This window comes from Mixophyes fleayi, chromosome 6 (genome assembly GCF_038048845.1).
Source record: "Mixophyes fleayi isolate aMixFle1 chromosome 6, aMixFle1.hap1, whole genome shotgun sequence".
Classification (NCBI taxonomy): Eukaryota; Metazoa; Chordata; class Amphibia; order Anura; family Limnodynastidae; genus Mixophyes; species Mixophyes fleayi.
The window spans coordinates 54,170,544-54,314,722 of record NC_134407.1 but is presented as its reverse complement, the minus strand read 5'-3'; the positions used below and the strand labels follow the sequence as shown (position 1 = coordinate 54,314,722).

Genomic DNA, 144,179 nt, shown 5'->3' with positions numbered 1-144,179 from the left:
GGTGGGACAGTCCCAATTTGAGGGCTCTGTCCCATCATTTTGACTGGCACAGCTTTGTCCCTATTGGGCCGAAATAATGGATTTTATGTTTAAATTCATTTACTGCTGCTCTGCATAGAGCTATGGTGAACAGTTTCATGCCCTTTAATGGGGGTGGGTGAGGGGGCAGCTTAGTGCCTGAGAAGCACTAGGCACACACCCAAAGGCAGGTGCAATTTGCACTTACTATTTGTACCTGATTATTTCAAATACCCATGTACAAATAGTTTGATACAATTACTTATGAATAACTTTAATTTCATTGATAATAATTAATAAGTATAATGTTTCAGACAACTTTACATGATCTAGTATTTGTACTCAGCTAGAAAAGAAATATATATACAATTTGAAACATATCAATACTTATCATGGTATTGGAACATTTACATTTATACAGTGTCTGCAAATGGTACATTTAGATTCATTCATGGATTAAGTTTCGTAGCTCTTCAATTATTATAATCTTATACTTACAATCCCATACTATATAATTACATAGAGTATAATTATCTCATATTGTGAAATACATTCAGTTAGCGAACAAAGTTAAGTATAAACATAGTGATGCGTGAAACACTAGTTGGTACTTATGAGAATAATTTATAGTTCCATGTACAGCAATTTGGGTGTTTCTCTAATAATAATATCAGGTTAGGTCTGGCAGTGCTCAGATTTGCCCAGATAAATATCTATAAAAAGTGTAAACTAACCTGTGAATTGGCAGCCTGACTTGACACTTCATGTAGGAATTTCTAATGGATATAGAATTGTCACATAAATCAAATCAGCTATATTTTCCCCATAAAATAGCATGTAGGAAAAAAAAACAATTGGAGTCAAATGAATACACAACATACAATGCCTCCAACTCGTTTTCTCTATGAGTAAACACACACATAAGTCTCCATAATGCTGTATCATGTGTTCTTCAAGTAAGTTATTTTATATTGATCTTGTGACTTGTTGGCTAACTCCAATGACATCAGTTCGATCAGATGGATTATTTAAAATGTAAAAAAACTCCTTTAAGTGTGACTAAGGGGTCTATTTACTAAACTGCAGGTTTGAAAAAGTGGAGATGTATAGCAACCAATCAGATTCTAGCTGTTATTTTGTAGAATGTACTAAACAAATGATAACTAGAATCTGATTGCTATAGGCATCAAACCTGCAGTTTAGTAAATATACCCCTAAGTGGGGAATTGAATTTCCTACGATGAATTGCTGGAAATATCTGACTGTACTGTATGGCTCTGTCTAGCTGCGTTCCTTACCAGGTACTACAGTATCCGAACTTCACAGATTTTCCTGCACATCTCTATGGAGTATGTGGAAAAATCTGTGATTGTACAATGTAGTGGAATGCCTTCACGATAGTTCCAGAATGGGGCACATGGCAGAGACCTGAATTCCCCCTAAATGTTTAAATCTGGTCCTGTATATGAGAGTTGAATTATTGTTTCCTCTGTTGTCTGATAATTTAGTTTTTATGCTGCCAGCTTGTTTTTCTTTCTTGTAACCAATCTCTAATGGGAAAAAATTGCTCTTGTTACATGAATTACATCTAAATGATTAGAATAATTATTGCCATGAATGGTTTAATTCTGCATTTTAGCATCCAGTACTTATTGAACACATATCTGCATTTGTTATAATAAACAGATATCAGAAAATACCGTATAGTAACGTCATAAATAGTTCAATCTAAGTTTATCGATACTTTTTATTATGAAAGCTGCGGGGGTGACTATGTTTGTTTATGGTAACAAACTGAAACTGTTTAATTCAATTACTAAATTATATCTTTGCAACAAAGCTAATTTCGGAATCGGAAATATAAGTGTTTAAATTAGTAAAATTCTACATTCCACAATTGTAGCAAATCATGAAGTTTTAATGTCTCCCTCAGAAGAGAGCAGCAGACTACATAGGAGAATTTGATTAACCCCGGCATCAAACTAACGCTGGCATTGCAATATTCATTAGTACTCTGGAAATTTGGGATCAGAATAATTAGCATTTAACTTAGCAGCATTTTATGCTCCATTATTGTATCAAATCATGATGTTTTCAGAGAATAAAATACAATACAGTATAATTTTATTAAGACAGGCACATAAATTGTGGCATTGTAATCCTCATAATATCCTTTAGACACAGTTATTTTACATAGACCAGGGGAGCAGATACAAGCAGGTACAGGCCTGGGGGTCTGTCTGGGTGCCCTGGCCTCCCCTGTGTAGTGGGATGACCCACCAACCTAATGTGGCCAAACCCCTTCAGCAGTTATGGAGCTGGACCGAACCCCAAAATTTCTGTTGGTGGCCCTGTATTTTGAGGGTCATTTATGTAGCCAAATATCTGTTCCACTATACTGGACCTGATGTGATCCTTGATATGCGCAAATAGTTTTCTACCGAAAGAGATGCAGAGAAGCTTAAGCTCAGTTGCTGCTTGTCTGGACCCTGAGATGTTGGGGCATTGTTTGGATAAACGGATAGGTGCATGAAATAAAGTCTGGCAATGAGTGAATGCTTTAGGCCTCTCCCCCAATCAGTCAAATCAATAGCACCTATTTTTAATAATTAGGACTCCCTGCAACCAGCCCCGACATAAAACCAATAGCACTCACATTTAATAAATAAACCTATCCAATTCCTCCCAAAACAGCCCAAACATTAAATAATTAGTTTTCACATTTAATATTATAACCCTTCATCAACCCAAACTCATCCCCATATTCAGTTAATAGCCCCAAAATACCCCAGCATTAAATTAATAGTCCCATCAGTACAACTTAAATTAATAGGCATCACTTTGATGCCAATATTATATTAAATAATCCCCACCATAAAATAAATAACAACTGTCATCATTACAACAAACAATAATAGTTCCAACCCAACATTAAATGATTCATAATGATTAATAAATAGGAGCCATTTGCATCATGTGTCTGATATTGTCTGTCAAAGTGGATATCCCAAAAATGTATAGTAGGGACTATGATCATGGTTAACCTGATCCACGTTGCTTTGGAAGGCAGACAATATTATCAGCTTGCTTATTTTCTGGCATATATACAAATACAAAATGTTCACTTGGTGTATGTGCCATTTTTCTTTCTCTAGCGCTCTCCCGATACTTCATTTCTTTATCAATCCATTTTGCAGCTTCGATCTTTGCTGATTTCCTTTTACATATTTTGCTAAATTCCTTGTATTAATTTCAGTCCCTTCTAGTTTTATTAATTTAAATATTCTTTTTGCCCCAGGAAGTGGACGCTGAATCAGTTCCCCAATTTCTGTAGTACAACACCGGCTTTTCTTGTACAGCTTATGGGAGTGTGACAGTGTGGACCAGTAGAAAGCTGCCATAATGGAATGCTCTCTGCCTCACACCCAACTCAGCAGCCATTTCTGAATGCCAAACAAGAAACTTTTTCCAGTATGTGTTTGGGGCAGGGTGGGCGGCTAGTTTGCAACCTGTTCCTGCCATTGAATTTAGGATCCACCCCAACAAGGCTGAAAAGAAGTATGAACACACCTGGCAACAGCTCAGTAGAGGAACTGGTGTGAAGACTCTGCGGAGAGCTCAGTAGAGGGGTCCGTGTGAGGCTGTGACTGTAGACCAGTTGAAGATAGGAGGCCATCCTGTACCTGAAAAGAGAGAGTGACCCCATGACTGGCTGAGCAGGGAACCACAGCTATACAAGGTCTGTGTGTGTATGTTTGTGTGTTCAGCCACTAAGAAGTAAGTAGTAAGCGGCCGAGCTGCCCACTGGTCAGAGAGGGTCCAAGAAATGGGGGTATCTCCCTAAATGAGTGTATTTTTGTTTTTTTAAATAGTTAATTTTACCTGTGGTGCTGAAGACAATTAAAACTCTTTTACACTCAAGTTTAATGGGTGGATACACTTATGTGCACCTTAACACTATCCATTGACCTGCTACCTTCTATTCCCATAACTATACTACATAAATGGGCGGAGCCCCAGCAAAGTGGGCAGTACCTGGGGCTCCAATAAGGCAAAGGTTACCTCAAACACTGCTTTAAATGTCCCCTCACCTGATCTTAAGACATGCTATATACTTAAGCTGTAAATAAATACAGCATATGTAGTCTTTAAATCTCAGAATTCACTGCTACATTTACATTTGCAGATTATGCAGTTTATACTTTGCTGAAATCTTAATTTCTTGAAGCAGACTTCTTGTAAATCATTTGTCTGCTTTCCATGTAAATGCTGGATACATCGTCGTAAATTGGCAATCCGGCTTCAGAGGAAAGTTTAGTGAAAGCAGAAGTTGATGTCAGGGAGAAAATATTTATAGCGGCCCTTAGTAATATCCTTCTTGCAAAGTGGATATAACTCAGAGTGGATCCCAAATAATTTTATTACATGCTTAATAAACTTGATGTAGACTTGTAGAAATTGACTTTTATATGCTTGTAATACAAACCATAAAGACCTAAAACATTGTATTTGTAAAGTGAGACACGAAGACAGTATGACTGCAGCAGTTTGTTAAATTATTTGACATGTTTAAGAAAATATATACAAACAGCACAGATTACAACATTTACAGTTGGGAAGAGGTCCTGCCCCCCCCACGACCCCTTACGTCTGGTCTGACATAACTGCAGTCATGCTACAGAATAACGTAATAGCAGGTATATTTTTGAAGAATAATCATGTTTTTAAATCATCAATGATATTGACCAGTGCAGCATGGACATCTATGTCTTGGCTTCTTTCCTTATTATTTCTCTATGGGTTTCCTGAAACTGGCCTGAAACTTGTCTGGATGTCTGACACTGGTCTGGATGGCGGACACTGGTCTGGATGGCGGACACTGGTCTGGATGGCGGACACTGCCAAGACCAAGACTGCCAGCCCTAGTATTTGTATTTCAGCAATGACAAATAGCAATGGAGCTCTCCTCTTTGTGTGTTACCTATATAAACACAGTACAATGTGACTGCAGATTTACACCAAGCTTTCCAGCCCTAGTATTTCTATTTCAGCAATGACAATTAGCAATGGAGCAATGGAGCTCTCCTGAATGTCACTGGAGACTTTGAAGAACACTGCTACCCCTCCTCTTTCTATTCTACCTATGACACTGCCCAACTGCTCTACAGACTGCCAAGAACTGTACTACCTGTTCTGTGACCCTATGTGAAATGGCGCTGGTCGCCGTGGAGGGTGGTACTTATAAAATCCAAAACTCACAAGATCCAACAACGTAACAATGACGTTTTGCCTCGTTTTCAATTCCGAGGGCGTGCAAAAGTATCGAGCTGGCTCGGCTTGGTACTCGGATCTTCTAAGTTCGGTTATGTTTGGTTCACGGGGAACCGAGCCTGAGCATCTCTACTTCATATCTGTGCTCTTCATCTGCCATTTGCTGAAAAAATCATGACGCTGTAAATTCTGTGGAGATCTGCCTGGACTGCTGATCATATGTGCATACACACTGCAGAATTTGCCGGACATTGTTCCATCGTTTATAGAGATTTTTAATCTGGTTATAAAATCAAATGAAACAATACGATGTGCTACCTATATAACACTGTACACTTTGACTGCAAATTCAGAAGACCAAGCCTGCCAGCCCTAGTATTTGTATTTCAGCAATGACAATTAGCAATGGAGCTCTCCTCTTTGTGTGTTACCTATATAACACAGTACAATGTGACTGCTGATTTACACCAAGCCTGCCAGCCGTAGTATTTCTATTTCAGCAATGACAATTAGCAATGGAGCTCTCCTCTTTGTGTGTTACCTATATAACACTGTACATTATGGGACAGCAGATTTAGAAGACCAAGCCTGCCAGACCTATTAATTCTATTTCAGCAATGATACAGGTACAGGATACCCTCCTATCTTCAACTGGTCTACTGTCACAGCCTCATGATAAAACATGATCGTGGGTGAGTACACACGACCTAACAGATGTTTATCGTGTGATTGGCATGATAATTGGATGAAAAACCTGTAGTATGTACCCATCTTGAGACTCTACAAAAGGCTATCCAGCATTCATCCCTAATGTATAGGTTCTAATTAAAGAGGCAGTAGAAGTCAAATATGTTTGGGTGTTGCTACATCTCATCTGATCCACTTTTTTCTCTTCATGTCTGTTTCTCTCTGTTGACGGCTCCCTGTATCAAAACAGGAATTTGACATTTTGTTCAAAGTCAACTGGCATCCACAGATTCCTGATATGAAAAGTCATCTTGGAGTCAACCTGAGCCATTTATATGGACACAGAACTCCTTGGTGACTTACGATTTATAATAGTGGGGTTTATTATCCCATATGTCTCCACCTTTGTTACTTTCCTGACTTTGACTGAGTGATGAATTTACTCTCATGTTATTTATCTGGTTTTCAGGAGCCTAAACTTGACTTGTCAACCAGTTTGCTTAGCTTGTGCAATAATTATATTTTACAGGGAGAGAAGGTGGATTTAATCTAACTTTTATATTACATCTACCATGTTTTTTTTATATATGAAAGATTTATTTTTTACAAAAGCTTTTTTTTCAGTTCCAGTGACATGCATGCGTCAAGCCATTATGCGTGCTCAGTAGAGATGAATGTTGTGCTTATTACTTTGGATATTACTTGCTGTGGCAGAAGAGTAACGTTCAACTGCCGCAGCTAAATTATAATTGTGGTGATGAGTAATTTTTAACCAAAATTATACTTTTGACGAGATAACAATGATTATGATAAACAAGTTCCATAGTTAGTGGGCCTTATACATAGCTACACATACGTCCATTTACATAGCATGAATTGTGTGACTTCACTGTGCGCATGGCCACATAAAACCCTGCAAGTATCTTGTTGCCTTATAGCCATTTTATTCTCTTATAGCTCAAAGACAGCTTAGATACAGCTAGTTTGTAGGAGTTATTCATTGTTTGCAAGAAACTATGCCCATGACCTTTGATAAAACAGAACAGGAGATAAACCAACCCCCCTGGGGAGTATTCCCATGTGAAAATGTGAGAATGTAACAAGCTCTGTGTAAAGGCAGCATGAGTGGTTAAAACCTTTTGGGGCATAGTTTTCTGTAATACGTGATTTTGAGCTATATAGATATGAACTTGTAACTAATAAATCAGAGATAATTGCACACACAGAACTCGCAGTGTCTTTTATTCTCTCCGGCCAATGAGCTCATAAACTGATAAACTGACACAGGTGAACAATCTGATTTAGATTCAACATACATCTGCCTAATGCAGCTCTGCATGCATCCATACTTGCACTTGCTTGCACGTGAAGAGGCAAGATTGGGGAGGAAAGGTACAATCTAACGCAGGCAGGGTACAGTAAGTACGTGTTCACGGAATTGTGAGCTGATGCAGAGACTGATATCATCATCATCATCACCATTTATTCATATAGCGCCACTAATTCTGCAGCGCTGTACAGAGAACTCATTCACATCAGTCCCTGCCCCATTGGAGCTTACAGTCTAAGTTCCCTAACATACACACACAGAAGGACAGACAGACAGAGAGACTAGGGTCAATTTTGATAGCAGTCAATTAACCTACTAGTATGTTTTTGGAGTGTGGGAGGAAACCGGAGCACCCGGAGGAAACCCACTCAGACACAGGGAGAACATACAAACTCCTTACAGATAGCCTTGGTTGGGAATTGAACTCATGACCCCAGTGCTGTGAGGCAGAAGTGCTAACCACTCAGCCACCGTGCTGCCCTAGACTGATATGTCTTTTACATCCATATTATTGGCAACAGTCTGATGATGATGGCGATCTCCAACACTAGCAAACCGCTAGTGCATATATTATTGGATTTTGTGTATGTATTTACAAAACAAATGTTTTGTTACATCTATGCATACGAAGGAAGGTTATATCTGCTGTACTATATGAAGCCTAATAGCAAATGTGTTTTCCTTACAAAAACACATTTTTACAATGTTTTAATGCAAAGGTGGTCCCGTGTGTGTGGGTGTATGGGGCAGTCAGTTTAATTTCAGATATCTTATCCTCAGCAAATACAGCCTGGGTCTATTACTTGTAGGGATGAGCGCGCTCGGATTTCTGAAATCCGAGCCCACCCGAACGTTGCGGATCCGAGTCGGATCCGAGACAGATCCGGGTATTGGCGCCAAATTCAAAAGTGAAACTGAGGCTCTGACTCATAATCCCGTTGTCGGATCTCGCGATACTCGGATCCTATAAATTCCCCGCTAGTCGCCGCCATCTTCACTCGGGCATTGATCAGGGTAGAGGGAGGGTGTGTTAGGTGGTCCTCTGTGCTGTTTAGTTCTGTGCTGTTTAGTTCTGTGCTGTTTAGTGCTGTGCTGTGCTGTTTAGTGCTGTGCTGTGCTGTGCTGTGCTGTTTAGTGCTGTGCTGTGCTGTGCTGTGCTGTGTTCTGCAGTATCAGTCCAGTGGTGCTGTGTGCTGTGCTCTGTCCTTCTGAGGTCAGTGGTGCTGCTGGGTCCTGTGCTGTGTCCTGTTCAGTCCAGTGGTGCTGTGTCCTGTGCTCTGTGCTTCTAAGGGCATAGTTATTTCCCCCAATATTCCCCTGTGTTTAAAAAAATAAAAAAAAGTTTTTTTTATAAAATACCAAAAACTACTTTAATATTTTTTAATTACCACAAAATTTTCACAACCAATCCTGCAGTATAAGCCCATTGGTACTGCAATATTACCAAGTTCACACATTCAGCAGTAAAAGTCCAGTGGTACTGCAATATTACAAAGTTTACACATTCTGCAGTATCAGTCCAGTGGTGCTGTGTCCTGTGCTCTGTCCTGCTGAGTTCCGTAGTGCTGCTGGGTCCTGTGCCGTGTCCTGTTCAGTCCAGTGGTGCTGTGTCCTGTGCTCTGTGCTTCTAAGGGCATAGTTATTTCCCCATTATTCCCAAGTTTGTAAAAAATAAAAAAAAAGTAAAAAAAAATAAAAAATTAAAAAAAAATAAAAATATATAATAATTATAACCAAATTTGCAAAACCAATCCAGCATTATAAGTCCATTGGTACTGCAATATTACCAAGTTCACACATTCAGCAGTAAAAGTCCAGTGGTACTGCAATATTACAAAGTTTACACATTCTGCAGTATCAGTCCAGTGGTGCTGTGTCCTGTGCTCTGTCCTGCTGAGTTCCGTAGTGCTGCTGGGTCCTGTGCCGTGTCCTGTTCAGTCCAGTGGTGCTGTGTCCTGTGCTCTGTGCTTCTAAGGGCATAGTTATTTCCCCATTATTCCCAAGTTTGTAAAAAATAAAAAAAAAGTAAAAAAAAATAAAAAATTAAAAAAAAAACAAAATATATAATAATTATAACCAAATTTGCAAAACCAATCCAGCATTATAAGTCCATTGGTACTGCAATATTACCAAGTTCACACATTCAGCAGTAAAAGTCCAGTGGTACTGCAATATTACAAAGTTTACACATTCTGCAGTATCAGTCCAGTGGTGCTGTGTCCTGTGCTCTGTCCTGCTGAGTTCCGTAGTGCTGCTGGGTCCTGTGCCGTGTCCTGTTCAGTCCAGTGGTGCTGTGTCCTGTGCTCTGTGCTTCTAAGGGCATAGTTATTTCCCCATTATTCCCAAGTTTGTAAAAAATAAAAAAAAAGTAAAAAAAAATAAAAAATTAAAAAAAAAAAAAATATATATAATAATTATAACCAAATTTGCAAAACCAATCCAGCATTATAAGTCCATTGGTACTGCAATATTACCAAGTTCACACATTCTGCAGTATCTTGTGCTACATATAATGGAGACCAAAAATTTGGAGGATAAAGTAGGGAAAGATCAAGACCCACTTCCTCCTAATGCTGAAGCTGCTGCCACTAGTCATGACATAGACGATGAAATGCCATCAACGTCGTCTTCCAAGCCCGATGCCCAATCTTGTAGTACCGGGCATGTAAAATCCAAAAAGCCCAAGTTAAGAAAAAGTAGCAAAAAGAGAAACTTAAAATCATCTGAGGAGAAACGTAAAGTTGCCAATATGCCATTTACGACACGGAGTGGCAAGGAACGGCTTAGGCCCTGGCCCGTGTTCATGACTAGTGGTTCAGCTTCACCCACGGATCTTAGCCCTCCTCCTCCTCCCCCCCCCTACAAAAAATTGAAGAGAGTTATGCTGTCAGCAACAAAACAGCAAACAACTCTGCCTTCTAAAGAGAAATTATCACAAATCCCCAAGGCGAGTCCAAGGGTGTTGGTGGTTGTCAAGCCTGACCTTCCCATCACTGTACGGGAAGAGGTGGCTCGGGAGGAGGCTATTGATGATGTAGCTGGCGCTGTGGAGGAACTTGATGATGAGGATGGTGATGTGGTTATTGTAAATGAGGCACCAGGGGGGGAAACAGCTGATGTCCATGGGATGAAAAAGCCCATCGTCATGCCTGGTCAGAAGACCAAAAAATGCACCTCTTCGGTCTGGAGTTATTTTTATCCAAATCCAGACAACCAATGTATGGCAATATGTAGCTTATGTAAAGCTCAAATAAGCAGGGGTAAGGATCTTGCCCACCTAGGAACATCCTCCCTTATACGTCACCTGAATAACCTTCATAGTTCAGTGGTTAGTTCAGGAACTGGGGCTAGGACCCTCATCGGTACAGGGACACCTAAATCCCGTGGTCCAGTTGGATACACACCAGCAACACCCTCCTCGTCAACTTCCTCCACAATCTCCATCAGATTCAGTCCTGCAGCCCAAGTCACCAGCCAGACTGAGTCCTCCTCAATACGGGATTCATCCGAGGAATCCTGCAGCGGTACGCCTACTACTGCCACTGCTGCTGTTGCTGCTGTTAGTCGGTCATCTTCCCAGAGGGGAAGTCGTAAGACCGCTAAGTCTTTCACCAAACAATTGACCGTCCAACAGTCGTTTGCCATGACCACCAAATACGATAGTAGTCACCCTATTGCAAAGCGTATAACTGCGGCTGTAACTGCAATGTTGGTGTTAGACGTGCGCCCGGTGTCCGCCATCAGTGGAGTGGGATTTAGAGGGTTGATGGAGGTATTGTGTCCCCGGTACCAAATCCCCTCGAGATTCCACTTCACTAGGCAGGCGATACCAAAAATGTACAGAGAAGTACGATCAAGTGTCCTCAGTGCTCTTAAAAATGCGGTTGTACCCACTGTCCACTTAACCACGGACATGTGGACAAGTGGTTCTGGGCAAACGAAGGACTATATGACTGTGACAGCCCACTGGGTAGATGCATCCCCTTCCGCAGCAACAGCAACAGCTGCATCAGTAGCAGCATCTACAAAATGGCTGCTCATGCAAAGGCAGGCAACATTGTGCATTACAGGCTTTAATAAGAGGCCCAACGCTGCCAACATATTAGAGAAAATGAGGAAAATTATCTCCCAGTGGCTTACCCCACTTAGACTCTCATGGGGATTTGTGGTGTCAGACAATGCCAGTAACATTGTGCGGGCATTAAATATGGGCAATTTCCAGCACGTCCCATGTTTTGCCCACACCATTAATTTGGTGGTGCAGCATTACCTCAAGAGTGACAGGGGTGTGCAGGAGATGCTTGCGGTGGCCCGCAAAATTGCTGGACACTTTCGGCATTCAGCCAGTGCCTACCGCAGACTAGAGGCACATCAAAAAAGCTTGAACCTGCCCTGCCATCACCTCAAACAAGAGGTTGTGACGCGCTGGAACTCCACCCTCTATATGCTGCAGAGGATGGAGGAGCAGCAAAAGGCCATTCAGGCCTACACAGCCACCTACGACATAGGCAAAGGAGTGGGGATGCGCCTGAGTCAAGCACAGTGGAGACTGATTTCCGTGTTGTGCAAGGTTCTGCAGCCATTTGAACTTGCCACACGAGAAGTCAGTTCCGACACTGCCAGCTTGAGTCAGGTCATTCCCCTGATCAGGCTGTTGCAGAAGCAGCTGGAGAAAGTGAGGGAGGAGCTGGTAAGCCATTGCGATTACAGCAAGCATGTAGCTCTTGTGGATGTAGCCCTTCGTACGCTTTGCCAGGATCCGAGGGTGGTCACTCTTTTAAAGTCAGAGGAATACATTCTGGCCACCGTGCTCGATCCTCGGTTTAAAGCGTATGTTGTGTCTCTGTTTCCGGCGGACACAAATCTACAGCGGTGCAAAGACCTGCTGGTCAGGAGATTGTCCTCTGAAGAGGACCGTGACATGCCAACAGCTCCACCCTCATTTTCTTCCACATCTATGGCTGCGAGGAAAAAGCTCAGTTTTCCCAAAAGAGGCACTGGCGGGGATGCTGATAACATCTGGTCTGGACTGAAGGACCTGCCAACCATTGCAGACATGTCTACTCTCGCTGCATTGGATGCTGTCACAATAGAAAAAATTGTGGATGATTACTTTGCTGACACCATCCAAGTAGACATGTCAGACAGTCCATATTGTTACTGGCAGGAAAAAAAGGCAGTTTGGAAGCCCCTGTACAAACTGGCTCTATTTTACCTGAGTTGTCCCCCCTCCAGTGTGTACTCGGAAAGAGTTTTTAGTGCAGCGGGGAACCTGGTCAGTGAGCGGCGAAGGAGGTTGCTTCCTCACAACGTTGAAAAAATGATGTTTATAAAAATGAATAATCAATTCCTCAATGAAGTACAGCACTGCCCTCCAGATACTACAGAGGGACCTGTGGTTGTGGAGTCCAGCGGGGACGAATTGATAATGTGTGATGAGGAGGAAGTACACACTGTAGGGGGAGAGGAATCAGAGGTTGAGGATGAGGACGACATCTTGCCTCAGTAGAGCCTGTTTAGTCTGTACAGGGAGAGATGAATAGCTTTTTTGGTGTGGGGGCCCAAACAAACCAATCATTTCAGTCAAAGTTGTTTGGTAGGCCCTGTCGCTGAAATGATTGGTTTGTTAAAGTGTGCATGTCCTATTTCAACAACAGACCTCTCAACTGCAGCTCATCCCTCCTCTGCGGGGATAATGTCTCCTGTGCTCTGACACGTCACTCTGTGTACTCTCAGCCTCAGGATCTGACACTACAGCTACCATGCCTCTTGTAGCAGCCCTCACTCCAGGGCCTCTTCCATGTGCAGTGTCCCCCTCTCTCTTGGGTTCACTATAGTGGCATGGAGTTCTCCCCCTCATCCAGGGCACACATTCCTTGCCCTGGCTCAGTCACCACGCTCAGACTTCCAGGCAATGCTGGGGGAGCCTGGGAGCTTCCACCCCAGGTCCCCAGCTACAACTCTCCTCTCCTGTGTCTTCTCTCTCTTTCTGACACTTTAAAGATCGTGCCTTTAAATGAAAAAGTCAGTCTTCATTGCACGACTATGTGCAAGTGCAACAGGGACATTTTTTTGGGTTTACAAAGTCAAACAATAACACTACGACCCTGTCTGTCTGGGGTCTGTCAATGACGAATTGTCTGGAGCATGTTTTGAGGAGGTATTGTGGCCCCGGTATCAAATTGGGTACCGGGGCCACCCCACTATGCAGTCCAGATACTTGTTTGGTGGAATTCCGACACGTGGAGGGTTTTTTAATTATATTGTGGCCTCGGTACCAAATTGTGTACCGGGGCCACCACACTACGCAGTCAAGATACTTGTTTGGTGGAATTCAGACCAGTTGAGGGTTTTATTATTATATTGTGTGGACCACTCTATCTATACCACACTACAACTCTATACCACTCTATTTCCTACTTTAATTCTATTTAATTCTATTTCCTACTTTAATTCTATTACTAATTAATTACCATAAAGAGGAACAAAAAAAACCAATTTTACCAAAAGTATAATATGACTTAGACTTACAAACACTACACTTGAAAGATCGTGCCTTTAAATGAAAAAGTCAGTCTTCATTGCACGACTATGTGCAAGTGCAACAGGGACATTTTTTTGGGTTTACAAAGTCAAACAATAACACTACGACCCTGTCTGTCTGGGGTCTGTCAATGACGAATTGTCTGGAGCATGTTTTGAGGAGGTATTGTGGCCCCGGTATCAAATTGGGTACCGGGGCCACCCCACTATGCAGTCCAGATACTTGTTTGGTGGAATTCCGACACGTGGAGGGTTTTTTAATTATATTGTGGCCTCGGTACCAAATTGTGTACCGGGGCCACCACACTACGCAGTCAAGATACTTGTTTGGTGGAATTCAGACCAGTTGAGGGTTTTATTATTATATTGTGTGGACCACTCTATCTATACCACACTACAACTCTATACCACTCTATTTCCTACTTTAATTCTATTTAATTCTATTTCCTACTTTAATTCTATTACTAATTAATTAACATAAAGAGGAACAAAAAAAACCAATTTTACCAAAAGTATAATATGACTTAGACTTACAAACACTACACTTGAAAGATCGTGCCTTTAAATGAAAAAGTAAGTCTTCATTGCACGACTATGTGCAACAGGGACAGTTTTTTTCTTTACAAAGTCAACTAATAACACTTGGACCCTGTCTGTCTTTAACATACTTAATGGGATCTCAATGACGAATTGTCTGTAGCATGTTTGGAGGAGGTATTGTGGCCCCGGTATCAAGTTGGGTACCGGGGCCACCCCACTACGCAGTCCAGATACTTGTTTGGTGGAATTCTGACACGTGGAGGGTGTATTTATTTTATTGTGGCCCCGGTATCAAGTTGGGTACCGGGGCCACCCCACTACGCAGTCCAGATACTTGTTTGGTGGAATTCTGACACGTGGAGGGTTTTTTAATTATATTGTGGCCTCGGTACCAAATTGTGTACCGGGGCCACCACACTACGCAGTCAAGATAGATAGATGCGTATCATAGATAAAGTACATTCAGTGGTGTGGGGCAAATTGAAAAATATTCAAAATGCACTGACATTATCAAAAACAAGAGGTTGTCACACGCTAAAACTCCAACATGTATATGATGGAGAGGATGGAGGAGCAGCCGTATGTGTAGTGTAATGCAGATCTGTTGAAGGTTTTTTATATATTTTATTGTGGTGCCCAGTGCCCACTCCTCTACGCAGTCCAGGTACAATTATTGGTGCGAATCATAAAAGTTCAGGGTTTTTAAGATATAGTGGTGACCCACTCCTCTACGCAGTCCAGGTACAATTATTGGTGCGAATCATAAAAGTTCAGGGTTTTTAAGATATTGTGGTGACCCACTCCTCTACGCAGTCCAGGTACAATTATTGGTGCGAATCATACAAGTTCAGGGTTTTTAATATATTGTGGTGACCCACTCCTCTACGCAGTCCAGGTACATTTATTGGTGCGATTCATAAAAGTTCAGGGTTTTTAAGATATTGTGGTGACCCACTCCTCTACGCAGTCCAGGTACATTTATTGGTGCGATTCATAAAAGTTCAGGGTTTTTAATATATTGTGGTGACCCACTCCTCTACGCAGTCCAGGTACATTTATTGGTGCGAATCAAACAAGTTGATGGTTTTCTTATTATATATATTGTGGTGACCCACTCCTCTACGCAGTCCAGGTACATTTATTGGTGCGATTCATAAAAGTTCAGGGTTTTTAAGATATTGTGGTGACCCACTCCTCTACGCAGTCCAGGTACATTTATTGGTGCGATTCATAAAAGTTCAGGGTTTTTAATATATTGTGGTGACCCACTCCTCTACGCAGTCCAGGTACATTTATTGGTGCGATTCATAAAAGTTCAGGGTTTTTAATATATTGTGGTGACCCACTCCTCTACGCAGTCCAGGTACATTTATTGGTGCGAATCAAACAAGTTGATGGTTTTCTTATTATATATATTGTGGTGACCCACTCCTCTACGCAGTCCAGGTACATTTATTGGTGCGATTCATAAAAGTTCAGGGTTTTTAAGATATTGTGGTGACCCACTCCTCTACGCAGTCCAGGTACAATTATTGGTGCGATTCATAAAAGTTCAGGGTTTTTAATATATTGTGGTGACCCACTCCTCTACGCAGTCCAGGTACATTTATTGGTGCGAATCAAACAAGTTGATGGTTTTCTTATTATATATATTGTGGTGACCCACTCCTCTACGCAGTCCAGGTACATTTATTGGTGCGATTCATAAAAGTTCTGGGTTTTTAATATATTGTGGTGACCCACTCCTCTACGCAGTCCAGGTACATTTATTGGTGCGATTCATAAAAGTTCAGGGTTTTTAATATATTGTGGTGACCCACTCCTCTACGCAGTCCAGGTACATTTATTGGTGCGATTCATAAAAGTTCAGGGTTTTTAATATATTGTGGTGACCCACTCCTCTACGCAGTCCAGGTACATTTATTGGTGCGAATCAAACAAGTTGATGGTTTTCTTATTATATATATTGTGGTGACCCACTCCTCTACGCAGTCCAGGTACATTTATTGGTGCGATTCATAAAAGTTCAGGGTTTTTAAGATATTGTGGTGACCCACTCCTCTACGCAGTCCAGGTACAATTATTGGTGCGATTCATAAAAGTTCAGGGTTTTTAATATATTGTGGTGACCCACTCCTCTACGCAGTCCAGGTACATTTATTGGTGCGAATCAAACAAGTTGATGGTTTTCTTATTATATATATTGTGGTGACCCACTCCTCTACGCAGTCCAGGTACATTTATTGGTGCGATTCATAAAAGTTCTGGGTTTTTAATATATTGTGGTGACCCACTCCTCTACGCAGTCCAGGTACATTTATTGGTGCGATTCATAAAAGTTCAGGGTTTTTAATATATTGTGGTGACCCACTCCTCTACGCAGTCCAGGTACAATTATTGGTGCGAATCATAAAAGTTCAGGGTTTTTAATATATTGTGGTGACCCACTCCTCTACGCAGTCCAGGTACATTTATTGGTGCGATTCATAAAAGTTCAGGGTTTTTAATATATTGTGGTGACCCACTCCTCTACGCAGTCCAGGTACATTTATTGGTGCGAATCAAACAAGTTGATGGTTTTCTTATTATATATATTGTGGTGACCCACTCCTCTACGCAGTCCAGGTACATTTATTGGTGCGATTCATAAAAGTTCAGGGTTTTTAAGATATTGTGGTGACCCACTCCTCTACGCAGTCCAGGTACAATTATTGGTGCGATTCATAAAAGTTCAGGGTTTTTAATATATTGTGGTGACCCACTCCTCTACGCAGTCCAGGTACATTTATTGGTGCGAATCAAACAAGTTGATGGTTTTCTTATTATATATATTGTGGTGACCCACTCCTCTACGCAGTCCAGGTACATTTATTGGTGCGATTCATAAAAGTTCAGGGTTTTTAATATATTGTGGTGACCCACTCCTCTACGCAGTCCAGGTACATTTATTGGTGCGATTCATAAAAGTTCAGGGTTTTTAATATATTGTGGTGACCCACTCCTCTACGCAGTCCAGGTACAATTATTGGTGCGAATCATAAAAGTTCAGGGTTTTTAAGATATTGTGGTGACCCACTCCTCTACGCAGTCCAGAAAGATACCTTTTTGCAACGTTTTGGACTAATAACTATATTATGAGGTGTTCAGAATACACTGTAAATTAGTGGAAATGCTTGTTATTGAATGTTATTGAGGTTAATAATAGCCTAGGAGTGAAAATAAGCCCAAAAACTTGATTTTTAAACTTTTTATGTTTTTTTCAAAAAAAATCCGAATCCAATACCTTAAATCCGAACCGAGACCTTTCGTCAAATGTTTTGCGAGACAAATCCGAACCTCAAAAATAACGAAAATCCGGATCCAAAACACAAAACACGAGACCTCAAAAGTCGCCGGTGCACATCCCTAATTACTTGTTAGTAGAAGATTTATGGCAGGGATGCTGAGGATAACACTGTGACCTTTGGTGAGTGCTGCATTGTGAATTACAGAAGTTTAGCATACATGTGGCGTAACCATGAGGTTGATTTATTATACAGAGGGAGAAAGAAACTTTGCACATGCTCAGAAGATATCAGTAGTCAGACAGTAATAAGCATCATAGGAACCAGACCTCACACAGCAATAACAAAGCACATTGTGTTTCTAACACAACATTAAAAGGGGTCACAGATTATGCTCAAGCTGTGTTCAACTTTGCATCAAGCCCAGTGTGTGGGATTCTAGAGTTGACCAGACACAGGCTATAATAGTCATCTGCCTAATGGTCTTATGGGCGTAATAAAAAATTAGCCAATCAAGTTCAGTTGGATAATTCTCAGGCATTACGGTTGTTCTGGGGCCACGCAAGTTTACTAATATTGCCAGCAATACCTGGTCAGCTTTCCATTGCAATTCACAACAATAAAATAGCACAATACAGTATTTGTCCTGAAAATCAACATACTCTACTCAGGTTAATTAACCTGACGTACAGAAGTTTTCATTAACAGAAATTCCGCTGTAGTTCCAAAACAGATTATGAATAGATATACACATGACAGGACATTTACCGCAGTGCTGGAATACATTGGCAAGTGAGAATGATTAAACCTTATTTTTGGCTGACATGATTTTATAGTTACTTGCATATTTATACGTTGAATGTTGCTGATAAGTTAGGTGTGGCCGTCTGTGTGTTGTTAGGAATTAAACTGCAACATTTCAAACACATCTGACAATCCCCCTTTGGACTCTGTAATCAAGCTACACCTTAGCTATCTGCAACGGACGTATGTGCCTTCCTTATCAAAAATAAATTGTATGTCCTTTAACCCATTTCATCGAATCATAAATGAAGCTAGGACTAAATGTTCTATTACAGTGTGATATTCTTACTGTATTGATATTTGGCATAGTAGTTCACTAAAAATATAAGCGACTTGTTTTACCCCCTACATTTTAACATACATTCCAAAATGATCCATTTGCAGATCATTGACTTATGATTGACACAAGTCATCTTTGAAAGGTGTGTGATTTCATCCTAGAAAGCGGGATAAAGGGGCATTGCATCTTCATTTTCTTTTCTTAATTATGTTCATATCCCCAAGTGATAATTAGATGATTTGCAAAATAGTATGATGAAAATCAGTATTAAAATTTATCACTTACTGTAGCGCTAGGGCTTCACCCACATATCAGTGCTGGAAGTGTACTTGATTTCAGTGTGGTAACAATGGTCAAACCACACATTTAAATCAGAACCAAACAGAGCAGCGACAGGGAACAGTGTTCTATATGTTAAACTTTTATGCGCCTTTGTACATCAATGAGCAAAAAAAAAATTGGACTCCCTATGGCTTTAAACAAGATACTTGTTTCCTCTTTATATTCAACATTATGAGGCATATGTACCCAGAGCCGTCACTTAAAATTTTAGCGCCTGGGGCGAGAAAGAAAAATGCCACCCTACTAGCCCTCAATTTCAATCAAATGAACTTAAAACATATATAACTTGCGGCCCTTTCAGTGTTGCGCCCTGGGCGGTCACCCATACCGCACAGCCCTAGTTACGGCCCTGTATATACCTAACTGATATAGTCCTTCAGACAGCTAGCACTGAGCACTTAAATGTTCCACACATAAACATGGAGCTCCATCCCTAAGTGCTCTCATCCAGGGGAGGGCTGTCAAATTTTAGCCCGAGGGTCAAGACATGACTCAGCAGCCTATTAGGAACATTTTAAAGGAAAAAAATGCAGGTGGCCCAGTGACCCACCCCAAGGGAGCCCACTATGGGACCGGCCTGGGGGTCAGATGCCCCCCTCCCCCCAGCCCAGCCTGTCCCTGCCCTCATCCAATCCATAGATATAGCGTCACTCACAGTTAGAACAGAAATGTATTTCCTCCTGCTCCCACAGGCTCACTTGATCAGACATTATCATATTTCCTACCCACCCCAGCATGGTACAGCAATTATAGAACTAGAAGTCCCAGCAGACCAAGTATACTGGGGCTTGTAGTTCCACAACACCTGGAGGGAAACAGATTGCTTAATACTAGTCTGTATAATGTGAATACAAATTGCTCCCCCATCACTTGTTATTAAAAATGTTTTACCTACCTCTACTCACAGGCAACTCTGCCTGCTGATCCTGCAGTGCTGGGGGCTTACTGCACTCAGATATCAGTCCCAATACCTGCTCATGAGCTCACTGTCAGTCACATGAAACTGAGCACCAAAAGGTGAACATGCTGGTACTGATTGGTGGAGCTGGGCCATCCAGGTGCTGGGTGGTGCAGTGATTGACCATATAAGCATCAATTTCATTATGTCATTTATTTCCACCACAAGACAGCAGGAAGAAATATTATGTTTTGTAAATCAATGATCAGTTGAGATAATGTGAATTAAACACAATGGGCAGAGTTTGATTTTAAGCTGACATTACATTTTTCTTTTAACTGCATTTTAGACTTCTAAGGTTTTCATCACAATCCACTAACATTCAATGTTTGTCAAGATAAAGGGACGTACTGTATATATCAAGACTCATGAGGGTTCTCCAACATGCACAAATAATGTAATTAACATGTATGTATTCATAAAGGTTTGAAATTCCCATCTGACTGAAAACTACACTGAAAACTTGTGTTTCCTCAGAACAGACAAAATAACAATTGCTTTCAATGCAGCTTTTACACTATTTCACTTGTTTCATTATTTTTTATGACATTTCTATTTGGCTTTGATTTTGATTTTTGACAGGTTTTAATATGGATTTAAGATTTGGCCACTTTGTGTGCAGTTTGTACTCCAGACTTTGTTTTCAAAAATAGCTGTTCACTGTTTTATAAGTAGCTCATCACTATGTAAGGTAGATACTTTATATGGTGAAGTCAATGGTATAATTTCAGTGCTTGATAAATATGTCCCTAACTGCGATTTACCACTATTGAGTGGACCAAAGAACAGCAGTAGGTTGTGGGATTTGAGGGACACTGAGCTCATTTTTCACCATAAGATTCAACATAGTCAAATTGGACAAAATTTAGGATTTAGCAGATTTAGGACATTTATAAACAGGGGCCCAGTCAGTGATGTCACTGAAATAACTCAGCTTTTATGATCTGCAGAGGACATTCCCAAAACCACAAAATATGGCAAATAAGTGCACCTACTTGTCCACTGAGAGAATTACAAGGTTTGAGGATAGATCATACTTACCTACTCTCGGAAACTTGTTTTCCGGGAGAGGGGCGTGACTGGAGGGCGGGAGGGGGTGGTGCGTGGCCAATCGCATCATTTTGGCCCCACCCGGGGGCCAAAATGGCGCGATTCTCGGTGAATCGCCCCATTTAACAGGGGAATTCCGGGATGCGGGAGCAATGCCAGCTCTCGCGGGAGCCCGGGAGACTGACCCGAATTTCGGGAGTCTCCCGGACTTTCCGGGAGAGTTGGCAAGTATGGGATACATCTGAAAATGTACACAAGTAAAGAACAAAATATCCCTTCAAAGTCCCAACTCCACTCAGCTCTACTTCTGGATTTCTGTAACATTTGACCGTACAAGTACATATACATGAACTTAGGTCAGTATTGGCTAACCTGGGACACACCAGGTGTTGTGAAACTAGAAGTCTCAGCATACCCTTGCAGCAATAAGCTGCTATATATTGGCAAAGCATGCTGGGACTTGTAGTTTCACAACACCTGGAGTGTCACAGGTTAGCCAACACTGACTTAGGATCTGGCAGAGAACCATTCCAAAAACATACTAGTAGGTTAATTGACCCTAGTCTGTCTCTGTCTGTGTGTGTGTGTATGTTAGGGAATTTAGACTGTAAGCTCCAATGGGGCAGGGACTGATATGAGTGAGTTCTCTGTACAGCGCTGCGGAATCAGTGGCGCTATATAAATAAATGGTGATGATGATTAGTGCACATGAACAGTAGTCACATATATAGTCACATGAGGACTTTGTCCAATGGTATTTATTTGTCCGTCCATTAATATTTGATAACTACTATACTTGAGGTTCCCATAAATCCTGTGATTTTGATAGCCAATTTTAGACCTAGTTTCCAGCAAAGTGCAGCGTGTTTGGCTGACCCCTCAGGCAGAAAAACTGGACAGCTGATTAAAGACAGACCTCCGGGACCGGGACCTCCACCCACTTGGGGTTGTTAGTGGTGAGAAACAAAATAGTTTAATAAGATAAAGTTGTAAAGGGACTATCTAAGTTAGACTCAAGTTTATTTATATACAGTTATATTTATGGTTATGAACATGTGATGTTAACTACGTTCTCCTTTTATGTAATTACTTAATGCTGTGGGCAGTTTGCATCCATGCATGACAGTTCTTGAGGAGTTACAGGTATGTAATTGTGTGAGTGGAAGAGAGCGGAATTTACTCTGCACATTCATGTCTGTTATCAGCCATTGTCTACAGAAGCTGGTTAAAAGTGTCTGCCTGTTCTGTTCTTCAAATAGATTACTATCAGGGAGTCTAGGAAAATATGTCTAACTTTCTCAAATATTTCCCATTCAGCTTTAAGAGTTTTACATATATTATATAGTTGTCAATGTTATTTTATAAATCAACTTGCATCTTAGGTTTAATGTAATCCCTTTCTGCTATCCCATGCTGGTGACTAGGCCATTTTAATAACAAATACAACCCTGCAGCAATTACAACGCCCAAGCTATTGGGGACACAAGGAGTTGCTATTATTCCCTTAAATATGATTTTGCTAATAACTGAAGTAAAAATCTGCATTGGTGCATATTGGAGAGTTGAGGTTTTGTATGATTGCTGTGAATTTGGGAGAAAGCTCCATGTTGTGTTATAACAAATTGCCTAGCAACCGTCTGTGGCACTAGAGCAGGGTGTGTCACTAGTAATATTACTCTCTCATTTATGTTTGAGCAGACAAACTTGATGCACAAAAGTGCAGGACATGCATAAATAGAAAGGTTATGTTCTGTACTTTGGTGCCAAACAAATGACTCATATTAACGCCTTCACAATTGTCAGAACGCTGAGATGAAACCAACCTATGATCACTAACAGCCTGTCATAAACTCTCTGTATCAGTAATAACCAACTTGATACACTTCAGGGGCTGCGTGGGGCCACATTATCCTTAATATCAATTAAAAAAAATACCAGGGCTTAATTAAGGGTTCAGGCCGCCCTATGCTACTATGTGTGTAGGTAGGTAAAAACAAACTTGTCCTTAATTTAAAATCCATCTTCCTTCACAAAATGTTTGTGTTCACTTGTTTTCAAAACTCATCTCCACTTGACTTTTGAAAAGGGTCATGACCGAGCACTACTGAGGGTGAAGATGTGAAGGTGGAGGGAGCTATCAGGCCAGCGCATGTCGCCATCTTTGTCTCTCCTATTTGCTTATACTCAAGTGCCCACTCAATGATGACTCACTGTCTTCAGCCTTTACCAGGGGAATACGTCAAAATTAAAACCTTACTACTTTTTTCTTTCAATTTTACTTTTTACTTTGGAGAACAACTATTCTCTTATATTTTAAAATGAATTTCAGCTTATACCTCTCCCTGCTACAGTTTTGCACCCCCTAGAGCCTAGCGCCCTTGGCTGCAGCCTAGTTAGCCTATTGGATAATCAGGTCCTGAGCGTTACAAGCGATAGCAAAGAAATCTGACTGTGAAGCAGGAAAGATCTGGAGGTTGCAAGTAAAGGCTCAGAGGACCTCATGTAGCCCCGGCATCGTCTGTTGCCCATCACTGCTTTATGCTAATACATACTTACCTACTTTCGGCAACTGCTGTCTGGGAGAGGGGCGTGACTGGAGGGCGGGAAGGGGCGGCCAAATGCATCATCTTAGCCCTGCCCCTGTGACATAAATTTTGTTTTGTCGCGGGGGATGGGGCCAAAATGGCGTAATTCACCAGGAATCGCGGCATTTTGGGAAGGCAGTTGCGGAATGCAGGAGACTTGACTGCTCTCCTGGGAGTCCGTGAGACCGACCCGAATTCCGGGAGTCTCCCAGACATTCCGGGAGAGTTAGCAAGTATGTATATAATATACATTATAAAATATATTTTTTTCAATACTCCTTTTCAATAAATGTTAAATTCTAAAACCTATAGGATAAGAATGAATGGTAAGAACTGCACTGACCTGCAGACAAATAGGAATTCTATAGTGCAATTCATCAATATCGAAAACAGGAACATTATCCAGGGACAAAGATGTCCAGGGACAAATCTTAAAACCTAGCACTGTCCCTGGAAATTACTGATAGTTGGCGGCTATGTTCTAAGAACCTTTCTGAACTTTACACCACAGGGATTGTCTACTGAGAAATTACCTGATTATATTATCACTTTAATGGCTGCCACAGTAACGAGCCACCATTCAGTTGATAACTTACTCCCCAGAGATACAATGATTAGACATACTTGCCAACTCTCCCGGAATGTCCGGGAGACTCCCGCATTTTGCGAGAGTCTCCCGGACTCCCGGGCGAGTGTGGCAATCTCCCGAATTCTGCCCACTTCACTAGGAAGTGCCCCACTTCCTAGTGAAGTGGGCAGAATTAGATCCCAAACACCGCGATTCCCGACGAATCGCGGCATTTAGCCCCGCTCCCTGCTGTCAAATGACGCAATTTGCGTCATAACGTCACAGGGGGCGGGTCCGAAATGACGCGATTTGCGCGGCCGCGCCCCCCTCCACTGGCTGGCTCCCGGAAGGGAGCTGAAGAAAGTAGGTAAGTATGTGATTAGATAACACTTTTTCTGACAAGTAAACATGTCGTTGTTGTATTTTTCTAGTTGAATCAATTCCGTGTGACAGGAGAGAAGCATTTACTTCAATGTGTCATTACTACAGCCTTTCGGCTATTATGTTTTTCTATCTGGGAGAGTGCAGAGTTCAAGCACAGACGTCTGACCCCACCCATGTTGTTTCAGAGATAACTTATACAGCCATAGGTACTGCTTGCAATACTTTACACAGTGCATAACTAAAGACAAATCTGTGCAACATGACTGTAACATTATGTAAAATGTATAAGTAAAATACATACATTATTGTTAACAATATTTGATGCAGTTAAAAGCATCTTAGCAATCCTAACCACATTCAGAAGCATCAACAATATACTGCCTCTGTGCGAGTTTTGTTTCTCCTGTATAATCTGTACACTATAAGTAAATAATTCTGACTAATATCTGAACAAATGCAGCAACCATATGTTTACTTTACCGATACGCCCAGAAAAAGGAGCAGGTGTAAAACAAAGAGAATATATATTTACAATGCACACTGTGTACAGAGACAAATGCGTAGCTAAACATGTTCTCATGTAGATCTACATTTGTATTCAATGTTGTTATAATTAATGTAATATATTTTTTATCACATTTAATAAATATATTGGAGTATAGACTGATAGAAATGTTTCTATTCTGCTTTACCCCCCCCATTGGCCTGAAAGTTGGTCCGGTACGTAGCATGCCCAATATACAAATGACTGAATTGAGCAGAGCTGTATAGCCCTCTCCTCCACAACTGTGCTGCCAGTGTGGGTGCCGTCATGCCGTAGGAGTGGGTATGGCTATCCCTTTAGACAATATTAGCCCCTCCAACCCCTTCAAACACACTGTCATTACTGTATGCACCACTTATAGGTGCACTCTGCTCTGCCCTTCTTCAGCAGAGCAGAGAGGCTTACCTCCCCAAAAATCGGGATTGTAACAGCGGAATCAGGATAGTTGGCAGAGAGTGCTTTTCTTACCTGTTCTTGCAACTTTCACTACCTACTGCTTTTGATGTTTTAAGCTCATTGCTGTGTGTCTGGATACTGGAATGATGGGGCCCTGTTTGGAAAATGGATAGGTATATGATATTTGGAAAGCTGAGCAATGACTATACGTTTTAGACCTCCGTCTCCTCAACCAGCACTGACTATGAATCAGTATCAATTAAGTAACAAATAAGCCCATGCTCGATTAATCCCATATTATAAATGGTACCAGCTGCATGGCAATATAAATGCCCATATATGTGTACAAAACAAAAATACAGTTGTGGTCAGTGCTTATCCTTAACGCTGCATATCTGTGTGTATCTAGTAATATGAAAACATAAGGTAGTAGTTCATATATTGATCAAAACACTTAAGCCTGCATCCCAGCGTCAGGGGGACTTCATTCTATGCAGGTCTAACACTGACCTATATGCTTCAAACACCATTAAAATGCAGCTTATAATTAGCTAGGTCTGGCTTGTGGGCAACACCCAAATGAGCCTTAAATAGGCTTCATGGACAGCAACTAAATCTAGTAATTAAGTTCCAACATTTGATTAAGAGCATTCACATTTTATAAATAGGCCTATTTTCCCCCAACTAGACCTAACGTTATCAACATTAAATTCATTGCATTCACATTTAATAAATAGGTCTGTTTTCCCCCAACTAGCACTGACATTAAATTAATAGCGTTCACTTTTAATAAATTGCCCCCCTTCTCACCCAACTTGGCCTTACATTGAATGAATAGCTCCCAATTAAAGGGCTTATCATGCAACCTTAAATGTCCTCCATTAATAGCCCCCAATTAATAGCCTCAATTAAATTAAAAGGCTCATCACACCACTTTAAATGTATAGGCCCCCACTATGTCACCAATGTTAAATAGCTACCACTATTTACCTCACCGCCACCCTATAATTAATTTGATAGCCCATGTCCCTACCCACCTGCACCAGCCACATTACATTAAGAGCCACCAACCAACCTCACACACCTTCGTCTTCTTACATCCACAGCTTCATGCTGTAGAAGGCAGAGAAAAAGATTATGCTGCACACACTATCTGACCACTATTTGACTTACAGACAGCAGTTTGCAAAAATAATGATATTAAATAATATGTGGTGTGACAGATCCTAATCTATATTATATATGTGCATAAGGTTGGTTTTGCCAGACACTATTTACTATTGACACTAATTATCATAATTGCTCAGTACTTGGAGTGGAGAGTTGAAAGCTACAGATGGTAAAACTCTAGTGATGGAGATGACAACGTTTTGTAGATTATTTTTTGAGTATGTCTTCAGCACAGCTTCAATCCACACAATCCAATGTATCATAATACGCAGCGTCTTTAACTTACCTGATGAGCTTTGTCAAAGTCAAATAATTGGATGAAAGAAAGTATATTGACTAACATTGTTTTACCGTGCGATTGCGATCAGTACGCCACGTGTCATGGCGCAATCGTACGATAAATAACACACACATACACTCGCATTTATACATTCACTTGTATATAGTTCATATTTATAATAGTTCCAATCCACAGTTGTTTATGAACAAATGTTATTTAGTTTATAGTTAAATACTGTAATGTTATATGCACTTTAGTGATATTTAAAGTTCAGGTCACAGTAAGCATGTCATGTTTGGTATCATTCTAATCCCCTATTTATCCACAGACGTCCAGTTCATTCGCCAAAAGGATCGCACATTCCGTGCTAGTTATGGATGACAGGGAATAAATGGTTAGAATGATATTGTCTGTGTAATGCTAATAGACCAGTTTAAACTAGTCCTTGGCATGAAAATTAGTATTCATCCTCTGGAAATCTGACCCCCACCCTTGGCAAATTGATCCCCACCCTTGGAGGGTGTCGTTTGAACTGACCTATGGACTGCATTACACTGGACCTTCCTGAAGCCTGAACCTATGGAAACTTGCCAGGTCATCTGTATTGTTTTCACTGTATCACTGAGTGTATATAAGCAGGAGCTCTGGGACCAGCAGGTGGTCACATTGACCACAGACTTCAGGATTGATGACTGTATGCTGGACCCAGCATTGCACAGCACCGCGCAGCATATGTATCGGCTGTACTGTACTTATTTATTGAACTGCAATACTTTTGCTTTTGCTAAATAAATTGCTTGTGCTTTGGAACCACACAAATCGCATAGACAATAATTATTGGAAGACAATGAAATTACTTTAATAGCTTGCTCCTATTGCCCTGTCTCTGGTTAGATGTGCATCCATGCCTGTTCCTGTCTCTTATGTTTTGTAGAGAGGGCATGCTGCTTGTCGGGTTTACAGCTGCTGATGTCAGGGAGCTCTGATTTTAAAAGTATGCTTAGTGCACATTTGTGTGTCTGATGAACAGCTGTTTTTGATATTTTTGTGCTACTTTATTGAAACTCATCTGACCACTCGCTACTGATCTGGTTTGTTCCTAAACCTCTCTGTGCCTATTGAATGATTGCTGACCATATCTGCTTCTGGCCATCCCAGCCTGCTCAATACCCACACCACTGACCTCTAATCCCAACTATTGCCACCTATCCAGACATTCATGACCTGTCTCCAACTACGTCCATGTCTTTCCTAATGTCTCCTGGGCCATGCCAAGTCAGCTTTAGTCTCGAGGAGTTAGCCTTGGGCCGTGACCTGTGGTCTTACAATAGAGAAACATTTTGGCTGGGGCACTATCTGTGTGTAGTTTATATGTTCTCCCTGCTGTTTCTTTCCTTCCACATTTCAAAACCACACTTGTAGGTAAATTGGCTTCAAACAACATTTAACCTAGTGTGTGTGTATGTTCATGAGGTAGAGAATTTAGACTGTAAGTTCCAATGTGGTAGGGCTGATGTGAGTGATTAAATATGCTTTGCAAAGTGCTGCAGAATATGTAGACACTATCTAATTTGAAAATAATAATTAAATTCCTGCAGATTCTGGACACTTGCTTGAATTTGCTTCAAGCCTTGCTTTCTACAAGCTCTACAGTTTTGAGAAAGGAACAATCTTATTTCACACAGTTCCAGTTGCTTTACCTTGGAATTTTGGAAAGCCTCTATTACAGAATACTTTGATTGCAGGTCAATATGCTGTTTAGTTCCTTATCCTGGCTACAGAACTAAGCACTACATTTTGCCAATGCCTTTCAGATTATATCAATATGTTCCAGAATCCCTTTATGAGCATATTACCTTTGCAACAATATCAACATTAATTTCAGAGAGGGTACTCAGACTCAGCAGACAATGATATTCTCCTTGTCTGGCTGTAAACTTTCTGAAGCCATTGCCTACTGGTTAAGAAAAACATTTGCGAATGGATAGATATTATCTTTTTGAAAAATAACAATCCCTTGTTCTGTGTCTTTACTGTGGTACAAAGACCACTTTGATATTCTATATCCATAGAAACGGGAAAATACCAAAACATAGATGGTCCTGGAGCTGTCATTCTGGGTAACACGAACAGCTCCTACTCTTATTTCACATACCCAATGACCTTCTTCTGTAGGTAATTTTATAGAATAAGCCCTGGTTCAAAGTATTGTATTCCTGTCTTTCCTTTTGACATATCTCCCTAAATTCCAGCTATTGATGGGAATGTGATTCCTGCTGAGTCTATTAGCTTTAAGACTGTTCCCTTTAACTTACAAATGCATAGGGAACTAATCTCTTTATATGTTATGCCAAAATCTTTAAATCCAGTTATTCGATAACTACTGTCTTCCTCCTGTCATTGATTGCTGATCCAGTCAAGATCTTTCCTGGTGTCCTTCATATTTTGGTAGGTGTCTTAAAAAATAAACTCCCTTATTTCATTCCCCAAATCTCAAATCTTCTCTCCCTTTCCAATAATCAGAATTCACTGGGAGACTTCACCACTGCACTGTGTCCTTTTCAGAGTCAACTTAAGTGCAGGTAACATGCCTCCTACATATTGTGTACATCCCCTTTGAGGTCCAGAAGCCAAGGTGTATAATTATACATTTTTATGCTCCATCAGAATCTTCTACACAAGGCCGGATAGCTAAGTAGGGACAGTGGGCCAATGTTCATAGGTAGCAGGACTTGAGAGGTGTCCTACCTCTCTTCTCTCCTTTATAATATTGCCACGTTGGACGATCAGGATATAAAGAGACAAGTGGCAGATGCCTCCATTTGGGAGAAAACAAAGTGAATGATTGCAGATCTCATGGAATTAAGTAAAGCACATAACTATATAAGCCCCCCACCCCTTATATGTAAACCAGGCTTGTTGCTAGGGGTACTGCTGGTAGTGTCTATCACTAGCGCTGTTCACCAATTATAATGATTATTAAGACAAGCTCCATTGCTTCCTCTTCCTCTCAAAATCTTTAGCCAGGGTGTTTTGTGTAACTGTGTGCAATGCATAAGTATCCAGGTTTCTCATTCTCATAGGTAGATGTCTTGTCACCACATACATATACATTCATTCATATGGTCCTCATAACATCTTATGACTTCCATAAACAAACGGTGCTTAAGACATCGGAGGTTCTCTTATATACGTTTTCACCTATGCATTAAATTGTTAGTGTTTTTTAAGTGTCTTAATGTAATTTCTCGGCCAATGGAATAGTCAATAAATACATATTGCTTTTGATCTTAGAGCGCTAATCCTGTATGCTGATGCTTTATAGAGCTGTTTGATGACTACTCTCACATAAGTCCCATGAAACAATGAAAAGTAAAAACCAAAACATAGGTTAAAAGTTAAAAAGTGATTAAAAAATGATATACTTGGGTAAAAAATGTGCTAGTGACTGAATTAAGAGAGCTAGTTAACCATGTACATTTGGATGGGACAAACACATTGTGCCAAGGTTTCTGGGTTCCTCAGTGATTAAAGGTTCAATACTAAAAAGGATAACCACACAGGATTAGTGCTCCAAGATCAAAAGTTCTGTGCCTACAGTATCCTGAACTGTAAATCCGGCCCTGGTTGTACAACATGGTATGTAAAACTACAAAGTAGGGATAACTATTTAAAATAGTAGATGTTTTTTATATCTTTACTTTGTATTTTCTTCCACAAATATCCCTCCATTGTAGAGCATACTAAGATTGCACAATACACACCTTGTCATGTGTACTAGGATACTATGGGGGCAATTCAATTGGCCGCGTTACTGCTGAAAGTGCACTATTACCATTACTACGGTAATAGTGCGCATTATTACCATTAGTACGGTAATCTTTAATGCTGAATTTTGCTCGCAGCTCAGGGAGCCGCAACCAGAAATCTGCGTTAACATTACCATATTAACGGTAATAGAGTGCAAGGCGCGTTACTTTCGGCAGTAATGTGGCCAATTGAATTCCCCCCTACGACTAGGATGCAGAAGGTGGCTTACTTGTACCGCCCACTGTCACTTGTACTCCTGAAGGTGAAAAGAAGGTCACTCTAATGTTAAAAATGACCAAGATCTCTGGCTTATCATTTTACAGGGATATCCATGGGCCTGTTGTCCTGGTGATGGTCAATGAATTAATGTAAACTATTAAGGGAGATGAGTATTGCATTTATTTAAACAACTTATACTACTTACTCTGTGCTGGCTATTGCCTCTGCTGTGCAGCACCAACTAGTCAACCATTAGTAAATTTACTGTCAATGAAACATATCTTGTGTTTTGTCTGTCAATAAAAAAAAAAATTAAATGCAGGAATCAGAAACATAGAATACACCTCTGTAAATGCTAAACATCATATTGCATTAGCAGGCAGGAGTAAATAACCCGGTGAAATTGTTATTTAATAAATAAAAATAGTATTAAAAATTGGTGTGCTTCTGTTTCTTTCTTATGATTTGTGTATGCGCATGTGTACAGTTGTGTGTGCAGGGCCCCTATGCAGCTGGATGACATAGTAGTCACATGGTCTGTTATGGTTGTAGGTACATATTTAGATAGCGTCCATTGAGGTTTGTTTACAACAGTTGTAGATGAAACCCTTTATTCAGGCAGCTGCCTTAGGGATTAAATACACACCTAACAAACATCTGCCATCGTCCACTGAGACATATTACGGATGATTGTGCTTTGCATAGTGCAATGTACAATAATATAAAAGGAAGGATGTGAGTACACAGAAAGCCAGAGTTAGCAAAGAGTGAAGTGACAATTGCACATATATTAGTGTGATGAAAGCGATCTGAAATGATGTGACATACACCAACCTGTGGTTTCTCTTTAAGACAGGATTAGGTAACCTGGATCTCTAGCTGGTGTTAAACTACAGCTCTCATCATGTCCCCAGTGAGCGTGTATTACGAGTTCAACAGCATCTAGAGTTACAGGAGTCACAGAGTAAGCAGTAGAACAAACTTGCCAACATTTCATTTTTTTTTTCCGGGAGCTGCTAGTAGGAGGTAGGCGTGTAGGGGGCGGGGCCCCGAAAATCGCGTCATTTTCCCGGTGAATCGCGGCGTTTGAACCGTATTCTGCCCACTTCTGGGCAGATCAGGGAGATTGCCACACACACTCTCGGGAGTCCGGGAGACTCACACAAAATGCGGGAGTATCCCGGACGTTGCGGGAGTATCCCGGACGTTGCGGGAGAGTTGGCAAGTATGCAGTAGAATGAGAACAATGTTACTCAGTTTGTAAGTATAAACCCCTACTAGTGTGATTTAAAGAGTAACTGCAAACTTTGTAGACAATAGTTAGCATATTTAGGGGTATATTTACTAAACTGTGGGTTTGCAAAAGTGGGGATGTTGCCTATAGCAACCAATCAGATTGTAGCTATCATTTTGTAGAATGTACTAAATAAATGATATAGCTAGAATTTGATTGGTTGCTATGGGCAGCACCTCCACTTTTCAAACTCACAGTTTAATAAATATACCTCTTAGGGGCATTACAGTAATCGTGCGCGGAAAATCAGTTAATACGGTAAAATACTCGCTGGATTTTACTGTATTACCTGTAGTTGTTTTTCCGCGGAAAAACAACAATTGAATATGCCCCTTAGGGGCATATTCAATTAGGGTTCCGGGGCACGGTAACGCGCGTTACCGCGGAAAGTGCGCGTTAATGCCGGTATTACGGTACCGAAATAACGCAGATTTTCGTTCGCAGCCCATAGGGTTATTGCGGTAATGTGGATTACGTTTCGCGGCTGTTCCGGCGCGATCCCGCGGACCGGAAAGCTAATTGAATATGCCCCTTAGACTCTAAACAGATATTCAGATGAAATTCCTTATATTCTGTATACATTGCCCTAACACTACTGCACCATGCAATGTCATCATCTTTTAAGTTTCCAACTCAAATATTTTGCTCATCTAAAGATTTGAACAAGTGACTCTTGAGTTAAAGTTTTAGATATTTTGCAAAAATAAACATGCACTGAAAATGACATAAATTTACATAAAAATTATATAAGTAATAATGTTTCTCATACTCTCATTTTTGCATGCAAAAAAAGTCACTTCATTAAAAAAAAAATACATTGTGTAACTGAAACAAAAAAGGCCCTAAATTTGGTTTGAAGCATGTTTAAAATAAATTTCTGTGATAAACATGTTGTTTTGAGTTGGGTGGGTAGAGCAGCCTAGGTGCCCACACAGCTTGTGCCGGCGCTGCATATTTGTGTTTTTGACACTCAATGGTTTTGATGCAAGAGATAAACAAATGGGAGTCCAAATAACTTGATTTTCCAGATAATAATACTAGTCTTTAATGAAATAACTGCAGGTATTAATTACAAATGTAACCACTGGTCCCTGCACATCCTCTGGACATTGGGTCTGGATGGGGGCTCTCAGACCCCAAGGGTTAGAGGATGATGCACTATGTACCTTTTTTGTTTAAAAACTCAAAAGACTCAAAAGATTTAAATGGACATGGGATGTGATGAATTGTGTTGATATTTTTAAGGAAAGTTCACTAAAATGTAAACTTTTTAGTATAAAATATAATTCAGGATACATTGTCATCATACTGTTATATTGGCCTTTTAAAGGCTTAGAACTTGGTGAGGACAATTGTAATACTAAACAGGTGAAATCACTAAATTAATTAAATATTCAGTGTCTCAACTACTCTTATGTTCCCAATGAAATGTCAGAAGAACTTGCCCATGCTGTTTCCCACATGAGTGTAATAACTTGCCCATGCTGTTTCCCACATGAGTGTAATAACTTGCCCATGCTGTTTCCCACATGAGTGTAATAACTTGACCATGCTGTTTCCCACATGAGTGTAAGAACTTGCCCATGTTGTTTCCCATGTGAGTGTAAGAACTTGCCCATGCTGTTTCCCATGCCAGTGCAAGAAGTTGCCCACACTGCCTCCCACATGAGTGCAAGAACTTGCCCCCACTGCTTCCCACGTGAGTGCAAGAACTTGCCCACACTGCTTCCCATGTGAGTGCAAGAACTTGCCCATACTGGTTCCCATGCCAGTGCATGAATTTGCCCACATTGGTTTCCATGCCAGTGCACGAACTTGCCCACACTGCTTCTCATGCCAGTACAAGAGTTTACCCACAATGCTTCCCATGCCAGTGCAAAAACTTGCCCACACTGCTTCACATGCCAGTGCAAGAACTTCCCCATGCTGCTTCCCACACTAACACAGCGGTATTTATAGGGTGCAGAAAGCAGTATGGTGAAGTTCGTGGGCTGATCTGCATTCATGACCTGAATTAGCCTGGGTCGTGAATCCTGGATTCTGCATCACTGGTCCATTGCCTTGCTTCTCTCCCACTGACACTGAAATATTCTTTTAACTGCAGTTCTTAAGAGATTGTTCCCAGGCATTTCTAATTACTCAATTAGTTTCACCTGCTCTTAATCAGTGACCAAAATGAGAAATTATGTTAATCTATTATTTGATTGTAACAAGACCTGCTTCAAATAGAAAACAAGACAAACGTCACATTATATGGATTTTTTCATTTTTACTTTTTTAACGCTATTTATTTAATTATTAATATAAACACAGATTATGTTACAATAAAAAAAATAATAAACACAGAATTTCTCAAAAGTAAACACTGAAAGCTGGAAGCCCTGTAAATAAACTAGACTCAGCTATGGATGTGCCAGACTCTAATTAGTGCACAGTATTTCCGTCCAACCCTCTATGTCTGCCATGAATGCTACAATGCCATCTCCTCACTATGTTGTGTGACAGGTTCTTTTTGGGCTATAAATGGTGAAACAGCATTATATCTATTGAGTACCGGAAAGGAATACATATTGTTTAATTGTTAAATCCTCATGTTTTAAATTAGACCAAGCTCATGCAGCTATGTAAAGTATGTGCCATATACTGTATGTATATACTGTATATAGTAGTATGGATTAGCTTATGTGCAATTTATAATTGGGCAGCTATTTTACCTGATGAGTCACTCTGGGTTAAATATTCAAGTACTTTCAGAAAATTATAATATACATTGAACCAAATTAGCCTGCAGCCCAAGAAAAATTTCTATATAGTATAAGCCTTCAAAAGGAGCCGCATGGGGTATTGGGAAGACTCTGCACTAAGCTGATGCCATGAGCTACTTAGCTCTCATGAAGGGAGGTAAGTGTTCATATACAGTCTTGTGAAACCAATGGGGCCATGTAAATGTCTTTTGTTCAAGACTGCTGTGTATACGTTTACAGCTGTAGATGTAGTATAGTTGTATTTCTGTAAGTACACTCATCATTTCACTATGCAGTACTATGATAGTGTACTGTCAGCTATAAACTTTGCCTTTACAGAAGAGTAGTTTAAAAAGTGTACAGTAAATCACCTGTTTTCACCAGTGTGCCTCAGTGACCCCCCAGCATATTTTAAGGTCCACACCTCCTCCTGAAATTACAAACAAGAGCGCAATGATATTGTGTGCAGGATCTGTGGTGACTAAGGTGTCTGTGGGTGAGAGGGACTGATAACGCTGGTCCATGCCTCCTCCAGACACCCCTCCTCCCAAAGTCCTCTATTGAGAGCAGGGGGGGTGGGTCGTGAGGCTAGATTGGCTGGATTTACCCCTAATTCTAAACCTATTGTTTTAAACTAGATGAAGAATAATATATCAATGGAGCTTATATAAAAAGTGCACAGTAAATCACCTTTTTGCACCAGTGTGCCTCAGTGACCCCTCCAGCACATTTAAGCTCCACATCTCCTCTACTCTCAGGAGCCCTGCAGAGCAATCGTAAGACATTAAGCATGGTAAGTGCAGCAGGGGGTGCTAGGTGTCAGAGGCACCCTGCAAACAGACTGCTTTGAAAACATATTTTTTTCAGCACGGCATGTCAGAGGGATGTTGTTCCACCCTTCCGAGTATCCCGTAAGGCTCTTAAAAAAAATAGGGGCCTTGAGCCTGCACAGGGGGTGTTACATGTGCAGTAAAGCTCTGGGCTCTACTGCGCATTATCTTACTGTGCCTATTCTGTACATGCACAGGTCCGGCGAATGTGCAAGGAAGCTCCAAATGGGGCTTCATTGAGCATGCGCTGACCTCGAGCATGGGGCACCCAATATCCTCCACAGTCCTCTGTCAGTTGAATGAGTACCTGGGTGGAGAAGCAGAATAATGTTTGGCTTAGCCTTCTTTATAGCTTAAATTAATGATGAGAAGTGGAATATTAGGTGGAATATATTGTCTAAGTTACATGTGGCACTTTTATGTGTGTGTGAAGCTTTTTACTACAATGCTCAAAGTTCACCGAGAAATGCACTTCTGTGATGGAGGCCTGTACTTCATATAGGACCCATTCGGCGAAGAAGCACATTTGCAGGCGTACTCACCACCTGTAATAAAACAGTCCTCATGTCAAGTGCCCTATGTACTAAAAAGCAAACAAATAAAAATGGTCAGTGTGTTCTGACTGGTATCCACTGTAGCAGTGGGAGTGTGGGGTCCCCATACTATAGTGAAAACCAAACTCTGACTTGTCAGGGTGGGTGCCTTTATGGGGGTTTGGTGCAAAAGAAAATCAGCATGCCTTCTAAACCAGGGGCTACCGGCTCTGCTCTGAAAAATGCTGTTCCTGAGTCCCCTGGGCTGTGGGGGGACCGGTTAAGTAACACGATTGGAGTACTATGGAGAGACTTATTTACTTCTTTCATACAAAAAAAGTATAACAAAATCTAAACACACATACACAATTTTCAAATAAACATTGACTAAATAAACAACACACCAAAGCCCACATTCACCACTGTTTAAAAAATAAAATCTTCTTTCTTGATTAATCGTTGACCAAATGGGAATCCCATTCTGAAAGATCCTTATAAAAAAAACAACAATTCACCTTCACACTGCAGAGGACTAAAATAAAATATTTAAAGCTAGAGGTCCCTGGAACTCCCCTTAACTGTTAGCCAATCACAAGCAGTGTGGGAAAATGCTTCTCACTGGAATTCTGATCACATCTGTTCAGAAGTATTGAGTGGAAGTCATTTGTAGTGTTATTTTTCTTTTCATTTGTACAATGGATCAAAAAAGAAGAAAAGGAAATCGTATTTCCTATTTAATCATGTGGTGAACAAGGGTTTTGGGGTGTCATTTATTAAATTAATGCATATTTGAAAATTGTGTATGAGGTTTTATACTCTTTCAGGGACTCCTGTACATTATACTGGTGCTACAGAGGTGGCAAAGCTGCCATTATAGTGGTCCTAATCTTAGTTACACAATTCTCCACAGCCCAGGAGGTCGGTTTTACACGACTCACCAGAGATATCATCCTTGCACTGACTACCTTAAGGCTAGTTATGTCTCCCTATGTCTCCCTGTAATGGAACTGGATGTGAATGTGATGCATGCTAACAATATTTATTTTTATTACTCTGTACACTGTGTATGGGAAGTGTTGTTCTATTAGGTATAGAATGAGGTTTTTATGTCAGACTCTGACAGCTCTTAGCTGGAATTATGTCCTTTTTGAGGAGGAGGAATGGCCATGCACAACAAGAAACTTCTCTGAGAATGAACCCTTTCCTCTCCTTCTCTTTACAATAGTCTTACTCTGGAAAATTAATCTAATTTCTACTTTGATCTGCACTAAATTAGGATGCCCTCACTCCACCAACTCTTTCCCTCTGTCTGTGCAAACGTCTGCTCATCCACAAAATGTGGTCATTCTGCCAATGCAAACCTTGGTGCACCAGCAGAAATATAGGCAACTTTGTGCAAATCGAGGCACACAATGGATCTTAAGTTCTATTTGCTTTATGCTTTATGGAGTGGCCATTTTGCCCTTCATAAATGACCTCCATTGTCATCATATTGGTCACATTGAGAGATATCATCTTGGTTGCTAGTGATCTGCAAAATATATTCAATAATGGAAGCAGATGTCTGGTGCAGTAATTCAAAGTTGAGTTTTAAATGGGTTAACTTGGGCTCAATTAATTAAATTATATAAAAAGTTTGTTATACATCAATTAATTGCAGTGTGTTATACAAGTATTTGTGTTTGTTTCTCACCAAAACACAAAATCATAAAATAAAATATCCGTCCGGATAGATATCACACAATTGTTAGTAGTCCTACCCAGCCATTGCATGCCTTATGCGGTTTTTCAGGGAAAACACTGGTAATAACCTTTGATATTCATAGGGGTTTCTAATTGCTGCAGCAGCTTACCACTGAAACTGTCCTGCCTTCTCCAGGGATACAACAAATATTTTTCCTTAGAAAACCACTTCACACCTTTGCCCCTAAATAGGGCTGGTGAAAGCCACTACCCAGATAGAGTGATTAGACGCACATCATTAAAACCCACTAGCTTGATACATTTACTCTGGAAGAGTACTCTGCTCCTGCTTTTCACATATTTCCTAAATTAATTAAAGAAAAACTGCAGGTATGTACATTTTCAACTAATAAAATCTCAGACATCTGTTGTTTGAAGGGGACAGCTATGGGGACCTATACTGCCCTGCTGCATGCCAGAATTGCAGGAAGGTATTGATTCAGTGGGCCTTATTTAGTGAATGCACAGTGAAACACAAATTGATTTTGCTCAGGTGCACCTAAATTGGTTGCCCAGCGCACATAAAAGTGCACACCTATTCTTCCCTCTCGGGAGCCACCTCCAAAACCTAGAAGTGCGTTAGTGTTTCAGAGAGGCAGAAAAATCATACTCCTTTGGGACCATCCCTTTACTTAAATAAATAAACATTTTACTCCTAAAATACTAATCAATTTAACCTCATTTATAGCTTAGTTATGTATGTCTTTATTACATGTGACACTTTGTTTACGTTTTGTGTTACATTAAGCCAAATGCGCCTTGGTCAAAGTGCAATTGGAATGCGCAAAATGTATCTCATTGAAAAGTATGAGATGAAACCTGATCTTCTCCAGCTCAAGGTTTGTGCAAAAATCAAATCCTTATATGTAGTAGAAATGGCTGTAAGTCCTTGTGCACTGCAAGGAAAGCACCTAAAGATTCACCCTCTGTACCTTTTTTGTCTCATTTCATTGAACTCACTTCACAAAATATATTATTGCTGATAAAATGCTCTGCAAAGCTAACTCAATTTCTGTAGTTAGCAAGCAACACTCTTACTTTGCCAAACTCATCCTCTTGGAAGGTGCAAGCCTCTGCTCTTCGTGAATGCTACCATCTTGCTTCATAAACACATACGCTTTGGTGGAAATCTAGGTGCACGTGTACAAATCACGGTGAACAACACTACCAGAGGATTTTGTGTATGGTCCCAGAGTGTCATGAATGGTCATTGAAGCTTGTCCAATCAGCTTCCCAAGACAATCTAATTATTGACCTGATCTGTACCACAATTCCCAAGCACTGCCTTTCACAGGTGAATATCCCAGTAATGGGTCCATGACTTACTAGTTGTGGAGAGATTGACAAAGTTTAAAAGAAAAGTACATAAATGGACTTCTTTAAATGGACTGAATTTACAACTTTTGCTAAATGTGTTCTTTAAATGTCAATAACTTAATTTGGCCCAGATAATTTCACAGAGGAACTAAGTGGGAACATGGAAGTAGACTTCAGCTAGTACTGTAAAATGAATCATGTTGGCAGGCATTCTGACCTCTTTATGCAGCAGAACTAAACACTATCAACTCTGCCATCATTTTAAATAGAAGGGAAGTGTTCTAAAGAATGGAGGAAGCTCCCACCGCTTTGAATGCCTACTTGCCAACATTTAAAAATAATTTCCTGAGAGATTTTGTTGGGACAGAGCCTGTTGGGCAGAAGAAGCTGCACCTCTTGTATGGAGAATTCCCTATGCAAATAAAATACTACACATAACCAACATGACTATGGGATGTGCACATAATTCAATTGTATTGTATTAAAATTAGTTATATGCAATACATTATATATATATATATATGTATATATATATATATATATATATATATATATATATATATATATATACAAGTTAACCCGTGCATGACACTCATGCATTCTAGTATTAGTATTAGTAGTATTAGTATTAGTTTTTTGCTGACTTGTCAGTAGAGCGTGAGTAGTAATTTTTGGCGACTTGTTAGGAAGGCGTGAGTAGTAATAGTAGGTGTTTGCCAAGTTGTTAGGAAGGCGGGTAGCACAGTAATATACTACACATGTGTGTTCATGAGGTAAAATTACCTCACAAAAATTATTTTGAGCCCTCAACTCGTAAATTTAGCCTTTACTACCCCTCCCACGGGGGGAAGGGGGTATGATGGAAGATAACTGACTTTACTATTCTAATTTTTTTGTCAAATAATGTCAGTATATCAAATTTCAGGTCATTCGGATGAGCCCTTTCTGAGAAAATAGTTTTTTCCACAGACACACACACACTAACACACGCCGCTACACATGCAGGGGCGGATCTAGAAAATGTTTGTTCCCCGGGGGGATGTTAGGGCGGGGTGATTTAGGCCCCGCCCCCTTTCCGACTTTTGAGGCTGCCGGGGGCTGCACAGTATGTGCAGGTCCGCTCGGCAGTGACAGGCAGGGACAGTGTGCTGCCCGGCTGCTCTGATTGTATTTAAAACACAATCAGAACAACCGGGCAGCATACTGTCACTGCCAAACGGACCTGCAGCAAACCCCTGTTAGGGGGGGGGCGATTGCCCCGATCGCACCCCCCTGGATCCGCCACTGTACACATGTGTGTTCATTAGGTAAAATTACCTCACGAATATGAGTTTGACCCCTCAACTCGTTAATAATGTCAGTATACCAAATTTCAGCCCTTTTTGAGGTTTTTTTTCCACACAAACACTAAGAATTTAGTAGGTCAGTTAACCCGTGCATGATACTCATGCATTCTAGTCAGTTCAAGCTATTTAAGGTGTTAAAAACTCCCCACTGTCACCCCCGGCAACCACCAACCACTCCCAACTGTCACTTCTCCTTCAAGAAATATATAGGTCAGTGTATAACTCTGCCCAGCAGGTGGCGCTGCAGCTTGGGGTTTTTTTTTCCACACACGCCACTAGGCATTTATATAGTAGATATTTATATACTCACAGCAGACTAAGCAGGAGTTGCGCCTACAAGGTGCTGACAAACAAAAGCTCCTAGGCAGTTTCTTTTGTGTCTCATAGTCTGGGGAGGAGGTTGGATGCCTCCTGAGAGATACTGCAAACGGTGACCAGTAAGAGAGGGTGTTCCTGAATGTTTAGTTAGTGCCAGACAGGCAAGGATTTTGTTTCTGTTTGTTTATTTTTATGACTGGAAAATAAAACTAGCTGTGGCTAATCAAACCAAAACAATTAACTGGTGTGATATCCTTGGCTGGCCTGTCTGAAGTGCAGCCATCTACCCCAGAAGACTGTAACCCCGGTCTGATTAGCCCGCAATATATACAGTTATACAGGATTAGAGCAGAGAACTATATCCAGCAACCAGAAAAAAAGGTTGTACAAATTAATTGGTCAATATTAAAAATAGGGCAGTGTCAAAACATTTCAGGGACACGTCTTCAAAATTGGGCCTTGTCCTGGAAATCATTGACAGTTGATCAACCACAGAAATGTGATTACTCCCAAAGCATACTTCATATTCAAACGCAACTTGGACGGAAGTTCTGTGTTTAAAAGAACATGCAAATTATTCATAGTTCTGTACGTATACAAATCCAGGTGTATCGAAAGACATGTTACGATTTGAATATGGGTGGAAATACGGTCTGTTTAAACAGTATTGAATGTACACATCACAAACTACAGCTAACGCACATGCATAAGTACAATAAAAGTTCACATCAGAATACATAAAACTTTTATTTTATAATAAATTAAAATAACAACTGTTAATAATTTTAAAAAAATAATATTTATGGGGACCTTTGGACTGAAGAATAGATGGTTTCTCGTTATGGCAGGAGGACCCCTGCCGCGTGTCCCCCCTGCTATAGTGTCACCCACTCCGGCTGGTAAAGAGTAAATAGCCAGTGGGACAGGCAGCAGGCGCTGTCAAGTATGTATGTACCTGCAGCGCCTGTGTAGTAGGGGAGGAACAGAGCAGCCCTGCACCCGAATTCCACAGGCCGCGGATCTTGTGAATTTGGCCGCACACAAAGCCGAAATATGGGCGACATATTCTGAGAGTGGGTTGTGCTCAGAATACGCGCCCTAATGAATCAGGCCCGGAATGCGTTTATATAGTATAGCTTAGCTGCATACAGTTGTTCTGTGATAGTTACTGACACTCAGACGTGTAATTTTAAATTCAAAGACTATGATGTGTCGGTCATCACTATCAGCCGGCATGAAGACCTGCCCTGAAGGGGTATAAAATATGGCTGAAAACAAGCATACTAATGACACAGGCAGGGTCTTTTTCAAGGTAAAAGAGGTTCTATGACAACCTGCAAATCAGGGAACTCTCCTGTAAATGCACAATCCCCCCAAAATCTCAGCTGTCTTCTACAGCCAGGTACCAGCTGCGGTTGAGTCACCTTGCTAATTGCAATAAATATTTAATAAAGTGGAGCAATCACAGCTACAAACGCAGATTAAACAAATTTATATAAAACATTGTCATGTTTGTGTTGTCTGAATACAATGTTATGAGTGCCCATACCTTATGACATTGTCTATAACTAGACATGAGTGATATATTTATCCCTTACACAACATATTTTGGTTTATTTTCATAGAAGTAGTGTTGTGTCAGGTTGGACTTTGTTCTAATTTTATTGCTCCCTCAGTATAAACTTTGCATTCACATATCTGCTATGTTTATCATATCCAGATATCATTGTATTTAAAGGACAACTAAACCCTAACATGAAAATTTCCATATGTGAAGCATGAGGAGAGAATGCACTCTTCAGCCTTACCCTGCTGTTACATTACAGCTTTATTAAAAAGTAAAGTACGCTTACTGATCTACTGTAAGAAGATTAGTAATAAAGATTTTAAATTAGTATAGTTTGTACATATTACAATGCATTCCCAAATGTAAATAATTCATAGACACCTGAATCCTGAAACATCCAGCAAACTCCAAGATTATTGGGAGGCCTCCTGGACTCCGGGAGAGCGGTCAAAGCTTCCAAAGGAGCACTGGAAGGTCTACATCGTAGACAGGATGGGCTGTGATACATAACTTAAGCATACTTGCCAACTCTCCCGGAATGTCCGGGAGACTCCCGGATTTGGGGTGGGTCTCCTGGACTTCCGGGAGTGTATGGCAGTCTCCCGCATCTGACCACTTCCTAGTGAAGTGGGCTGAATTAGGTCCAAAATGCCATGATTCTCGGGGAATTGCGGCATTTGGCCCCCCGGGTCAAAAATGACACGATTTCGGGTCCCCACCCCCCGCACGCCCACCTCCCACCGGCAGCTCCCGGACACCAACTAGGAGAAGTTGGCAAGTATGAACTTAGGTCATCGTATGAATGCTCCATCCACTTGATAATGCAAATAGTGTCATCAAGTCACACCCACTGCTTCTATTTATATCTAGCCTCCACGTTTACTGGAGGCCAAACATAATAGGTGGGGAAGTATGATATAGTTTAGAAGTCCCCATAGACATACATGTATCGCAGGATGAGAATTCCTATTGAAGATTGAGTAGCAATAGAGGTTCAGTGGTCGGTGCTGAGGGGTGCAGACTTCAACCCTAGTATGACCCTGAAATCATTGTGCTTTCTCACCTATGGATACATTTATGAAAGGGCAAAAAACCCTTTTGCTGTCAAAAATGGGTATTTCAGTTCTCATTATGCATAACCCATATATACACCTGTGTTAGTTATGTAAATAACCTGAACGGCGCATGTGTCAGCAGCATAAAAGCACTATTATGCATTCCCATTTACCTATGAACTCAATGCTGTGCATGCACCATTTACTTTTCAGCTATAAATCTATACCTGCATAATCCACCAAACTCATGGGACCCTAGATTGTCAATAAGCCTGACTGGTAAAACATCTCTTGCACATGGACAACTCTAAATTATATCAGGGGAATATTTTAGATCAATATTAAATACTGCTCACATGCCAATCAAGTTCTAAGACTGCTTGTATATACTTATAACAGTAGTATCATGTATAGACTAACCTGCAATCTCCCAATTCAGCTGCAAAGATTTTATTTATAAAACGTTGCTAAATGTGGTTACTTGGGGAAATCCAATGTAATGAAAACGGTGCCCTATTCACATCATATATTAAGAGCTTCTTATAACAATATACTAAGGGAAACCCATTTAGAAAATAGGTCCCCTATCCACAATATATAGAGAGAGAGAATTGGGAATTCTTTCATTTACTGAATAATAGCAGATAGAGGGATTTTATACCTTATTATTATTAAATAATGGTAGTAATAATAATAATAATAATAATATAATAAAAGTAAATCTTTTAATTTACTACATTTAAAGAGACAACAGTTCAGATTGATGTAGCAGAATATTCAGAATGTCTAATACAATATCCAAATCTAAAAATATAAAATAATAAATATAAGACCATATAAATGGAGTTATCGCGTAGCCTTCATTCAGACCTTAAGAGGATATAGTTTGTTGTTGATAAATCCAATACATAGATCTGTGCACTACTCTTGTTTACAAACGTCCTCCACCTTTGTCCTAAGACCATGTGCTGAACAGGCTGCAGATTTCCCTGTTGTAGTGTGATCAGCCTGTTATAGTCTGGTGCTGGTGCAGCTTTTGAAGGGGGACACCAGGCTGTACGAACTCCCTCAATAGTGGCAAGTGTAAGATGTGGCTGAATCTGCGTATGGACATATGTGTACACAGTTTATTGTGCGCATGCTCAGTACGGAAATAAGTATTTCATGCAAAATAAATAAACGTAGGTTCAACATAGTGTCAGGCCCTATATTACTCAGCTTTAATTTAATAAAATTAAGTTTAGAGCAATACATTTATTATGTTTTGGGGTGGGTATAACAAGCATCATCTTCATAATGTTAGTTCTTGCAATAATAGCCAGAGCCCCTCTGTGATCAAGAGCACCCAAACATGTTATCGCTTCCGGACCCCCCTGGGAGAAGCCCTGAATGCAGGGTTGTACATAGATGTATCAATTACAAAGAGAACACAGGTTAATTCAAGGTGGTGCACTAAATTCTCCGTTATTGTCTATTATTTTCAACAAAATAAAAAATAAGGAAGAATTTAGCGCACCACCTTGAATAAACCTCCGTTCTCTTTGTCATTGATACTGAAACCAGTTTATTGGTTGCACCCCATACCCAATAAAATGAGTAACAACTCTTACACTGGGATATAGGGTAAAACAACGCCCAACAATTGGTGCGACAGAAAAATATTTTTTCCTTTGTATATAGATGTAACCAGAGTAAGTCAAAAGTGATATTTTAGGCTACCCCAGATAGTTATCTCAGACCATTAGCTAATGTGTATTTATAGTAAGATGACTTAAGACAACCTGAATACCTTTTCAGAAAAAATGCTGTTCCATCTGCAAACTCATCTATATATTAGACGTAAAAGGAGGAGGTGGAGAGGGACATAGGGATTAAAATCTGTAAAAAGGACTCCTTGTAGGAGGGAGGCATTGCCAGTTTAATGGAAGATTCTAAGACTGAAAGCTTGTTCAAAGCTGCATTAATCATTTAACTTAATGCTGTTCAACTATTTAAAAAGTAAAGACATACCATAGATTCTGTGGAGCAAAGACCAGAGACAATAAGGGATGCTAGAATTTAATGTGTAGCATTTAATTTTTTTCCTGACTTAGACTATTCTTTTATATTATACCTGCCAATTCTCCCGGAATGTCCGGGAGACTTCTGGATTCCTGGGAGGTCTCTCGGACTCCCGATAGAGTATGACAGGAAGTGGGTGGAGCTTTTCCACAAGTGGGCATGGTTGGGCACATTGGGGTGGGTATGGATGAACAAGGGATGTGGTTTGTTCTGATCCGGGATCGGGCTTACTTTACCCTAGTCAGGCCTAGATAAATGTTGGGAGGTACGCTGTAGATCTTGTATGCCCGACCAAAGCTCTTTGCTGCTAATACAATGAGGAGCTCAGTCATGGCTTGCACCTGCTTTTTACTTGCCAATTCGCTTTTTTTCCCTTTAGAGAAAGGAACCAAGTTACATCTGTTCTTTTAGATTGTTTTCCTTATTAATCAAGTATGGTTTAGTTTTATAAATGTGATGTACTTTGTACAAATCTACACATATGCTATATTACATTACCCGTAGAAAACTCTTCTTACAGTCAACTTATACAACGCAGTAAATATGACGTGACTTGTACTCTGGGAACATAAAACAATTGTACCCCAAATGTTCCTTTTAGCTAATATTAATTATGGATGTGTATGTCAGCCATATTACTGTAGTAAGTGAATCACTCACAACAATCATGACAACCAGATTGCCTATTTCTTGAAACAAGCATTACAGCACAGGTGTTGCCTCTAATAAGGTAAACTGAAGAATACATCTCAGACACTATGTTTTATGGGTAAGACATCTAAATGAGCAGTCCCTCCCTTGTTGGTAATTCTGGTAGTAGTTATACTGATCGCAGAAGACAAAGAAAATGGGTTGGAATCACTCAGACTCAAAGTCAACACTAATCACAAAAGTTCTATATTTTATTATTATTTATTAAATAGGTCATACACGCTCAATATTATACATTACCATGAAATACACCAGTGAAATATTAGGAAACCGATTGCTTAAATATAGTAAATGTGCTGGTGAAACAAAGAGAAAAGTGTCTTAATTTGTAATAAAAGGAAAGTGAAGGTCCCCATTTTTATAATAAACAAAAAATCAAGAAGACTTCTTAGATATATTTGTTTAGTTTTAACATATTTTTAGGGCAAAATGCATTAATTTATATGATATTCTGACATATAGGGTGTGATTCAGTAAGGAATGTAAGGGAAAAAAAGGATAAAGTTTTTTTCCTGGACAAAACCATGTTACAATGCAAGGGGTGCAAATCAGTTTATTTTTTTCCCATAAGTTAAATACTGTCCATTTTTTCATGTAGCACACAAATACTTGATAGCTTTATTTTTACACTGAAATTTAAAGTTGATCTAGGACAGTGTTGGCTAACCTGTGACACTTCAGGTGTTGTGAAACTACAAGTCCCAGCATACCCTTCCAGCAATAAGCTGCTATATATTGGCAAAGCATGCAGGGACTTGTAGCTTCACAACACCTGTAGTGTCACAGGTTAGCTAACACTGATCTAGGACATGCTCTACCCCAATTATAAATTTGTCCTCACATTTTAAATTTACTTCCCCCTCCACAACATGGTTTAGCCAAGGTGCAAAGTTACTCAATTTATTTTGCTTTAGTTTCCTTAATGAATCAGGCCCATTGTCTTCATCAGCAAGAGGTTATCAGAGGAATAACTTTATTGCAATGTGGTTAATGATATTTTCCTCAAATGTAATAGCAGCTCACTATGTGATTAATAACAGTGGGCTTTCTTAATATTTCTTTATTGATATATTGCTCATAATCACATAACCTATTATATATTTCGGGGAAAAGGTGCATCATGAGAAATCAAACAATGTGAAAGGTATGTTGAGAATAGTAGCCTATAAATTGATTTGAGCAACTTCCAGTTCTTTATATGTTGAGTATAGTAAGGGGACCTGCGAGGTTAGTTTGAATCAGGCACCTGAGGACTAGTTGTATTAATAATTGAAATGCAATATAATGGTTAGTGAGCCAGATAAAAAAATATAGAATAGAGACAGAGTAAATTAAATCAGTGAAATAAAAAAAATAAACAGTGAATAAATATTAGGAAGTGGATTAATTAGCATGGATTGAGGGGTGTAAAAAAATAACTGATAAGAGGGTGTAAGAGAGACAATCAATAGAGGATAGTGAACGAATTCAAATGAGAAACTAATAGTGAACAATCAGCAGACAGTGAATTGATCAATCAGTATGTAAGAGCAACAATTAACAGGCAGAAAGCATTTAAAGGTAATAGAATGTCATAGTGTATCTAATTGTAGTGTTAACTATGGAAAATACCTAAGACTAGTGACAATATACATCAGGATTAGAGATTTAACATGGGTAAAAATGCAACTGTACAATTAATTGAATTCACTGTGAGATACCCCATGTTGTGCATTTGGAAGATGCTCTTCTTGCTGGAAATATACATTACGTTGATTTGTGATTATGACCAATATATGAGTGAGTAAATATGAAGAAAATCCCACTCTTATTAATCGCACAGTGAGCTGCTGCTACATTTGAGGAAAATATGGTTTAAAAACTACACTGCAGTAAAGCTATCTAAATTTATATGTATTACTCTTTCTGGTGAAGTCTATATGTCAGAATATCATATATATTTACATATGTGGCCCTAAAAATATGATAAAACGAGACAAATATCTAAGGCCGGCCGCCCACCGGATGCAAAATACACCACTTTCCCCCGCGGCTTCATCTGATGACATTAGATGCGGCCGCGTCAGCGCACATGCGGCCGCATCACATGACAGGGGATGCGGCCGCATCATCAATGACGCGGCCGCATCCCTTTTCATGTGATGCGGCCGCTTGTGTGCCCCCCCCCGGGCTTCCCTCTCCCAGCCCGCGCCTGAAGGGACCCCCACTTTCTTTAATCAATACTTTTTAAGACACTTTTCTTTTTCACAAGCCCATTTATTATAATTTCATCAATTATTTTTCTAATATTTCGCTAGCATATTTCATGGGGACTCACATATTTTATAAATAATAATGAAGTATAGGACTTTTGATTTAGTGATTGGTATTAACTTAGAATCTGTCTTCAAGAGGAATACCCTTTGTTTATCCTTCTTTTGTCAATGTTACATGTATTCAGGAGAGTGCCCCCACATTAAAAAATTGGATGAATTTATGATATGATAATTTATTGTGTAGTAAGAGTCTATACCAATGTGGGTATATTTTAGTTTTTCAAGCGGATAAAGTGACATAATCTTTACTTTGAGTTTTATACCATTGTTTATGAGGCGCTACTGTGTTAAGCAGCAGAATGATTAGACATATCTATGGCATCCATGCCCATTGTTTTCTCAACTGTCATCATTCAGTGTATATGCAAACTGAACAAAACTTAAAGTTCGCAACTGTGCCAAAAGTGCATGGGTGGTTAGTACTTCTGCCTCACAGCGCTGGGATCATGAGTTCGATTCCCGACCATGGCCTTATCTGTCTGGAGTTTGTATGTTCTCCCCGTGTTTGCTTGGGTTTTTTCTGGGCGCTCTGGTTTACTCCCACACTTCAAAAACATACTGGTAGGTTAATTAGCTGCTATCAAAATTGACCCTAATCTCTCTCTATGTTAGAACTTTTATACTGTAATCCCCAATAGGCAGGGACTGATGTGAGTGAGTGCTGCAGAATTAGTGATGCTATATTAAAAGCTGATGATGATGAATGCAAGATGGCAGCATTGGTGGAGGGGCAATAGTTTGCATCAGGAGATGGGTAGAGTTGCAGAGCAAAATGTCTGAGAAGGCGCATCTGTGCACCTAGTTTTATGGAGTAGTACAAAAATGAAATTATAATTTGCTCAGCAGCATAATAGAAATGAGAGCAGTGTAGAGGTCCTATTTTTACGGGTTCCATTGCTGTCACGGCCCTTTTTAGTCCACAAAAGAACTTGATTTCACACCAGCTCTTAGCTGGGGGAGATTACTTCTTATTCTATACTTTTAATAGGCTGCATTTTTTTTTTTCATATGCTGAAGGTAAAACAAAGCACCAAAGGCACAGAAGTGAAAGGAGTAACACACCCCCTGAGGAAGTCACCCAGTGGAATGCGTTGGATGCCACATTTGGAACTTTGCTGCTCTTCTGGAGGTGTCCACATAGGATTTGGGACTTTCTTTTTCCTGACCAGGGATGTCTCATTGTTTACAAGATCTTGTTTGGACTCCTTGCAAATAAGCTTGATTGTTAACTTGAATGTACGCTTACTGTACTATTATCTTATGTCGATTAAATAGAATTTTGGATTTGAAATATTGGAATCTGGAACACTGTATGTTAACGTAAGGGTTTGCTATACAGTTAACTTTGGTATATATATATATAGCTGCAATATTCGCATATTCATAGTAGTTTCAAATATACTACACTATGATATTCCCTATCTCTTTCATGAAGGATACAGCACTTTTCTGAAGAGAAACTTCAGTCAAACATCTGAAGACGACAAGATATCTTTCAGATAAGCCTTATGATTAATTTCTTTTGGTACGCGGATATTGATTAGAGCACATCACTGTTTATTTCATTTTGCTTGATAATACTACACTATGTTGAACTGCTTTTTCTTGTATGATTCTGCGTAATAAAGGCAGTCTCTGTGTCCCTCACACTCATGAATAATGGATGCCAAAAAGAGAATAAACTGAGCAGTATTTTAGGAAAAATAAAAGAGTTGTTATTAACGAAATGTGTGGTTCCAAAATGTTAGCAGGTCGGACTCCCAAGAGCAGAGGGTAGGTGCTCATTTTCATGTGTGCTGGTACCATATACCAAGTGACATTTTGTGCTATACATCTAGTAAATCAAGCCTAGTGTAGATATGATGTTACCCTCTCAATTGCTTGGAGGCTGAAAATCATCTAGAATCTGCAGATCCAGGTTTCCATGTCTTTCTTAACAAAGAAAGACATGGTAATACATGTGATTGTACAATATAGTGCTAGATTTCACTATACTGTTATGAAATATAGCACTTTGTAGTGAATGGCAGAAGAGGTGCACGGAAAAGTGAGTCTGCAGCACAAATCGTTTCCATGCAGTTTGGGAGCTGGTAGTCTGCACATTTTGGAGTCTTCAGATAGGCAAGTATATATATATATATATATATATATATATATATATATATATTTATATTTACTCTAGAGGAATTGTCATAAGCAGGCGGTGGTGAAATAAATTATCAATTTGATTGGGGAACCAATTTAATATTATTAAAATGTATTATTTAAAATACATCAATTTCATTATAATGATGTTCAGTGTACAGTTCATGACAGGGCTTGTTGTGCAGCAAGAACCACTTATATAGCCATGTGCCTGATATGCTTAGGTGCAGCAGTGTCCTGTGAAACTAAACCCAAATATTGGCAACTGAGCTATATCATACATGAGCCTCGCTGTATCCTGGCTTCTTATCACTCTATCACGATGAACCATAAGACTTACTAATACATACTTAGGCAGCCTTGGCTGCAATAAACAGCTGCGGATATTCATTTCCTCTCAGCTGTGCAGTCAGGAATTTGAAGAGTTACACACTGAGATCTGCTAAACTCCAGCAATTTTATAAGTGCTCGGTCTATAGTAGCTTCTCCTTAGGTTTGACTCGGCTGGTGACATATGATGAATATATTTTACAGAAGTCCCTGAGCATAGAGTTTCAAGCAAGCATTTGTTTCCAAGAAAGGAGCATGAGAAAGCAATTTGCAGCTAATGTAAGGCATGATTATAATGAGTGTTAGCTGCTGTGGGTATTTCTGTACACTGGAGTTCAGGCTAAACTTTGAATTATACATGGGGCACTGTCTGCTGAGCTCTGCACAAACTCAGGACCCTTCATAACTACAGGGACAGCTCCGGACCATTAACCCCTGTGGGCGTGTCATGCACAAGACTGACACTTATGAGGCCCCGCCCACCTTAGTACAGTCCCGGAAACCTTGTAAGACCAGGCGGACTCCTTGCGTCTTAGACCAGCCCCCGTCCTCAATGCCTTCCTCTCATTGGTTTCGGCACTTTTGAGCGGCGTGTTTTAGTCCCGCCCAGCGAGCGCCGCTGCGCGCCGAGGTCCGGAGCGCTTCCAGTTGAGAGATGGCGGCTTCGGCAGGTAGATCTTGGCTGCTGTTGCTCACAAGGAGCAGCGGGGGGCTGACAGCTTGCGTCCCTGGACTTGGAGTCAGCAGGCACCGGCCACACAGGACGGTGAGTGGCTCTGTGACAGGCTGGGTCCAGGCAAGAGGGAAAGTGTTGTGCGCTGTGTCAGGACTAATAGGGAGTCGGCCGGGGCGGGGTGTCCAGGGAACCCTGGGCGAGTGCTGCAGCGGTTGCTTTAGTAACTGCTGGTGGTGTTCTCCCTGCTCTGCTGTCATATCACATCACCTTCCTACTCCGTGGGCGCAGGCTGTGGAGGGAGCCTCCCTTGCTGCAGGGCAGCCAGCACTCTCCACTGACACTACTTATCTGCAGTGCCTGGCCAGCGGCTCTCCTTCACTGGAGTTGTGCAGTGGCTGCAGGTCACTGTCACATCCTGAGAAAGCTGTCCACTTCCCCGGGCATGTGGTCAGTGGCAGAGGGGGCACTGCCCTGCTCACATCCTCTGTGCTGTCAGTGTCACAAACTTTACTGTCTTGTTATGGCAGAATGCTGCAGTGAGTATTACATAGTAATCACATACCCCAGAGCCCCACAGACTCCCTAGAGATTCTCTCACCTACAATGGAGTAGTTCTTTAGTATGACTGGATGTGCTGGGAGGAGGAGGAGGAGGACACGCATGCATCACTGGAGAGGGGAATACTCCTTTTTCTTCCCTAAAAGGGATTTTCCTGCAGTATCATATATTGGTCAGCAACTGGTACTACTACTGTACTATCACTGCAGTTAAATGAACCATCCTACTGGGCTGTATGTATGGCAATACAATGGAGTATGTATGTGTGTGTGTGTATATATATATATATAATATATATTTTTACACACACACATGATCTGCTTATTTTAGTGGATGTGTATTCTTATATTTAGCACATGACTTGTGTGTAAAATATATGTTTGAAGATTGTAAATATGTTACTGTAAAACAAGGAGGTGACAATTTTTTTTCATTTTCTCCAACCAAAGGTTTTTTGTTTTTTTTTCATGACTCGGGCATCAAATACTATGATTTTACTATCCCTGTTTGAATGTGATCACAAAGCTAGTTTCTCACTTTGAGTGATACTTAAGTAATACAAAATATTACAGAGCTTTCTAGTGGTGTATTGCCATCTAATTTAGTAGTGTTGGAAGCTATACATATTGGTGCACAATATAACCTTGGGCTGTTTTTGATTTCTTTCACTATTATTTGACATCTCCTTTCAATATTTGGATTTATAGTTATTTGTAAATTCCTTTGCTCCAAAATGTTATTTTATGTAGGTGGCTTTTATTTTTAATTATAACTGATAAGGTAGTCAAAGTTTCTATTAATAGTTTTCAGATATTATTTTGATTGTGGGTACCATTACATTTTTTTATTCTGTTACATTCATTTCTCAATTACCGGCATAGGCCCTCCTTCAATTTTATGTCTGTCAGTGGTTATTACAGTAATGAATACATTGTAGTAACCCTTACTGCAGGAGGAATATTTTCTTTACACTCTGTTTACATAGATGTTTTAGAAACGCTTGAAGTGGATCAGTGAGTGCTGTCATTATTGCACTGAACAGGTGGTAGATCCAGATCTCTGTAGGTAATCTGCGGCATTGTCCAGGTGCTGGAATCTTGTACTTGTAATTTTCTCTTTTGGCACATTTCTGTCTGCACTCTGCCAGACTTTCATTTCTGTGCTATTTTTGGTAGGAAGCATGTCATTAATAAAATATAACCGTGTTAATATGGAATATTTTTTGGGGGAACTTTTGCTAGTGAATTAGCAGAATCAGTGTTGCTGATGAAGCTGTTGGCTACAGTGGACAGGAAATTGAATGTGTTAGAGTACAGGATGGGTCAAAAAGCACTCATCCGCCTGGTAACTAATGTGTTTTTGTATTCTGTACTTAGAAATGATTCCTTTTGGTGGACCCTTCTCTAGTGCTCTTCAAATAGGTCTACTTGTTTTTACATTATTTTTACAGTTTAATGGAGGCATGGGACTAGCCATTCTTTTTCCATAGAAGTCAGGGGCTAGGGGGACACATTTTTAAATCGACTTTTTATAATCCACAAGCTGTGTGTTTTTTTTTGTTTTTTTTATGTGAATAGTTGGGATATGCACAATGGATCATGTAGCTCTGCAAAAAATAGTGTTTTGTTTTTTTCTTGCATGAATATCCGTTCGTTGATTGTACAGTATACTAACATAGTATCAATACCTAAGAATAGTGTTGAACAAATTCCTGGCGTAAATTAGCAAATATTCTCATTTAAATAAAAATGCATAAAAAAAAAAATCTTAACATTTTGCACCGAACTTCTAAGTGGTCGATTCAGTGCAGTGCGATTTGTCTCCGGGACGTTCATGGAGACACTCCGTGCCAACGTAATGGCAGGAATCTCCTCCCATAGAGGTGCGCAGAAGAATGAGGATATTCTTTCTGTAATGACTGGCAGCGTGCGTAAGCTGGGCATCGTGGGGATGTACGTCGCCAGCAATTAATTCTCCCTCTAAGAGTGCTGTCAATAAATACACATCATCCCTGGATAACTAAATGATTCTGCTCCTTTCTAGATTTCACTGACTGGATCCTGAATCTTGACTAATGTTGTCCTCCCCTGCCTACGAATGATCAGAATATAAGGGGGAGATTTATCAAAGGATGCAAAGCCCTAATGACATAACAAAATAATCACTTTTGCCTGTGATGGGGCTTTTCTTGTTTTGGTCCAAACATTTAAAAAAAAAAAATATATATATTTTTTTATTTTTATCTATGCTTACATTTTTTTATTAAACTATTTTTCCCCACATTTGTGGAACTTGAAGCCAGCCAAAATCTGGGCTGTAAGTTGACCCTTACGGCTCCCAATGAAGCTGCAAATTGACTCCTAGTCCTCTGGATCAAGTGATCATTTTTTGTTAAATTGCTGTGAAAATTTTTATTTCAAAGTTAACCTTCAAAAATGTAAATGACGTTAAGTGTTGGGCACAGTGATGATGAACATCCCACATTCCTAAGACCTATTCCCTTAACTGTAACGCGTAGTTCACCACACAATCAGAAGCCTTTGTGGGTCTCCAGTGCAGTATGGAAGGGACCCAGGACAGTGGTGGATGTCTAAAGTGCACATCTTCTTCAATTATGTCCTGTAGTTGCTTTGGCCTCTATATACTTTGTTGTATGACCTCATGTTATATTTGTTAAGAACATGTTAGGTTACTTTTTTGCTTTAACGGAGACTTCTTTTTGACTCCCATTTTTCCATAATGCCTACTACATGAGTACTCCTGATTGTATCAGGAGCTTTCATTGCTAATTGGACACTCCCAATGTGCAGTTCTTTCCCGCTAAACCTGTTTCTTCCTGGCTGACACACATGATCTGATAGTACTAGTGACCTGCGAGTGTGCTAAGGGATGGATTCTTCCATTGGATAAAATATATAGAGATGGCAAGTTGGAATTTACCTGTCAATGCTGTAATAGCACCATATGTTGTTTTCTGAAAATAAATTACTGTATAGATTCACCTCTCATTACCTCCTCCCATGCTCGCTTGCAAGACTTCTGCCATGCTGCCACATTCTTTGAATCTCCTTACCCAGTCTAACTTGACTCTCCCCCAACCTTCAGTCCTTCAAACGCTCAAAACTCACCTTTTCAGGCTTGGCTATCCTACCACCTTCTGACCATCTTACCCATCACCACCTCTTCCTCGATTACCATCTACATTTTCTCCTAGTTGATCCTTCTGTCTCTCTCCACCCTCCCTCTAGAATGTAAGCTCTCGTAGGCAGGGTCCTCTCTGCTTATTTTCCCACGTCTGTCTACTGTCTCAGTCCCTTGTACGTCCTTTCGTGTCTTTTGCTGCACTCTGTGTGAGTCCTCATGCATTACACACACACACACACACACACACCTGTGCTATTTATGTGTAAAACCTCATCTATTTGTTTGTCGCTTCTGTATGCGGCGCTACGGAATCTGTGGTGCCTTATTTATAAATAAATACTACACGACTCCTGCTGGGGGATCCAGATGTCCATAAAAATTGTTTGAATCTGACCTGTTGGTTAATGCACGTTATTGAATATTTGGCATTACAGGACTATATGACAACGGTACAGTGAAGATTGTGAGATTTATTTACATGGAATATCCTATTAATGTCCAAACCTGATTTTAGTTGTTGAATGGATGTTTTCCTGTCAGCGTTTACGTTTATACAGTAGTTTGCAAATACTAATTATCTGTTTGAAGCAGAGATTTTCTGACTTATCATTTTGGGGTCCTATATTTTGTTTGCAACATGCTGAATAAATAAACATTGCTTATTGAATTGAACTGCAGAAACAGCCTAGGGACCTATAACCAGTCCTATAACTCCTATGTTGCTAGGAATGTGTGTGTTTGATTATCTCGTACTGTACTAGAGCATTTCACCTGAAGGTCATGATAACACCGCCATGTATAGATGAACAACATTTCATGCATTTAGGAGGAAATTCAATTGGCCGAGTTACTGTCAAAAGTAACACAGCCTGCACAGTATTACTATTAATATAGTAATTTTAACCCGGATTTCTGCTCTCAGCTCAGGGAGCCGCAAGTAAAAATCCAGCGTTGAAATTACCGTACTAACGGTAATAATGCAAACTATTACAGTATTAACGGTAATATTGTGCAGGCCACATTACTTTTGACAGTAACGTGGCCTAGTGAATTCCCCCCTTAGTTTCGTAGAGGTGCCACATTCCTCTGATAGTCCTTGAGTTTTGCTTCGCCATTTTCCACTGTATCTGTAAGTTTGCATTTTACAGGATCGTTATGATCAGTTATTTGTATATAGCGCCACTAAATCCGCAGTGCTGTACAGAGAACTCATTCACATCAGTCCCTGCCCCATTGGAGCTTACAGTCTAAATTCCCTAATATACACACAGACACACACACACACACACACACACACACACACACACACACACACACACACACACACACACACACACACACACACACACACACACACACACACACACACACACACACTAGGGTCAATTTTGTTAGCAGCCAATTGACCTACTAGTATGTTTTTTGAGTATGGAAGGAAACAAGAGCACCCGGAGGAAACCCACGTAAACACGGTGAGAACATACAAACTCCTCACAGATAAGGCCATGGTCGGGAATTGAACTCATGACCCCAGCGCTGTGAGGCAGAAGTGCTAACCACTAGGCCACTGTGCTGCCCACATAGACAAATGGGCAAAATGGGTTGGCCACAGTCACCTCATTCTGCTGGGTAATTGTGGTCAGACTGGCAATTCTTATGGCCAAATTTCATGTGGTGACTTTTTTTTTTTTTTTTTTTTTTTTTTTTACAGCTATATGTGGAATGAGGAACAGTAGTGAACATTTCGCTCATCCTTTAGCATGCCTGTTAGAGGCAACTTATACCCAAGTGACATCATGCTGCATAGTTTTTCACAATTCATCAGGATTAAGTAGTAATAACTGTTCTGCATGTATCATGAAATGGTTAAAAAAACTTTCCTTGAAACATAAATTGATCAGTGGTTAATGCAAATACAGGTATTTAGCGCTAAATTTAGATTTGGGCAGCTTTAAATTTACACTGCAATTTAGAGTTGAGCTTAGACACACTACCTCTCAAATAAATCTTTCAAATTGGCCAAGGTGCAAATTTGCTACTTTTTTTTTTCCCCTCCAGCTTTGCTCCTGACCCTTAATGAGGCCCATCGTTTTTTGATAATGTTGTTTGTCGACCGCCCCCCTTTACTGTTTTTTTTGTTTTTTTTTAACTATGCTGCAAATATGGTATTGAAGTTACATTTTAAATTGAAAAGCTTTGGGATACAGAAGCAACTGTCTTTAGATTAGCTCTGAATGGTACGCTTCCACTACTAGGTCTAATCTCAGATAGTGATCTTGTCTTCCAGGGTCAGTCTGCACAGGGAATGTTGTATTTGCTTTTGAATTTCAGAGCTACTTGTTTGTAAGGCTAGGTACACACTGACTGCAACGAAAAACCTCCAATCATCCGACAACCGACCGTTTGGTCAGATATCATGTCAATGTGTATAGTGACATGATGATCTAAAGTCGTCCCAAAGTGCTTATCATCGTTTCATTTTATTGGTCGTGATGTTTAATATTTTCCGACCGATCATGTAGTGTGTATGCACTCATGCTCACGATCCCCATAGAGTTTAGAGTCGGGCTCTTTTCAGCCGATTCTAGCGATGAATGTCCCAGAGAATAAATGTAGAGAATGCTGTAGAAGGAATAATTCATTTGTTCGTTCTGAGACAGAATGTTTAGTTTGAGAGTAACGAAATTCATTAGGACATGTGGATAGCTATAACAAGGCGGTTTTAATCAGTGTGACAATAATGAATTAATATTGTGTTGTCATTCTCTGAAGACTAGAGGACCAGATGAAGAGCACAGATCTGAAGGTAAATCGTGTCAGTGTGTACACATGAATCGCCAGCCTAATCGGACCTTCAGATGTAGGTGCAATCGTTTGAGATAACGCTTCGGTTGGGAAATTCTTCAGTGTGTACCTAGTCTTAGTTGATGAGCCTTTCAGACCAGTATCTAAGGCTTTGAGACCAGTATCTAAGGCTGTCAGGAGAAGATCTTTTTGTACACTACACATATTTTATCTCACCTCAGTGCTGTCCAAGTAGTTACGTGAAGCTGGTCATGTTATAACTACATGGAAGAGTGCTATTATAGATGTTACACTATAGTCTATGTAGGTTGCTAGTACAGGCGTGGGCCACAATATACAGCCGTGCACAGCTGCACCCTGCCCCTAGGCCACTAGCTGGAACTCCCTGCCTTGCATAACTTAATCTTCCTTTTAATGCAAGATATATGTAATCATATTTTTGCATTTTTAATAGTCTTGATGCAATACATATAATCATGTCAGGTTTTCTTCTATGTACTACCAGTTCATCTGCAGGTTTCTGTAGGGAGTGGGTGTTTATAGTATAGAGAGAATTCTGCAGTGAATCAGATCCTGCTATTTTAGAACTGGTATGTTTCCTATTATATACACATCCACTCCCAGGGACTGTGTGCTTGGAGCAGATTCATAGCTGTCAGTAGAAAATGCTACACGAGCTCTTATGCATATGTTCATGATTGCCTTAAACATGTCACATACTATGTGCATTCTATAGCTTTTAGTTATTTTTTATGTACGGTGTGACTCTTTGTTTATCATAATTAAATGAAGAAACATAGTTGCTTGGTGATTATGGAGGACATGAACTTATACTGGGCAAAAGTTGTTTATATGAGACGAAGCGATATGTAAAAGCATCTGGAGAAAGCAGAAATTTGTTGGTTTTAAACAGACTGTTGCTAGGATGCAAAGTCTGTCATCATTCTAGAGGGGAATTAGTGTTTTCTGGGCTCCATGTTGCATCCTAACTAGGTTATCAGTGCACTAATGCTTGTTTCCTGGGTAAAGATAAATTCTCATAGTATTCCCTGTACATCATTGTAAGTGGCAGAATGGCTTATTTCTGCTGTAGTGTCATTTGGACAGAACTCTATAAAATGCATAATATGATTTATTTATATATGGAGTCATGAACCTAATAGTAATCAATATATTAATTACAGTAAGTAATCTTTAAATGACTAATCAATTCATTCCTGTGTAAAGGGCTTTCCTTCCTTATCATTAAACTCTGAGGAGGAATGGAGCCTGTTATTCCCTATACACTGTTCCCTGATGAATTTTTGGAGACAAAGAAATATGCACACTTTAATGAATGTCAAATTTGAGAGCTCTAAAAGGTGGCACTATAGGCGAACAAAGCCATGGGGGATTTCCCTACACTAGCGATGGGCAACCTGCTGCACTTGGGGGCTGCATTGGAGGCCCTCTAACCTTCAAGAGGGCCGTACGTTACTCTTAATATCTATTAATAAACTAAAAGACGTATTCAAAAGATACAATACGTGTATTCAAAGAAAGACAGGTTATTACAGATGGCTATCAGCAGGCACTTTAAACAGGTGTTACAGGCTATAACACAACAATTTGATGATAAGCAGGAAGAACCTGGGGGTCTTGGGTGAAGACTCGGAGGGCTTCATGCCCTGCACAGAGAGCCTGCCAAATCTGGTCATTTGGAGATGGGGCCAACTATTTCTGTTAGGTTATGACTGCGTGCAGGTGCTGTCACGTTCTTACCAGCTTTTCAATCAGTCTGATAAAAATCTAATTTCTCATCTGATTTTGCTCATGAAGGAAGCTAGCTTGTAACCTGCTCACATTGTGGTGTTGGGCCAGTGTGGTTAAAATAACTAGATACATTGGCTGATCCTATTGTAGGCTGCAGCTCACCTTGCATAATTATTACCTACTTATTGCATTTGTGTCAAAATGATGCAAAATGAAATGCACAGCTATATTCCATGCAGGCCTGTAACCTGCAGTGATCACTTGGGGCTAGATTTACTAAGCTGCGGGTTTGAAAAAGTGGGGATGTTGCCTATAGCAACCAATCAGATTCTAGCTTTCATTTATTTAGTACCTTCTACAAAATGACAACTTCAATCTGATTGGTTGCTATAGGCAACATCCCCACTTTTTCAAACCCGCAGCTTAGTAAATCTAGCCCTTGGTCTCTTTTCTGCTGCTGGGAAAAAATAAGATCTGTTTTTTGCAGTCTGTACGTGTGAACACTCAGATTGCATTCCTGAATCTAGATAACTTCTATTTTCCTGCCTTGTGTATTTTGCTTTGTTTTACTAAGTGTCCGTGTATAATCTGTAATGATACCATCCATACATTCTAGCTGAGCAGACCTGGTATTCATTTCTGCTTGTACAGCATTCCCTGAAAGAACAAATCATTGGCTTTATCTAGGTAAGGCATGGGGGTGGGGTGGCCTAAGAATATGGCATTCAGAAACCCTTCTGCATTGGGAACTTTCAGATCTAATGTGAAATGGATGTTGCAATTTTGGCTATAAATAATGACCTTTAATTTTATATGCAGATTTTAGGTTAAACAGGTAACATTTATGCCTTAAATAGGATTATGCAATCTTAAATGTCTGTACCTTTCGCTGTGACCTTTCACCTAATGCACAATAGTCTGCTTCTTTCAATCCCACTTTTTTATTTGAAATAAATCAGACTTAATTAAACTTTCTTGGACACTGACGGTATCCTGATGGACTAATCACATGACACTTATGCCACTGGATAGCTACACACCAATTATGAATTATTTAATTGCAATTAGGCTTTAACTTTTCATGCTGTATTATTGTTAGATTTTAAAAATCTCCAGCTACACTTTAAAGCCGTGTTACCATCTAATGCAGTAATTATACTTCACAATTTCTGTGATTACCACTTTTAAATGCTGCTTCTCCTGCCCCCACCCCATTACCCTCCATACAGTCCTGGTGAACTACGAAGCTCAGTAAAAACATGGCTGCATGGAACAGGGCTCCAGGGAGGGGGAGCCCGCTGAGACTTGTGTGTTTTATTTACATATTGCCATGACAAGTGAGAAATCATCTTTTTGAAAACACAACACCCCTACACTACTCTCATCACCATCTTTGTTTCTCACCTAGATCTAGACCCTTCATTTGTAATACATACAGGGATTCTTGGCAAAATGAAAAACCCGCATAGGCGGCCCAATACTCTTGGCGGCAGTGGTCATATATTTCCCACAGCTTCAACTCAGAACCTTGGGGATCCAGTCCTGTGTTGAGCAGCCGTTACCTGTATTGCCATTTTAATTCTGGTCATTTATGTTGACGTTTTGAATGTAGTGTTTACAACCCAGTCTACGTTTCACATATCCACCTCTTAACTACCCACATTGTTAACTTGTAGATATTAAGACTGTTGACCTTTCCCACCCAACCTGCTAATACACTTTGGGTGGTTATGCAGATTCACAGTCTCCTAACATTGGAAAGGAAATAAATAGCTAGAAGCATGCTTTCCTCCTTGTGTTCCTGACATTCAGTATGTCCTAATTGTGTATCAGTCAAGTTACTAGGAGAGCAGAGGCAGGTTTCTCTATCAGATTATGTATTTGTCTGATCCCTCAGCTGCTTAATGTAAACATCTGTCTGTAGTGCACTGTAAGCAATGTAGTCTGTCCATGAGTATAGCACCACAGCTGGAGATTAAAGATTACCGTCACAATGCTAATATAAGGATTAGCCATGGCCGCTGCCAGTTTCCAGCCTTACTTGAAAACCTGGCGAGCATTTTCCCATGTCATGTTAACTGCATGGCGTCTACTTCTTTCTCCTATATGGCTTATGCACAGTGTCTGCAATATGCAGATTTTGCATACTTTGAAGTATTTTGAATTTTACTTTTTTTTTTTTTCTCATTGGGAACTATGATGCCACCAAAATATACTTTTTTGTATCTTTGTCCTGCAATAGTTGTTGTTTTCTTAGGGGGAAATTCAATTCCCCCCGAAGTACCGCTGCTCTAAAACTATTACCGTTATTATGGTAATAGTGCGCGTAATTACCGTTATTATGGTAGTTCCAAAGCCAGCTTTTTGCGAGCAGAAAGCCGGGTTAATATTACCGTAATATCTATAACGCGGCGGTACTTTGGGGGGGAATTGAATTCCCCTCTTAATGTCTGTTTAAGGCATCCAAGTTACTAGTAAGTAGATAGGCTGCATTATCAGAATATTGAGCCAGCTCTCGACATGACAGGAGGGATGTAATTGATGGCTGTGATGTACATATCTATAATGATGAAAATATACAGATCCTTTGGGGGGTATTCAATTGTTTGGCTTGACGGCCGAAAAACTCGCGCTCTAAAACTAATAGTAATAGTTTTAGAGCTCGAGTTTTTCGTCTGTCAAGCCGAACAAATGAATACCCCCTTTGACTTTCATGTGATGCATTGTTTTATCCTGGAGCATTCGTCATTGTGGTTTGTGATCCCTTTCTTAGACGGTGATATTAGCACTGATACATTATAGGTTAGTAGTATGTTTTGCTAACAAATTTAAGGGATTTCTAGTGCAGTGCTGAGTTTTCATAGGGATTTTCCGCTCCCCAATGACTTGCTTTGGGTACAAGTATAACCAGAGGGCAGCTTTGTGTTGTATCCAACAGTAATGAACCGATCCTTTTGGTGATCTAAAAACATGAGACGGAAGCCGGAGGGGCAGATTCAATTAGCCGCAAGGTTCTGTAGTTTATGTGCGTGTTACCAGCAATTACGGTAATGGAAACTTTGTTCTTTGCTTGTATATCTATGCCCTAAAGCTAAAATACATCCTGCATTGTATTCAGAAGTTTTTCATGTCTCATTAATATCTTTGCTGCTTCACAATTTTTATTATATATCACTCAGTATGTTAGGTAAGGTCATTGCAAATGACCATATAAGGTATTTAATGGTATAGTGTGGTGGGAAAGAGCATATAATATGAGTAATAATGCTAGTTTGCCATGAATGTCCCTTTTTGAGCTTGGTCCTTAAACCAAACTGTTTTATCTGCCTCTAGATCACAATTACGTCTTCTCTAGAACCCTTCAAAGACTCCTTTTTCTCACTAAGCATTTATTCCATGCAACATGTCCTTTGCTGCTGCCGGTCTCTTCAGTGTTCTCTGCTAAATTGTATTCCTTTCTTGAATGCTCTGATGTGTGGGTGCATTATGAAATGCTATAATAATCCTACTGGGACTGGGTCTGAATGGAAAATCAGAGCAGTGCAATTATACACCAGTGTATTGGATTCTGTGATGATTTAAACATTGTAGACATAATGAGGATATTGAAAAATGTACATTTCCTATTATTGCAAATCTGATTTCAGTCATCTCTAGGGCTTGTATTGCACCACTCTCACACAAGATACTACTGCATATTAGCACAGAGAATAGCAAATAGATCTCAGGCTTTTAAGTCCTGGCCAAGCTTATATAGAACATTAGAGTCCAAATCTCTGAGCATAAAATTATTATTTAAGTGGGTAAATGTTTCAAGCTGCAAGTTTCTGGCCAGTTTAAGTGGAGATGTTGCCTATAGCAACCAATCAGATTCTAGATATCCAACAAAAATGCTAGAATGTGATTGGTTGCTATAGGCAACATCTCTACGTAACTGGCCAGAAACTTGCAGCTTGATACATTTACCCCAAGATCTGTTTTCAAGGTTAAGCCTTTTAGTTATTTTATTTACCTACTGTCATGAGTTTTACTTGAGAGCTTGACTTTATAGTTAAAGGGGCCTTATACTGAAATTATCTATTTTTTAATTTTGTTTAAGTGTTGTAGTGGCAAAAGCTATTTTACTCCTGTAACTGAGAGCAGTAGCTGACTTTACATTTTTCTATATCTTACCTTGACTACATTTTAAAAAAACTACAATATGGAGTGTTGAAATATTGTCTCCCCTCTCATTACATACAACAAATGGAAACATGCACCTAGGTTATTTTACATCTGTCCACTGCCTGCATTGCATTAACCAGAGAAACTGGTTTGTTCTCTCTCTGTGTGGAAGTTAGATGAAAGTCTCTCCTCTAGGACAGTTTACTCTGTGATTGCAGGTGGTATCCACTGTACTCAGTCCTGCAGGAGTTGGAGGCCTGGCTTGGTTAACAGCTAGGGGGACATAAGCATACTTGACTACTTCTGTATCCCTCTCTCCCCCCAGGAGCTCTGATGGTCATGTTCTGAAGGTCACCATGAAGCAAATATGTTGTCACAGACCCATCCTGTGCAGCACAAAACCACTATTCATGGCATTGTGAGACATGAGGTGGGGCGAAGTTGACGCAATTCACAATAAATTGTTTTAACTAAGCCACATCCCGACCACTTAAATAGGGAAGTGGGCTGGGTCTGGGAGGGTGACCTGTTTCCCCTGGAGAACTAGTCTTTCCCAAAGACCAGAGTTGGAATCAAAATCGAAAAAAGCACTTCAGTCCGCTAGTTCATAATTCTATATCATTAAAAATTCAGTTTTAATTCATCATTTTACAGTGTTCCAGGTATCTTTTTGGTGAAATATTACAAATGAATAAAAAAAATAATAATTCATAAGGTGAAAATGAAGAGAATGAAATTATTGTGCAACAAACCCTTGAGTGAGAGCTGGAATATTGAGAAGGGAAAATGATTAGTTTAACACCTCTACTCCATGATTCTTATAATAAGATATATCTCATTTACAATAAATGCATCAATTTCCAGTGTGTACACACTTGATTTAGTATGTCTCTTTTATTTTCAAACAACTGTCCCTTAAATGGTAAATACAGATATATAATATGAGGTACACAGAAGTGTGTAACACTGAAAATTGGCCCTCTACACACCTTGAATGAAATCTTTCCTCCTGACAATGTATTTTGGTTATTTCCAAATCAGACTTTTTCTCATGTATCTATTTTTAGTGGCTAGTTTATGATATTTAACTCCTTGTAGGACAACAGACCGTAAGACAATAGACAATCTCCTGTCTGTAAACGTATGACTTTTATTACTTATAATTTAGTCATGAGTAGTACCTTTGACTCTCAGGGTAGTCAAGAAAGGGAATGCTGTTGTTTTTTTTTTTTAGAATTTAAGGTGATGTTGAGTGTGGGTTTTTGAGATGGAATGTGTTATTTTCCTCTCATCCCCTCATAAAGAGTTTGGCCTAGCTACAGGTAAGCCTGGTTCCTATGACAGTTCCTTGTAATTATAGATCATTATCTGCAAACAAAAAGTTATGAGTAGTATGCAATCAATGCTTTAAATATCAAAGTTAATTTTTTTGGGCTAAATTTTTTTGGACTTGTCAAAAAAAAATGTCTGACTCATTTGCTACCTTGATTCTGATTACAGCATGACCATTAGTGAACTCACTTTATTCATGTATTAGAGTAATTCCCATTATATGGTGTTTAATAGTTGCAGGATTTGGATTGTGTTCTGAATGTTTCACTGTTATAATTGAGTAATGGATTGTTTAAATAAATGCTTATTGTGATTTAATTGGACCTAAGTGAATTTGTCTCTTATGTTGATGTACCCTGGTGGGTTAGTAGCATTGTTTTTGTATTTTAGGGATAATAGATTTTGAGTTTTGGGTCATAATCAAACAGAATTAAAGTCTTTCAATATAACGACATAAATGATGCATAACAAAGTAAATCATCTCCTTAATGTCGAGATATTGTTGAAAGGTTATATGTTCCTATGAGATAACCGAGCCTGTTCTGTTAAGTACAATTGTGTGGTTGTATCACTGTTTGTTGTAGGTCGTCTTCTGCTAGTTTTAGAAGGTGTTTCTAAAGTTTATTTTTACATGTGCTGGGTAATATGTTGAAGTGGGTTTAAAAGGTATATGGTTTTAGATGTCTATGGTAACGACTTCCTGTTTATTAGAGCTGTAAGTATTTCTTAGAAGTTAAATTATGGATGACTATATTTGTAGGTCTAGGGTATGTATGCTTGGTTATTTGTTTATTTTTATGTACTCTATATGTGATTCTGTGAGCATTGTCCGTTTTTTTTTTAAAACTTCCCTATATTTAATTTGAATGATATTGTTTAATGGCTTGATAACGAGAGATTCTAATTTTCGATTCTCGAGGTCTTTATGTTGTTCAAGTTGTTTGTGTAGTGTTTTAATGCTGCTGTCAAGTTTGCGTTCTGTCTTGAGATGTTATGTCTTTAGAATTTCATGAAATTAAATGTACAGTGGTCTAATAGGCTGTTGCACAAGTCCATGAATTACGGGCACTGTGAGCGGGTGTCTTTATATATTTGAAGACCTCTACAGTTGATTTGTTTATCTTTCTTTTCTAGTTCTAATGTTGTGGTGTTCCACCAATATTTAAATTTCCATAAAATTTTTTAGTTTTAGGAAACTGTCACAGATTCCCCCCTCATTGTTTGTGATATAAGGTAATGGGTATATGATGATATACTTCACGGGCAGTGTTTTGTCTGTTTCTAGTGAACACTAGTGTCTGTGGAATAACATCTGGTTTGTCAGTCTCTGTAGTATGAAACTGTACTGTGTGCTTTGCTTTTATATAAACTGCACATCCGCCTATTGGGAGCCTGTGTACAACTAATACTATCCAAGGGATAGTCAATTTTTCTTTTTCAATTACTCCTAGCACCAGTACTTAACTGTAGTCTGTTAAATATCTTTTACATTATTTGGTTATTTATATCTTGAAATTATCATATTTAACATGTTATGTCAGCAGCTTTAAATTAAACTTGACCCTGAAATTACATGCACAAGACTATTATCCTCATCACTATTAAACTCTCATATGTTTGTTTACTCTACTACCTCCCAAGTGCCCCGATTTTCTCCTACAGTCCCTACTAGTGGTCTGGTCAGTAGTTGGATGGGTCATGATTAAATAAGAAAAGGTGAAGGTGGAAATCCCCATTTAAAGGAAAAGTAGTAGTAATAATTATAATTTCGTATGCATACTCTAAATGATCAGCTGGCACTGTCCTGCTAGTTGTACTTTTTACCTTGGTTTACCTGGTATACTTTTATGTAAGTTAGAAAGCATGTATACGAGTTTCATTACCTCACGTAGAGTACCACAAACATAAAATACGAATTGCCTTAGATCAGTGGTTTTTATTTAAATTCAAGACAGATGGTGGAGTAACAGATAAAATGTATGATAAACCATTTACTATTCACTGTACATTAAATTGTAGATCTTGGTTGTGGCCTTTTGTTTGGTAAAATACAAAAAATTTTTGGTCTCGTTCCCAAAATGTTGGCAGAATAATGCGAGTGTGACTGTAGTCCCAATGCTCGGCCCATTAGCCATAGAGCCCAGGATTTTATCCTCTACGTCGTGAACAGTGTGTGCAGCATTATAACTGTGGCTCATACTAATGCACTTATGTGCTTGATCTGACCAACTTACCAGCCTCTTACTCTGCATAGCAATTGGGGGTTTATTTAACAAACTGGATAACCCAAAAATCCAGAGAAAATAGCTGTTATCGCAGGACTTCATTTCTGAAGAGGTTCACACAGGAAATATAGGAGATTTCTACTGGATTAACCTACTCTTCGTCTGTTACTGCAGGTCCCATAGGACTCTATCAGGACCGCGTTATTGCTTTGGTTTTTGATTCAAACTAACACCATCTCAGGATGGCATTACCTTACCTGTTCTTATGAGGTCCAGTGAGGTTGGAAAGGCTTCACTTGGTTCCCACCGGGTCAGCTCACTCTGCCTATAGGCTGCCGGAGAGGAGTAAAATTACATTGTTGTATAGGGCAATTTTCGCCGGAGCTTCTAGAGCAGCCCCGGATTAGTGAATAGCAGCGTTTATTGTATTATTTAGTTCTGCAATTTGCATTGTTACATGATTTGTACCGCTGTGCAATAAAAAATAGACCCCCTTGGTTACCAGGCACTGGTTCATACACATAGGACTATTGATGCCATTGGCTTTTTCACCTCATAAGATACTGTCCTGCACACATTTGAGTAGTGGAATAATACTTTAATACAGAGCTGCAAATGTCAGGGTAACACTGAACAGCCTTCGTTCAGATCTGGATATTTAAATTTTGGCATTTAGTTTTCTTTTAAGTATTACTATTATACTAATGCAAAGCTTTTATATATGTTACTGTCAAAGTTGTTTACTTACTCTTGCTATCACTCTTTACCTTCATTTTCTTTGTTGCTAGAGGTTTATCCATTGTAAATGGGCGTCTGCATTGCTGAATGATTCCGCTGTAATGTCTGCTCTGACTGTCACCTTGACAAATAGTGTGTGTCTGCAGATATTGCAATTCATGTTGTTTTTTTTCTATTTTTGGTAAATGGGTATTCGGGCATTTGTACTATATGTTGACATGTTCCTTTAGTCGTGTATGAATTTATAATGCTCCTTCAATAACAGATATTGGATGTAAAGATAATCGGTGCGGACTCCCAAGTGATGCACATTTGTCTCTGTCTAAATGATTGGAAAAATACTATACAAGTCAATCAACAGAGTTTGTTGTCTTTAATATCCAATCCGCAGTAGTCCGTAGTGAATGTATTTAGACACTTTCAAATGCTACATGTTTGAGATAAATGTTGCCTGGACCCCACCTAACGCCGTATGCTACATTGTGACATTTCGCTTGCTGTAGTTTTGCTTCGTTGGGTTGCTGCCAACTCTCACTTCACTGCTGACAAGACAACCACACAAATGCATTAACGACACAAAGTAGAGCATCTGGAGATTTGGGTCACTTGCTGCCTTAATTGCCAAGCTTGCTATCTTCAGGCTTCATTAAGGGGGGAAAAATGACAAATCTTGTTATGCTTGTACTAAGAGTGTGTGTATAGATAGATATTGTGTTGGCTTTAGTGGCATCCTATGTGTGTGTTTCTTGTCTATTTAATGCAAGCATTAATACAGATTAATGTTTAACTCGCAATTAACACAATTTCTTTCAGCGATCCTAGACCAATTCAATAGGATCATAACCCCTCATCAGAACTGTCCAAATAGACGACCCTGTTAAAGTGAAGAAGTGCCCCTTTTCTTGTTGTTTTGGTTCCCACAAGTAGGATGCTTAAATAATAGTGTCTCTATTTAGAAAAGGGGCTGTGACTGGCTACCTGTCATCCCTCATGTGGCTTGCAGTGCTGGGCTGACTTGTTGAACAATGGGGTCCCACTTATCTGCACAATGAGGTATATTACCCCCATGTCTGTGCATCTAGAGCCACCTCCTGATTTAACACTTTTCAGTATTTTAGGGTAAAATCGGACTTCCTATGAAATATGGCTGCTCACCAATGGAAGAAGTCCCACTAGAGTGCCAGTGGTTAGTGTTTGTGGTTCCAGTGGCCGGCGACTGTACTGTGTCCAAGTGACAATATCTCTTTAGATGGCATACTACACAATACAACTATGTCCATAGAACCCACTTGGTGACTTAAGAATAAGTAAATTTAATACTGGTAAGAGGGGATGCCAAGCGGGCGCAATTTTTATTTTCAGTTAGCTGGCACCCTGCTATCCACCACACAAGGCCAATTGGCTTCACATGAATATTTAGGAAGTGGACACAATAATGGATCCTAGATTTGACCGTCTGGCACCTATACTACAATAGGATCTTTTAAGGAGCATCTTTTGATATCAGTAGAGATGTTTTTTGCTGCATAGCACTCCAGAAATGTATAGGAACCTTTGTGAGCAACAGGAAATCTAGCATTCCGCCTAATAAATGCTCCATGTTTCCTAGACATTGCTCTTTATGTGGGTGCAAAAAGATGCTCAGTTCCATGTGATAAAAGGCTATTGATCAACATTGCGAAAAATGCAACTTGCTAAAGTCTTTGCTCTAACAATATCTGTAACCATTATCCATCTGCAATAAGCCACAAGTGTCACCAGATTGGCAAAAAAGAGGAAGTAAGGCTAAGTGGTTTGCACTTCTGCATTACAGCACTGGGGTCATGAGTTCAATTCCCGACCATGGCCTTATCTGTGAGGAGTTTGTATGTTCTCCCTGTGTTTGTGTGGGTTTCCTCCGGGTGCTCCGGTTTCCCCCCACTCTCCCAAAAAACATACTGGTAGGTTAATTGGCTGCTAACAAATTGGCCCTAGTCTGTGTGTATGTTAGGGAATTTAGACTGTAAGCCCCAATGGGGCAGGGACTGATGTGAGTGGGTTCTCTGTACAGCGCTGCGGAATTAGTGGCGCTATATAAATAAATGGTGGTGGCGGTGGTGAAATATGTAAGGGAAAAAATATGGAAAGTTGTCTAAAAAACTCTGCTACTTCGAAATTGCTTGGTGGTCCAAGTTTCGCATTCCAGGTGTGGGTTAAGTCTCCTTCACCTACCCCAACAGTAAACAAACATTGTGGAAGGCCAACTGGAATTTAAATTGAAATGTGATTGATTACTTAAAAAGATCATATTGACAGGTGCACACGATATCAGACCAGATTTCATTTTAAACTGGTAAGGATAAATTGTTGAAATGAGAGCAGCTGACTTCTTTTCAAATGTGAGTAATGTCTTGTAGAAGTGCATGCTAGTCTTTGGCACCAGGCCACACTTACAGTCAGGCAAATGTCTGTATAAATCTGTCTTCTAAATGAGTCTCTTAACCTTGTTTGTTTTTTTTTCTTAATGATTTTTAATTATCATTTTCCCTGGGGCATAAACCGAATTCTGTTATGATTTCATCATGCAGAAGATTTTGCTTTCAGGAAAAAAAGTATGAGGTAGGTTTTCTGTAGCGTTTCATTCTAAGGAGTGTGTATGTTAAAGACTTGCTTTTCTCTTGGTTAGTGACTCTTCATAAATACGTGAATTTGGTTACACGCTAGAACCCAAATTATAGACCTAACCGTGGTATAGACAGAGGGGTGATGCTAATTTGCATATACTGCAATGTACTTACGATTTACCGTACTTACAGAGTAAAATCTTTGTTTTATTTTATGTTTGCAACACTAGATGCATCATGTGGGAGGGGAAAGAGCTTGTGCCACCTTCTGGCACTAGGAGGCGCTCTACATCCGAAATGGCGAAATAAAAGCCCAAGCTATTACTGGGACGCATTGTATTATATTTATAGACCTTTTTATATTATATATTTTGTTAAGAAATTAATTACTTGAGTCTGTAACCGGAAACATCGTCCATGTGGCCTGGTCCTTGTGATAAGTGTTGAACCATTATTGTAAATAATGCTTCTCTCTTCTGTTTCCCATGCTCAACCCCAAACCTCAGCTTCCACTGCTGAAACTGATGCACTTGATTGTGTCAGTCCAGAGGAGGATACTTTTTGTATTTCTTTTTATTGTAGTATTTGAAACACAGATACAACGGCATTTAAAAGAGTTCAGATATTCATATTGGGCCTCATTGAGAGAAAAAAGGAGAAAATTAGCACCTTGGCAAAATCATGAGACCTCTAGGGCTCTAGTAGGTCAAACAACCGCCTATGAAACCACCCATTATCTAGTAGGGTGCTGTACTGTGGAAGGCTATCCTGAAGATATACCTTATTCCTGTTTCTATATTCCTTAACTTTAATTACCCTACCCCCCCCTCTCCCCAATCCCATTATAACACTATATTGGTTATCCTATAAATGTCTTTTGGAGTCTGTTATAAAGTTTAATGTACAATGCTATGATCTGCATCGTGATGCAAATATTGTATTTACCTGAATTGCAGATTTCACTGCTTTTGTCTTCAAGCACTGATGGTTTTACGTAAAGCAATTGCTATGGAGATCAAGGACACACAAATGTGTAGTCGTCCACAACCTAATTCAGAAGAGTAACCGGAAACAAGATTCTTGTGGAGAATAATAATAAAACATAATATTTTTTGTACAAAACAGTGTTGAATAAAGGATGTGTTCAAATTTTATCTTGACATCTTGGTGATTAACATCGTACACCTTATTAGCTCTGGTATTACTCGTCTTTGTAACTTTCTCAGTAGTAAATTGAATGATTTTGGATAAGTATGTATGTAGTGTCCTAGTGTATTTAATGGGCTTTTCACCATCTGGTTATATATATGGCATATGACACCTTTCTGCAGTATTTATTACAATGTTATGTGCTTTACAGACAATATTTTTATTGTCATTTTTAGGGTTTATGCCCCATGCTTGGGGCTGGATTGATGTAATTATCACCCCAATTCTTGATGTAGACACTATGGGGTATATTTGCTCAACTGTGGTTTTGAAAAAGTGGAGCTGTTGCCTATAGAAACCAATCCGATTCTAGCTGTCATTTTGTAGAATGTACTAAATGATAACTAGAATCTGCTTGCTATAGGCAACACCGCCAGTTTTTCAAAACCACAGTTTAATAAACATACCCCTATGAATGAGTGTGGAATTCTACATCTCTAATAGGCCCATAAATGATGTATATATCTTCACACACTACATGCAAATACTGAATATTGGCTGCAAAGATTCGCTCTCACTCCGATGGCTTCTCATTAGGCCGTAGCTCCCCTGTTTCACTATCGGAGAGGGTTTGTAGGAGGAAGTAGTCGTGAGTTTTTGCAGCTGAGATTTGCATATAGCGTGTGGAGTTATTTTCTGCTCTCCAGGGAAGGAGCATTGGGGAATTTGTTGTCTTAGGATACAATACACTATGTAAAATGGACTTTATCTGAAACATGACAGGTACTGTCTGTGATAATCCTGTTGTCTCCAAAACGAAGACTGACAGATTCAAAATATTTGACTGCAAATAACCTTCATTTGAGCATTTTAACTCCCCTTTGCACTGGCCACGTACTGTGGCTGTGTTGTTTTAAGTTTATGAGAGAGGGAAAATAAACACGTTCACAGATGTAGGTATATATCAAATGGAGAATCATTTAAATTTTAAGGGGGAATTCAATTAGTTCAGGTTAGTGTAGGAATAACGCGTCGCTAATTGTATTACTGGTAATAGTCATTTTAACCTGGATTTTTGCTTATGTCTATGAGGCTGCGAGTACAAATCGGCACTTACAGTAATACTGCACACTTTGTACCGTGGTAGCGGTAATAGTTCGCAGGACGCGTTATTTCTAGAATGACGCGGCTAAATTGAATTGGCCACTAAACCTTCTGCTGTCTTTTGTTGGTTGCGCTTGAAGCATAAAGATGACAAGCAATTCAGTTGGACTCTCAAGGGCACATGCAGTGAAACGTCATTGCAAGGCTGAACATATAATTATTTTCATATTTGAAGCATGTTGATATTATTAATGTAACAAAAAAGAGATGATAAACAGCGCGAATCTGGATCTCGAGCTGCCCCTATGTTACGACTCTAATACACCGAACAAGATAAATGGTAATGTTAAATATAGATATGACGCTAGTGATCCAATCTGTCAATTTCAAATAAGAGAATGTTTGATTAAAAAAATGTTCTGTATTCCTCTGTTGTGTATTCACTCTGTATACATTGATTCTACCAACAGAGGAATACAGAACTCTGAAGTCTTCTTCTTTTATTGAGTAACACTTTTTATCAAACATTCTATTATTTGAAATTGACAGATTGGATCACTAGCGCCATACCTATGTTTAACATTTACATTTATGTTGATATTATGTATCCTATATCACCTCTTCACATAACAATTTTTTTCTGTCCAACCAACCTATAGTAAATGTTCAGCCTAAATATAGTCGTAGACTTGCACCAAGTTTTACTAAGCTGCGGGTTTGAAAAAGTGGGGATGTTGCCTATAGCAACCAATCAGATTCTAGCTTTCATCTATTTAGTACTTTCTACAAAATAACAGCTAGAATCTGATTGGTTGCTATAGGCAACATCTCTGATTGGTTGCTATAGGCGACGTCCCCCCGTTTTTAAACCCGCAGCTAAGTAAATATAGCCCTTGGTGTCTTGTAGGGATTGCTTTAAACCAATAATTAAATTACTGCACCTAACTGGGACCCTATGGACCTGATTCATGTTTGGGTGCAAGCTGTGCTTTAAAAAAGCATGAAATTTGAGCATAGTTAACGTATTCAAATCTGATCTGAAGATGAGTTTCAATTTCAATCTGGGTGTAAATACGCTGAACCTAAACTGTACTTGTTGTGACTAGAAAGACAGGACAGACTGGAGAAAATACGCACAAGCATATGTGCACTATACGCATAAAAAATATTCTATTTCAAAATAAATGGCCTATTAACAGCATAATCACTAATATAAGTATTTATTTCATTTTATTTTTAGGTTAAATACATAAATATCCTTCTAATGCGTCCTGTACATACAATCCGTTTTTTAGCCTATACTACTTGAATACAGATGTTCTGTGCTAGCTAGTAGCACACATACAAAGACTATGCTGTTTCACAGTAGTCGCAATCAGTCGGCTCCTACACCCCCCCCTCCCCCGTAGCCGGTGCAAATGATACGGCTGAAACTAAGTGTTTTTTGTTTTGCATGTTTTAGACTCTAGCAAAATAGAGAAATACTGAGCTTCTGAATAATCCTGTTTCTGAAATATACAGAAAGCGTACCTGGTCTTTCTAGTTGAAGACCTACCGAGTGATAGTCATGGGTGGTGGTACATTTTTTGCTTGCTGAGAATTATTAACTAGCACATCTGAATAGGAAGGAAAGATTTTTTATCACTGACAAACATTCAGGATCATATAATTCTTGATGCAGATGGCTGACAAAGTGCTGATTGCAATGACTGATGCTAATTACTGTAACAGTGTGGTTTTAATCTCCCATTTCTATTTTCCTGTAAACTTGTTGCGCGTAAGAACACAACATTTTTCTAATTGACTTTCTTGTCGATGATGTAACATTTTTGACCGGTCATAAAATGTCCTATGTCTGGCATTTTTTCTATCTTTGTGCTTTTCTAACACTTCTTGCCGACTGTAAGAGTAAAGTAAGACTTTTGCATCTATCCGTAAATTCATTACATTAACAGTAACAAATATTTTGTATTTATAGTCTGTTGTTCAGACACCCCTAAAGAAATAGTCTTGAAATGCTCTTTGTTTTGCAAATCTGCAAACTTCAACAAGGTAGCTTGTATAGTTGTGACATTATTCTGATTTTAAATATTCTACTTTTCACGTTTACAAGCGACTCTATGGCGGGCAATGTCACTTCTCCAAACTCCCATCAACAAGGCCTTTGTGATGACGCTTTACCCACTGGGTGTTCTAAGCTCCCTTTACTATTCTCATTGTTGCAGGAAGCCTTATTATGATAACTTTGCCACTTGAGATTGCATTTAGTTGATGTTTTAGCCATATAGAATGGCGGCTTCTGCTAATTATAAATGCGAAAATAAACGATGGTCTGTGTGTGAACTGGATTATGTGGGCGTGTTACTACAAGTTTGTTGGAAAGTAAGTAAAAACAAGCCATACTTACAAATAGGTTGTGAAATGGATTTTATGCATTATCAATTTGAAATATGGGAAGAAGTCAATCTAAATGAGCGTAAATAGTAACGTGACAGTAGTCGTGTTGGACAATATTCAAGGATTTACACCTCTTTTGTAAAAATAACTTTCTTAAAAGATTGATTTTGTAATCTTGGGACTCATAAATAATTGGTTCTCGCCTGTTACTTTAAGCTTTATTTGTTTTTAGACTTCAGCACATGCTAGTGTTAATAAGAATTTCTTGGGGAATTCTCAAGACCTCAAAGGCTATGCTTCAGCAGTTTAGTAAATCTAGCCTAAAAAGTCTTGGTTTGAAAAAGTGGAGATGTTGCCTATAGCAACCAATGAGATTCTAAATATAATTTAGTACAGTCTACAAAATGACAGCTAGAATCTGATTGGTTGCTATAGGCAACATCTCCCGCAGTTTAGTAAATATACCCCCTTGTCTTTAACTGATCAAGCTGTTAATAATAATTTCTCCTTCATCCACTCTGGGGGACACTGCTACCATGGGGGTTGTATGAGGGTGCATGGAGTTGGCACTTAAATAGTTAACTAAGTTTGCTGCTGACTCCTCCCCTCTGCAATCCCACAGACCTCAGTTTTGTTTAGGTGCCCAAGGAGTTGGGCTGTGTTTAGTACTGCTTAGCTTTAGATTTTTATTATTTTTATTAGATTATTGGTATGAGTGTAGGTGAGGATGGATGTATTTAACATTTTTTTTCCTGACAGGTTTCAAAATGGAGCAATGCTTTGTTTTCCTTTGAAAAACAAAGAGGAAGAATATTTCTAAAAGACAGACTGCACAGCTTAGTGTGGTGTTTATTGATCAAGAGCAGTGACAGCGCTAAGCGACTGTCACTGCACTGTACCGCCACAGGCAGAGAGTGCTGCACTCCGTCCGAGGACCGGACATACTTGGGAGATACCAAGTCCCCTGCTGAGGCGGAGGGGGGACTTGAACTCATAGAGCCCTAGGAAGGATTCCGAATGGGAATTGATACAGGAGCACAGCGCAGTGTGGCAGCCTGGGCTGATGGAGGCTTCCTATGGACGTTTGGCAAAATGTTTACGTGCCTTAGGAGAGAACATTATTTCGCATTTGGACTATTTTCTCCTCCAAGACTTGTCAGGTCCTTTTCTCTATTGGCATCTGACCCTGTCTATTCGAATTCTGGAGCAACACTGTTGGATAATCAATTATTCCAGATCCCAGTTGATGCCCTCAGAGGATGAAGTTTCTAGTATTTATAATGGACACCACTTTTCAGAAGATCTTTTTCCAGAACCTTCTCTACAGATCCCTACAACTCTCTGTACGGTTAATCCTGAGTCACCCTGGTCCTTCCATGCGCTTGGCCATGGGGATTCTAAGGTTGATGGTATCTATGTTCGAAACCCTCCCATACGGTTGTTTCCACTCTCGCACGTTTCAGTGGAATCCACGAAGACATTGGTAGTGTCCCCCTTTTTCATCTGGTGACCCAACAAATCAGACTCTCCAGGGAGGCTTGTCAACCTCTGAAATGGTGGCTAGTTTAAGAGCTTCTGATGATGGGCCGATCTGTGGTCTTGGATTCTGGTGACCACAAATGCCAGTCTGAAGGGCTGGGGAGCTGTTGTTCTCCAGTTTTGTCTCCAGAGTCTTTGGAAAGACAGGGAGGCCCTTCGGCCCATAGATGTTCTCGAGCTAAGAGCCATGCTGTTAGCCCTCCTGGGAGCTCAGTCTCTCCAAGAAAAACCAGTTCACCTCCAATCCTTTAATGTCACTGCAGTGGCATATGTAAATTGCCAAGGAGGAACAAGAAGTGCAGAAGCTATGCAGGTAGCGGAACAGGTCTTCTTGTGGGTGGAGAAATTTTTTCCAGTGATTTCGGCAGTGTTTGTTCCCGGAGTGAACAACTAGAAGCGGATTATCTCAGCAGGCATGCAATTCTTCTGGGAGAATGGGAACTGCATCCTCAGGTGTTTCAGGAGTTAGTTTGGAAATAGGCCTGCCAGATATGGATCTGATGGCATCCAGACACAATCACTAGGTTCAAGATTCTGCGCAAGAACCAGAGTTTCTCTGCCTGTGGAGGTAATGTCCACAAGGATGGACTCCTGTTTAGGATATCACTTTCCACCAAATTCCGATGATTCCTTGGGTCCTAAGATGAGTACTGTTGAAAAGTTTTCCGATCATTCTGGTGGCACCGAATTGGCTTGGTTGGCTCTGATTCGCCAACATCTTGCTTCTAGTGGAAGGGTCAGGCTGGGTTTCTCCTCTCAGGCCCGATCCTTTCAGTCAAGAACCATTTACACCATCCGCACTTGCCTCGGCTGGCTTTAATGGCGTGGCTGTTGAAGCCAACCTCTGACTGTCGAGGAGGTTCTCTTCCAGGGTAGTTAAGACCCTCATAAAGGCTCTCAGAAGCCGGTATCGGCTATCATCTATCACAAGGTGTGGAGGATTTACGTACTGTAGGGAAGACGTGTCATAACCCTACCTTTTTCAGATTAGCCGTTTGCTGGTCTTTCTTCAGGATGGGTTAGAGATGGGACTAAGACTGAGTTCTTTGAAGGTTCAGAGGTCTGCGCTTTCTATTTTCTTTCAGCGCCAGTTGGCTTTCCTCCCTGACGTTTGTACTTTCCTTCAAGGGGTTATTCATGTTCAGCCTCCCAACGTTCCTCCGTTGGCCCCATGGGATTTGAACTTCGTTATTGAGGTTCTTCAGCGGCCTCCATTCGAACCCACTGGAGTCGGCTGATCTGCGCTTCTTGACGTGGAAGGTGGTGGTTTTGCTGGCGATTGCATCTACTCAACGTGTGTCGGGAGCTTTGGAGCCTTGTCCTGTAGGGGTCTTTATCTGGTGTTCCATGAGAATAGGACGGTTCATAGGACTCTACCTACTGTCTTGTCTAGGGTGGTTCCTGGTTTTTATTTAAATCATGAGATAGTGGTTCCCGGCCTTTAGAGAAAGGATTGCTCCTTCTGGGCCTTCTTCCTCTCTCGGTCTGGCCGTGGTCCGGGCTTTACGGGTTTATGTTGACAGGACTTCTGCTGCTTGCAGGACTGACTCTCTTTTTGTTCTTTATGAATTTCATAGGATAGGTTGGCCATCCACCAAGCAGACCATTGCTCGTCGGATCAGATCTATGATTAAGCTTGCTTATGTGTGTAGAAATCTACCTGTGCCTCAGGTTCTTACGGTGCACTCTACCTGTGCCGTGGGGGCTTCCTGGGCTGCTCGCCATGGAGCATCTGCTGAGCAGCTGGGTAGGGTGGTGACCTGGTCCTCAGTTCATACCTTTACGAGGTTTTGCCAGTTCAACATATTTGCGTCTGCGGGTGCCAGTTTCGGCCGCAGTGATTTGCGGGCTAGTAGACCAGAGAATTCCCTCCCTTAGGGGCTACTTTAGAAGGTCCCCATGGTAGCAGTGTCCCCCAGAGTGGATGAAGGAGAGAAAAATATTTTTGTACTTGCGTTAAATTTCTTTCTCCTATTCCATCTGGGGGACACTGCGTTCCCTCCCTTTTGCTGTTCTACATTTAGTTGTGGTGTTGAGCCCTTTTCTTGGAACTTTAGTATTACTGAGGTCTGTGGGATTGCAGAGGGGAGGAGTCGGCAGCAAACTTGGTGATTAACTATTTAAGTGCCAACTCCATGCGCCCTCATACAACCCCATGGTAGCAGTGTCTCCCAGATGGAATCTGAGAAAGAGATTTAACGCAAGTACAAAACTCTTCTTATTTAGTCTGACAACACTGTAGTTGCAGTTATTTCTACATTACACTGGACAAGTAATATGTGCAAGATAACTATAGTGCATAAATATATACTGAAAAAAATTTTTTTCTTTTTATTTTTTTTTCTTTCTAAAAATCTCAAATTTTTCTGTCGTTTGTATGGTTATAAACTTTGCATCTTCACCTCTGTTACTTGAAATATGGTTGTAAAACAGTATTTTTGAGGAATATGGAGAACTACAACTGTGTCACAGTAATACTAGATGATCCCTATTTTACAAGTTTCTTGGGAATATTGCACATAAAGCCACACTGTTTCGCCGGCTGCTGAGTGTCCTCATACTTCCCACATTGACATGGAACATGGCTTATTTTCTATCAGCGTACCACATCTGCTTTTCACATTCCGGTTGGGTTACCCTGGGGAAAATGTAATATACAAATGGAGCTAAACTACACATTGAGTGGGTTAGACATATGGAGGCTTGTAGAATGCTGAAAAAGGGAAGCGCTCTTATTTCAGACCACCAGCCAGCTCCCTGCATGCTGTCTTGCAGACATTAGAGGCTGTCTTTATAAAGTCTGAGTCGCGCTAACTGTCTCCATTGCAATATGAACAAGTCTCTTAGCCATTAATTAATGAGCAACAGCTTTTTCGTTTATAGTTTGGCTTTTGAATTTAGATAATGGTTATTCATTCTAAAGAAAATTAAAATTGCACAGTAATATATTTAGTTATTGGATATATTAAAAAGTGCTTGTGCCTCAACGCCTCTTCATTTTTAAAGATGACATTAATGCTTGATTATTACTTTCAAATCCTGAAAGTGGTCATGTATGTAATGGTGAATAATTGCTTGTCTCCTGTCTGCATTATAGTTTACTGAATGTTTGCAGCCAACAAGATTTTCTTTTCAAACTGGCCTCTTGCACAGTGGATCCTTGTAAAGCGAGCTAAATATGCGTAACTAGCTTGTCATTTACCGACAAGCATTTTCATCAGCGAATTATTTGGATCATTAACACATTCCAGCATGCACTGGGCAAAAAACAGAGTAGCACAATTTTATTGTTGAAGATCAGTTTCTGTTCAGAAACGTTTGCACTGAACACAGATTGTATGGGCATGGCGCCTGCACTGTAATACCACTAATGGAATGGAATTGCTCATTTAGTAAATATACAGAGTGTGACTATTTGCTGCTGTCATTGCTGTAATTCTTTTTGCAGTTGACGGCCTGAGTTCAGTTTGTGGTTATTTCTTAAGTTCCTCCTGTTATTTAGACAGCTTTATATAACTCCAGTGCTTCTTAATATGTTAATTTTCAGCCTAGGTCAGGTTGGGCTTTTTAATTAAGTGAGATTCTTACAGGGGACGAAAAACAACTGTAGTATGTGTTTAAAACCAGCTTTATCGGGGGATCATTCACACCTTATGCAAGTGTATTCTAGTTTCAAACCATTGTGAAATCAGAAAATAAGACATATTAAATATATTGTTTGTTGGAATTATTTATTGGTCACATTCTAACCATTGAAAACAAACTTTATTAACCTCCAGCAAAGGGGTAAAGGAGGAGTCAAGCATGATTTGTCAGTCTAATAAAACCTGATCATGGGCTTATTTCTGTCCACTACAAAACTGGTTGTAAAATTCACCTGTCGTTCTGGCCATGCTCAGCTGTCCTCGGAGGCCTACTAAACTTAGGTGCTAAACATTCATCAAAAGGCTAATCTAGGAAGAGTTCACTCAAGCATTTTAAACATAACTGTTTGTTCTAACCATTAGAACGAAATATGTTGGAACATTGACACCTGATCTGTAAAAGTTTTCTTGGCTGGGTAGAAGAGTTCATTAAAGGGGGAAAAAGTTACAAGTGAAATCAAAACCAAAATATTATTGTGCATATGGAATACATAAATTTAATTCTGCTGCTTCATCTGCTCAATGATTAGTATCGCTGCCATGTTTAGATCCTTCCCACTGTGTATGAAGCGCATTTATTTTCATTTCATGGAAAAACACAGGACTTTAATGGTCTCAACAAATCACTAAACCTTAATGTTACTGCAGGGCATAAAAGAAGGGCCAGTCCCCTCCCAATGGCAGGCCAATTCTTTTAATTTGCTGGGCAAACTCATTTGCTGACTCCTTGGAATATCTTGTGTAGATTTAAAATCTTTGTAAGACCACGTTATTGAAAAGTAAAAGGCTTCTCAGTGTACAATAACCGGGAACAGGGTGAATACCTCCTGTGATGCCCATGCACTAGCCACGCATGACACGGAAGAGTTTTGGGAAAGGTCCCCTGAAGCACTTCCGCCCAGACTTGCTTGCCAGTACTACGATGTGGGAAGCAACATTATATGTTTTCAAGAACATATGACCTCAAACACTCAGCCTTTTCCACTGTATGTTCGTGAAACAGTTGATCTCAGGGAAGAAGCTGTTGGTGGTAAAACAACAATGCTACGGGCTCAGTGGCAGAACTACCATTGGTACGGTGCACCGGGGCCCATGGAGGTAATGGGGCCTGCTGCATGGGGAACTAGCCAGCTGTCGCTAGTTCCGCCTCTATACAGGTTACATAGTGATTTGTGTCTAGAATCTGTAAATAACCTATGTGTAAGGCTATAGAATCCTCTGTGAACTGATAATTATGTAAAATATCTTTTATAAATTTAAATTGTATTTGAATATTAAATTCGTATTATATAATACAATATAATCTATGATGCATTATTTTTGAGAGATGGGAATATAAAAAAAACAGTTTATAAATTGGGGCTAAATGACTTCTCTGGAGAGCGGAATTAAAGGGAGGTGTTGATGGTAGGGAGAGTGATCGGATTTTTTTCTTGGCGTGGGGCACATGTGACCTTAATTTGTAAAATTTCTCCAAAACCGTCCATCAGGTGGGACTATGCCACCAAACTGGTTTTGTGCTTTTAAGTCATTACTGTTTTGTTAAAAAGGTTGTATTGTTGTAGGCAGGCCACTTTACATTGTGATGTAGTGTAGCAACCAACTGTTTGCACCTTGGTGATTTCCCTGCATGGTACAGATGTGATTTCATGGTCCCTGAAGGAACAGATACATTAACATTGGGTTCGTGAATGCGCTCTGCTGTGTTCTTTATCCCCTAGGATATAGTGAATACTATTATTAGCTGGCTTGAAGCCTGCTGTAGAGTGTCCACATGTAACTTGTTCCCATATATGGTCTTTTCATTCCTAAATATGTAGAGGGTTTTTTCTGTTTATTTAAATGACTTCATAAAATTGCCAAAATGCAAATACAAGCACCCACCATTAAAACTGCACTCTCAGAATTCAGACTCTTCTCCACTCCTCTTGTCCTCCTGGAACTTATCCCCAGATAACTCAGGAGAAGTCTCTGATTGAGATGAAACGCGTTGAGGACCCATCATTGATGCTGTTATTGATCTCACTGTTTGCTGTTATTATCTAACTGGACTTTTTTTTTTTTTTTTTTTTATATATGCCATTCGTGGAACACTTGAGGATATTAATATGGGTGTCCAGATGCTGACATTTCAGCCAGATAAGCCATTGTATAATTTTCTTCTGGTACGTGTAATCACAATTGGTGTGGTGAAAGCACAGCTGTGTGTTTTAAGATCCACTGGTGTCTATTATCATGGTGATCAGTGAATTATTGCACTGGGTGACCAAGTGGTTCTAGAAGATACTGCACTATTATCTGATTTCCATATATTTTACATATGCTGTGAGAGACAGAAGGAAGATTCCATATACCAAAATGATGTCCATTTGCTATGAGCTTTGATCAAGCCTCTATCTGGTACGCATATTATCAAATAAAATCACTCTGCTTTATGTTAATAATAGTACACTATGAGGCGCCTTGCTGTTTCCTTGTTTTTGTCTTTTTGTAATCCATGTACTAGGTCTGACACTTGCAGACAGGTGTTGAACGATCGGGGAGCTGCCTATTACATTTAAGTATTTTCATTATTATAATATATATATATATATATATATATATATATATATATATATATATATATATATATATATATATGTATATATGTAGAAAAAAGATGGAGGAGGAGGCGCACAATAGTGTAGTACAATAATGCAAATGGAGTCATACACGAATCCACAGTGGGACTTGAGCACCAATGATGAGGAAACCAGAGACCAAAAAATATGTATATATCACCCAGGTGTAAGTGATAGGGGTGTATACGTATCAAACATGGAAATTCCACGAAATATGACCAGTGTATTGTCAATAACAAATCCCTTAGCCTGAATTAAGGGTCACCAAAGCCACATATATATATATATATAGATGTATGCGTACCAGAAATAAAAACTTTTCCGCTTATCAAAATACACTTTATTAAAAAAGGTAGCCACTTACATGTCTAGTAGCAGGTATTATTGTTGGTCTATGCATATTGAAAGGTGGTCCTGTCCAGAGAGGCTTAATACCTGCTACTAGACATGTAAGTGGCTACCTTTTTTAATAAAGTGTTTTTTGAGATAATACATCGCTGGTCCTTTGTTTATCTTTGTCATTTGAGGACCTCTTTGCCTAAAGAGAATGTGACCTGATCGTGCTGTCTATGGAACATCATTTCAGATAAGCGGAAAAGTTTTTATTTCTGGTACGCATACATCTATATATATATATATATGTGGATTTGGTGACCCTTAATTCAGGCTAAGGGATTTGTTATTGACAATACACTGGTCATATGTCGTGGAATTTCCATGTTTGATACGTATACACCCCTATCACTTACACCTGGGTGATATATACATATTTTTTGGTCTCTGGTTTCCTCATCATTGGTGCTCAAGTCCCACTGTGGATTCGTGTATGACTCCATTTGCATTATTGTACTACACTATTGTGCGCCTCCTCCTCCATCTTTTTTCTACAGATTTTTCCATGCAACACCGCCTGGCGAAAGGAGGATTGGCAGCCACCTGTACATGGGGAGTGTACTTCTAAGAAGAACATAGACTTTATGTTGCAATTAATTTGTGTACTGATATATGCCTTAAGCGCCATTCTATATCTTTTATTGTGATATATATATATATATATATATATATATATATATATATATATATATATATATATTTACATTCCTAGGTCTGCTTATAGGACCATTCTGCTATTTGATATGTGTAAATCAGAATTATTTGGCTGTGCCAGTAGTATTGCAGTATGTCTAAAAACTGCATCTGCCCTATGATTTTAGTGTGAGTACTGTGTACTTCTAGATGGGAAGTATGCAGTACAGTACATATTGCGAGTTATTTACAAACCTTACCAAAAGGGGCAAAAAGACACTGAAACCATGGCTACCAATTTCGATTTTTTTTTTTTTTTTTTTTTTTTTTTCCCCCTCTGGTGCAAGTTAGACAATGAAAGCAAATGGCAGGCTGTCGTTTTAGTGCAGGTTTGCACCTTTAAGCAATGTTGGTAGATAATACTTATCTGCTTGCGGTTGAGTGGGATGTTTCTGGAGCACTTTTCTTTGAAAAGTCTGTACTTGTAACAATATTAAACCCTTGGGCAGGAGAGTTTTTGTAGATGATGTAGTGTTTTGATCTTGCTGTGAGAGCACAAGATACCTTTGCAAAATAAGACAATTTCAAAGAGTAAAATGTCTGTTGTAGAAGCATTGCCTTGTTCTGTGTGGAATATGCATAACCGTAATCTTCTGTCCATTTCTGGCGCCTATATAGGTATCAACAAATGTAAATAAAATGATATGTTAAATATTACACTTGTCACACGTGCAATAACGTTTTCTGTGCTAATGCTATGAAGCAAACCTTTCTAAAGTTCAAAACGCGTTCCAATCCTTCACCATGAATGAAAGTGAGATTAACCGTGTAAGTGGCAGCTGGCTTCACAGCGTGGGAATTAAAGCTGAGCAAGTAACACGACTGGGCTGAACAGAGCCTTCATACAATTTGTAATGGATCTCTTACATGTCCATTGATAGCATTAGTCCTCACAGATTCTGTTTACTTAGAGCAAATGTTAAACAAAATCTCAGTGACCTCTGAAGGCTAGTACATTGGACATACGCCGTTATACTGTGAAAATTCCCTGAGGATGATGTGCAAAGTTGCAGGTGATCCCTGTGTTGGGTGAGGTCAGCTTTCATCACGTGCTCCGCATCACTCAGGTTCTCATTAGTGCAGATACAGTGTAAGGTACAGCAGCAGAGATGTCTGCCAGCTTGTCTTATCTTGCCTTTGAAGCTTTGATTCACTAGATGTGAGCAGGAGAACCAAAAATCAGAGTGTATTTTTATCTCCCTCTCCCCACCCCCCCCCCCCCCCCCCCAGCAAAAAAAAGCTACCCAATTGACGGATATGGGTTTAGTGTAGTTTTATCTTTTTCAGCATTTACCATGAGTTAAACACAAGCTGCTTGACTAAGTCTCTTGAACTGTAAAGTAACACCATGACTAATAATCAGTCTTACATCTCCAATGATGTAGGAATCTGCGGCCTTTGGAAATATATTGCCAAAAAAAAAAGCATGGTTTGAATGGAAAAGAAGGGTGCATGGGAGCTGGAGTTGATAGACTGTTTTTTAAAGTAGCAATCTTGTGCCTTATGAGGGGTGGGGTGTACTCTTATTTAATTCTAAAATAAACAACAATCTGATCAGCTGGCGTTGTGTAGATCAGGCTGGCTGTATTTCTATTTATAAATCGATGATGGTATGGTTTACTAATAATGTTTTCGACTGTTAGTAGGTGACGGAGTGGCGGCACTGTTTATTAGCTCATTATCCATTTATATAGGGACAACCTATTACGCAGTGCTTTACAGGAAATGGTGGTTTTGTTTTTAATCATTTTGCATCTGTCCCTAAGTGAACGCAGCTTACAATCTAAATTCTCTCCTGTAGAACATGCACACATTTATCTTGTGATGTCTGTTAACTTCACATTATGTTTTTGGATTGTGGAAGAAAACGATGGTGTTGAAGTCAGGGCTATGTGCGGGTTTGTCATGCTGAAACTGGAAAGGGCCTTTCCCAAACTGTTGCCACAAAGTTGTAAGCATAGAATTCTCTAGAAAGTTTGTATGCTGCAGCCAGACAGTGAAATACAACCCCAGACCACTATTCACCTCAGCCATACATTTGACGTTTGGCAGTACGCCTAGCAGTGAGAAGCATTCTCCTGGCATCCGTTAAACCTACATTCGTCTGCTGGAGGGCCGGATTGTGACGTGTCATTAATCACTCCAGAGAACACCTGTCCAGTGCTCCATAGTTGTCTATTGGCAGGTGAAAAGGGCTGTCCTTAGTCGCCACTTTCTGCAAACACTGGTTAGATGTTTTTGGTTTTTTTAATGCTTACCTGAGTTAGGCCGCCATCCAGATGTTTACCTGCACTTGCATACCTTGAGTGGAGTGTTAAATAAACAAATGCAAAAAAGCCCTGCGTAGCTAAGTCGGGACATACCGGCCTCGAGTTTTTGCTGCAGACTAAGAAAATGTGGAGCTGATGGTTCTGCAGCAAAGCACTACTTTATGTAGTCTTGAAATCTTGCAATTTAAATCTGAGTATAACCAATAAAGGTTATGATTGAACTGAAAATGGTTTCGAGGTTTGACCTTTTTTCTGCTCTGAATACGAAGAGCCTAATACTATCTGTTACCACAGGTTGAACTTCTACCAAAAGTTACAAAGGAAATGAGTTTGTGTAGTCATCCATCTGCTTTCAGGATCGCTCTCCGTTGGCGAGTGTTATGTGACAGCAGTTATTGGTCTTAGATTATTATGGAGCTAGGGACATGCTGGTAATGGGCATCTCTGGGGCTGGTCTGCCCTCTTCTTTTGTTCAACAATGGCCATGGTGTATGGTCAGATTAGGCAGCTGCTAATTAGATACAGGCTTCTAATGCAAGGTAATTCATGCTACATTATTATGAAGGCAATTTAGTTAGGTGACTTTGCAATGAACTTTTGCAGGCCCTGGGCTGACTGTACGGCTTTGATTGGCTCAGTGCAGCTTTTTGCTATTAACCTAGCAGTCTTGACTTTGAAAATGTTTAGACTTTAAGAATAAGATAGGAATTTGTTCCGCACATTACCCACAGAAAGAGGGTAAGGCTATTTTCTACCGAGAAAAGAAAGATGCAAAACTCCTAAATGGATTAAGAGCAACATCACTTTTATATGCTGTATTGTAATCTGCCCTTGGCTACGAAAACCCAGCTTTATAGAGCCGCTGCTAGTACCAGCTCTGTTCATTGCTATTTTTGACTGTGTAAAACATGCAGAATATTATCATCTATGATGGGATTAAACATACCAAGTGTTCTGCTTGAGAACTGGTTTTGCTTCGTTTTTCCAGTAATGATTTTAATGATTTACACACTATTCCCATCATGTAATATGGTGATGTATGAAGGGGAAAGTTTGAATTTTTGTAGGTTGTGTGTGTGGAGTTCCCCCCCCTTCCCATGTCCACTATGTACTTGGGAACATCCGAGGGCAGGATTTTCTACTAGTCTACAACTTAATTGTCAGGACATTTGTGTCATACACTGGAAATATTGGGTGTGGGGATGAGGGCTTTTGCCTTTAAAAAAAAAAATATATACATTTTGAAACCTGCTGATGGTTAAGTCCCCTTTTTATTCCATGTTTTATTGCTGCATAATGGAATGTCTTTTCAGCACATTTTACTTTTGAAAAATGTAATGTTTAAAGATTGTCAGATGGATCTATTATAGCTGGGTGCCTATGACAGACCTCTAACAGCCTGTATTCCACTGCTTGGATCATGCTGCTTGCTTGGTATGAAAATGCTCTTCCATTTATCTTCAGCAAAGATCAATACGTTTCTCATGTCTGCAAGGCGCTATTAAGTGAGCATACTGAATTCTGCCCACCAGACATTTTCCAAAACTCTGGTGTGCAAGCAATGTCTTAATATGAATATGCTTTTATTTGGTTCAATATGTTTCACCCTTTGTTCTCCCAGCTGGAACGTGGTGGTTTGCCCACCGATGGTTTTACGAATTGATAAAACTAGATTTCTAGTATTCTCTGGAGTTGAGGGGCACTGACTCCTCTTGCCTTGAAATATAGCCTTTCCCAGAGATGAGCAAAATTTTCAAAAGTGTTCAGCTAATTCTTTGCATCTTTCAGCATGACACAAAGAAATCCTGCACATATTGTTGGGGGTATATGGCTTTGTGTTTCCAGTCTTACACCAACCACGCTGCATAGCAGAATGAATAGACCATAGTCATTCCACCTGTATTCATAGACTATAAATTCAGCAAATTCACATGTACAATGGAGGATATAAAATCACCTGTGTGAAATGACTTGTTCTTCCACAAAACACTTTTCGTAACCTCAGCAATTCTATGGTTCCCACCCTCTTATTTGGCCACTACAAGTCCTCACTCACCCGATCATTCATTTGTTTATTACAATATGGGCAAGTAGTAATGGACTCTGTGCATTGGTTCCTTCACCATTTCCTTTCATACCTTTTTAGTACAACCTAGACTTTCCTCCGGGCCTCAATCCTCATTCATTTTCTCATTGGTTGTCGCTTGGTTTTAGATTCCTCAATCAACTGGTGATACAGGGCTTATCTCCAGCATTTACAGAACTGCAAGAATCCTCTGGACTCCCAACTACGGCTTTTCAGCATTTTCTTCAGCTCAGGGACTACACCCTCAGCCAGAATCTCTGCCCCTTTGACCAATTTTGTCTTAGCAACTTCTCATCCAGTGGCCTGATATCGCTCTATATCATTCAGTGCTCGCTGTTGAGTGGTTCTTAAGTTTCCAAAATCTTTTTCGTGGTGAAACGAATTTGAATCCCCAATCTACATCAGAGTAAAAGAAACCGCTTAGGATCTCCCTTACCGCTGGTACCTGCTTCCAGCCAGGCTTCATAAACTTTTGCATTGCACTTCTCCTCTTTTGGAGAGACTGCCAAGGTGTGGGTTCATTTCTTCACATCTGGTGGTTCTGTCTGGTCACTCAGAGATTCTGCTCAGGGGTCCAGAGTCATCTTATTACTTTAACTGCCACTAACCTCCCTTTCCATCCAAAGCACATATTCCTCCCACTTCCATTTTCTGACCTCCCAAAACACCTTAATAAGCTTCCAGACACACATTGAGTGCAGCCCCTGCTTGATAGCGAGTTTCTGGAAGAACCCCATGAACCTTTGTGGCCCTTAAGAAAAATATCTGGCACGTTTACAAGATGGAACATATGAAGAGCTTTCTGAGGGATTTATGTTCTAAAATCAAGCGTCAAAACAGTTTGATTATGTGTGATGTGCTGAAGGCCCTTTCAGCTATTCTATATTGTACTATATATTATATATTGTACTTTTGCGGCTCTTCTATTTGTTCATGTTTTGATAATAAATAAATTACAAAAATGCCATTATTTGCTCATCTCTCCCAATTTTAATTTTCAGATATAACCGTACCAAGTTACACATTTTTATACTGCAAAGTTAGAAATGCAAAAGTGGAAACTAAAACTATGGAAACAATTTTATATTGAAATGTGCTCACACAGGTTGTTTATATTGAGAAGGCATCTGCTATTAAAATCATTTCATCTCCCATACTTGATAGAAAATCACTGTCCTAATAAGAGCTTATTAAGAACTCTACAATATGCAGAATTGAAGTTCCAAAAGCTGTACAGCCCTTATTATACTGGGTAATTGTCATTCTGTTGAATGACCTGACCGGCAGCCTTTTCTTGGCTTGGACAAGCTTGTTTCTCAGATTAATTATAGGAGAAAAGGTGCATGTTGCCCACAGCACTTGCCTTGGTCCCAGCTCTATAAGGGTTCATACCTACCTAATTTCTTAGACTTTCTATAAGGCATCGAAACACAGGAAGCTATTGACTGCTTTAACAATGTACTTTGAACAGATTTTTGTTTTTTTTCAGGTTACTAGCATATAAATTACGAAAGGAAAATACATGTTAACTGCATAGGTGTGTATGGGCACCAGAAGCCAAAGTCCATTTAATTGTATTATATTAAACACTTTGTCCCTCAAGTGGTATGTGACATTGGGAAGATTTATCCGGAGTCCACAAGTTTTACACAATTGGTCACTGATGCATCTGTCTTGCATGCAAGTTGTAAACCTTTAAGTGTATGCGGTGTGTAGTGCAAATTGGTTTGTCAAAAATATGTATGTATGTAATTGTGTGCATTTTATAAGGCATGAAATTGCCACCTGTTCACTAAATCAGACTTCTGGATCCTCAGACAACCTGACACTTTGATTTTTTTTTTGTCCCAATCCTAATCGTTGTATAAGCCAGTTCTTGTAGCCATTTCTGTTTTGCAAAATATTAGCTTTCTTTACCCACCAAAATAAATACGTAGCAGTAAAGTCTTAATCTCTAGACTTAGACAACCAGCCCAGTGCATTATGCTTGCATCTTTAAAAGTAACAAAAATACATATCAAACATGTTTGTTTTGTTCTTTTTGCTTGTGCTTATACTGTCAGCTTAGAGCTCAATGTAGGCTTCCTGATGTGTTGTATATACGTTAAATGAGTCGCACCCAGAAAAACTCAACAGGGAAAAACCGCAATAAGAAAAACCCAATGGGTATAGTAACACCATAAAGAATGGATTCTAGTGTTGGACACTTGCATCAGAAATGCTATTTAAAAGCTGCCTGTGGGTGTGAATACCTGGAGAGATGATATGAGCATGCAAAACACTGTTTTAAACCTAATGTTAATACCGGTCCTGCATTGACACATAGTAATGAATAGAATCTCAGAACTAGAGCATACTTGCCAACTCTCACTGAATGTCAGGGAGACTCCCTGAAATAGGGGTGATCTCCCTTACTCCCTGAAGAGTCTGGCATTCTCCCTGATGCTGAGCCAGTACAAGACGTGGTTGGCTTCGCCATCTGTGGCATGATGACACAGTTCAGAAATTGTGTCCCATGTCCATGTATTGATGCCTATGGAGGTGACCATTTTCATGGAGACCAAGATTTAATCAAAGACTGACAGGTAAGCCAACGTAACTTCAGTAATTGAGACACAAATGTAAAAGAGACTTCCTGGTTCTCACCACCCACAATAGATAAGTGGCGGGGTGTGACATAAATATTGCTTCATATTAGCTCCGCCCCCTGCTGTAATTGGCCAAAATTGTGACAATCGTTTAGGGGACAGTGCCAAAATGATGTGATTCATCATGCCCCGCCCCCACACGCCCACCTCCCCCCTGGATCTCCCTGAAGCCAATGAGGAAAAGTTGGCAAGTATGCTAGAGTGTGTGTGTAGCTCTAGGGTTTTAGATGGCAGGAGCGATTTAAGCGCCACATGCTTGTCTGACATGACCCCTGGCCTAGTGTAGATACATACGCCCTTTTATTTATTTTTTCTTGGCAGTAAAATGTATGGTTTATAATGCACATTCTGTCAATTGCCTCTGGTTTTTTGAAAGATATTTAAAATGGCAAACGTATGGGATCCAAATTATAGTTTGGAGTTAGATCGGTAGTGTGGCAATCTGATACAAACTAACAACTAGTGGAACTTGCCAGGCAGTGCACACAAGCAGAGTGATTTTGATACTGAGCCGATGACCACTGCAACTATATATTAATAATTATTAATGAATGAAGCTCTATAACTCCATGTGATCTGTTGCAAAAGCCCCATTGACTCCTAGATTTATCTGAATTCTACATCACTTTGTACACCCCATCTTATTCACATCTGTATTGTAGCACCAATACATAGGAGCTCTGAGTCAGACTCTCCGTCAGACTTTGGATGGAGAGTGGATGAGGCCTAGAGGAGAAGTTGTTATAGACTCAAAATGGTGTACTGAGGCCTCAACAACATACATATTTGATGACTTTGCTCACAAGAGCATTGGGGAGTCTTTCAGTTGTGTTTATAAACCATGCACTGTCCATGGGACAAGAGGTCCGTATGACAACCATTGTCTCAACACTCACTCGACTAGCACAGATTGGAGTTTGTCCAGTACAAATTGATGATAGTGACTATGAAACAAGAAATGTGAATGATCTCTCAAAAGCAGTATCACATTGTCTTGTAATTTTGACCCTGCTAGAGATCAAAAGTTCATCAAAGGAAAAAAGTGCAATTGGAGAGTATAAAATAGAATTAAATAAGATATGACTGAAGAGCAGAATTAGGTTAAGATTACTGTCGCTCTGGTGTTTTCCAGCTGCTGTTTTCCACAATAAACTATCACGGAGTTTATTTTCTTGATGTTTTTTTCTAGTTGCTAAAAATTGCCACTCTAAGGTGGGAATTCAAATGGCTGTGAGGTGACCCGATATGTTTCCGGAACGGTCCAGAGACGCTTCGCGTCTGGTTTTTACTAAAATTCCGCTCACTTTCCCTCTTGTCCCATAGAGATGAGAGATGGAATGAGTGGAGATCTCTGTTCCATATTGGCCTGCTGCTTAAACAGTAGGGAATACTGTTTGCCATGTTATTGTCTGATAACACTGTCAATACAGCTTCATTTTCCAGTAGTCTGATGCTGTGGGTTAAATCGCTGTCAGCACTGACTACTAGTGGATCACTAGAGAAAGCTGGTTAGTGTCACGTCTATTACCTGTACTTGGATAGAATATATTTCCAGCTGTTTGTTTTGCCTTCCCTACTCTGACATAATGTGTCACTACTCTGCATTTTTAAGTGATTTTAAAAACGGGAAAAGATTCTTCTGAATAAGGCGGCCATACCCATCACCACATTCCATGAGGGGGAGCCGCTGAACAGGGAAGGTCTGAAATATTCGTTTTAAGTAGGACAAACCTATGTTTAATAAATAACTGAACACATTAACCAGGACTGTTAATAGTTGTTGTATGGAAAACTATAACAAGACAACTAATAAGCCTAAATGTTTGTCTCGGGAGGGAAAAACAGTATAAATAGTGCTGGATTAAGACTGCAGTCTTATTTAAGAACTTTAGATAGAAATGCATACACCACTATTTAGGTTTGTGAACTTATGGGAATAGTACACAACAGGTAAATGCACTGGCTGTTTATGTGTGTGTATGTGTATATGTATATGCATGTGTATAAATATATAAAGAAGTGTGCAGAAAGGATCAGAATAGATTGTAAGACTGCATTTGCAGGATTGAAATATTTGACCTGTTTCTAAAAGATAATTCAGAGGTACCACTTCTCTTTATGACCATAGTGGTTTATTTCATTTACTCGTACTGCGTTTACGTGTTTATCTATTTATTATGCATAGCTGCTCAGCCAGTATAAAGAAGAAAAATCTATTCTGCAACATCTATTAAATTTATGCAGAACCAAAGCTTTATCACTTAGTCAATCGGAGAAGAATGATGTATTTTACTTATTTGAAGGACTCTGCAGAATTGTTGCCTACTGGGCAGACAGCTAATTTAGTAAAATACACTTAAACGCTTGTTGCAGAAAACTGCAAGTTAAACATCCATTTTTATTTCCTAGGTTTTGTTTAACTTGAGTAAATATTCATACCTTCCAGTTGTTTGTCTGGAAATCTCAGCCCTGCTATCTGTAGGCATGCAGCAGGACCGGTGTGTGTGGATTCTTATAGTTCTTGGGTTAGATCCTGTGTGCACAGCATATGAATCATAACCTTTCATTTCGGGTAGATGCTAAAAACTGCATGTTTTATATTTGTATAAAAACAGAAAGTTCTCCCATTAGATCTCAGCCCATTGACTAGTCATAGGTTTCGCTTGCACATGACATGTATCGCTGAGATTGCATGAAATCTGAGCAGCTAATTTGACGTCTGTGTGCAATAACTGACTGGGAATGTACCTGTATTCGGTTACATGTGGTTGAGACTTGCAGAGCAGGGAGATCCACTCATGATTTGCCCTGGAAAGTTGTTGGTTTTTTTTTTAAATGAACTCTGTATATAAACGGAGCAAGGAAACCAGAAAAGATGCGAGTGTCAGACGCTGGTGACGCTGTCTGGTGAGCACTTCTGTTACCGTTCAGCTGTTGTAGACTAATCCTTTTCATTGTGACTGCAAATGGTGTAGAAAGTTCATCAGAGACCAGATAACATTTCTGAGAAATCATTGGGTGAGGTTTGTAAACTTCAGAATAACGTTGAAGGTTTGATTGCGTTCCTTCTCACGGTCAAGATAATACAATGTGGAAATAGCCAAGAATAAAGCTGATTTTGTTTTGTTTATGACCTTCATCACATACCTGGATTCTATGATTTCCCCACCACTCTTGGTTTTGTTTAATGAATGTTCCGCTGTTCCAAATCTAGTGTGTATCTGCCAAGAAAAGGGTAGGAAGCCGCAGTGCAATTGGCAGGTTTGACTGTGTCTGCATAGATTACTGTTTAGATGCTGAGATTATCAATACTTCAGGCCTCTTACATCTCGCTTCCTTTGAACACTATATTGATTATTCTAAATTTTTCCTTCATTACATTTAACAGATTTCCACAAGCATGTAAGAAAGCTCTTAATATTCCTTCTCTTATAGACTGGACTTTATTTTCCTCCTTGACAAATTGTGAAAATAGTTCCTACTCGTGGTAAATCTATATTGGGCACTGTCGCTGAACACCAGCTGCTGAGAAGTGTGGTACACCAGCTGTTCCCATAGTCCTCTCCTAGTCGGGATTCTACGTGAAATCATATCATCATGTGTAATGTGGCACATTTTTTTTTTTTTTTCTTGGTGCATTCAATGTAGAAATTTGTATGTAATGTTACTAATAATCTATAATTATGCATGCCACAAATATGTATAGTCATTGTCGATATTTTGGAAACACTCATGAACAATTAACCACCTTTTTAGTGTTCCAAGCAAGAAACCTCATATTCATTCATAAATAAGACACTGGCAAATATCCAAAGCAGAAACCTCAGCTATTTCATTAGTTATTATAGTTAACACTGCTACCTGTAAAGCGCTCTCTCCAGGTTGAAAAAAGGTGGAGTATCTGGACTTCTGTACAGTTTTCCTTTGTGCTATCGGATGTGGCGTTTTTTTCTGGGAAACGGCCACGATCCACTTCTGACTTTAAGCTCTACAATACACACATTGGTGGACAGGGCTGCAGAACCAACACAAAACTGTAAGGTGAAGGCTAGAGAAACTCAATAGCAGCAATTAAATCCTGTTAGTAAGCACATTTAAGTCTGTGTTTTTTCATACTTATGTGTTTTGACTCTACTTAATTTGTAGGTCTTGTTCACATCTCTCCCTTCATATATGCTGTGCATGTAGTGTGCAGTGCCAGTATGCAGGGCTCTTCAAAATGCGGTGCGTGCAGTCAGCCTGGTATTATAGTTTTGAAAATGTTAAATTGGCAGTCCCATGTAGAAGGTTTTTTTTCTTCTTTAAATAGCAGGTTAAATACCTGGTGCCTTGTGACTGTGGTTTCTATGGTAGTCAAGAATCATAAATAACAGCAGCCTGGGCAAAAAGGTTAAATGGTAAATACAAATATTCTTCTAGCTTGCCACAGTGATTTATGTTAACTGATGATCAGTGCAATCATTATTGGGCGTCACTGTAGTTTTGGGGCATATTTGGTTACCTTCAGAATGATGCAGTGAATGTGCATTCACGCTGAGTTTTTAGAATAGAGTCCTAAGCCCTTGGACACAGATGTTGAGGCACTGCATGCACAGTGTGTGTATATATCTATATATCTATATATCTATATATCTATATATCTATATCTCTCTATCGGCATTTGTCCAGTTATGTAAAAGCTGTACCTACAAAGGATAAATAAGTTACGAACCCTTAAAAACACTCTTTTGCTCAGTCAGACAAATGATGCCAAAGAAACAAATCCGTATTCTACTTTAAATATAATATTAGGTAGATGTGCCTCAAACATGGTCAATCACAATTTCTCCCTTTGAGCCAAGGGCTAAACAAAGTGTATTAAAGGTGGAAACATGAACACTTTTAAAAGAACTTTTAAGGATACGCCAACACAGATCTCTCAGAACGCAGGGTGAGTGATTCTTGTGTAGGCATAAAAACCTTTTTTTTTTTTTTTCTTTTTCTTTAATTAAATTTAAATGTGTCCTCTTTTGATATAGATGCGTTCCGTTCACACACCATATGGTGTAGTGGAAATTCCCTAAAATGCTGGAGGTATTGTAAATAATTGAAGATCTGCTTGCTTTTAGATTATGTTTTAAAACGCCAGAATTTAAAAGGACAGGAGAAGCAGGTCTGCAGAATAAACCGCTCAGCTGACAGATTTCTGTGACACTTTACACATCAGCAAATAGCATTGGTAGTTTCTTGAGCCCTTGCAGTTTTCAGGCAGTCTTCAAGTGTCACTCACACACTGTCTGGTAGAAACCTCTCCAGGATATCTACAGGCATGATCTACTGTATCATAACATTATATTCCCCTGGGTGTAAAGTAAGTGTGTATGTGCATATGTATGTCTGTGCGTCTGTATATGTGTATGCATATGTGTGTGTTTTTATATATTTTTTTTATTTTATTAAAATTGTAACCTGAAATTATACACTATATATGGATATAACACACTCTACATTAAATTAAAGGCATATTAGAAGTCGGTGAGGTGCTCTCTGTCCTATAGAAGCATGCAGCTGTAGGCAGAGTGCTTTTATACAAGTCATACATCTGCGGTGACTTCTAATATCCATAGTAATTTACAGTAGATGTTGGCCTTATTTCTTAGAATACGTTTCTAATAGACACTGAAATTAGGATATCGGCACTCGCTTGTAACAGAACACCTATATAAATATGGTTTAGGGGGATATACAGTATATATCAATAGGTAGTGGCACCAGAAATGTACGTTGGTGTGTTTTGCTTCCATATAGTTTTCCACCAGAAGGCACAGGGTATTTGTATGTAATAGGGCAGTTCACTCAAACTCTTGCTGCTTGCCAATCGGGCAACCACAGCTTGCAGTGCCTGCCTCCTACTACCAGACCTACCTCTGGAATCTGTTAACATGCCAATTGTTCTCTTTAAGCAGATGAAATACTCTTCTGGCAGGGAATATGTAACAATCTGCACACGTATTATTTTTTTATTTTTTAAATATTTTTAATACCATCCAGGAATTGGGGCAGACTGTGTCTTGTAGGGGTCAAAATTAAATGGCTTTATTTAGGGATGTCTTGGCCATGGGACTAAGTAGTACTTCATTAGAACAACATCACATGACAGCCCTTAGAAGATCAAATGCATTCTCAGCCCCTAAAACATTACAGATTTATGGTCTAAATTGTGAAGGCATCAACAGTCTAGTTTTCTAACCTATGTATTGAGATATCAAATGCATATCCTTTCCTGTTAATAAATCTCTCATATTACATATTTATTATTTTGTGGGAGGAGCCGATACTCCTGGAAAGCAGCCTATCCATTCACTAGGAACTAGTGACATCACTGATGCATGTGACGAGTTCCCATGAATGAATATTGGTTTTGTTCATAAAATGGCAGTTTCCAATATATGTAGGCAATGGATACCATTTAATCTTGGTGTTCCTTAAACCATTGTAATGTAGGAGATAGTGATATTACATGTTGTATTATGTGAGGTGTTTTAGCCTGGTGTGACCATTTCAGATTGTAACACCATTCATTTTTCTTTTTCTACATGGCTCATGGTACCGCCTTTTTATTTTGGTAATAGTTGTCCAAACCAGTTTTGTATGTAAACTGTATGACATGTTCGCCGTTTGTATACCCTATTCAGTGGCGCACGCAGGGGGGGTTTCTGGCTCTCCAGAAACCCCTCCCCTCCACGAACCAACGTGCTGCGCATGCACAGCAGCTCCCTCTCGCAATATTTTTTTTTTTTTCCGGGGGGGGGCGGGCAAAACCGTATTCATGAGAATGCTCTCCACCAATTCATCAAGGACTGAGGTAAATCATGAAGCACAGTGTGTCTCAGCAACTCGTTTCTAGTTAATTGGTATGCTGAATATTTGTTCAGTTTTTAGTTGAAATTTCAAATTTCCATTTTCATTGGTATCTTCCCTCTTCACAGCCAGACCCTTCCTTATGCCAGTGAGGAAGGGCGGCCTCCTGACATTAAGAAATTATAAAATATCCCATGTGGATTGGGAAAAACCAAAGAAAATTTTACATGTTTGTTTGAATTACTTATTCCATGCTTACTTTTTACTTTTAGATGCACAATGAGTTTTTTTAAACAAAAGGCTTACTGTAGTCCTAAGTGTATCTTGACAAATGAAATAACTTTTTTTTGGATTTCGTTTTACTCTAGATTTACCTCCTATATAATTTCCAAATATGGAGATACACATTTTTATGCTAACCTGAGTATACGTTCCATACCTCTAGAACTGGTTATTCTACATTTGTTCCTATAGTCACCACAGAGAATCCTATGTAAAGAGGAGAGCTGGGCCATATGGTCAGGTTAGGACTTGTTCTATGACTCCTGGGAATGTCGTGGCCGTGTCGGGTATATCTACACAGAGCATATTATTTAACGTTACTACAGATGAAAGTGCTGGACCAGTTTTGCTTTGTTTTTGAAGGAATCTTGACAAATGTGAAAATATATTTCAAACTAATTCAAATGCATTTCAGAAACTGATTTGTCACTGACATCCTTTACTCATAATTGACAGTACATGTATAGATTGTTTACGGAAACTAACAAACAAGAATGAGAGACTTGTCTATTTCACAATGAAAAGCTTCTTTGGAAAGTAAACTATTGACGTGTCTTATCACACAAAACATGAAAATTGAACTTTGGATAGTGGATAGATTGCTAGCAATCGTGTCAATCACTATACGTGTAAAGGTTACTTTTCCCTCATTTGCCACCTTTAGTACACTCTAAATCTGGCTGAATTGAATGTTTATTGTGGATGTACCTGGCTGACTTACAGAATCCTATGGGGCCCATTTAGTATGTTTGACAGATGGCTGCACACACTGGCACATGCTGTTATCAGCTGACTGATGTGTCTACCAGGATTGGTGGCGGTTGAACTATTGAATTCTGTGTTGACCTGGTTTGCCAATTATAGGCCCATACCTGCAGAAATCTTGAGCCAGTTTTCAGCAACCAATATTAGTCTAAATCATACTTGCCAACTTGCTAAAGTTGGCTTCCGGGAGCGGTGGGCGTGATGGGGACGGGACTCCAAAATTTGCGTCATTTTGGCCCCGCCTCCGTGATGTAATGACTCGTCATTTAACAGGGGGCGGGGCCAAACGCAGTGATTCCTGGTGAATTCCTAGTCAAGTGGGCAGAATTCTGCCAGATGCGGGAGATTGCCACACTCTCCCAGGAGTCCGTGAGACTCTTGCGAAATGCCAACTCTCCCAGAATGTCCAGGAGACTCCTGCAAGTATGGCTAAATCAATGTGTGAAAAAGATAGTTTCAGTGGTGTAAGTCTTGCTACTGTAGCATGGCTTAACTCTAATCTGCATAGACCTAAATAAAAATAAATAAAAAAAAAAACCCATTCTTTTCTGGAGGAAGTAATGTTGCATCCTGTGCTCTACAATTGCAGAGGACTTGGCATTTGGTAGGTACAATCACGTCATTCTGGATGAATTGAAATAAAAAGCTTTTCTTAAAAAAAGGAAAAAAATTAAATTTGGGTGCATCCCAAACCAAATCCTTTTATCAGCTTTTCACAATAGCGGTATATGATGCAGAATTATGGGTTTGCTGCCTATGTCTCATTTTTATGAGCTTAAAGATGTAATGTTAAATTATCAATCCATGCTTGTGTTTTTCTTGCTTTCTATTTGTCATTTGCCTAGCCACAATCCTTTGGCCCAAGACTCCCCATGTATAAGTATACCTAGCTTTGTAGCTTGCCGGAAAATGCAGTTTGTTTAAAATATTTTTTTCCTACACTGTTGCCTGTATTGTTTCTGGTATGTATGTAAATACTGGAGAGATATAGATTGTGGTGTTTTGTTTTTTTTAGTACATTTGAGCTCCTTACTGTTCTGTTCCTACATAGTCCAGTTTTGGTAAGCAGTGATTGTGGGTGAAGCCGCGCTTCCTTGTGCGTAGGTGTGCAGCCACTTGGTAGAACCTATGTGGTATTAGGGGAGAGTCCCAACCCTCCAGGGATCAATACAAACAAAAAGGTGAAGTAGGTTCTAGGGCGCATAAAGGTATTGTGTTGGTATGATGGCAGTGTGAACAAATATGTTAATAGTGATAAATGAGATTTATTATTAATCATAAAAAAGGTTATGGCAAATAAATGCCCCAGTTCTGACCAGAACATAAATCAAAATTGTAATAAGGCAGGTGTAAATTTCACAATTGGTGGCGGTAATGTGCTCTAATACTGCAATAGACTATGCCAAGCCAGACCTGTAGGTAAAAGTACAGGAAAAATGATAAAGCGCATGCAGGTCAAATATTTGCATAGAAAAAAAAAAACTGTCCCATTGGAAAGTCTCTATACTATAGTCCTGAGGTTCAAGACACACGCTATCCAAATCAATCTAGTCGAAAGTGCCAAACGAAATGTGGAGCATTCAATGGCAATTCAATCATAAATAGTTCCAGACATTAAAGAAACTTGGCTGTTCAAGTTCATAAAAGTCCAGGTATTAATGTGTGAAGTGGTTCCCAGACTCACGTTTGTACAGGGATGCAGCTCCTGCGAGCTGTAATGTCTCCCTCCTGTAGTCCGGGCACCCCTTTCCTCCCTGGGTGCTGGTGGTGGCCCCGTAGGAGATGTGCCAGAGGATGCGCATGCGCAGTCCCCCTTGATGGTAATGCCGCGGCTGGTGTTGTAGAGCCAGTAGGCGTGCGGGCAGCAGTTATGTGGATATAGCGACTTCTGATAAGTATGAAGCTGATGGCAAGTTTGTAGATGTAGAAAATAGTAAGTTAAATCGTTTTATCCAACTCGTTTCACCCCCTCATAAATGAGTCTGGGCTTCCTCAGGGATGTGTGTGTGCATACTGGTCGTCCATACCAGTATTTGTATAAAAAAAAATCTGCTGGTGTGGGTGGTTCAATGATAATTAGTGTGGTTTGTAACGAGGTGAAGCAGCTGGATCATATAGGAGAATAATTGTTATTGCTCGCTGCGATTTGGGTAGTGGAACAATGTTAAATATTTTCACAATGGCACGATAGAAAGTGCCACCATACCAACACAATACCTTTGTGCCATAGAACCTACTTTACATTTTTGTTTGTAATAGTCCAGTTTTAACTATAGGGCATATAAGTAACCTGTAGGATTCATTATAACCTTTTCTCCTTAATCAGAATGGCGGTGCTCCTTAAGAGCTATCGTGCCTCGGCTAGCCTGAAAGATGCCAATGCTTATCTTCTGAGAAGCTGATCTCTCACTGAACAACAAAACTGTCTTATCTCTCACCTTTCTCCCAGTGCATCTATTATGTTTAATTATCCCCATCATGACCTGATTTTCACAACCATGTAACCATTGGTTCATCTAGCAAGTCAAGTCAGACCAGTATAGCCGGTTATCCTACCTTGCATTCTCTATCCAATTTTAGTGGGGGTTGGTGGAATGGTGTCTATTTGGTGGTGGCACAGCATTGGCATATACATTCTAAGGAAAGCAGAGCATGAAGAGTCGATATGTTTTTTTTTTTATCTGTTGGTGTTGGTGGTGTTGTTGTATTGTTGTATTATTGTAGTATTATTATTATTATTTATTCCCCATTTGATTATGATTGCTAAGTCAAATCAAAATCTCTTTCCTTTTAAGTCCCCAGAGACGCTATTACAAACCATACCTGGGTTCTCTTATTAGAATAGGTTCCCCAGAGTATTAAGTCTCCTGGTTGGTCTTTGACCTTTGCATGTGTCTTGTGTGGTAGCGCCAGTGCCGAGTCTGCAGGATGTGATCATTACTGTATATTCCTGCACCTTTCCTTCTGCACAGTGCTCTACAGTGGAAGGCATACTTGTCTGTTCCTGTAACCTAGGCATGTAATATGCTGTTGCTGTGCTTATTTTTTCAGTGAATCCTTTTTGCTTGGGAATTGTGATTTCATCAGATTGCTGTAGGGCATGAGCGGAACTAGGTGGTAGAAAAGTCACCTGACTGGATGTTGCTAACCCCATTTAGACGGGATGGGGGTATTTCTTTGCTGTTTTACAATTTACAGCATTTTAAAATTAGTTTAACTGACAGAGCAGATTTGTAATCTACTTAGTGTAAATTGGTAAATGAAGTGGATTTTTTTTTTATGTGTGTTGGGGATTTTGTGGCATATTGAATCATATTTGTTTATTTTGTATATTCTACAGGGGGTGGAGAAAAGCAATATTATACCATTATTGCATCCCCTCTACGGTACCTGAAAATCAATATGCTAGTTCTTTTCAGGATAAGGATACTAAATTATGTACACTGTATGTAAGGTTAGGACCCAGTTAAAATTAAAAGAACTAAAATAGGCATATTTTCCCTCTATTTTTAGGGAAATTAAATGTTTCCTCTTGGATTATAGGGGCAGTTTGAATGTCTCCTTTTTATTAGCCAAATACAGTAGCTCTGTGGCTCATACAGCTTTGCTTTTATACCGAAATGGTGACTTGACATACATACATACATACATACATACATACATACATACATACATACATACATACATACTGCATTTAATGAACATTTGCTGTGAGCCGTTTAGCTGACTCAGAGCTGGTGGGATTTCCTATTTTAACTTCTGGCTTTTAATGAAAGTATTATTTATTGCTTTGCATGGTCTCCGAGACATTAACTCTTCCACTCAGCCGTGGAAGCCTATATAGGCAGACAGATGAAACGTGCCTCTGTCAGTCTTGATAAATGGAGGAGATGTTGTATAAATTGCGTGTTGAATAAATTAAATCTGTGGTATGGAGGAATCTCCTTGGGTTGTTTTGTAAATATGTTTGTCATCTTAATAGTATTGCACTGGATTTTATTCCTTACTAAAGTTCTAAGTGATTAGATATTTACCAAATGAAACCTTCATATAAATCCGTTCGGAAAATAAATTCCTTTTGTTTCCAGTACACTGATTGACTGACTTCACTGGACTAGTAAGTTCTTTTTTTTTTTTTTTTGGTTTTGTGCTCATGTAATTGACCACAGTTTTCTTTCAAATTACTTTTGAGTATTCAGTAGCCTTAGACATGGTTTTACACAGACATCCACGTTACACAGAAAGGTGGCTGAAGGTTGAACGATAGCTTTCTCCAGTATGCTTTGAGAGAGATGGAGAACATCATTCTGTTTAAACAATAACATTTTAAAAGACAGATCCTTAGTTGGTTACACTAGGATACAGGTGTTTAAGGGTTGACAGGTGTACTACAATGGAACAATTTCCCCAGGGGCCAGATTATCGGTATTGCATAATTTGTCTTTGTGGTGTCACTTTTGCTGCCTTCTGGTAGAACTCGTATATGATTGCTGTTTACCATATGTCTGCATGGCCCTTTATCATGTGTTTACCTGTGTTTTCACAGGCCCCATTCTTCTAGTGTGTGTGTGTGTGTGTGTGTGTGTGTAGTCTGAATTTGTAGAATAGGTAACCCTTAATATGTCTAAGTTGGTGTGTTTTATTTATTGACATGAGATCATACAGGTGCTTCAGATACCTCAGATGAGCAGGAGCCATTTGTAAGGAAATTCCATGTTATACGGAGCACAAATTCTATATAGGGGGGTATTCAATTGTCAGCGTTAACGCAGAAAAACGAGCGCTCAAAAAATATTACCGTTTATACGGTAATATTGCGAGCGAAAAGCGTTAATACGGTAGTTTACGCGCGGAATTTCAGCTCGCCGCTCGGGGGGCGGCGAGCTGAAATTCCGCGAGTAATTGCCGTATTAACGGTAAGATTTTGAGCGCTCGTTTGTTGGCGTTAACAATTGAATACGCCCCATGTACATATATAACGTGCAGTTCTTATACATTTTATCAAATCATATGGCATAACTCTTCAGGTCTGGATTCTAGCTTCTTGTTCATTTTCACACTGGACTATAGAGAAATCTTGAATGGCTGCCATTTGGACAGCTTCTGTTGTACTCGAACATCTTGATGAAATGTCTGCAGCCTATTTACAACGCTGCGTGTGTATATATTCATACACGAGTGACCTTGAGTTGCCTTTTGTATGTTAATAGTACATCAAGCATGCTGTGTGCATTTCATTGGTTTTTGTATCTCTCACTTAATTGGAACCATCATTGATTGAGCTTGCCATTGTATTAATCTGTTGAATGATACTGAGAAGCCCCTGCCAAGATGCTTCATGGCTCTTCTTTTAGGAGAAATTGGTTTATTATATCTGGTTTGGAAAGTCTTGTACATTGATTTTCTCATCGTTTGTTGTTTTGCAAAGTGTTTCATAATTTTGCAAATCAGTGAAATCAAATGAACGGCTTGCAAGCAACTAATATTACTCAGCCATTTGGCATTCCTGCTTCTTGTCGATGCATAATAACTTGGGCCTAATTTTTCCTATTTATGAACATTGGAATGGACTTTAACTCTGTTTAGAATGTGCTTTAGATGTATCTTGCCGATTTAAAACTTAAATTATTCCATGTCAGATGTACTTTCAGTGAGTGTCCTACCATTATTCATCATTTTAGCCATCCGATGGCAATTTATTGTTGTGGATGGAAGACTTAACTGTTCCAAAGCAAGCCAATTAAACTTCAAATATTAATATGCTGAGAAATAAGCTTATTTAGAATAATAGTATGTTCCGCAGCGCCGCAATGTACGGCGCTGCGGAATTCTTGTGGCGCCTAACAAATAAAGGTTAATAATAATAATAATATAGTTTAATGCACAATGCAAATGAAATGACTCCTTCTGGTTCAAGAAAAAGTTAAGCTCCTCATATCGCGCCTCTAAGTGTGTGACTGATATTACGATGCACCGTCATTTATTTACTTGTTACCTTTTGGATTTGGGAACTTCCTGAATTTTTTTGGTTGAGGTTCCGAATCTGTATTTATCTCCTATTACAGGGAGGGGAGTTGTGACAATACTCCTGTGATATAAAGATTGGTTACATTTGGTCATAGCTTATAGAACACACACAAGGCAGTAGATGGGCAGTCATCTGAGCCAGTGTATGTCACCTAGACAAGTGGACATCAAAGTGCACAATGTTTCAGGCGCCTCTTCTTTCTTCAGGGGGCACTTTGTGATATCCTTCTATCAGATGAACATGTAAAGTGTATTTGATTAATGGTGTGTAGCCTTAAGCGGAGAAACATTGGGAATTTATATATACAAAGGACTCAGATTGTTACCTCACATAGATACTTCAACATGGTAATATTAAGGCATAAAAAGTGTTTCAATGGAGCTTAAAACACATGAATGAGATTTATGATTTTCAAGTTTCCCAAGTACACACTCAAGTGAGTTAACTTGTAAAGGGCAACTCAGTGGTTAGCACTTCTGCCTCACAGCGCTGGGGTCATGAGTTCAATTCCCGACCTTGGCCTTATCTGTGTGGAGTTTGTATGTTCTCCCCGTGTTTGTGTGGGTTTCCCCTGGGTGCTCCGGTTTCCTCCCACACTCCAAAAACATACTGGTAGGTTAATTGGCTGCTATCAAAATTGACCCTAGTCTCACTATCTCTGTGTGTGTGTGTGTGTGTGTTAGGGAATTTAGACTGTAAGCTCCAATGGGGCAGGGATTGATGTTAATGAGTTCTCTGTACAGTGCTGCGGAATCGATGGCGCTATATAAATGGTGATGATGAAGTGTGTAAGGACTAAATGAAAGCATGAAAAAAATAATTCATCCACTTGTATGCAGAACCAAGATACGTCCTCAGCTGGCTTTAAAGAAATACTAATCATGTATTTGCTCCGGCCCTATAGGACAGAGTAAATGTGTGGTTCTGCATTAGCATGGACATGTGATAACTGTACTTGGCCTACATTACAATGCCCCTTCCCGCCCCAATCCTGTCTCCCCAGGTGTAGATGGGCCTAAGTTACAGAATCTCAGAGTCTGTATAAGCCATATGCGCCCAGACCATTTCACACAATATACGTTACGAAACTGATGTACGTCACTCTGCATCAGCCTGATGAGGTATAAATCTGGTGCACATATATTTTATATAAAATAATTATTTTTGGAGAGTAATTCGAAAGGATTTGACACTTAAGATATGCTCCTAATGTGCCTCTGCATTCACTCGAATGGGATTGTTAAAGCACGCACACACCTATGAGTATTTTCCTTTATACAGTAGAAGATAACTGCATTGTAAATGAGGACTGAATCTTTTCTACAGTCCTAGACGTGGTGTGACGGGGGAAAAAGAATCTGCCTATGTGTCTCTAACAAGTGATCACTTCTATCTGGATATTGCCTTGAAAAGTATACACTGCTGTTCATAAAGATTAATAACCTCTACATTTATGTTAATTTTTATTTATAAACAGCTTAAACTTAGTGGCTGCTGAGATTTATCATTTTACAGCCGGAAATAATTCTGGTCATGTTTTTTCTGAATAAAGTGTTTTGTTTTCTTCTCAATTTTTATATTTGCCTTTTTCTGGTTTCATATTAATAAACAACATCTTAAAATTTAAAATTCTTAATATAAATTATGGAATTCATCATATACATAATGGCATTAAAATACTGTATTATAACATTTCTACGAAAAGTTAAAAAGTAAAATGTAGTGTCATACACTGGTATCATTTGAGCAACTTTTCAAGTGTGTTTGTACTTTTTGTTTTTCACATTTTTATCCCATGTTCTGAAGTTGGATAGTAATTTACAGTAGTTTTAATTGAAAAGGCAAGATCACATTTATCATTTGGAACATGGTAAACTGCTAGTACAACAGGAGAGTATTACTGCTTATTATAATACTAGTTGATACTCCCTTTATGTTGCCCTATATCAAAAATCCTGACCTACTACTAGCTTTTGCACCAAATGGTTAATGTATGTAGCCCACTATGGTGTGTTTGTGTGTTTCTTGTATAGACTATAGAAGGACAGCAGCAATCTAGTATTCAGTGTAGTATGGAGCATGACATCACCTGGGTCTGGCAGCCAGACTTTATGGTTATATCTATTTGGTATTCCCTGAGGAAATTTTTCTATATACTCTGTGGAATAGAATCACCTCTCTGTAATCAGCTGAAACCAATTTTGCCTATTAATCGAAGGAGCCAATAAGTTTTGTTGGAATGGGATGCTTAAATATTTATTTAGGCATTTGCAAGCGCTAGCTGTTTGCTTTGTGCCCTTAGTCCCTCTGAGACTGGGCTGCAGGAGAATTGACTCACTGTTTGCTTTGATTTGGCAGACATGACTTATGGTAACCAGGTGCTCTGACACTTATGTATACTGTATAATTACATGCTTGCATAGATCTGTGTGTTGTATACTACTATAATGTTTATCTAGACCTATAGTGAGAAATGAAATTACTTTGTTCCTGTGTCAAACCAGTTCTGAATTACAAACTATTTTCAGTAGTGTTGCTCTGTGGTGGAATCCTTGTTTTGTCGTAGACTGGGATTCCTGCGACGCATCACTCCCCCCACCTCCCTTCACACACCCACACTCTCCCCAGCCTGGCCATATTTTCTTTTTTTTTTTTTTTCTGATGTGCTCAGCATGCAGAAAGAGACTGCAGTAGTTGCTTCCCTTTCCCAAGTGATCATCGCACACAGATGATCAGGATAAAATAAGAGCGGTGGAAATGCTGTAACCTTGCAGCCATCCCAACCAAGGTTATCGTCTATGTAAAAGCCGCAGCTTTGGTGCTGGATCTGGTTTCAAGGAAATAGTCTTGGCTAGCTAAAAGAAATTCCAAGCATGCATGTGATAAATACAAGTTAAACATGAACATTAGAGCATAAATCAAGGCAGCAGCTGGCTTTTAATTTTAAATCGAACTTGGACTTGTTTATCTGTGCTGGAAAACCCAAGTCCACTACTGTCCTTTTAATCACCATTCTCTGTAGCTGCAGATACAAAAGAAGACTTATTAAACCGCATGGTGCAAGCAATGATGTGCTGTAACCCATACCAACCAATCAGACGACAGCTTTTGTGAAGTGTGATGCACGCTAAAACCCTAGTTTACCTAGTATTTAGCTTGTTGCTGCGTAGTGCGTTTTTCTTTTTGGTGTGGTAGATGTGGGTGCTAATTGCTTGTAGATGGTCAGTACGGTTGTCCCAAACAGTTAATTAAGGGCTAAAAGACAAAGGAGTTAAATGATGTAAATGTAAAATGAGGTAAAAAATGTAACCCTGGAGTGATGTTAGTTTGTGAAGAGAGGATGGCATGTGGGTGGAATGGATAGGGTTAATATGTATCTGATGTGTGTGTGAAAAGTAGAATATGGATCGTGTAGGAGGGCGGATGGTGGTGTTACCTGGTGCAAATGATTGTAATAACGATGGGTAAGGGTACAAAGTAATATTGACGTAATAGGAAATTTGTGTGAGAAATTGTGTATATGTGAGTCTAAAATCAGAAATTGTTATACACTGATTAGAGGAATTGTTAATAAGATGGCAAAATATACGTGTATATGTGTATAATTAAAATATATATATATGTCCTTTAATATGTATTCGGTGTGTTCCTTGTTTAAAAACAAAATTCCAAAAGAAATGTGTCTGGAATGTCTTACATATAACATGCACGTAGCAATTATATTGTGCTAACCTCTAAATGATATATTATATGATAATGCACTTCCTGCTGTAAAGTGGATATTAGAAATAGCTAAGAATTTGGTACCAAATGGCTCATATGTTATAATTTACAGTAGGGTGTGTGTGTTATGACTTATTTTGAAATACACAAGTTTTCCTAATCAACACTGAAGTAGTAACATCAAAGCTCACTTAACGCATGAATAAATTCCTGTAAATAGCAGATCTAAAACAATGGTGATAATACAGCTATCTGTTATAAAATGTTAGACCGCATGGCACACTGCTGAAGGTCATGTGTATAGCATAAGATACCTTGGAGTTCTGTGCCCGGCATTTTGCATCATGCCTTCACATTGTCACCAGTAATGTCACAGCAGATGTTCAGTGTGACATGTTATATTTGTTAACACAGGAGCTAAGGAAGTGTTTAGGAAGACAGCAACCTTTATCAGTGTGCACCTCTCAGATGTAATGCTATAATAATGCATCATTTCATCGTGCCCTGCTTTGCCAGCAGAAATGACCAGTAAGTAGTTTCTCAATAGCAAATCCAATTTTTGTCTCTGTGAAGGCTGCAGACATTAGTTATATGGAACGCTTACCGAGAAATGATTTATATAAGGTTTTCTCCTGATTTAAATCTTCAAGTTGTTTAGTAGTCAAAATGATCCTCTCACCGAGCCATTTATTACACCCCTTTCCTAATGGTCACATTTTACTGTACCACCCCCCACCCCCTGATCGAGCCAACTACAATGAAATGATTTACCTCACTAATGCACTGTTACTTATCACAGTGCTCTATACAGCAATCTAGTACTCTTTGCCAGTAACCACAGCACTGGGCATGGGGGCTCTACAATGTTTTCTAGTGTTAGACCTGTTCACAAGCAGCTTACTCGCGTCATAATGTGCTATGAAATAAAAATAATTATGTATTAGGAGAAGAGTAGGTCTACAGAGCGGACGTGTAGTTCTCATACAAGCAGGTGAGCACACCATCCAATCTGCATTTTTGCAAAAAACAAAATTACAATCATGGGATTGTTAATGTAATGGCTGGTGGACAACCATGTACTTTTGATTGCACAAATTATTTTCTACAAATACCTTTTAAAACTATTGATTATTATGTATTTATGCAAACTAATAGTCAACTGTGGTCACATGAGACCAAGATTCATGTACCGTACTTAAAAAAAAAAAAAAAATTTTAGTCAAGGTTTTACATTCTGAAGATTGTTTTAATATAAAGTAAAGCGCGCTGATGTGACACACAACACATATACATCCCAAAGGATTGTCTTTATTATCTCTTGTTTTACTGCACAGATATTGGTGATGTGAGATCCTTCTAAGCTTTCAGTACTGAAATCGAAGAAAACACTTAGGCAAATACGCAAAGCAACATACAACATGATCGATAACTAGTAAAAATATATATTTGACTTATTGTATTGTGTGTGTTTCCTTTTATATTTTACTGCTCTCTTGCTCCATTTATACCACTGTATATCTGGTCATTTATATGGAAATTGACCACATAGAAACATAGAAGTGTAAAATCATAAATGGAGCAAGACTTTGTGATATCATGCAGCTTTTAATATATATTCATGTAACTGACCTATAACTTGGGTCAAATGAATGAGTTCATTGGTAATATTTTAAAATGAGATTTAGGAAACGTTTTAGCATATTTTGTAGTTGCTTGGGGTTGACCGTAGGTCACAAAAGCCCCAATAAAAATCCTTTCTGTTCCTTTATAACTAGAAATTGGTTTCTTAGAAGGTCAGTGGTTCAGCTCCTCATAATTAAGCTTGCTGGGATTTACAATGTACAAACCCCTGTGTGCAAGTGTGTCAGTGTAACACATTCTAAGAGCTCTAACTGCATCTTAATGAAGATCTGTTACTATCTCAGCATATATGACTCATGTTAAGCCTTGTAAAGTGGACAGCCATATCTGTTTATTATGATTAGAGGGAATGTTTATTCACATTAGTCACGTCTGGAGTCTTGCTTGTTTCTACTGTGTTTTAAGCATTTAAGAACTAAAACGAATCAATGTAGAAAATTTAAATTTACATGATTTGGCCTGAACCAGTTGAATGCAGCCAATCAGTTCACTAAGAACTGGTTATTACTGAAGCATTAGGCACTTTGTGCTGTAGGTGATGGATATATTTTAAATTCTGTATAATATTTTATATGCTCCCCCCCCCCCCCCCCCCATAGGATGCACTTTGGGGGAGCATCCTCCTAGCACTCCATTTTATAGTGGTTTTCCTGCAGTGCAGAAATCTTCATTATGTTTTCTATTGTAAGAAATCAAAGGGGTTAAGTTCTGATCAATACAGTTAATCATTGCACTAGAAGTCTGTTAGCAAGGCATCAGCTGGCAAGCCAGTCTATAAAGCCCCTTTTCATCCCAGGTCAGCATTGTGTTCACGACTTGCTTTTTACTTACAGTTCTGATATGTAATTAGGTCTTGTATTTTCAAGTGATTGAAAAGGCCTAATTAATTTTAAGTCGAATGCTGTGATTTCTAATTTATTGGTTGTAATATCAATAAGCATGAAAATGTACACTATGCAGATGTTGACTCTGTTCAGGATATAGTGTTAAAGAGAAATATCTCCTGTAAATTAGCTTTTAAGAGAAGTCTGTATATATGTGTATACATGCATACATCAATAATAAGCCAAGCTTGTTACCTGGGGTAGGAGGCAATTCAGAATATAGCATAAATATTTGGGATAAAATAATGATACTTTCCTCTCCAAAAGATTGATAACTTTTTCTGGAGTGATTCCCTAACATATACATACACACACATATACACACACACATATACACACACACATATACACACACACATATACACACACACATATACACACACACATATACACACACACATATACACACACACATATACACACACACATATACACACACACATATACACACACACATATACACACACACATATACACACACATATACACACACACATACACACACACACATATATACACATACATACATATACACACACACATATATATATACATACACATACATACACACACACACATATATATACATACACATACATACACACACACACACACACATGTTAATTGGTTACTATCAAAATTGACCCAACAGTATGTTTTTGGAGTGTGGGAGGAAACCGGAGCACCCGGAGGAAACCCACGCAAACATGGGGAGAACATACAAACTCCTCACAGATAAGGCCATGGTCGGGAATGACCCCAGCGCTGTGAGGCAGAAGTGCTATCCACTTAGCTACCATGGTGTGTGTGTGTGTGTGTGTGTGTGTGTGTGTGTGTGTGTGTGTGTGTGTGTGTGTGTATATTTATTTTGGGAGCGGTGTGTGTGTTTTAATAACTTCAGTGGCCTTTTTTATATGCAAACTTGAGTGCCTCTCATTTGTGGTCCAGTTGTATCGTTGTAATCTTATTAAGCTGCACTCCCAGTGAGATGCATGTAAGTGGGAGGATTAGTGAGAACTGTAAACTTTCCTTGTGGCTTTGTATTAGTGCATGCATCCACATCCGCCTCCATAGGGCCACGTAGCATCGGGGGCTGTTCAGTGTAGCCATTTTTTCCCAGGGTAGTGTGATGGTTTTTAGTTTTATTTTCTCCAACCCTTCCCAGGAATGCAGCTTTGAGGTGCTCACTTTGTTCTGCAAAGTAAATTATTTACCGTCCTTGTATAGTATCCATCTCATAGTGGCCACTCTACTCCATAAGTAAAAACACAGATAAGAATAAATGGATGTGGTGACCATGATGATCATTATATTCTGATATGTTTGTGCTCCCCATGTATCCTTGGAAGCATTTCCTTCAGTGCAAAATCTTTGTTGGATTTATATGGACAAATATGTAGCTGTGTAGCAATATGCACAGCTACAAGTGTGTCTATGTATATATTATAGTGGAGGTTACGGCATACCACCGTATACACCCCCACTTCAACCAGCATGGTGCATACCTTAATGGCCGCAATGTACCCATCTTCTAGTATGGCCATTTTCAGCAGGGTAATGCTTCATGAACGTTGACTGATTTCTGGACAAATCTGAATGTAAGTCCATGCCTCATGCCTCATGTATCCTGAAGCCTTCATGAAGTTGAACAACTTATCTGCAGTGCTGATTGAGCTCCATTCACCAACACAGTGGCTTCTCCATTCTACCATTACTTGATCTAGTAGATCACATGTGGGGTGAGATGAAGAAAGTTATGCAGGGTAGAAATCCACAGCTATGTATCTTGCAACAATTGTACGCTACATTAGGTTTGACATGGGCCATCGAACCTGCACTTTTTGGTGCCTTTAGGCCGTGTCCTGACAAAATCCAGGATTTTCTAAGACAAAATGGGGAAACCACTCATTATTGGTAGATGTATTGTATCTAATAAAAAAAATCATTCATATAACATTGCTTCAAGTTATAGCTTTATATTTTTATTTTTGTAATTTATCTGTAAGCATAGTTCATTAAACGCACAAGACGTTGTATTAGTAAGGGCACAAAATGTAGCCCACTCAAGGAAAGTGTCTATTTGTTTAAACCGTCTAGATTTGGAGCAAGTCCCAGAGCAGGATAATTTGAGACTCCTTTGCACCTCATTGCTCAATTCTTGTCTGCCTCAGGCATTATGTTAATTTTAGACACTTTACTAATATTTTACTGAAGTGTAAAATAACTTCAATTTCATTGTTGTGTGTCTGCCAAAATGATATTCTGATTACAGTGCTTCCATTATGGAACTTGTGCCACTCTGCAGAACTTTAAGCCAGGTATTGTATAGTTTTCAAAAACTGCATTAAAGTTCTTTACACTTTTGATGGAGAAAATGAATCCAAAAAGCTTTACCCTTAAACCTATACATTTATGTGTAAAACTATACCTGGTTTTGTCTTTTTACTTATCAGAATGTACTTGGCAATCATTTGGTCCTCACCCAGTCCCAAAATTTTAGCAACCTAATCTCATGTGACAGACAACTCACAACAGATTTTACTTGCCTTACTTTTGTTGAGCAGTGACAAACATGAAGGAGCTATGTGTGATTAAGTACCCACCATTCTGTAGAATGTGGAAACACTTTTAGCAGCAATAAGTTGAAGTAATCCATTTCATTTAAAAATTTCAGTCTCACACTGCTTACTTATGTTTGGGGGCAGCTCCGTTGGGTTATGTCTGCTCTTGTGTGCTTAGGATAATTTTCTTGTTGCATGATTTTCAGCCTTCCTTAAGTTGTCTTTATATATTAAAGTATTCTAGAGGAAAATGTAGAGTCCATGGTGGACTTAACGATTTGAAAGCTGCCCAAATATTTTGGCTGCACAACTAACCCATAGCATCACCCCTTAACTGCCACGCTTGTCTGTAAGTATGCGGTTCTCGTGGTGGTATACAGACTTTTGTCAAATGTGGCGTTGTGACGAAGGACAAACACCACCACTTTGGTATTTTCTGTCCAGAGGACAGTGTTCATCAGTCTTGTGTTTCGTGCAGATGCAGCTTCGCAAACTTAAGCCCTAATGCAATGTTTGTTTTTGTTGGGTGAGGGGGTAGAAGAGTAGGGGCTTTTTCCTGGCATTTTCCATGGGAGCCATACTTGTTCAGTTTGATCTTTCTGACGGTAGGCTCATGAACTTGAACATTTACGATGCGGAGAGCCCAGTAGTTCTCTGGACAGATTGAGTTCTGTTATGTCTGGTTTACAGTGTTATCACAAACCTTAATGGTCCCGCTTTTATACAGAAGTGATGACACCATCTGATCATGTAATGACATGCGATGTAGTAGCAGCACCTGGCTCTGTAACTTTTTATTTTTATATGGAAACAGCAAAGGTATACTTACATTTACACACATGGCTACTTCAGGTTGGCTTATTTTTTTTGTTGACTAATAAAAATAAAATCTGTTATGGCTTATTTGGGTTCTAGGAGATCAGGTTTATACATTTTAGGACTTTGTGAAGATCATCTGACTGTTGATATATGAGAACGTACACCCTCTTTTAAATAACTATGTAAGATGTATTTTAAAATATTAGATATTGACATAAAAGTACCACATGGAAATAATTTCTTGTATGCATAAGGGTCCCTCACCAGAAGTCATGCCCAGTAGTCTACACGAGAGCTTTACATTCCCTGTAGACATGTTTAAAGGACCGCTGAATCTTAAGATTGATAGTTTCATATGTGAACCATTCAGGTAAAGCCCGTTTGGTGTTATGCTGACCTTCCACCAAAGCGTTCCCGCCACAGTTCAGACCGCTCAAGCCATGTCCCACTTATACTAATAGAGATGTGAAAATAAAAAGCATAGAAATGGTGACCATTGCTAGAAGTACAATGTGGCTGGATCACTTATAAATAACTTATTTGTGGCTGGATCATGTAGAAATAATTTATTGTAGAAATGTTATTCAATTAGGGGTGTAGGCACCAATGTATAATTGTAAATGCACTTATGTTACATTGGGATGTGTTATGTAGGGAAATTACTTGTTTGTGGTTTTGAAACTTTTCTTTGGGAATTACCAAGTTAGCAATAGAGTGGAGGAAATGTGTATTCTGCAACGGTCTGAAGAAAGGGGACCCCATGTTAATCTCATGTTAATTAGACCTTTTTGATATGTGAGTGTCCAACACACCTGAAGCTACAGGAAGGTTTAATTAGCCCTGTGTCTAAATCAGAAATCTGAGCAAGTTTTAGGATATCACAGCTAAGTAAATTTTGTTAAGTATAATTTTTTTTTTAAATCTATGTTTGGGGAAACATATATTGTAGCCTGATACTAAAAATAACTGACTCGGGGTGTTGGCAACCCTGTGAGGCTCTGTCCAAAACCGTATAAATAGAGCCCTTGTACACTGAAATGTATCATCCTTGTACCATCTATACTTCTGGAAAGATCGCTAGTAATACAGACTGGTGTGTGAACTGTCCTTGTTCTGACTACTTGAGCTAATAAACCATCTTTTGCCTCAAGAACCTGCTTTGATGACTATTTATCCTGCTGTAAATTCCTGTCACCTACAGATTAGACCCAAATCTAATATGTTCTCCGGTTGATTTGAGGTGGACCCAGTATTCCAGTGCCAACGTTTTGCCTGCTACCAGCAGCTCTGGCCAGTGGGATAGGCTAGGGGGAAACCATCCACAGCAAACCTGATCTGAAGGCAAGAGGTCAGGTGTACCAGCAAGGGGGGGGTACCTTAGGAGTGAGAGTTGCCCAGAAGGAAGCGGTTCTAGGTGCCGGTGTAGGAGCCTAGTGGTGGCAGCAGGCTCCTCTTATTTTGATCATTTGGAATAAAGAAGCGTATTTGGGATAAAGAAAGGGGACAGTGGAAAAGTAAGCCCAGTCGGTCCCCAGCGACAGACAGGGTGGCATAGGTGGTCCATCCTATCACAAACAATATTGGGGGAGTTTTGTTCAAGAAGCACAAAAGTTGCCATTACTTAATTTTAACCTGCTATTTAACAATAAAAAGTATCCAAAATGGGGATTTTTTTTTTTTTAATTAAATTCCACCTTGAATTTGAAAAAGGAGTAACAATAAATTGAGAATCAACTTATTGGGTCATATGAATAAAACAATAAACATCTGGTAATTATACAAGCAACACTTGAAACAGATGACGTGTGTAGTTTAAACAATCTATGGATCTGCCTTCTGCGCAACATAACCCCCTCAATGCAGAAGTTGTCAGTTGATCTTAAACTGAGTGTTTACTACCCAATAGAAGCTGAAATGCCTCTGTGCTTTTGCATCTCTATATAATCGTCTCTTTCTGCAAGATAGCTCGTAGATCAAGTTTTCATGAGTTCTTAATATGAAATATGTTAAATGTGTAAATACTTTTAAACTACACAACTACACTATTTCAGTTCTTTTACTCCTTTGCTGGTATAGAGATTATGTATAGATATGTTCTTTCTCTTCACACATAGCTTTATCTGCTATATTGTACTCCTGTGGTTTCAGTGTATGATCCAGTGCTGCAACATGTTTCTCAGTGATAAGAGATTAGGCCCTGGCAATGGTACATCCTTCCTTAAGCTTGGTATATAGAGAGAACTTTCATTGGTCCTGTATACTGCTGGAAAAAGAGCTACAAACTCACACGACAACTTGAGTGTTGCAGCTTGAGACCGCTTCAGTATAGACAAACATTCCTCATAATGATCAGTTGATCCAAATTTTGAGGTCTAAATATATGAATGCATTAGGGCTTGTGCTACACATCTGCCTGTACCTTAAGTATTGTTGTCAGAACAATAATAGTTGTACTTTGTGTTTTCCAAGAATACAATTTTCATACTGGCGTTGGAGGTTTTAATACAGAGCTGTCTTTAACTCCAGGATTCTTTCAGCTGTAAAATAATTTGTTCATAAAGAGAAGTAAAAAGTAGGTAGAGAATTTTGGGGTGTATATGCTCATCCCCAGTGCACATGCTGGTTGTTTTCTCCCAGCTTCCACTCTTGTGTAGACCGGGTTGGGGCCAATCTACCACTTTGTCTCTCCACCCCTTGCATTATCTCCTGGAGACTGAGGTATGGAAGATTCTCTCCTCTGCCCCTTCCACAACGCAGTCTCCAGAAAAATCTTCCTTTCTCTTCTGGAGACCGGGTTGTGGAATAAATATGCCTGTGGTCATATCTGTAGTGTAGGACAACTTGCTGAGGTAGACTTGAGTGGAAAATATGTATGTAGATTTCTTCAGATTGTAAGGAATAAGTATACTGTATAGAGCCTAGATACAGACGATGATACATTTTTGTGAATGAATCTAAATTTATCTCAAAGCAGGCAGAAAAATTAAATTCAAGTCTTGTAAAGACTATCTTTTTATATAGATATGAAATATTTTACTGGAAGGGCTCTGGTGGACTGTAAGGTTTATTCTGGATTGGAGCACCATGCTTAAAATCTATTAACACATGTTAAAATTACCGCGTCTTGTCCACATTAAAATTGTGATTGGCACAGAAATATGGCCGAAAAGAAAACTTAATTTTAGGGGCATTTTCATTTCTCGGCGAAAACGCCGCAAATCTTGCGGTCCGCGCACGATTACCGTTATTACGGTAATAGTGCGTGGAAAAACAGTTAATACGGTAATTTTCTCGCTGGATTTCAGCTCGCAGCTCCCTGAGCCGCGAGCTGAAATCCAGCTATACCGGTAATAGATTTTCCGCAGCGCAATTGAATATGCCCGTGATTTAGCGGGGGTTGCCTGCTCTCACTGACATATTATTTTGATTTTGTGGGGGGTGGTTTTGTTTGTTTTTGTTTGTTTTTGTTTGTTTTTGTTTGTTTTTGTTTGTTTTTGTTTGTTTTTATTTGTTTTTATTTGTTTTTATTTGTTTTTATTTGTCTTTTTTGTTTTTCATCCCTGAAGTTTACTATGAAGTGACTTTTCACTTCAAGTTACAATAGAACACTTGACAAGTCTTTGTGGCATGTACATATCTGATGTGGTGGGTGAGTGTGTTATTGTGCAGGGGGTGGGTATATTATACAGTGAAAGGACTTATTTTACTGAGACAGACAGAATGAAAAGTTTGGATCAATATAGATAATACTACATTCTGCTGCTAGTGGTATTGTACTGTAACCTCATCTGATCCAAGGAAGTTCCCCATCAAATCCCAGTAGCTGTTAGAGGCCACAGTGTTATTGCAGACACTATAATTAGAAAGTCCTTTCTGTTTAGGAGGTTCTGTTATCCTATTCCCAGTAAATATTACTTAGTTGTGATTTGGATTTACAACTCCATGTTTAGAATGTATATAAAGCTGCTGTTTTTGTTTAGACTGCTATATTTAGTGTGCAAATGCAGGAAATCCCAAGACGTAAACAAATTGAAGTGTTCGGTATTTGATGGTATCGAGGCAGCAATCAAATGTAATTGAAATTAAGAACCTTCTTCATCATGAGGCCAGAAGACTTAATTTCTTATCTGTACAAATAGAATTGTACATAAGTATTGTTGGTGCAGTTTAGCTGTTGTACAATCCAGCTGGTGATCTGACTGTTTAACAGCTCTGTCTGATCTGGTTATTTAACAGATCTTCTGCTGTTGGAGCCACACAGATCCAGTATTTCTGCAAACACACACTCTGCCCATTAAATCTAACAGGATTCTGCTTGTTGAGAAAACATCATAAAGGTCAACAACATTTGCATGAATGATCAACACCTTCCTGTTTCTCTAAAATAATTTTAGCCTACCCTACAAATCATAGTTAACCTATCGCCAGCTGTCTTTGTCCTACCCAAATTCACCTTCTCAAATCTGCAAATCTCCAAGTTGTGCTGCAGGTCGTGGGCTCTTGTGGCTGCATACAGGGGAAGCTGTGGTGAATGGTAGAACCTCCTAACCCCACATTCACCCGACCTCCTCTGAGCTGTGTCTGTATTAGGAAATGCATTTAGCAGTATCGCAACACTTTATCTACTTACCACAATAGTATAATATTGATTTAAAATTGCCTTTTAATTACTTAGTAATCCTTTAAAACTGGCTGTGATTTGCCTTGAAATTAAAGTTTCCTTTATTTTTTTGAGGGGGGTCCATCTACCATTTACTTACAAAAAATAATAATAAAAAATAACATTTCCCTTTTATACCACTTAACTTTGATCTGCATCTTTTGTAACTTACTAATCTATTTTGATTCTGTTAAAAAAATATAAAAATAAAAATATTGCAACTTACTAAGTAAAAGGGTTATTAACCTAATCTATTGAGTAAAGACTATTTTTACCAATACATTATGTTTTCACTTAAAAAATGTTAATCTTTTTATCTGAATGCATCAAACCTCATTCCTGCCCATTGTGTTGCTACCAAAGTTATGTTGTTTTCTATAGAATGAATGGTTTCAGAGCTTTCTGCCTGGATGAAATAAAAAAAACATTGAAGCATTCATTTTACAAGCCAACCACTACATGCTGCGGTTCCTGGAGTACATTCCTGTTGCATGTGAACACACTGTAAATCTGGAACTAAAAGCATTTCTTTTATACTACCTCCCCACAGCTGGGATAGCTTACTGTACTTTGGTCTCTTGAAATGCTTTTTGTCTTCATATACATGCTATATTTTAAAAAAGGAATATACAAGCAGTGCGTTGTTGATATTTTGGTTTTATTTCATTTTTCATATTCTTGGCCCCTGTGAATACTGACATTATTTAAAGGGGTTGGGTACGAAATTATGACTCTGATGCCACCGACAACGTCTATACTGACAAAATAAATCTGATTTAAAAAATTACTATAAAATGCAGACATAAAAATGACAATCTACATCACCGACATGCTTCTGTTATATACCGCGGCTCCCACGTGTTTTCCAGACTGAAACCTGAAGGAGGGAAGGCATGTGGTGTGCGTCAGTCTCCCTACAATGCGCTTGTAACACAGAAGTCGGCTGCTCCTGTTCAGTCTTATTCTCTGTTTTATTGTGATGAATAATTCGGAGAGCAGTCAGCTGGGGGCCACAGGTGAAGGCTTGCGGGGCCACTGTTGGCCCTCCTGTTACCCACAACTGTAGTGATCCTTGCTGCAAGAAAAAAATTAAGATTATGTTTTTATAATCTGGCCTTGTTTTCCATGCCAGTGTGTACTAGTATGTAAGATTGTGAATTATACACAAACATAACTTATAATGCTATTTAATACAATTCACAATGGATCAAGGATCAATTGTATTATAGTAGTAGTTTTATATGTGGGTACGTTAACCCAGAGTTTTGTCTGCATTCATTGGCTTTTTTGCTGCATTGAAGCATGATGGATGAAGAGTATGCCAAGGACAAAGGGGGCACTCTGACTGCTGATGGGTAATTCCATCATACAGGATTGTATTGTGCAGCTATATTCTAGCAGGGAGAACGGTTATATCCCTATTGGTGTCACCTGTGTGCTCGTAGTATTGTTAGAAGGTGCAGGTTTTAGTAAAACCTGACCGGTTAAATGTAATGCTTATAAATGAAATGGATGAAAAGTTAGTCTTGTTGTCCAGCGCGTTCTGTGCAAAAATGGTCTCAAATAAGTAGTGTGAGTATCTCTGGGTTATAACAGTGCAATGAGTAGGTGAATATCAGAAGCGGTGTGGGGAACGGTGGGGCTAAAGTTTAACTGTAATGTAATTTTAGTTGTTTCATTCATTGTGCACTCTTATCTATCAAACCCAAGCATTGTGGTTGATAAATGCCGTCCTAAGGGTTGTAAGCTTGCAAGCAGGGCCCTCTTCCCTGTCTGTATTACCTAGTATTGTTCTATTACTGTGTTTGCTCTCAATTGGAATTTGCTGGCGCTATATAAATAAATTATGTGTATACATGTATATGCACAGTGGATATAAAAAGTTTTATTGTATTTGCTGTGATTGTGATGTAAACCCCAAAATCAACATAAATCATGTCGCACCTTTTTCCATCATTAATGTGACCTTGCAGCCAGCAAAACTCAAGTGAAAACAACACTACATGGCCTGCTGATATCTCAGTATAAACTGGATTCAGCCCGAATAAATGGTAACCATTCTTAGGGGCAGATTCAATCCCCCACGCATTATTAGTTACTACGGTAATCTCAACGCTGATTTTTGCTTGCAGCTCTGTGAGCCGTGAGCAAAAATTTGCATAAAGATTACTGTAGTGACGGTAATAATGCGTTGCCCGCATCGTTCTTCAATCTGCCCCTAAGCTTTAATAGGGACGTTTTGTATTTATGGTAAGAGTACGCTCACTTTTTGCGTCTTATTTACAGCAGGGGTAGACAAAATCATATAGCATTCAAGAGCCAGTCTGTTCAATCTAGGAGCCAAAAGCATTTTTCAAAGGGCCAGGAAAATTTTCATCCATTGACTTAAATGGAAATGAATCACAAAACTTAGTCTGTGCACCTAAAATATTGCTGCTGGTGTCTACCTTCCTCCTGGGGTTTGCCCAGCACAGGGTTACAGAAGTGCAACAAAGCCATTTTTGTTCCTATTCACCAGATCACATTTACAGCCCATAGTTTGTCAATCTTTATTTTATTTATTTTCTATGGTCAAATCATTGACTATTCACATACTATTGAAAACATTTAAAAACCATTTTGCATTTGAAAAAGTCTGTACAGAACCCATGTTTACCGCACATCACTGATCTGTGATTAGATCTCTTCAAGCTCTGGGCAGCATCGAATCAATACAGCCGATCACCTCCACATCGCACCGGCGGGGGAGGTTCATTAATTCTGCAGTGGGAATGTAATGTTCTCTGTAAATGCGAACAGTAGGTCTCTAGAAAGCTGCTCGTACTTTAGATGTATTTGGTCCTTTTTAAAGTCTTAGTTAGTCACAAGCTGCTTTACGTAATCATCTCTACTATTATCTAAATACAAATCTGATAAATGTCTTGAGTCATTTTCACAGCATGCTAACCACTGCAAATTTCTCACTGGGGAAGATGCTGTATTATATTTAGGACATTTCATTCAAGGGGTTACAAACAAGCTCCGTCTCGCCCTCCGTTGCAATTGATTTGCAATGAGCAGATCTGCTGCTTTTATTTATCTGCAAGCTGTCCGTAAAAATTATAATCCTTGGTCTCCTTAATTTTAAAAGTAAGGCATATGCAGGAACTACATCAGAGCCAGATATTAGCACATCATCATCAGCTATTTATATAGCGCCACTAATTCCGCAGCACTGTACAGAGAACTCATTCACATCAGTCCCTGCCCTATTGGACGGACGGACACACACACACACACACACACACACACACACACACACACCGGGGTCAATTTTGATAGCAGCCAATTAACCTACCAGTATGTTTTTTGGAATGTGGGAGGAAACCGGAGCACCACGCAAGTACAGGGAGAACATACAAGCTCCACACAGATAAGGCCATGGTCGTGCTAACCACTAAGCCACTGTGCTGCCCCCTTCAGCCCCCCACCCCCCCTCTTATATCTAGATGTAATTGCCGTATCTGCATGCAGATTTAGGGTATAATTAACCTGGCCCCAGCCCTGAAGTATGTGTCCTGACTCTTAGACGTATGTCTGCAATCTGCCATATATGTCATACTTGCCAACTCCGGGAGACTCCCGCATTTTGAGAGAGTCTCCCGGGCGAGTGTGGCAAAATCCCGGATCTGCCCACTTCCTAGTGAAATGGGCAGAATTAGGTCACAAACGCCGCGATTCCTGGTGAATCGCGGCGTTTGGCCCCGCCCCCGCTGTCAAATGATGCATTTTGCATCATGACGTCACGGGGCGGGTCCACAATGACGCAGATTTTGGAGGCCCGCCCCCCCCATGACGCCCACCTCCCCCGCAGGCTCCCAGATACCAACATTGTTAAGTTGGTAAGTATGATATATGTGTAGATGTATATATTTACAAAGGATGTGCAGCACAGGGTAACCAGCTTGCTTGTTGATGCTGTTGAAATAAAAATCCAGATATGACTGGGGAATGTAGATTGAAATTCACCTTACTAAATGAAAAATTTTAGAATTTGAGGAAATTTACTTTTTCTTTAAATATTCATGCAAATATTGGGTCTAGTCACGTTTGGACCAATCCATATTTTATTGTTCGATATTAAGGCATGTGCAGGTGAATCCGTGATCAGTCAGGGTACAGGTGACATGCATGATGAAGCCTGTTAATACTGCAAGGAAAATCTGCAATAATTTTAATAGCCTTTTAACTTGATTACTTAAGTTTTAATAAACAAAAAACCTACAAATTACTTCCAACAGAAGTTCTGAGCAATCTTTTACAGCTGTAAAGAAATGGCTTCTTATTGGCCTCTAGGAAGTGTTGCGTTAGTGATGTCATTGCATAAAGTTCTAACGTTCCTTTACAAAACTGTCAATATTCCAGAAGGGGCTAAAGCCGCATCTTACATAAAATGATACACCGCTATATTCAAAGGGTTAAAACACATATTTGCTAGGGGTAGACAGCAATGCATGTAGGCGTGATGAAAGTAATGTTGCTGACATGGAGTGAATGCAGTTGCAGGGAATATTAATCATACCTTTGGAAGCTTGTCTTGCAGCTGCATGTATGATCTTTATTGTTGTGGGGTATGTGAAGATAACCCATATGTACATTTATCATGGCATACAGATTCTGGGAAAGTCAGAGTAGATCCTAGTCAGTCCTGTGCATGTACCACAAGACATACTTGAAATAGTTTTTTCAAACAATGCCCTAATAAAGAAGAATCTCAGCTGCAGGCCAACATGTCCAGTGATTAATGATAAACGTGTTTAATATTTTCCAGGTGCACCAGAGACTTCCTACTACATGGCTGAGCCAAAAAGTAGCATTTTGCAGTGCAGCATCGCCCTCTGATGGTGAGTAGATGCATTGCTGTTTGCACAAGTTGTATTTCGAAACAGAACTGTAACCTTAAGGGCTCGTTCATCAGCATCATTTATTTATATAGCACCACTATTGCCGCAGTGCTGTACAGAGTTGGCATTCACATCAGTCCCTGCCCCATTGGAGCTTAGTCTAAATTTCCTTAACACACCACCAGCCAGTTAACCTACCAGTATGTTTATAGAAGACACGCACACACACTAGGAAAATGGATAATAAAACACATGAAAATAAGTCTATTTAAACATGTTTTTAATGTTTCTAACATGTTTCCATACATTTTTCATGTCTTGTGTTTTTACCAGTTGTACTGGTAGTGCATATTAATGCATGAGAAGAAGGTTGTGGTATGGTCTAAAATAAAACAGGAAACTTTTAGGAAGTCGTGGTGGGAACAAGCCCATAGAAGACGTGTGCGTGCATTTTACAAATCTTTTCAGCAATTTAAGGACTAGCGGTCCTCTCCAACGGCCTGTGAATTTTAATCTGCAGATGTTTAATTTAGAGCTGTATTTCTATAGACATGAAGAAAATACTTTTATCTGAAAATGCTACACTTTTAAAAGCTGCGTACATTATAGTGCCTGAAATGTACATGCTTCTGTATTTGACTTTGGGGGGTTTTGTTTCTTTAAAGGTTTTTTGTTGTAGACCATATTACCGTATTTAAAATTGGGGAAGAAGGACAAATGTATCTCAACTGGTTATTTTCAGCTGTTGTGTTTTTGGGGGTTGTTTTAGTGACATGTTACACGCTATGACCATTATGAAATGCCGTTTCATCTGTGACTTCACATTCTAGTTGTCACCTGTACATGGTGGAATGATGTCAGGATTCTAATCCTGAGCAGGTGCCATATGTATAGGAGCCATTAGTAATGCTAACAAGCATATATATTGTAATGTAATCTGCCCATAAGGGGCACACAGGAAACATAATTTTGTGTTCGTTTAGAACCATTTTTTGTGGGTTACTGTTATAGTAGTAGCGCTGCTAGAAGACTACCGATGGAATAGTAAGTAAGAACTTGAAGCTTTTGATCTTGGAGCGCTAATTCTGTATGGTGATTCTGTAAGTGTTGTCTGGTGAGTGTTATCAAAGAAGTGATTACCATAAATAATGGAAGCAAACCCCATGGGTCAAAGAATGGGGGGGTGGGGGGGGGGGGGGTAAAAAAACCAGAAATAAAGATAAGTAATCACATGTGCTTTGATTTTGTTGATGAGTTATGCCGGTGTGTGCCTGACTTCTTCATTGGGCAATTTATTGTATGAGGTGCTTGTAATATCCAAGTACCTTCACTGACCGTTAGGCAGTCTACTTCGGTATAAGCATATTTTTATGCAATATATTACAGTGAAATAAGGATACTAAAGTCACTCAAATATATGCAAGGTTAAATTATTCCTTCTTATACACGTTTTTTTAATTGAAAAAAAAAAAAAAAGAAAAAAAAAAGGCAAAAACACCAATTGCTTTTGGCCCACAAACAATGGCAGAGCCCCAGTGCATCAACTGACAGAAGGGATGTTCACATGATCAGTAGGAATGGCTGTCGCGGAAGGCAGCCAGGTGAAGAAGTTGTGTGATTAGCGCGGCCTAACTTAAGAATGCACAGTTTATACAGATAGTGAGAAAGAGGAGGCAATAGACGACGGATATCCCTGTGCTGTGGGCAGTCAAAACTGCGATTGAGCTAATGTCGGCAGGTTAAATGCCGACCTTAGCTCAATCGCAATTACGTACCCTTCCCTGGTGTGCGTTATATTGGGGTTTCTAAAACCTAATGTTATGCACAACGTCTTTTTTTTTTTTTAAAGATATTTTATTGAGTTTTGCAATACAGACAATGAGGGAAACAGGCAATACAGGTAAAACAAAACTGGAATTAAGTTTCCACGTAATATAAGCAGCGTATTGTTGTTAATATGAAAATACAAAAGAAAATTTAGGGAGGGTTGGTGGAAGAGAGAAGAGAAAGGAAAGAATAGGGGTGAGAGAGACAGGGGAAATCACTAGCCAAAGCGATAGGGAGAAAAGTAAAAAGAAGATGAACCGTGACGAGGATCAAGATTGGTAGTTAGGGCTCAGCGGCCTTAAAATGCAAGAGGAGGGGAGGCTCCGTGAAACTCAGTCCAAGGACTCCAGACCTTATCGAATTGGACAGGAGTGCGGCGGAGGATGCTAGTCATATACTCCATATGATAGACTTGCCAAGTGCGGTTGATCACAGAGGGCAGGGAGGGAGGGCATGGGTTTTTCCAAAGAAGGGCAATTTGGCATCTAGCAGCACTAAGCATATGTGTAATAAGTTTCTGAGTTGCTTTTGATATCTTGGGAATAGAGCGCGGGAGTAGGGAATATGAGAGAGATGGAGGGAGAGAAATCTGAGTGATACTGGAGATTAACTGATGGACCGACTTCCAGAAAGGAAGTAGTTTTGGACAATGCCACCATATATGAGACAGGGTGCCCTCCTGACCACATTGACGCCAGCATAGTGATGAGGAACCTGGATAAATCATATGAATACGGTGAGGCACCAAGTACCAACGGTAGAAAATCTTGCGACTGTTTTCGCTTATCTTAACGCAAATAGAGGTCTTTTGAGAGGTTCAGGCGAATCTTAACCCATTCCCCAGGAGTGAGCGACTCCCCCATGTCCTCCTCCCATTTAAGCTCGTGAGAATCCTTAGGGGGGCAATTGTATTTTACCATAAGGCGATAGAACGAGGAAATCAAGCCCTGAGAAGAGGAGCGGAGATGACAGAACGAACAACGTCCTTTTTTAATCATTCGATCTGAGCTCTGAGAAGTCTAGAAGACCTTTTTTGATGGGCGGATTTCTCCCGATATGGCAGCAACAGTGATTCCCCACAGGCTATGAAACTGTCGCCTTATACACATAGCATTGTAAAGAAACTAAAGCACCGCACACACTTGCAAAAAATGTTTGTGTTCTCTGATGAGACGGTGACCAAAATGCAGTGAGTCAGTGCTTGCGATTTTGTTTTAAAACTGTTTGGCAATAGTGGGCACGGAGAGGTCTATGGAGATCCCATAATTGGTGTAAAGTGTATGCGGGTCGAGGGAGAAAACCTCTTCACTATATGTCCTGTGAGAGATCCTAGGCTAAACCAACCCCCAAATTATCTCTCCACCCCTACCTCAGCCACCCCAATGTGCTCTCATGTGCCCCTCAGACCCACACTTAGCCCAGAAAGGAAAGCTCCCACTTGCCTAAAACATGACCACAAGTATATATACCACAGGTTCAGATTATAATGGAAGGAAAATGCAACAATAAAATGCTGCGTTTGGTAAACCCTATGTGTTTCTACCATGTATTGTGTTCATTTTTCATCTCCTCTACTTTACTGATCGGTAAAGTAGTTTTTATTTAATAAAAAAAAATAAAAAAATCTTTGTCAGGAATACTCCTTTCTACTACTTTCAAGTTCCTGATGTTTTTACATAACTTCTGCTAATATATTTATAGAATGGTTTTATAAAAGGGATCAATGTACATTTCTAATTGTTCAATGTTCACATGACTAGTGTGTAATATACTTGTAGTGTTCCTGCATGCTGTAATCCTATACCTACAGACTACTGTGTAGGGTTAAACACTGGAGACAGGATTGTTCTCCAATTCCTCTGAGTTTCTGTCTGTATTAGTGTCTGAAGAGAGAGCACACGGGGATAAGGCAGTGACTATATACAGTGTGGCATACTACCTTGTAGAAATATAATTATATAATTCTCACGCACGTGCGCTACTCATAGCTACCATGTATGCAATAGAAGATGAATCTATAGGAGTAAGGATTGGTGTTGTGATAATGGATTGAGAGATTTCTCATCATTATATACATGTAGCTGGAACTTGTATGTTATTAACGATCATTACAAATCCTGTATCTTCTATAACCAAGTCTTCCAAATTGTTAGGATAAAGTAACTTGCTTCCTGTGACCATCTCCTTTGTCCACCATATTCTGCCGTTTACTCTTGGCATAAAAGTCAGTGGCTTCCAGCCAGGAGTAGTTACAGACTTCACGCCATAAAATATGAGTCTTCAAACAGTTTGTAAATGTGGTTGTGGCTGGATCGTTTAGAAATAACTTATTGTATCAATTTACTTCAATTAGTGCTGCAGTGCTGTACATCTTTGCAAATGTACGGATGTTTGATATTTTATTTTTGTATTGGAAACGTATTAATGTCATTTTGGAAGAAATTTGTTTCTTGTAACTTTTCTAAAGGAAGTCCTATGCTAATTAGGCCTTTTTCATTTATAAGTGCAACCCCAGGTGTCCAAATCTAGTTGACGTACCCTGTACATACAGCCCATGACTGTCGCAAAGAACGCCAACACGTTTTGACGTGGGGCTGACGGCATCTGCGAGGGGTGGGGGTACTTGCTGGTTTATGTGGTCCCCCTTTCCCTTCCATAGAGGCAGTGACCAACCTGGGTCCCTATTCATGTGTAAATAAATCTGGCAGCAGTATTTGTAATTTAATGGGGAGGGATAGTCATTTTATATGCAGACCACAGAGCTGGAGAGTGCATGAAGGTATGGGCCAGGAGCTTGATGATATTGTGTATGGGAAAGTGATGCATTGTGGAGATATTGCATAAGCACATGGCTTTGAGATGGTTTGCATGTGAATCATAAAAGATGGGTTGAAGTTACGTTTAAGTAAGTAGAATGATTGCCTTTGACTATTGGAGATATTGAGTCCAAGTTTAGAAGATAATGAAGTTAGTAGAATCTGTTCGATGTCCTCTATGATTAAGTTTATATACCGTCAAGACACCAGAGAGCAGATGCCTGAAAGACCTTTTGAGATTATTGGCTAATACAGAAGGAGTGAGTTGGATTGGGCGAATGAATTTAGGTGTTGTCAGCATGCAAATTATATTGGAGTGGTATGAAGATTTTGGTTTCGTAAGGGAGCTATTGGGCTGAGGACCGTTCCTTGGAGTAGAGAAAGGAGTGTTGAAAGATTAGGTGCCATGGAAGGGGATCCTGGATGATTGGACCCAACAGATTCCAAGTTTTTGTGAGATCAGAGTGGTCAACAGCATAAATGCATAACTGTGATCCAGAAGGAGGAATGATTATTAACTTTTGGATTTGGTTGTGAGCTCACTGGCTTAGTGGGTTCGGTTTCTGGGAAATGTGCTGTACAAAACCCTAGTGGAAGAAGGTCTAGGAGGATGATGGTTAAATGTAAAAATAATCAGTCTGTAATGCATTTAGCTAGTGTTTTTGTTTAAATCCATTGTTTGTATAGAGAGTTAAGAATGGATAGGAACTTGTTCCGGAATAGGACTTTTTTTTGCATATTCGCTCTCATGGCGGCCATGGGAGTTAAGATATATCAAGTACTAAGCTGTAGATTGAAGAATTTTTGTGCCCTTACAAAGTGGAGACCACAGACAGGACATTTCTCAGGGTGTCTGCAGGGGAAGAGACATGAGAAAGTCTCACCTGGAAGAAATCAAAGAATAGAGGAAAATTTTTGTTGACTAACGTTTAGAGACCCAGTTAAGGTCATGGACCAGTCTGATTCCAGTGTGGATCCATAATTTGGAGTATGGAGGGGGGATGACAGGGGAGGATAATTTGAGTGAGGATTGACAAAAATGGGAATAGGGAAATGGGTTGGTAGACGTAAAAAAAATATGTATATATATGTGTGTGTGTGTGTATATGTATGTATATATGTATGTATATATATAATGTGTGTGTGTGTGTGTATATGTATATATATATATATGTATATATATGTATATATATGTATATATATATATATATATATATATATATATATATATGTATATATATATATATATATATATATGTATATATATATATATATATATATATATATATATATATATATATATATATATATATATAATTTTTCATTTTTTATTACATGCTACAAGTAAAAACATGCATCCATGCCTGTGAATAAATCCATCCATTGTAGGATCTGTTAGCATCGCCATGTTTTGGGCAATATACGAATGCGTAGGATACTTTGTCGTTCTTAAATTGTCTTCTTTTTTTTCCCCCATCTAATTAGATGTGTCTGTGGTTTACCAAAACGGATTGCCTGTGATAACCATTAGCCTCCCATCCCGGCTGGAGAAATGCCGATTCACACTAAAGCCTATTTCAGATTCAGTCGGAGTATTTCTGCAGCAGCTCCAGGCAGAAGACCGAGGGATAGACAGGGTTGCAATCTACTCTGCAGGTTTGTAAGGTGGACTTGGCTTTTGCTGTTCAGCTGATTACAGCACCTGTTACTCCCCCAGTGTTCACCATTATTCAACTTAATGGTTTCACTTCTAGTATTTATACTGCACCGACTATTTATGTAGTGCTGTACAATGTCTAAATGCTCATCTATGCTGTACAACTACCACTGACATCTGAGAGCCTTTTCCTAGGGTTTACAAGAATACCTAATTTTCTCTTATCTCAATTTTGTTAAAAATCTAGGATAACGTTTATTAAAATTTATATGGTTAATAAATTCTCTATGCCGTAGCAAAACTAACATTTTCTACTTCTCAGATGGATCCCGTGTAGCCTCTTCCACAGGGATAGAAGTACTTCTATTAGATGACTTCAAATTGTCCATTAACGATAAAACGTACAACGTGCGGCCACCAAGAAGAGGTACTGTTGTAGATTTATAACTATAGTTCAGTGTCTGGGCATGCATATCGAGCAAGAGTTGTATCTGAACATGTAGATAGCCCTAGAAGCAGGGGCTGGCTGGCAGACTTTAGCCCGAGGGGCAAGCACATTGCACTAGCCCATAAGTCCATCCTTAAAAGATATGTCTTCGGTACAATATATATTTATATAAAAAGAGGCTATTTTAATGCTGATTAACCCAGCGATACTTTATTATTATAAATGATAAATTTTAAACAATGAAAGCAAATAATGCAACAAAAAACAAACCTCAGTTTATGTTGCTTTTTATTTTGTTACTTCTCCCTACAGCATTTTTGTTTGTTTTACATACCTCGCTGATTTTAATGGAGTATAAATCATATTCTAGCAATAGATTATATAATGTTCTATTACACTACTGAGCACAGGCTAATTTATCAAAATGCAAAAAGCCCTTTCGTTTTAAAAATCTGATGTTTTTACCAGCAAAAGGGATTGTTTTTGCATTGGACCATATACTAATAGAGTTACTTGTTTGTGGGTTAACCTAAAACAAGTAGTAATAGCAGTGCTAGTGATAGATTGGCATCTGGTGCTCTGCTCCTCCTAACACCCTTGCCCATAGATGGATTAAGGCTCTGGGAGGCCCGGGGGTACTTTAGACATATGGGGGGGGGGGATCCCTATAATGTAACATTGTTATCATTTTAAACAAATACATAGGCAACACTGTGGGCGCTACTGTTAGGTGCGCGCAGCTCTGCCTTCACAAGCAGTACAGTGTGAAGTGGGACATACCTTTCAACTGTCCTTACAGTTGGACCAAATCTTGACAAAGCGAGACATTCACCCAAATTCAGGATTGCCCAAACAGATTCAGTACAGTTGGCAGACTGTCCTGCTTTATCCTACATGTTCTTGTCACTTTCACCACCTGTGGCTGCTGGTGTCTTTAGATCAGTTGCTGCTTGTCTGGATCCTGGAATGTTGGTTGCCCTATTTGAGGGGAAGAAAATGGGTACATGAAATTAGAAAACTCCAACCAGCCTCGGTGTTGAATCAGTATAACACCCACATTTCGTAAAGCCTCCCTCCAGCCCAAAGTTAAAATAATGGTGTTCACATTTGATAAATATACTTCCCTCCAACTAGCCCTGACATTAAATTAATAGCATACACATTTAATAAACAAACCTATTTCTCTCTCCAAACAGCCCCAGCAATAAATTAAATAGAATTTACATTTAATAAATATAACCATTTCCCACAACCATCCCAGGCATTAAAATAACTCATAATCACATTTAATAGACCTAACAAACAGCCCGCTCATTCAATTAATAGCTCTCAAACCACCCCATCATTAAAGGTCCTATCACCCATCTTAACTTCATAGGCCTCCCTAATAAATTGCCCCACTACCCACAAATAAAATAGCATCCATAATTAGCCCCCAGCCTGCACTCCACCATTGAGTTAAGATCCTCTTCCCTCACACATATTAACTCACACACACACACACACACTATATACACTGGGTACTCACTATATACACTGGGTACTCACTATATACACTGGGTACTCACTATATACTAACATACCACCTTCCCGTCCCCGCCGGCACTTACCTTGTTTCAGGCGCGCCCTGTGTGGTGGTGTTCCTCTTCACACATGGGATGGCACCTGTCATATGGTCCGCGTCCCATGTGTCACTAGTAGGAGGATGCACATAGTGGAGGGGAGGGAGGGGGTTCAGATCCTATGGCAGAAGGTGGCTGGTCCCGGAGAAGGGGCCAGCCACCAGTTAATAGCATAGGCAAACTGAGGGGGGGGGGGGTCCTAGTGCATGGAAACCCCCCTCCAAGCCTGGGGCACTGTATAATTGAGGTGGCTGGACCCTGCCTCCGCTTCACACGGCTCTGCTTGAAAAGGGAGAGCTGTTTGCACTTAACAGTAGTGCACGCAGCATTGCCCATGTATATTATGGGGATAGGAAGAGTTGGAGAGCAGCCAAGCACTGTCTAAAATTATAGCTACGCCTCCATGCATGCTTGTCTCGCGCATTGGCAGCGTGGTGTGGAAACCCCCCTCTGCAAATTCTGCATTTGCACATGCCCAAAATAGATTTTTGTGGTCTGGCCCAGGGGGCATATGTCCCCCAGCCCGCCCCTGCTTTGAAGCAATCATTAGCCCCACCGCTGCTAGTTTTAAAACTGAAACACCTATTTTGGTAAAAGTTTTTTTAGATTTTTTTGTTTCAAATTGAATTCCTTAATTTCTTATCATAAACGATGATGCTTCTTGCCTTCCTATGTTGATAAAGTTCAAAGATTCCTCTGCTTGTTACAAAATGTATCACAGTTCTTCGATTACTCTGTAACCACTTCATGTTTGCTGGATCAAGGAACTCTCGTCTCCGTTTTGTCCGATATCCCTAATCCTCCCCCTTTATTTTTGATTCATACATTGCATTCTCATCCATGCATATTGGATAACCTTATATATTAACTGGCTCCTGTCTATTAGTAATTGTTCTATTCTGCGAGTCTCTGATATTACATTTGAACAGATTGAAAGTATAGCGAGGCGGACGCCAACGTGCGTTTCGCTATCTCTCTATCAAGGCAATCCGAGCTAGAGTACTGATGCATCCTAATTATTATAAGAGAATATAATCTAAGAAAAAATATTCTTAATAAAAGTTTTTAGGATATACAATAAAATTTAGTATCTGATACCTACCCTAGGTAACGGGGAACACAAGATTCCCCCACCTTGTAGTTGGTGATTTATATTAATTTGAACAAGTTTAATTATATAAAAAATAAAAACCAGAAAACCAACACTGGATTATATGATTATAGCGAGGCATCGCAATGAATATTACTATTTTAAATCACTAATTGCACTTTAATCACTTAATGTTTTTAACATTTCACTAGTTTAAGGGGAATGGGTAGGAACATTAGCAAGTTCTATGATGAATTATAATGAATTTAATAAAGATAATTTTTTAAATGGACCCTAATTAAAGCACATTTTCTTTCTACTTTTTTAACTTGGATAATATCAAATTGTAATGTGTGGGTGCACCACCCTATATTGAGAAGAGTGTATGATTAAGTTCCTTCTGAACAACAAATTAGATTCGGGTTGATGACAACTTGTGAAGGTGGTAACTCTTTATTGAATATAGACAGGGTAGCCTGGTGTATAAAGTAGATAAATATTTGCATTAAGAGTCTTAAATATTTTTATATTGAACATGTTCTTGAAATGTTTACACATATATCTGAGAATGTTGCCTTTACCTCTTTATATAAACCAAGTTGTGTTTTTGTTTTTTGTATGTTAAGAACTTTTATGCCATGAAGATGCAACGACTATGAATGACCTAAAGTCTCTTGTACAGCAGTTGTACAGTTCTATGCGCGTTGACGAACACCAGCTCAACAAGGAGAGAGAGCTGTATGGCCGGCTAGAGGTCCTTCGGGAGCAGCTAGAACCACTTGAAAAGGTATATAGATTTCAGATATCACCACCAAGGATATTTTGCCAGTCCTCTCTCTACAGTCTTTGACATTGAAGACACAATTGGAGAACTACAATGCAATTACAGGGCTTGTATTCTGAGCCTTAACTGTCTTTTGGCTGTGCTCTTCCTCATTAGTCAGTCCTTGATAAACAGGGTCCAATTTGCTTGGAGAAATTTTCAACAAACCTGAATTGCATTATCTTTGATAAAATATGTTCAGCTTGGAGAAAATAAACTTAGAAATAAGGCTCTGGGTGCTCCCAAGTACACTTGTACCTAATACAGTTTAAGCATTGCCAACATGTATTACCACCACAGGCACCAACTGTTTCAGTGACGAGTAGAAAAAATTTCCACCTAAATAGGTATCATGGCTAAAAGATAATCTGTTGCCTGATTTTATATAGAGAGGGATATATTAATATTTTTTTTAATCTAGACCATAGAGTAGGATTTTTTTCTCACTGTAATACCCCAACAACCCCCGTTTATTTCAGCCCTAGGTATTCTTTGCTTATACAAGCTATTTATTTGCGAAGTACCTACAGGAATGTAACAGAAGTGCGTCTGTAAGATCTATTTACCTGAAACTTAATGTCACACAACAGTAAACTCTGTACAAACATCAATTTCTGTGTCCTGGGAACTCTGCTTACACTGCTTGTTGTGTGCAGGCAGATCGTATAACAGCAAGGTGTGTGAGACTAAAATGCCAGTGCATGTAGTGTCTGTGGGACATTTGGTTTGCATACTTGTATGGCCCTCAATGACACATTTCAACCATGCCTAACAATTGATGACCCGTAAGACCGAAATGCTGAAAACATGAATTTTGGGCCCAAACCCCTTTTAAGACAAAATATTATAATTTCACTCACCCTGTTCCCAGAAAGTGTCCTCTATCCTGATTAAACTTTGTTTATTAAATAGGATACTTTTCTCAAAATCTCCCTTCAGAGCACAATTCCAATTTGGAACTAAATGATGTGAAATTGACAGTATATTTCTGACAATGTAAGGTACTCCTTTTGTATCTTATAGTGAGACTTCATCTCTTATGTTTCAAATCATTTATATCGGGCCTGTCCAACCTGCGGCCCTCCAGATGTTGTGAAACTACAAGTCCCAGCATGCCCTTCCAACTATCAACTGGTTGTCTACCAGCAAAGCATGCTGGGGCTTGTAGTTTCACAACACCTGGAGGGCCGCAGGTTGGACAGGCCTGATTTATATGAAGGATTTATAAGAGTAGCAGTCTTGTGTTCAGGACAGCACACAGCTGTATTTACCCTCGTTACAAAGATGCAGAGTCTTTCATCATGTTGTTAATCTGGTTAAAATAGGGAACCCTTTTAGGGGGGCAGAGTTGAGTTGTTTGTATACCTATGTAAGTTATAAAATCAGTCACTTTATGGCCTGCATTTATGTGGCATATTATCCTTCTTCTTAGTCCATTTAAGGGATATGTTTATGCTGGCAGCACATTTATTTTTTATTTTTACTGATTTTTGTCTAGATTTATTTTGTGTACACAATATTTGTACCTATCAGCAGATACAAACTGTGTTTACCAATTTTGTTTTGCTTACCAGGTTCGAATTCAGATTGCTCAGAAAGCAGCGAAGAGAACCAGATTTGTTCAGTGGTGTGTGTTAGCTTACATGTCTGTACAGTTTGGAGTCCTTGCCCGTCTGACGTGGTGGGAGTACTCTTGGGATATCATGGAGCCGGTCACTTACTTTATCACTTACGGCGGTGTCATTGGAATGTATGGTTATTTTATACTAACGGGCAAGGTGAGCACAGCGCCTTTTTAGTGTTATCAATTGACTGTCATTATTTATATTTCAATGAATTATTGCAAAAATATTCTTTCTAAAAATGCTTGTGATCCAATCAGAGGCATATTTTAACACTCGCATCTATACTTTAAATCCTTTAAAAAATAATCATTACTTTACAGTACTGAGAGATCCAAACCTGCATGTACCGTGTGCTATGTAGCTGCTCACCGAGAGCTGTCTGTATGAATCACACCATCATTATCAAAACTGGGAACAGAAAAGTACAAAGAAACACAGACATGGTTAAAAGATTGTGATTCTACTAATTCAGAATGTGGTTAACTTAACATAAATAATAATAAAATCATATTTAAGAGACTGAAGAAAGATCTGGTATCAGGAAACAGGGTAATAAACACAAATTGCTAAAAGAGATCTACACTGTTCTATTTTTTTGCAATTGTGTCATTACTACAATATAAACAGGTAAGTAGCTACCAGGTGTCCTCAACAGCTACTTGGATACATAGGGAAAGCCATTTCATAACAATCACTATCCACATGAATCCTAAAGATGCCCCAGTGACAGGCTGGAACAGAGCACTGCCTTCCCTGCATGGACGAGCGATCTGGATCTAGTAAGAACCTCATCATCACGGACATCACAAACTCTACCACTAGTGGCGCTGTCAAAGTCTGTGGTTTTGCATGTCAATACAAAGTTACAAATACAGTACTCTTCATACCACTTCATTTGTATATCTACTCTTGCTTATCATAAGCTTGTTAATGTCTATGCACAAATTTTAAATTGAAATGTTCCATATTGTCTCCTTTATAGTATCATGTTTGCTATAAAAAAAAAGTTTTGACTGTGTTTTAGGCTGGTATTATAAATAAAGAACACTGTATATGTTTTAATATGGCAAACCCATAGACCATATAAACAAGAGGAGTCCAAACTCAGTCCTCAAGGGCTACCAACAGGTCATGTTTTCAGGATTTCTTTAATCATGCACAGGTGAGTTAATCTGTTTGTAGAAACAGGTGGGATAATTACTGACCCAACCAGACAGAAATCCAGAAGACATGACCTGTTGGTAGCCCTTGAGGACTGAGTTTGGATGCTTCTGATTTAAGAGTTATAAAATTAACCCAGAAAATACACCCCTTTTTTTTATTCTGCGAGTTCTGACTGTAACTATGGAAAGATAAATGGCACAGAAATGTAAAATATATTTATTCTACTATGGAACCAAAATAAAGTCCTATCAAAATTTGTTAAAACTTTTTATTTACTCTGAGCAAATTCACTTACATAGAATATATGTGATTCCTGATTAAACTAATTCAGTGTAAGGAATACCGTGAGGTGCAAATTTGGCACTGATCCCTGACAGTGAAAGGGGTAAGTCCACAAGAATAACTTGGCCATTGATCTACCCACCATACAATTTGCAGATAGTCCCCCTGCAGTCAGCCATTGCCACCCCTTAGGGCTTTCATATGTTTGTGTCACTCTTTCTGTTCTCTCTGTTCTGCTCACAGTCCGCCGTCTAATTTTACTTTCTATTGCGTTCAGTGATTAGTGATCCCTATGCTTAGCTTTATTACCATTCATACACAAACTCTAAATTACTTCTCATCCTCATAGCAGTATATCATGCAATATCCATATCAAAGCGTCACTAGTACACCTTGGAGGGGGCGATACTAAGCCAGGTCTAGCTGCATGGTCTTTGGTACATGCTTCCATACAAGCTGTTCTGCAGTAGCTGCAGAAGTCTTTCTGCTCCTGACATGGGCAGCTGGAAGTCCCCCATTGTGCCATCCACAACCCTATCCCTACACTGATTCCCATACACGTACTGGTATCTGAGGGTGAGTCTTCAGCAATTACTAATAATACTCAATCTAATTTTAGACTTCCAGACAGTACTTTAGCAGCACTTGTTTTGCTTCCATTACAGATGCTGACCTAACCTGATAAATGAAATGGAAGTAGAAATTCTGATATCACTGTATATATACTTTTCTTTCTACAGGAATATATTTATCCAGATGCCAGTGACAGACAGTTCTTAAATTTTTTCCATAAATCAGCCAAAAAAACAGATTTTGATTTTCTAGAATACAATCGACTCAAGGATGCTATTGCTCAGGTATGCTTTATAATACTCTGTGATGCTGGGTCTACTTGTTTGAATTGATTTTCTTTTAGTAGGTTTGATGAACCTGTTGCTGTGCAGCTGTTCAATTATAGCCGCTGTTATATTCCACTAGTCAGATGTGGTTTATTGCCATAGTAATGTTATTTTAGAGAGAAGGTTATATAACCTGGATTTAGTAAAATTCACAAGTCTATTTAAGTAAAAAGTTTGCATTTTAAGAAAATTAAGATCTCTGTGGGTTAATTTACTAAAGCTACTAAAAAGTGAAAGTTGAGCTGTTGCCCATAGCAACCAATCAGATTCTAGCTATCATTTATCTTCTGCATTTTAAGAACTGATACAATCTAGTATCTGGTTGCGAAGGACAACATATCCACTTTTCCTTTTTAGAATCTTTAGTAAATTTACCCCGTAGTGTCTGTCTTCTGTATATGAGGACTGCGGTTTTACAAATATGCAGGTCTTTTTTCCACTACATAGCTGCCAGTTTTCTGCAAAATACTGAATTGGTTATGGTCAGAAATGAATTTTTCCATGTGTTCACACTACATTCAACCTGTGAAAAGCACAGTGAAGGCAGCCATTTTATTGGATGAACCAATACTCAGGAGAATGCAACCAATATATTCGTAGCTCAAAGACCTCTATTTGATGTGCAGAACTTGCCTCCATGAGAGTGCATGAGTGAGGTATTTTGCTCCTACTGCACTGACTCATAGTCTTTAATTATTGGTTCAGCCTATACTACGGCTACCTCAAAAAAAACAAAATGAAGGTCAGAATGTATATTGGTATATATTTTGGGAGCCAACCCATTGTGACTGCCTTAGACTGTGTGCATATAAGTAGCATTTATATCCATTCTGTTATTGACAGGAAGACATGGGAAACAAAGAAGCTCCGGTAGGGATGATTGATTACTGTGGAGGGACTCTGATTTATCATGACAGATGATGCAGGGACGTGGGGGAAGTAGACAGTGCTCTTCTCTCCCTCGTTCATGTCATAGACACCAGAGATCAGTGTTCTCTTTATGCGGCTCTTCTCAGTTCACAAATATACAAAATAGAATAAAGAAGAGATTTAAACATGTCTGAACCCACAACATATATATATATATATATATATATATATATATATATATATATATATATATATATATATATATATATATATATATATATATATATATATATATATATATATATATATATTTATAATATCCTCTTCTTTTTTTTTTTTTTTTTTTTCTTTCCCCCCCCAGGCTGAGTTGGACCTTAAAAGACTGCGTGATCCCCTGCAGATGCATCTCCCGATTCAACAAATTGATGACAAAGATTGATCATTGTGTAACTGTTAAATCCCCAGCAAAACCTGTGGATATCTCTTGCCTTTGAATGAAAAGCGTTATAGCTGGGATGTGGTATTGGGATAGGTGATCATTTCTCCCTCCATTTCTTTTTTTAAAAAATTTGTTTTTCACATATGTTTGAGATTTATTTCTTGTTTATTTTTTACTTTTTTTCTTTTAAGATTTAAAAATGGAATTTATTCAGATTGGGGCCTTGTCATTGTTAAAAGCCTCTACTCGAAGAGCTTGGAAGGTTTCTTATTCAAACCATATCTATTTTAGTTGCTGGTGAGTGAAAATGAATGTTAAATACATGGATGAGGGTTTTCAACCAATTATGATGTTCCTTTATTTTATTTGTCTTTTGAGATCCACCTCCTCCCCCCTAGTTTTATGGTGTTAAGGATGTGGCAGAGTGCCTATAAAACACATTGGATTAATGGTCTGCCTAGCTATTGGGGACACAAAAGTCACATATAGTGCACAATTGAAGAGCGTTGGATCAGACGTACCAGAAATAACCTGCACATAACTCTTCTCCAGTCTTGAAGCATTTGTTGGGGCGTTCTTACACCTTCCTGTTGTGAAACCCGAATTTGTGCACTTGCCTTTCTGTGTTTAGATGCTACACCAATCAATTTTAATTCAAGTCCCAAACACAATGAAACTTTCTGCTATGCATCTTAAGAACCCGCACGTGATTTTTCTCAAACACTTTCTAAATGTCCCCTGTCCCTCTCCCTCCCGCTGCCTTGGAGATTATATATATTATATATGTATATATAATATTTCTGAGGCTCAATGCATGGATAGGTTTTTATGTCTGTTCTTTTTGGGAGGGAGAAGTTCCCCTGTCCCTGCACTCTTGGATGGTGGCTGGTAGAGTAGTGGATCAGAGTTGCGTGACTATGAGCGGTTACCACCTCATTCTGACGTCCTCCTAAAGACTACATCTTCTGACTGGCGTCCTGTTAGTAGAAACACAACACCTTCCTGGATGAAACGGCCAGCATCCAGCTTTCTTTGTTTTATGTACAGTATCCATCACTGAAGGATTGGAGAGTGGAAACGACTGAGATGTCACCTCTATCTTTGTTCCAAAGATTTCAGGAGATTTCTTTCCTTTTTTGTTTTTTTCCCTTTGGAATAAGCTGCTCTTCCACAGACTTTCAATATCGAAATGGTGCAGTCTCTTGTTGGGGTTGGCATGGTGGGTAATATAGGTTTGTTTCCGGCTACAAGTCTGCAGAGACGATTTTATTTTTTACTATTTTTTTTTTTTTTTACTTTTTTCTTTTTTTAAGGACTCCCCACTGTGAAAGGCTCCTACTTCAGGGATAGGATTACGGAAATAAAGGAGTGAAGCCAGTTGACTGGTGCCTTGCATATATTGAAATGGAGAGGAGAGTAAATATTCTCTTCATGTATTAAATGACACAGCTGGCAGTTAAGTTACCAAGGACTCCATGCCAGCCTAACCTATTTCCACATGAAGCCTAGCTGGCACATGCTGCCATCTCTCGCAGTCTAAAGTAACTGCCCAAGTCTCTCCTCTCAGGTGGATTGAATCCTTTTTTCCATAATTGTTTGTTTCTTTCTAGTCTTTTGTGTCCTGTACTTTTTCAAAATTGTAGATCCAGGCAGAACAAAGACAACTCACTGATTTCCAGATATGTTTAGTGATTATTACCTGGCACTCTAGAGGTAATCATTGCTTTGTCTGTCCATTTCTTTAAAAGGTGCCCTTTAAATGATGGCGATATATGGGGTGGGAGTGGCTGATATGGCATAAGCAAGATTGACAATCATCTTGACCTAGAGAGCCTAATAATAAATAAAAAAAAAAAATAGTGCATAGTGTGTCAAAAGTAAGTTTCAGATTAAATATTATATGGAAGTCTTATTGTGTAGCCCTCTATATATGGTTCTGCTTGGATGACTATAATCTTGAACAGGAGATGCTCTTTTAACACTAACGCAAGCTAAAGCTTTTCTTTTACCATTTGCACTTCTGCTGCTGAAGGAGCTGGAAGCACATACCCACTGAGGCCTTTCCAGCAACACATGGTGTAATCCTGTATGTACAGGTATAAATGAACAGTGGCAACACAGGAATTGTCTCGTAAGGGTGGTGGGGGGAGGGGGGTGTGCGGGGAGGTTTGGAGCATGGAGGAATGTCTTATAAATAAGCAAAATATAGATGTGTAAAATCCTGTAACATTTATGAAATATGTATAAAAGAAAAATGTAATTCTGCAACAATAAACACTTATTCAGTTTTTCAATAAAGTTGTAAGTTTTTACTTTTTGGGGGGTTGATAGGTTTCTTGATTTTTTTTTTTATTTTTTTTTTATTTTTTTTTCCCCATTTGACCCCTTTTTAATCAACTTATTGGACATCCACCTAATTTTACATGTTGGTATGATCTCTTCTGCTTCTTTAGATGCCAGTAGATGTGGCTTCTCCTCCTCCCGGGGCTCCAGTGTTGTTCACAATTTTAGACCTTTTGTTTAAATAATTTTCCCCAAAAGAAATTGCAAAGCACAGTACATGTTTTATGTTTTTGCTCACACAAGCAAACCATTCATTCTCCTTAAGTTTAGCAGTATATTATCCTGCAACATTTCTTGTAGTTCTCTTTGATTTCTGAAGCTTGCTTGATGCATTCATGAATTGTTAAGATGTAAAAACTTCTGGGGCTAGATTTACTAAGCTGCGGGTTTGAAAAAGTGGGGATGTTGCCTTTAGCAACCAATCAGATTCTAGCTGTCATTTTGTAGATAGTACTAAATAAATGAAAGTTGAGATCTGATTGGTTGCTATAGGCAACATCCCCACTTTTTCAAACCCGCAGCTTAGTAAATCTAGCCCCTGGTCTTGATTTATAACCTGTGACACTGACAGATACAGCATATATTCCAGTGTATCTTATGGGTAGGATGCCTTATTTGTCCATTGAGGAGTTAGGGGGGACTGGACCCCCCCTGCTGTGTTCTTCTAATTGGGTTGATGTATTGTTACATCAACCCTGGAGTTCTTAAAAACCCCAGGGTTAAACACATCATAGAATTTATCAATAGGTACTGCGATATCATCCTATGTACCCTCTGCTCACTGGAAGTTGTGTTCTATATTATGAGTAGCTGAACATCTTGCCAGAACTTTTAAAATGCTGAATAAGACTTATGAATTTTGCAGATTGTTACAAATGCATTGGAAGGTTTGAACTACCGTAGAATAGTGCAAGTGTTTCAGTCATTTCTTTCACTGAATAAAATATGACCGTGAACCTTTCATGTTTGCAAAGGGGGCATTTTTTCATAAATATTTAATCTCCCTTATCTCAGTCTTTTCCCTGAAGATTTTTTCCCACGTTAAGGAAGATGGGATGTTGATTTAAAATCTTCTCGCTAAAAATTCTAGAATGCACAGGGCATTAAAACGTTCTACAGTAATTTAGCCCTTGCATTTTCTGCATGCAGTGTGAGTATGTCTGTAGTCTGCATTCTATAAACTAGCACAATGTCATTAAGATTCATTGCTTGTAGAGAATTAGTTTTATCTAATATGATAATAGATCTGTATTAAACCATGTTACTACTTCTCAT

General features: G+C 39.3%; 1 protein-coding gene across 1 annotated transcript; it reads left to right on the top strand.

Annotated features, from left to right (window-relative positions):
- The first annotated feature begins 51,982 nt into the window (after positions 1-51,982).
- MCU (mitochondrial calcium uniporter) lies at positions 51,983-142,859 on the top strand. Its single transcript, XM_075216580.1, has 8 exons — positions 51,983-52,138; positions 124,927-124,999; positions 131,128-131,298; positions 131,622-131,726; positions 135,086-135,246; positions 136,857-137,060; positions 139,094-139,210; positions 140,484-142,859. Exons 1-8 carry the CDS (start codon positions 52,028-52,030, stop codon positions 140,559-140,561), a joined length of 1,020 nt encoding a protein of 339 aa, XP_075072681.1. The 5' UTR covers positions 51,983-52,027; the 3' UTR covers positions 140,562-142,859.
- The last annotated feature ends 1,320 nt before the right edge of the window (positions 142,860-144,179 follow it).

Coding starts and splice junctions, on each gene's coding strand:
- MCU (XM_075216580.1), top strand. CDS start 52,028: ATGGCGGCTTCGGCAGGTAGATCTTGGCTGCTGTTGCTCACAAGGAGC. Junction 131,727..135,085: donor CGTGCGGCCACCAAGAAGAG/GTACTGTTGTAG, acceptor TTGTATGTTAAG/AACTTTTATGCCATGAAGAT. Junction 137,061..139,093: donor ATTTTATACTAACGGGCAAG/GTGAGCACAGCG, acceptor TTCTTTCTACAG/GAATATATTTATCCAGATGC.